Below are 142,538 nucleotides of genomic sequence, written 5' to 3'. Positions count from 1 at the left end.
TCACATATTGTATGTGTGTTTCAGTTTAAATAAGTTCTTTGCGTTTATATTATTTGTTGCATATTCGGGTGGACTCAACATTTTTCGGCACATGAAATCAACTTCGATATTTTAAATCTCATCATAGAATGTTTGAAACATTACTGTGGATATTTTGATTTCATCAAAATTAATCTAGACATTTTTATATTATTGTTTCCCATTATTGCTAAAGGACCTCTTTAAGTAATTTTTTTAGAAAACGTATTCTCCATTATTTATGAGATTTACTGGAGTTTGAATGTAGTAACAAATGAGTGCCCCTTTCTCCACTTTACTCTCCTCTCCACTGAACCAATGAGAGTGTCTTCATGGTGAGAAGATCTTCAAGATTTTCAATAAGATTTGAGGAAGAAGAATAGGTTTAAGTTTTTCTCAAGTCTAAGGTTCTCAACTCTGCTTGGCATGGGTGCTTGAAATGAGAGCCCCTTCCCTATTTATATTTTACCTAATTTTTCTTATAAACCGATAAAGTAAAATATATTCACCAATGTCCTTATGATATTACGAGTGTGATCCTTAGTTAAAATATATTTTAGAAGGCAGTCATATCTTATTGTTCTACTGTTAACATGGCCAGCAGAAAAGATTGAATATGTTTAGACCACTTTTTAGAATATGTCCAAATTTGAAGTTGGGAGGGGAAGTAATTAGTATAAAATAGTAAATATGTTTAGACCACTTTTTTTATTTTTTTAGAGTGGAAGTTCATATCATCAATTTTCCTCCAATGAATTGAGTTTTGTGCGCATGCTCATTTCATCTTTTTTATATGGTATGGCTGCCTTCTAAAGTGCAGAACGCTGCCATTTTGGTTGTCTTCTAAGAAGCAGAATACTATGATTTTTGGTACCTCGTAAGAGCCACGTTACTTAGATTCGGTTGCCATGATAAAAAGCAAAACACTAGAATCTTCTGGCCTTCTCAAGACCATAATGATGGATATTATGTGGCCGTCAAGCCAATCTCACAACCATGTTTATTTAAGTTCATTGAATAAAATATTTGTGTTCATTATTATTCCGTCTGATGTTTATATTGAAGTCCATGAATACGTGCAATGACTTAGTGAATTATGATGAGATCATAATACACCGATCACTGGTCTTTAAACATGTATTCTAAATATTCTTATTCAATGGATAGTCGAGACGGACATTGAATTATCCGGATAGAATAACACAAGCTGATCCTGTAGCTATTAGTGTGGTGACACTAATGACAGATAATGGGTGCTCTTTGGAGAAAGAGTTCACTGAATTGATCCGTATGAATCCTTAAATGGCATTATACCTAAATGTCAATCAGGTTGATTCAAGTCACGGTAGTATAAGTGATCCACTGACCTGAGACACCAAGGAAATTTCATAAGTGGACGACTACATTTTGACTATGACTTACGAGCCATTAATCATGGGATTCAAATAAGTTATAGATCGGATGTAGTAAGAAGCTTACGGAGATGATTGAGTGGTCAAGATGGGATCATCCGTCCTCGGTATAAGAGGAGATTGACTCGAGGAAGACGATGCAGAAAAATCCCTGGCTAGGGTAGTGAGGATATTGGAGAAGGCATTCTCCAATGATCCCCGTTATGCATCAGTACTAATCGAATGACGGATTAGGGTTTGACGATATACCATACCCAAAGTCATTTGAGAGTCTCGCGCGGATGATGGATTATACATATAGGGTAACCGATGACGGTAAAGGTTCCATGAGAGAGTTTGAGACTACTCGGTATCTTTTAGAGCACGAGGTGTAGCTTGACACCCCATGGGCTGGAAACTTAACCTATCGATTGGGTTAAATTGATCCTTATTTAATTAATCTATATGTTGATATAGTTAATTAATAAGGTTGGTCAATAAATGCTATTTGACCACTAAAATTATTAACTAGAATGATACATGGGCCTAGAGGGTCACACACACAAGGTCATAAGGGCATTGGTGGATATATTTTACTTTGGAGGGTTTTTGAGAAAAACCTTAAGTGTAATATAAAGTGGGAAAGAGGTCTCATTTTAATCACCCATGCAAGCCTGATTTGAGAGCCCTCCCTTTCTCCACTCTCTTCTACACTCATCCAAGGAAGAGTGCCTTCATGGTGAGGAGATCTTCAAGATTTTCAAGAAGAGTTGAAGAAGAAGACGTGGAGATTCAAGCGCAAAGTGATCCTCTAGGGGAGGTGGTATCCTTTGGGATCATACAGGGAGTATTCTCTTTGCTTTCTCCTCTTTCTATGACATACAAACTAACACAGTAGCCGAAGGTATGGCGATACCTGATGGTTTACTCCTCTGCGAGGAACGAAACCTTCATAATATCGTCATAGAATCAGACTCACAGGTGTTAGTCGACATGCTTCATGCAGGTACATGCTCCCAATGACGACTACACCGTGTATGGCAGGACATCATGCGGTGCCGCCCTCACATAACTAGCGTTCATCATCAGTTGCGAGAAGGCAACCAGACAGTAGATGCCCTTACCAACCACGCGATACACACACGACTCCTTTCCTCCCTTTTCCTTTCTTGGCAGACACTCCCTCTGACCGCTAGGGGATGCTATCGCGTCGAACGTTTCGGCATGCCGAACCTCTACACGCGCCACACACTTTTGAATGAGGCCTCGCGGGAGTGGCAGATCGTGTGGAGCACTCGAGGTGGGAGTGCTCACGCCTGATTCGACGATCACGACAACGGGGTGGACTACGCCCACCTCGGATGAGGTCCTCGCCACGCACTTCATCGATGCACTTGTTAAAGATGGGGACAACTCCACTATCTCTCCACCATCATCATGCAGGGGGCTCGTGTGAGGCGTCGACGCAAGCACTTCTCCGAGCACCTACAAGGTATCACTTATGTATCATTTTCTTTCGTGCACGTGGGGCGTGGACGAGTGAGATCCAAGTGTAATTGGGATATTTATACTCGCTCCATGCCTATAAACAATGATAAACACTTCACTTTATAAATGAAATCCCCCTGGGTGGTGTCCAAGGCACGGCTGGATTGGTCTACGGGCACAACCGCAAGGTTGGCCGTACCCGGCACCATGTTTTTTTTTTGCCAATAAAAAAAAGGCGCCGAGTGATCGTGTGGATACTTCTAGAGGTCGGATGCATAAACGGCTTCAGAACAATCTCAGAGCAGAAAATGCAAGGGTGGAACGAGTTCCCCAAAAGGTACTTTAAATGTTTTTTTTAAAGATCCATTGTGAATCAATCGACACACTTCCACATCCAAGGAACATATTTTCCATGGACAAACCAAGACATTTAACCCAACAGGCTCGATGTTCGAATACCAAGATTATTACATCTTTGACGGCTATCTATTCCATGGGAAAAGGTTATGCATTCCTTGAACATCGTTAAGAGATTTCCTTATCTCAAACACAGACAAAGGTGGTCTGAGCAGACACTTTGGTGTCAACAAGACTATCCAATTGTTCAAATATAAGTTCTATTGGCCATCGCTGAAGAGGGATATCAAGAAAATTGTATCCCATTGCTTGACTTGCTCGAAGGCAAAGATGACAAAGCAGAACGTCAGACTCTATACGCCCTTACCTGTACCCACGCGTCCATGGGATGACATTAGTATCAATTTTGTTCTTAGCCTACCGAAGAATGCCCGACGACACAACTCCATTATCGTCGTGGTTGATTGATTCTCTAAAATGGCTCACTTTATAAGTGCTCAAAAACCGCCGATGCATCGCGTGTGGCGCGCTTATTTTTCAATGAGATCGTATGCTTGCATGGAGTACCATAGTCGATCGTGTCGGATCGCAATGTGCGATTCTGATGGGGGACCATCCAGCTTTACAAGCGTCTCGTCTATGTTTTCCTTTTGTGTACCCATGTATCTGTTCTCTTTTTTCCCAAATTGGGCCCCCCCTTTAAGCTTTTGGGCCTTCTTTTCTTCTTCTAAGGAAGAAGGCCCATATTTCCCCTATAAGGGGGGGAGGGTGTCCATCCTAAGAAGTAAGTGTAGTTTGAATTTTTGGAAAAAAGGGGTCCCGTTCTGTTCTTGAGAGAAGAGAGAAAGAGAGTGTGAGAGTGAAGGGTGGACGGGACGGGGCCGACTTTGGCCGCCCGTCCCATTCCGCCCCCCCCCCTGTTCCGTCGGGATAGGCCGACGGAACCCTAGGCAGCCACCGACGCCGCCGGGGTCCCAGATCGGCCCCAGGTTGAGGGGCGGCCATCGCCAACGCCGATCGGCCGCCCGCTGGTTTGTCCTGCCGTCAGCGGACCAGGCTGTAGCCGCCCGTAGCGGCCGCAGCTGCCTGACCCGCGGCCACCGCCAGAGCGACTGCATCCGCTCGTAGCCACTCGCAGCAGACGCAACCGCCCGTAGCGGCCGCGCCGTAGCGCCGCGCGCGCCAGCGCCGCAACCGCCGTAGCGCCGCCGCCGGCGCAACCGCCGTAGCGGCGCAGAATCGCTGACCGTGGCGATGCCACGAGTAGCAGCTGCAGCCGCCAGAGCGCCCGCAGCCGCCAGAGCGCCCGAAGCAGGTGCAACCGATCGAAGCGGCCGTAACCGCTGGAACGGCCGCAGCAGGTCGTAGCGGCCGCAATTGCGAGCGGCGTATCGCTCGTAGAGCCACAACCGCCAGGCGGCGACAACGCCGAGTAGGCCGCAGCCGCCGGAGCGGCCACAGCCGCTGGAAAAGGCTGCAGCCGCCGGAGCAGGCCGCAGCTGTCGGAGCAGCCGCAGCTGCCGAAGCAGCTACAGCCGCCCACAGTGGCTGCCGCTGCGAGTAGCAGCCGGAGCTGTCAGAGCGGCCGCATCCGCCCGCAGCGGTCGCAGCCAGCTACAGCTGGTGCAGCCGCCCGGAGCAGCCGCAACTGCCGGAGCGGTCGTAGCCGCCGAAACGACGTCAGCCGGTCGTAGCGGCTATAAGTGCCAGAGCGATCGCAGCCAGTCGTAGCGACCGCAGTCGCCAGAGCGACCGCTGTCGCTCGTAGCGGCCACAACCACCTGGGCGATTGCAGCCGCGCAACCGTGAGGATGAGTCATCCCCGCGCATAGTCGTACTGTCACCATCCCTGTCATTGCGCTCGCCTACGAGCCATCGCCACGCCTACATGCGCGGCCTCTGTCAATATCATCATTCTTGCCCCTGAGCCGTTACCGCGCCTATCTGCGCCTCGGCCGTTCTCGTCACAGCGTTCATCTCGTTACAACGTTCAACGATGCGCAGCGGAAGACTCTTTGCGAATCAAACGACATCAACGAAAACATTAAAACGAGGTACCTTTGCACGAATCTCATTCGTGATTTCTTCGATCCCGGAGCGAGACGAGTCAAGCTGCTGAAGTGTGCAGCCTCTAGACGTATCCACGCGGTCCTCGGCGCATTGGATCTCCTCCTTCTCGTTGACGAGCTCGTTCTTTCTCCGTCGGCGTCATTACGTCGTCCCGATCACATCAGGGATGGAGAGGGGGTCTGGGAAGAGTGGAGAAGAAGGGGAAGGGCCCCTGAATAATTCTGGCCTGGGTGAATTTTGTTCAGGGCCTTCCCCTATTTATACTAAGTGGGTATTTTTCATAAAAACCCCCAAAACTTAAGTATATCTTCCAACGTCCAAAAGACCATTTGCGTGTGACCCTCTAGGCCCATGTATCAGTCTAGTTAACGACTCCAACGGCCCAATAACCTTTATTGGCCTTCCAAATTAATTAACTATCTCATCATATATATTAATTAATGTCGGATCAGTTTAACCCAATCGATAGGTCGAGACTCCGAAACATGGGGTGCCAAGCTACACCTCGTGTCCTAGAAGATACAAAGGAGTGTATATCGACTCACTCATGGAACCTGTTCGTCATCGGTTACCGTGTATGTATAATCCCTCATCCACTTGACGCTCCTTGGACGACTTAGGGTATGGTCAACTATCAAACCCTAATCGATCATCCGAGTTAGTACTAATGCATTCGGAAATCATCGGAAAACTCTTCTCCGATATTTCACTACCTTGGCCAAGGACTTCATCGCATCATCTTCCTTGAGCTGTCACCTCTTATACCGAGGGTGGACGATCCCAATCTTGACCACTCAATCGCCTTCGTGTACTTCTTGATGCACCCGAACTAAGAACGTTTAGAATCCCATGATTAGAGACTCGTTGGCCATAGCCAAAGTACAACCATCCGTCCACAAGACGTCTTTGGTGTCTCAGGTCTAAGGACCACTTACACAACCGTGACGTGAATCAACCTGTTCGGTATAATACCATTCAGGGATTCGTACGGATCAATTCAGTGAACTCTTTCCACTAAAGAGCACCCACTATCTATCCTTAGTGTCGGCACACTAATAGCTACGGGACCGGCCATACTCATCATATGAGTGAAGCTAGATAGTGTTATTCTATCCGGATACTTTGATGTCCTTCTCGCGTATCCTTTGAATAGGAATGTTTAGAACACATGCTTAAAGACTAGTGATCTCTGTATTACGATCTCATCGTAATTCGCTAAGTTTGATCATGTATTCATGGACTTCAGTATACGCATCACACGTGCACTATAATGAATATGTTCCATTAATGAATATGGAATGAGATGTGGAATGTGTGATTGGCTTGCCGGCCATATATATTTCCATCATGGAGCTCCTGCTCCGTAATCCAAGTGTCATCCGCGCAGGTTCATCCCGCCCAACGCACCAGGAACCTCCTCGATATCCCCTCACCTGCATGGTCAATCCTCCTGCAGTACACAATCGATTGCCTCGTGCCTATCGGGTGAAACAATCGGGGGAGTGGTCGCGGCAAACTCACTCACGCTGATGGGGTCTAGAGAGGCTAGGTCTGGGGGGTGAGAAGGAGCCCGATCTGGAGCTAGGTCCGCCACATTGAATGTTGAGCCTATTCCCCACGTGGGGGGAATCTCGACGACATACGCGTTGTCGCCCACTCTTCGGAGGATCGGGAATGGGCCGGCACTACGAGCATGCAGCTTCGTAGCCGTCTCGGGAGAGTACCTCTCCGGCCTAAGTCTGACCATTACTAAGTCTCCCACGTCAAATTCTCTGGGTCAGTGATGCAAGTCGACGGCTTGCTTGTACGATGCATTTTGCTGCGTGATCCTATCATGAATGCGATGATGTAATGCAGAAATATGCTGGGCAAATGCAAGACCGTCTTCGTAAACCCTAACATGCGGATTTATGGGAGCTAGGTCTAGTGGTCGACGTGGTGCCTGGCCGTAGGCGATCTCGAATGGGCTCAACCCGGTGGTACGGTTCACCGAGGAGTTGTCTGCGAACTCAGCGCGTGGTATGATAAGATCCCACGACGCGAGATGTTCTCCAACTAGGGAGCGGAGAAGGTTGCCCAAACTCCGATTGACTACCTCCGTTTGACCGTCGTTCTGTGGATGGTAGGCAATCGAAAATTTGAACTTCGTGCCCAAAAGACTCTTCACGGTCCTCCAAAAGTAGCTTGTGAAGCGTACGTCACGATCGGACATGATCGAGGATGGCAGGCCGTGAAGGTGCACAATCTCCCAGAAGAAGAGCTGAGCGACCTTCACGGCGTCCGATGTCTTCACGCATGACACGAAGTGGGCCATCTTCGAAAACCTATCCACGACTACCATGGAGTCATGGTGCCTCGCAGTGCAAGGCAATCCCAAGATGAAATCCATGCTCACGTCATCCCACGGACGCTTGGGTGTCGGTAGTGGGGTATATAATCCGGCGCTCTTCTTGACCTGCTTGGCCAAGGCACATATGCGACATTGGGCAACTATGTTGCCGACATCACGCTTCAGAGAAGGCCAGTAGAACTGGTATTCTACGAATGCAATCGTCTTGTCGCGGCCAAAATGGCCGCTAAGTCCTCCGGCGTGACACTCCCAAGTGAGGAAGTCACGCAGTGATGTGCATGGCACACATAATCTGTTCTTATAGAGCAGATATCCATCAGTGATGACGAAGTCCCTATAGTCCTGGGATGGGCCTCGTCGAACCTCGGTGATGATAGAGCTAAAATCGGGGCAGCTGTCGTACCCATGTCGGACGGTCTCAAACCGTAGGACTGTCACCTTTATGATGTTCAGCACGTGGGCTCTCCTGTTAAGGGCATCGGCGATGACGTTATCCTTGCCCTTCTTGTGCTTGATAACAAACGTGTAGTCCTGTAGGTACTCGACCCACCTGGCGTGTCGGTAGCTCAATTTCTGCTATGAAGGCAGATACTTGAGCGCCTCGTGGTCCGAAAAGAGGACAAACTCCGAAGATAGAAGGTAATGTCGCCAATGTGATCTGGTTCCATAATTGGTTCCATAACACCTCAACTTCCATAATTGGTTGCAAGGGCATGTGATCTTGCTTGCACAAATTCTCTAAAGCTTGGCATACTAAACAAACTTTACAGAATTCAAAACAATCTCTGTGCAAGGAAGGCTAGTAGAAGCCAGCTTGTAAGATCTTGTAAGCTGTAATTATAGGAGAGTAATGTCCCCATATGGAGAAGAATGGCAAGACTCTAAAATCTTCCATTGTTCTTCATAGGGTACATACCTCCTAAGTTTATTATCAACCCCTTGATGAAATAATTCAGGTTCTTCCCACAAATAATGCTTAATTTCTTTATAGAACCTCTTTCTCGCATTAACATCCCAATCATCAAGAAGTTGACCTGAAACCAAATAATTAACTATATGTGCATACCATGGCATCTTTGTTGCTTGCACTTCCAAGATCTGCGCATCAGGAAAATGATCAAAAATGGGTGAGGGTGAGTCAAAAGTTTATCTAAAAAGATGATCTGCAACAGGATTATCACACCCACGCCTATCTATAATTTCGAGATCAAATTCCTGCATTAATAGAATCCATCTAATGAGTCTAGGTTTAGCTTCCTTTTTACTTAGCAAAAATTTCAAATCTGCATGATTAGAAAAACCAATTATCTTACTACCTAATAAATAAGAACAAAATTTTTATAAACAAAAATAACTAATAAAAATTCCATTTTTGCTTCTCCTAAGGTCTTGCTAGCATAGTAGATGGTCACCAGCTTCTTTTCAACCCTTTGGCCCAAAACTGCCCCTACTGCAAAATCAGAAGCATCACACATTAGTTCAAATGGTTCATCCCAATTAAGGGCTTGTAAAATTAGAGATTGGATTAGATCTTCTTTGATCTACAAAAAGTCAGTTTCAGCTTGAGAACCAAAAATAAAATCAACAATTTTGGAAAGCAAATTAGTTAAGGGTTTGGAGATTTTAGCATAATCCTTGATGAATCTCCCTATAGAAGCCTGCATGCATGGCCAAGGAAACCTCTAAGTTGCTTGAGGTTTGTAGGAGGAAGGCCCTTGATCACTTCTATTTGGGCCTTGTCTACCTCCAGACCATGTTTGCGGACTTGATGTTCCAACACTATCCCCTCTTGCACCATGAAGTGGGACTTCTCCCAACTTAGAACTAGCTTGTTCTTCACGCATATCTGCATCACCTTAGGTAAGTTAGACAAACATATATCAAACGAAACCAAAAACAGAGAAGTCATCCATAAATATCTCTAAACAATCTCCCACTAATTCATAAAACATGGCACTCATGCCTCTTTGAAAAGTGGCTGGTGCGTTACACAAACCAAAAGGCATCCTCCTAAAAGCAAAAGTCCCTATGGGACAAGTAAATATGGTCTTTTCCTGATCATCTTAATGTATAGAAATTTGGTTATAGCCTGAATAACCATCAAGAAAATAAAAAAATTATTTTCCTGAAAGTTTTTCTAAAATATGATCAATAAATGGTAGGGGGTAGTGGTCTTTCTTGGTAGCTAAATTCAATTTTCTATAATCTATGCAAACTCTCCATCCTGTGGGAAGTCTAGTTTGGAGTTCTTCCTCCTGTTCATTCCTTTGTACAGTTATTACAGATTTCTTGGGCACAACATGAACAGGGTTCACCAATGGGTTGTCAGAAATTGCATAAATAAAACCAGCTTTCAACCATTTAATAATTTCATTTTTAACCACTTCTAACATTTGAGAATTTAGGCGCCTCTGGGCTTCTCTAGATGGTTTGATGTTATCTTCAATAAAAATTCTACATTTATCCCATGAATATCATCAATGGCCCATGCTATAGCTGATTTATGCAAAGTTAAAACTTCCAACAATGCTTCTTCTTGCTCGGGAGATAAATGAGAAGAAATAATAACTAGGTAAGTTCTATGAGGTCCTAAAAATGCATACTTGAGAGAGCTAGGTAGAGGTTTGAGTTCTAATTCATATATACACATATTAGGTGGAATATCAGTATCTAGATCATTTGTTTCCTTCTCATCTTCATAAGAAGAATTGAATTCAAAGGGGATGCATGCAACTGAAAATATTTTTCATCAACAAGATCACAAACACATGCATCCTCGCCAAAAATTTCAGGGAATTTCAGAAGCTTAGAAATATGATTTCTATCTTCTCTTGGCCAACTTTGAGTTCAACTGTCCCCTTGCCCCAATCAGTGGTTGCTTTGGCTGTTGCTAAAAAAGGTCTACCAAGGTTTATAGGTGCGTGGATCAAATTTTCTGTAACCTTCATATCTGCTACAATAAAATCAACAGGAAAACAGCAATTCTCTACTCTCACAATCACATCATTTAGCTTCCCATATGGTTGTCTAATTGATCCGTTACCTAGCTGTAGTTCTATCAAAATTGGCTCGAATTCTCCAAATTTTAACTTATCATAAATAACTCTGGGCATAATATTCACACTTGCCCCAGTATCCTAAAGTGATCTACTCAATATCATTCCCCCAATTTTACGTTTAATCAATGGAGCTCCTGGGTCCCTTTTCTTCCTAGGAATTTGATTTCATAGAATAGAACTAATACTCTCAAAGAACTTAATCCTCTTTTTCCTCCTAGATGGAGTACAAAAATTTTTCAAAAACTTTGAGTATGAAGGAATATTCTGAAGTGCATCTACCAAAAGGACTAGTGATATTGGCATCCTTAAAAATTTTAAGCAAGTGACAATCATAAGGAGAAACTTGGAAGGTTTTAAAGCTTGGGGAAAAGGAATAAGGGGTACATAGTCTTTTGGGTTAGGTTCTAGTGTGATTTTTTTCTCTATAGATTCTTCCATATCTTCTCCCAAATCATTAAGAAATCTATCATCCTCCTCCATATCAGGTTCCTCACACAGTTTTTTCTCAAGTGCATCAGCTCGTTCCTTCCCATTCCTTAATCTAGAAATTCCACTTAGATGCACATGTTCATGATAAGATTCATGAGATTCAAATGTTTCACTACATGGAGCATGTTCTGAATCATCAATATCATGTTCAATAAAAGTAATATTTCTTGGATTAACACTGGGTTGGGTTGGAAGTCAACCTGAATTTTGGCTTGTGGTGCCAAAGTCATCCATTTTACCTTTATTCTTGTCGCCTCTGAGGTTCCCTTGAGAATTTTGCCTTCCTTTTCCAGCATTCCTCCTCTCCAAATTTTCCATTCTGGCCTTCATTCTTCTTTTATTCTCGAAGAATTCCTCTTGCTTCGGCATCATCTGCTTCAACATGTGTATCATGGAGTTATAAGATGAATATTGAGAATTCAAAATAAAATTAGGACGAGGATTAGAAGCAAAATTCTGATAATTTTGGTTGTTCTGCTGATGATATGGACGTGGCTGGAAGCTACTTTTGCCTTCTTTGTTCCATACCTGATTCCCATAATTTCCCCTCTGACTCCAAGCTCCTTGCATGATGTGATTTCCCTCATAAGCCTTCGCATGTTCAAGAGTAGGACAAATGTCATTAGTATGATCAAAACTCTAACTAATGGAACAAAGAGGAGAAGGGCGTTTAGGGTTAGTAGAAGGGGAAGTAAAGATTGGAGAGAAGCTCATCATCTTCTTCATGTTCTGAGCAAGCTCCTCTACAGCCTTACCCACTTTGCTTAACTCCATATCTACCTTATCTTTCCACAAATCAGGTTCTACTGCACTAACATCAATCAGCCCTCCACATTTTGTCCCTGAAATTCTCCCATTGTGACTCACGCCTTGATGATATGCACAACTATCTGTCAATTTCTCAATAACACAAGTAACTTCATCAATTGTTTTATATATAAAAGTACCATCACTAGCACTATCTACTCTACCTCTCTCATGGTCATTCAACCCATCATAAAAAATTTGAACTATTTGCCAATCAGGAAGACCATGATGAGGAAATTTTCTAGTAAGTTATTTCAATCTTTCCCATGCTTCACTAAAAGAATCAGATCCCTGGGCAAAATCTCTAATTACTTTCCTATAGGCATTAGTCCTTCCAACTGAATAATTTTTTTGCAAAAAAATCTCTCCATCTCACTCCAATTCTGAAAAATTTTACCCACAGTTCTGAACCAATCTGTTCCCTTATCTTTAAGCATATGAGGGAACATTCTCATTTTCGAAGCATCTGATGTCACTCCTGCAATGTTATAAGAATCATATTTCTCCACAAATTCATATAAATACTCATAAGTATCTTCATTGAATTTTCCGTCAAATGATGGCAAATTTTGATAAAGATGAGGGTTTATTTTAAAATTCACATTCACATCTATGGTCCCAAGGACCCTAGGATGAATCTTACTCTCAGCTGGTTCATAAAATTCCCTCAATCTCATCACTTTATTCACATCATTAGGAATGTTAGCCATATCCTTAATTTCTTCCACAAACGTCTCCACAAATTCTGCACAAGTTTCTTCCAAATCCTTAGTCTTTCCCACAGATTTTAGAGCTATTAAACATGGATTCTGAGATCTTCTACCTTGCATAAAATGACTAATATTAACAAAAAAAACTAAAGCAATTATCTAGAGATAAAAGTTTAGAGATCGCCTAGTGCTTCTCTCTCGTTGCACCGACCAATATATATCTCTGCACTTCAAACTTCATTGAAGCATATAGAAAATAAAGTGAGCCAAAATCCTAAACCTAAAAAAAATTCAGAAATCAAATTTGCCTTGCCTTCCGGCAACGACGCTAGTTGATAAGTCCAAATTTAGGGGTTTTATGTCGTTGTTTTGATTTAAACTTAACCAAAAATTTTTATGAAAATTTCTACTTAAATACTCTATAATTAATATAGGGCAACAAGTAATGGGTAGATCCACAGAGAGGCAGAAATTTAATTTCAGAATTTTTTCTCAAGCTTGAAATGAAGGAAGTGAGTTTAAAAGTGAGATATATACTTTCTGAGATTTTATGGATATTTAGCCAATTTATCTCAATTCCTATGATCTAAATTAAATCAGTATTAGAAAAAAATACTAAAAATATTTAAGACTAATTTTAAAAATTTTAATTAACACTAGAAATAGGAAATAAACATTTTTTGAATTTAATGAACAGCAAAAATATTAGAAATATTAAAAATGAGAGTTAAATATTTTTTTGAATTTTTCATAGAATTTAAAAATACTTAATATTGATTATATTAATATTAGGGATCTTTTTCTGATTTTTTGGAATTTTGAAATATATAAAATAAGAAAAATACCTTTTTCGGCTATCGTCACCAGCAGCAGAGCGACAGCGGCAGCGGCGGCGGTAGACCAGATGAGCAGGTGGTCCTTGTGTAGCTCTTATAGGGCTGGCCTTAGTGAGTCACCCCACTAAGGTTCAGCCCAATTAGGCTAAGTCAAGACTTAGCCAAATGGGTTAAGCCCTAATGTTCTTGACCCAATATGGTTAAGACTTAGTCAATTTGACTAAGTCCTCCACTCTCCACGTTTTGCCCTAAATAATGGAATTCAAACACAATTTTTTTTTGAAATTTGAAAGAAAGAGTCAAGGATGATCTAGAGAGACACTGGAATGGATTTTAGAGAGAGAAGGAAACAGTCTTAGAGTGAGAAAATGATTGAAATGAAGAGAGAGGGAGAGAAAATGAAGAGAGAGTGTAGAAGAAGTTTGAGATAGAATTTTAAGGTGAAAATAAAAGATAATTTTGATGAAATTTCATGAGGATGAACTAGGTATCTGAATGAAGATCTAGAGAGAGAATGAAACGATTATAGAGAGAGAAATTAGGGAAAACGTGTATTTAGAGTGAGAAAATGATGGATTTTAATGGTAAATGGATGAATTATGATGTCAAAATAGAGATCTAGGTTCCTAAAACCTCAATGTAAGCCTTGTGAGCCCTCAATGCTTCCTCTCAAGTCTGGATCCTTATATTTTTCCAGGATCAGGCATTTTTCAATGTAAACAAGAGATGAGATTGAACGAAAACTTCAACAAACTTACATTAAGCAGGTTGAACAACCTGGATTCTGAAATATGCCTTGTCCTGTTGGCCAGCCACTTGCTAGAGAACTTCCATAATGAGGGAAAATGAGAGAGAAAAGATTATTTATAGATTGGAAGAATTACTAAAATACCCCTTTGGGTATTTTCTATTTTCTTTTCTTGGCATTTTTGCCTCTTTTTCTCCATGGGTTGAGAGTTTCCCCTTGTAATCTTCAACTTCTTTCTTTGGAAGGCTTTTGAGAGCCCAATGGACAGGTCAGGTAGTAGCTCATCTTCCTCTGATTTCCTCTGATTTCTTTGGAAGGCTTTTGAAGGCCCCAAACACCCTTTTTCTCCTTCCAAGCCCCCTTTTGAGAATCACTAAACTCTTAAAAATTCTTCAACTCCTGAAGAATTGTATCTTCTTATTCCTGTGAATTTTTGCACATGTGAAACTATAGAATACTCATCGGTACTAAAGCTGCTTGACTTCAAAGAAGTCAAGGAGTTTGACCAAAAATAACCATAATGTGCAAAAATTAGAATTTATAGCTCATGCATAAATATTTAGTTGAATCAAATAATAACATTGTAAATTATTAATTAATAATAACATAATCATTTAAAATGTATCTAAATATGCATTAAGTTATCATGTTATTAGTGGCCAAGTTGAAACTCGAGCGGGGATGATGGAGTGAGCAGGCCCACTCCATTGGAAACGTCTTTGGAGCCATCATTATCGTCATCGACGGCCCCGCCGGTTTGTTTCCAACCTGTCATCACATTAAGGCAAAGGTGAAACACCCAGTTTCAAATACCTCGGGTAAAGCACCTCCCTGTATTTAACTGTTTTGATTTTCGCCAATACGTGCTTATTATGTTCGTCATTTTACTATGTTCGTGCTCGTGTACCCATCGTGTGTCGTGTTTTTGTGTTGTCGGGTTTCATGACATCGTGCTGTGCTTTCTTGTATTTTATGTATATGTTAGTTTTTTAAGGGACGTAGTGCCCTTAGCAAGGGCTATCACACCTTTTGTAAGGGCCCATCATGCTCCTATATAAGGACATGATGGGCACCCTAACAATTAGGCCAGTCTTATTTTGTTGAAGTGAATTTCATGATCGTTGGTCTCTTTGAGAGGAAGAAAGGGAAGGAGACGAAGATGGAGAGGGGAGGAGAGAAGGTTCGCCGCCCTATCCTCTACTTCACCGCCTAGTGCCTCGTTGCTTGTTGCCGTTGAGCCGCGCACGCCCGGCACGAGGCTGCGAAGCACCCTCCCTATGATCGTGCGCTTGCATCATCCACCCACACTTCACAGACGCACTGTCTGCATGCACCACGTGTTGCGCACCCCACGACCAAGCGGCCACGCACACTAGTGCCGCCACCTACTCAGTCGTCACCACCGTGCATTGCGCTCCGCCACAGCTGCACCATCGCTGGCCGTTTGCACCGCTCTTTTGGTTGGCCGCCTGCTCTATCAGTTGGGAGCTTAACATCGCCAGTTGAACTTGTTGACCGATGGTTGATCACCCCATAATGATACCCGGACATCGGCGACATCACTTGGTCACCTTAGTTGCCTACCGGCTACCCATATCTGCACCGTTGCCGGAACACTAGCGACCCCGCCGGACACTCTTGACGCCAATGGTCATTTGCGATTGTATTGCCCCGGCCTCACGATACCACCAAACCATGCATGAAGCCTGTCGGTCGCCCGCAACGGCACCAGCGCCCGACTGGTGCACCGTTCGCTTGCTGTCATGTCTGCTCTGTCGTTATTGTCACCCCGTGAACGCTGAACTTTCGCTCAGCCATCTGCGTGAACTAACCGACCGCCCGCATACCTCGCTCGGTCACCACACATGCACTTGGTCACTCGTCGCACTTTCCCGAGCCACGCCATTGGCATCGTGTCACGGCACCTGCATTATGTTGCACCACCCCGTGTCATGCACCCCGTGTCACTTCCTCCTTCCCGCGTCACTACCTTTGTATCGCGCCGCCGCTACCAGTAGAATGACGTTGTGACCCTCTACAACACACATCTACCGCACTTGCCGCACCAGATATTACAACGACGAGTACATCGATGACCGGCAACACAACTGACAAGGAGTCATTCCCGTTGCTCGTTAGTTAAATTATTTGCCACAGTATAATTCTTGATTGCACTCCACTACGCTCGGGTTAGAATAGGTGAGAGGTAATTAAATCCGGAAAACTACGACTTGAGTGAATACGTATCAAACCCATCTGTTATGTGTAAGCGCCTATATAATTATTCCTCTCGGCACGATAGTTGATGTTGTCGCTCAGACGAGGGTCAGAAGTACCATCACCGTGATCAGTCACCTACCTCAGAGCTTGGAGCTCGGCAAAACCCCACATGTCAGGGCATGCACGTACATCCACCTTGGACCACTACATCACGTGGTTTCATAACTATAGGAAATTACCCATCGCACTTCGTCACTGATGACATCAGACATCAGGGGAGTTGTGAAGGAGCAGCCCATGGAGAAAGATGTATAAGACAACTACGAATGTCACAACTTATTCAAAGAGTTAGAGAAGCGGATCAGGGGCGATTGCAAGAGTTACGCTGATAGATGCCATACTCGAGAGACAACACCATGCATAGGAGGATGACCACAATCGAGCCATGACATGAAAATCATACACATCAGAAGGTTCGGGGAACCCGCCCACCAAGCCAAGACAACGCCCAAGGCATGGACAGAAGACCACCAGAATGGCAGGAGACCAACCAGACATTCACCTGTAGATGCTCATAGAGTTAGAGCAGCTCATACATCGGTAGCAAAGGAGGAGGATGAGTGGGTGAGAGTCAAGCCACGAAGACGAAGAAACTCTCAGTGAGTCATGCGTATTAACAAGGAAGAAAAGGAAGAATGCTGCTACAGATGCCTGAAGAGCACGGGAGTGCTGGGGCAGCTTGGTATGCTGAAAGACTCCGGGGATTGGACATCGACAGACAGAATGTCCTAACAGAACTAGAGAAGGGCTATGACTCTCTCCACCACATCAGTGGGTGAGGGGGGGGGCTCAACAACCAGTTGTTGATGCTCGCACGCCGTTTAGCGATTAGAAATCAGCAGGGGGGCACATGGGCTGCCTTGTCAGGGAGGTCACACAAGGAGTCCCCAAATTATGTGAATTACGAAGGAGACTACTAGAAAAATTTCCAGCCCTTGAAAAAGCTGAGCTTTGGCCCCTCGATTGCGGGCATTTCTTCCTCCAAGGGTTTTTTATGGCAGTGTATATTGTTGTGATAGGCTGGATGCAAGAAACCAAAAGAGGGGTGCAGATGAAATGGCGTCCAGTTCTCCCAAGCGATGGATCATCAAGTAGACTCATCAGCACATCTATCAATGAAGCTTGGGGCATTCCCATGGGTTATAGAATAGGAGAGGCATTAGAGGCATTTATTGGACCCCTGGCCTTCCTTAGATGTGTCATCTCTGATGGTTTAGGGTCCGGAGACCCGAATAAGGTAATCTTGGAGGTTGAAGGGGCCCACGCAGTCCCTCCGCAGCCTATCATAATTTTTGGGGCTCGGATGACATTTTTGAAATCTGAATTTCCTTAGTTCTGCCTCCACCGCTGTCGCCGCCAATGGAGAAACAACCGGGCGTGAAAGCCCAAGCACACCCAAAGGCCTCTATTTTTGACGGGGAGCCGATGTCAAGCCTGAAGGATACAGAGATCCTCTCGGAAGCCTCAAAACTGCCGCCTCCATGGAGATGAAGAACAACAGAACAAGAGGGAGCCTACAAGTCTGGGGAGATGTAAACCATACATACTCCACCAACCTAGATGCCAGAGTCGGGAGGTGTAGTGCAGTAACAACTCCACGAACAAAGGGAGACAAGAAGCCCCGAGAGCCCGAATGCACGGCCACAAACGGGAGATGCATTGGCAAAAAGGGAAGAAGATCCTGAGAACTCGGATAGTGTAACAACCTTGGGAGATGATATGACATGAAAGGTAAAAAAACTGGAGGAAGCAGCAAAGCAGCATGCAGGCATTCGCAGCCAAGCAAAAAGGGAGAACAAGGTCCAAAAAGCCTTGTATACAAGCACAAAAACTTGGCGTCCATCAACAGAGAAGAATTGCTATGTAGGCAAGGGCCAGTAAAAGTGGGCGATTGCAAATAGTGGCTGAGAGTCTGACAAGAAATACCAAGAAGACAGAGTGTGGGGTAAAGGGGACTCAGGGTCTCGACGGAAAGAAAAATAGATCATGGGACTGTCCAACAATAGGAACACATATGCCGATGAACGTCGAAAGGACATAGAATATGATGCTCTTAAGAATCCCCGTGCTAAGTGGTGGCATCAACAATGGGACTGAAACTTAGACCGAGCAACGAAGGGGGCAAGAAGTGTTTACCATGAAGTGCATCTCATGGAATGTCAGAGGCCCTCGTGACGAAGGCTGGCGTTGGGTGGTGGGAGGTTATTTGAGAGAATGGGGGGCCTTAGTGGCATGCTTATAGGAAACTATGCTGGAACACTGTGAGCCTAAGGAATGAAATACAGTGGTTCAAGGCTCCTGAAAGGTTTTTTGGAGGTGAATGCGGCCTGATGATCCGGTGGAGTGGTGGTAGCATGGAACGAGGCCATGTACTCCAAAGTGGCTACATGGATGAGCCAGTTTGCCGCAGCAATCAACTCGAAACAGACAATGACAACTTTGAAATGGTCGTAGCCTCTATATTCAACCCAACAAATGCCCAACGTAGAAGGGAACTATAGACGGAGATGGCTGAGTTAACAAACACGTTCAATAGGTGCTCAAGAAATGGGGCCTTCTGATTACATATATACATGGAGAAGTGCAACATGATGAAACAAGATGTCGCGTCTGGACCAGTTTCTATGCTCTGTTGAGCTCGAAGAGTGATTTCCACTAGTAGACATGAGATCACTTTTGTGCCCTCTCTGTGATCATACACCAATCATATGGGATGGAAATTAGACAAACAGGAGAGCCACCTACCTCAAGGTAGACAAATCGTGGTTGAAAGAGGTTGGCTTCAAAGCAGAGGTGCTGGAAAAATGGCGCTCACTATCCCAACTTTGATCAGAGACAAAAATGTTAGCTGATAATATAGATGGCCCACGGCAATATTTTATGCAGTTTCACAAGCGAGTACACGAGCACATAAAGAAGACAGGAAATGAGGATGTGTGCAGAATCAAACAACTTGATGATCTCAAGGATGTATGGTTTTTGGAAGAAGAAGAATCAAACGAACGAAGGAAGTGGAGGGGGGTGATAGCCACGAAAGACAAGAAACTCAAGATGGACTAGAGATAGAAGTCCAAACACCTATGCCTACAAATGATGATGCAAACACGAGATGTTTCCACAGCAGGAAACGGGAGATATCGGACCAACAGTATTTGGAAATTGACAGTCGAAGGCCATGAGCATGTCGGAGCCCATTCCGTTGGTCGTGCAGTTTTCAGATCACTTTATATATGAAAGGTAAACGCAATACGTGGATGTGGTAAGGAAAGGGGGCTTGGACAATAGACCCCCTCATACAAGGAGGAATTGATTCTTCCTTTTATGGAGGAAGAGGTCAAGGAGGTAATAAAAGGCCTCAATGGTGAAGGGCTGTCAGGCCCAGACAGACTGCCAATTTTTTTCTATAAAGAATTCTGGGAATTGGTGGGACCAAATGTGATGGCCACGCTTGAAGAGTTCCAACATGGGACATGCAATATGGAGATACTAAATCAGGCATATTTGGTTCTACTCCCAAAGCAGCAAGGTGCGGAACAAATCAAGGGCTTCATACCAATCTCCTTGTCTAACTCCATATACCTTATCATCAAAGTTCTTGGAAAACAGATTGAGAGAGATAATTGGGGAACTTGTAGGACCCTCCCAATCAGCTTTCATATCAGTGCTATTACTGGTTGACCGTGTCGTAGCAGCAGGCGAGATCCTAGCAACATGGAAACAAGACGGAACTAAAGGTCTCATGTGGAAGGTTGATTTCGCCAATGCATATGACACAATGAAAAGAAGGGGCCTCCTGAAAGTATGGATCACATGGATGAAAAGATGCATCACAACACTCATTTTAAGTGTTGATGAATGGAAGACCGGAAGGCGGGCGTATACAACCGCAAAAGATAGTGAGGCAAGGGTGCCCGCTTGCGCCCCTACTTTTTGTGCTAGCAGTAGACGAACTCGCCACATGCACTAATCTAGCCTGTTCACACAATCTCTCTCTCCATTCCTCTTTTAATCTCCCTTAATCTTACGCTTTCTCGCTCTATTTATCTTTTCATCACTCTCTCTCTCACGAGATCTCTCTCTATTCCTCTTTTAATCTATCTCACTCACGCTATCCCTCTCTATTCCTACTTTTAATCTCTCTCACTCACGCCATATCTATCTCTATTCCATTTTTAATCTCTCCCACTCATTCTATCTCTCTCTCTATTCCTCTTTTAATCTCTCTCACTCGTGCCATATCTATCTCTATTCCATTTTTAATCTCTCCCACTCATTCTATCTCTCTCTCTATTCCTCTTTTAATCTCTCTCACTCATGCCATCAATCTCTCTATTCCTCTTCTAGTTTCTCTCACTCATTCCATCTCTATCTCTATTCCTCTTTTAAACTCTCTCACTCACGCTCTCTCTCTCTTCTCTATTCCTTTTTTAATCTCTCACTCAAGCGCTCTCTCTCTCTATTTCCTTTTTATTCCTCTCGCATGCTCTCTCTTTCTCTCTAGTTCTGCTCTAATATCTCTCACGCTCTCTCTCTCTAGCTCTGCTCAAATATCTCTCTTACGTTCTCTCTCTCTCTTCTTATTTCTTAATCTTTCTCAGACGCTCTCTCTTCTTCTCACAATATTTCCCTTGTTCTCATTAAAACCTCTATCTTGCTCGCTCTGTCTCTCTTTCTCTCTGAATGTCACCCTCACACAATGTTTCTATTTATCTTAATATCTCTAAATGTCGCTCTTTCTCTATTTCTCTCTAGTATAGGGATCGGGGATCAGATCAGATTTAATCGTCTCAATCCTGATCAAAAGATTAGAACGAACAAATGCCAATTCGACGTATTTGTTTGAATATTTTTTATTTGATCGTGTTCGAATAAAAATTTTGAACGAACTATTTGGTTTGTTCGTGTTCGATCGGCCATTTGCTGTAACTGTTCAAACGAGTCCGAACAATTGGCCAAGGGCTCATCTGGACTGCCCGCGGCTGGCGGTCGGTGGCGACGGTGGCGGCAGTGGAGGGTGTAAGAACTCGTACTTTGCTTGGGAGAAGAGAGAGGAGAAGAGAAGGAGAGGAGAGAGAGGAAGAGAGATGGCACAAGCTTTAGCCTAGCAGTTGAGATCTCTTATTCTCCATGAAAAACACAGGCTACATAGGTTCGTATTATATACTGATCGGTGATAGTTTAAAATAGTAAGAGGTAAAAACTGAAGGCCGTTATATGGTTATAACGGCTTTGGATCGAACGGTTCATGAAGACAAGAAGAAAGAACAATTCTTGATACACAAACAAAGAGATTACAAGGGGTTTTATAGGGAGCCCTAATGGGCTAATAATAGAAAGGGCCCTTAATGGGCTAATAATAGAAAGGAGCTAATAATAGAAAGAAGAAAAGAAAAAAGGAAAGGAGACAATAATGTCAACACTCCCCCTCAAGCTGGAGCGTGGATGTTTTCCACACCCAGCTTGGAACAGAGCTCCTCAAACCGAGTGGCATGAAGCCCTTTGGTGAAGATGTCTGCAAGCTGTTCAGCTGACGGAACATATGGCGTGCAGAAATTTCCCGACTCAAGCTTCTCTTTAATGAAATGTCGATCGATCTCAATGTGTTTTGTACGATCATGCTGGACGGGATCATGAGCAATGCTGATAGCCGATTTGTTGTCACAGAACACCTGAACAGGGGAAGAAACCGGACACCTTAGTTCACGAAGCAGTTGGGTAATCCAAAGTGCTTCACAAAGACCATGCGCAAGGGCACGGAACTCCGCTTCAGCACTTGATCGAGAGACCACTTTCTGTTTCTTACTCCTCCAAGTAATAAGATTGCCTCCCAAGAAGGTGCAGTACCCAGAGGTCGACCGACGATCAACCACAGATCCTGCATAATCGGCATCAGTGTAGACTTCTAGGCGCAGACCACTGTGACGACGAAACATTAATCCACGGCCAATGGTGCCCTTCAAGAAACGGAGGAGGCGATGGGCAGCATGAAGATGACTCATTCGAGGGTTCTGCATAAACTGACTTAGAACACCCACTGTATATGCAATGTCGGGACGGGTGTGGGTGAGATAGAGCAGTTTGCCCACAAGTCTTCGATATTGTCCGGGCTCAGCCGGATCTTCATTCTCATCCGCACCAAGTCGATGACTCACATCAATCAGTGTCGAAATAGGCTTGGAGTGTTCCTTTCCCAGCTCGCAAAGAAGATCCACTGTATATTTCCGCTGACAGATGAAAATCCCACTCGAAGAATAAGCCACCTCAATACCAAGAAAATATCGTAATGGGCCAAGATGACGTATGGCAAAGTCCGACGACAGATACATAGCCAGCTGAGTAATGGACTCCGTATCATCACCCGTGATGATAATGTCATCCACGTACACGAGAAGAATAGCCACTCCCCCGGACGTGGAATGACGGTAGAAAAGCGTGTGATCTCCATTACACTGACGGTATCCCCGGTTCTTCATGGCCATGGTGAAACGGCCATACCAAGCACGAGGAGATTGCTTCAAACCGTACAGCGCTTTCTTCAGGCGACAAACAACTGAACTCGGAGTAGACGGCACTAAGGAGGCATATCCAGGAGGTAAGGCCATATAGATCTCCTCAGTCAAATCACCATGAAGAAAAGCATTCTTGACATCATATTGCTGCAATATCCAGCCCCGATCGGCGACAAGAGCCAAGAGAATCCGGACATTGTTCATCTTGGCCACAGGGGCAAACGTTTCCTGATAATCAATGCCATACTGTTGGGTGAACCCTTGCGCCACAACACGTGCCTTGTGCCTTTCAATAGAGCCGTCGGAATTGTGCTTTACAGCATAAACCCAACGATTGCCAACCAAGTGCTTGTCCGGCGGTAGTGGAACCAGATCCCATGTGTCATTTAGGGCAAGTGCTTGTAGCTCCTCCTCCATTGCCCGACGCCAATGAGGAAGAGAGAGGGCTACGTCCACCGTCTTTGGAAGGGAGATAGTGTCAAGGGAGGTGAGAAGAGCGTGGTAGGATGGGGAAAGATGAGATGCGATGGATGCAGCTAATGGATACAATGGAGAAGGATGAGGGCAAGACACAAGTGCTAATGAAGGATTTTCAAGAGGAGTGGATGAGGAGGATGAGGGAACTTCAGGGGTAGGAGGAACACGAGGCTTGCGACGAGCAAGAGTGATACCATAGCGTTTTTCTGGCAACGGCATATAGGTAAAGGGGCACAACATAGTGGGATAGAGGGATCCGATGGGGACTCTGCAGGAGGGTTCGATGAAGCAGAGGATGGATCTTTAGTAAGGACAGGTGGATTTGGGATTGGTGCAGGCAGAGGATCAGAGGACAAGGTGTTCATGGGAATATCAAATGGAGGCTCTTCGAGAGGAACAGGCAAGGAAGGACTTGGGACAGGTGACGAGGGAGATGAGTTAGGAAGAATAAGAAATTCAAGGGGATCTGATTGAGGTGGTAAAGAAGGAGAAGGTGGAGAAGAAGAGGGGTAATACGGAGTGAATTCGTCAAAGGTAGCATCCTTGGTGACAATAAATCGACGAGAGGGTGGATGATAACATCGATAACCCTTTTGAGTAGAAGCATAGCCGACGAAGACACATTGGATGGCCCGAGGATCAAGCTTGTCACGACCAAGATGGTGGTTAGGAGCAAAGCAAACGCACCCAAAGACACGAGGGGTAAGATTGGTTCGGAGAGAAATGTTGGGGAAGGAATGCTGGAGACAATCAATGGGAGTAGAGTAGTTAAGTACGCGAGACGGAAGACGGTTGAGAAGATGAATGGAAGTTAGGACAGCTTCAGCCCAAAAATACTTTGGCACATGCATGTGAAATAAGAGGCTCCGAGCCATTTCAAAAATGTGACGAAATTTTCGTTCTGCAACTCCATTTTGCTGGGGGGTGTAAGGACATGTGGTTTCATGGATGATGCCTTTTTCTTGGAAGAAAGTACTTAACGTGGAATTGACATAGTCTCGGGCATTGTCGGAGCGAAAGCGACGAATAGAAGTGCAGAATTGAGTTTGAATGAGAGAGTAGAATTGAGGAATAACAAGGGAGATCTCTGATTTATTTTTCAAGAGATAGGCCCACGTGAAACGAGTAGCGTCATCAATGAATATACATAACCACCGAGCACCGGACGTGCTATGAACAGGGGAGGGTCCCCACACGTCGGTGTGAACGAGAGCAAAAGGAGTCGTCAAATGGGAAGAAGAAATAGGATACGTAGTACGATGATGTTTAGCAATTCGACAAGCATCACAAACAAAGCGGTCCACAGAGTGGCCTTGGAAAAGTTTTGGAAATAAACGATAAAGAGTGGCAAAGGATGGATGGCCGAGGCGTCGATGGAGAAGCCACAAACGCTCATGAGACGCCGAAAGGGGAACTGCAGCGGCAGCAACAGCGAGGGGAGACAAGGGAGATCGAACAAGATAGAGACCCTCATGCTCCTCAGCAATGGAAATCGTCCTCCCCGACACCTTATCATGATAAAAACAGGTATTAGGAGTGAATGTAAGATCTTGGTTCAGATCACGAACAAGGCGGGATATAGGAAGAAGATGATGAGCAAGCCGTGGAACATGAAGGACTTTAGTGAGGTTCATCGAAGGAGAGAGAGACACACGACCAATCCCAGCCACAGTGAGAAGATCACCGGAAGCTGTTTTAACTTTGGAGGAGCCGGAAACGGGTTCATAGGTCACAAAAGCTCTAGGATTGGGTGTCATGTGGGCAGTGGCACCAGAGTCAAGAAGCCAAGTGGATGATGATGATGACGGAGATGGCGAAGGAGGAGGAGAAGGAATGGTGGACATACCCGCGTTAGCTAGAGAGCACGAGCCCACGACTGGAGGGTCAAGCAATCGCCGAAGACGTTCCACTTCTTCAGGTGTAAAGCCGGGAAGAGAAGCACTCGCCAAAGACGCTCCACTTGGAAGAAGACCATAGGACAGAGGCACTTGACCAGGCATCGGTACTTGGTTGACAGAAGGTGCAACCGTAGCGAGATTGCTCTGTTGTGTTCGCTTCCGTTGAAGCTTAAAGCACGTCTCCTTGGAGTGACCCCGCTTTTTGCAGTAATTGCAGAAAAGGGAAGGATCACCTTTGGAGGATTCCTCAGTCCGAGTAGATGGACCACGAGACGAAGCGGTTATTTCCTGTTCTGAATAGTAGCCGTTTGATCCTATCTATATTTGATCCTAGTCTATATTTAAACTTATATTTTCCTATTTCTAATCTCTAACGAGTATAGGATACTTGTTTAGTTACTACTTGCTAATCTTGTTTAATAATCCTATTGTCCGCTGGCGAGTTTCCGGTGTCACTCCTCTGGTTCTTCGTCTTCAGAGGGTTGGTCGTTGGTGTTGGCTACAGAAAGAAGAGTAAGAAGAAGCTAGAAGAGGAAGAGGAGCTAGAAGAGGTAGAAGAATTAAAAAACTAGAAGAAGCTATAAGACACAGTAAATCCAAAAAAGTTCAAATATGAACTATCAGAATTGCATTTCTCTATACAGAATTGGCCAAATGAACAGAAGTCAACGTAGTATCCCCCTTCCAAGAGAAGACGTACCCGGCAATTCTTTTGGATTTTTCAAAGGAACAAATTATCCTCCCAGGGGAAGTGCCATTGGCTGGCCAATTTTTGCTTCAACGGAACAAGTTGAAAAAGATGAGACGCTGAATAAGAAGAAGAGACATAATAAGTTAAAGAAGAATAAAAAGAAGAATACGAAGTAGAAGAATGAAAAAAATGCAGAATGAACAAAAAAAGAAGCATACTAACCCATTATTCGAATCGGATTGCAAGAGTTGGGCGTGAGGCCGAAGTCTTCTCTCTCTCTCTCTCTCTCTCTCTCTCTCTCTCTCTCTCTCTCTCTCTCTCTCTCTCTCTCTCTCTCTCTCTCTCTCTCTCTCTCTCTCTCTCTCTCTCTCCCTCTCTCTCCCTCTGGAGACTCTCTCCTTCATCTTGTTCCTCTTTTCTCTCTTCCTCCCAATCTCACTCTCACACCATGTTTCTATTTATCTCTTAATCTCTCTAACACATTCTCTTTATTTCTTTGTTAATCTTTTTTACACAGCTCTCTATTTATTTCTTTATTAGGATTGATTTTTACTCAAGAATGATGGTAGCTGAAGGCATAGAGTGATAAATATTCATGCAAAAACCATTTATTTTCTAGTAATGAGAATATCATGGAACTTCAGTCAAGAGTGATGGTAGCTGAAAATTTAGATCTTTACGCAACAATGCGATAAAAAATCATGGAAACTAGGCCTATATTGGGCCTGTGCTAGGCCCTTATTGGGACAATTAGTTAACTATTTATTTATATAGTCAATATTGGGCCTTTCAGAAATTTATCTGCACTTTATTGGGGTAAAGTGGGTCTCTAATTAACAGATGCTTGGAATTAAGTTCATTATTATCGCGACACTGATGGGCAGATATTGGAAATTTATTTAGTCGATACAACTCAAGATCTGACCAAAAAAGATTGCAGCTGTCTGGTTGATACAATTTCTTCCCATTGGGACTCGAGTGGTTTGTAAATGTGAGAGAGAGATACAGAGACAGAGATAAAGAAAGAGAGAGAGAGAGAGAGAGAGAGAGAGAGACAGACAGACAGACAGACAGAGACAAAGATAGAGAGAGACAGAGAGAGAGAGACAAAGATAGATAGATAGAGAGAGAGATAGAGATCGAGAGAGGGAGAGGGAGAGGAGAGACCGAAAGCTAGAGAGGGAGAGACATCGAGACAAAGAGACCAATAGGGAGAACAATGATATTGTATATTATATCTCCTAATTTATTAGTCTCCCTGATGGAGCAAGCTGTCCCACTCCATCAGAGCTGTCATTGACAACCCGCCGGTTCGAGTCCAGCCTGACCGTCCCGCCAAGGCAAAGGCGAAGACCGCCCCATGCTCTTAAGTTTTTTCGTGTTTGGGCAGTATCTCGCTTGACACGACCTTTTTTGTTTGGTTTAATTTACTTGTTTTAAAGGGGAACCCATGTCTAGTGGCCCCCCCTTGTTGGACTCCTTTTAGGGGGCCCAACACCATCCTTATATAAGGGATGCATGGGCCCCTAGAATTTTAAGTCTAGTTGAATTTTTGGAAAAGAAAGGAACGTGATCTCTTGAGAGAAGAAGAGGAAGAGGAAGAAGGAGAAGGAAAGGAAGGAGGGGAAAGGGGAAGGTCGCCGCTGCCGCTGCTTGTCATCAGACTCGCTATCCAATGACCATGGTAACCGATGACGAACAAGTTCCTTGAGTGAGTGGATACACACTCCTTTGTATCAACTAGGATTCCGCACCGCCTCCGGATCACTTTTGTCTGTCACTGGCCACGATGCATGGGCACCTGCGTGTTGCACAGCCTAGAGTTGTCGCTGTCAGCCACGCAATACGATGACCCACTTGTTCAACTCTAAATGCCAGCCTTTGCAGAGATGACCTCACTACCACTATACATACGTTTGAAGGAGTTTACATAGTATAAATTTTATTTGATTTGGAAAAATTAAATCACAACAACACTATTATTAACAACACAATTTGCCTGCATCAATAGTAACATGATTTAAGAAGTCAGAGTGTTGACTTTATAACATATGCCCATTATAAATATTAAATGGGAGATACACAAGGTGCCTTTGATATGGTTGTCTCCTACTATTTTGGCACTCAGTGACAAGAGAATGAGAGGGTCAAAAGCTGGAGGTTAAAAGAGATAGAGAGGAGTCTTCCCAAGTTCCACAATCAGATATTCAGACCTTCCCCATGTCAAATTGGGGTCATTCTCTGATTGATATAATTATAGCATATCCTTAATTTACTTTTCCAAGGTCTTCCAGCAGAAGTTTTGACCTTCCCCTTATCCAAGTGGGGTCATCCTCCAATTGACAACTCTATAAGTTATCTACTTTCTGGAAGGTTTTTTGTCTAATGATGCTTAAAAATGCCAAATAGTAACGCACTCATTCATAATTCTTTTCATCTCTATCTCTATCGTTCTCTCTCCTTCTCTCTCTCTCCCTCTCTCTCTCTATCGTTCCCTCTCCTCTCTCTCTATCGTTCACTCACCTCCTCTCTCTCTCTCTAGTTCCCTCTCCTTCTCTCTGTCTCTCTCTATCGTTCCCTCTCCTTCTCTCTATCTCTCTATCTCTTCCTCTCTATCGTTCCCTCTCCTCTCTATGTCTCTCTCTATCATTCCCTCTCCTTCTCTCTCTCTCTCTCTCTCTCTCTCTCTTTCTCTCTATCGTTCCCCCTCCTTGTCTCTCTCTCTCTCTATCATTCCCTCTCCTCTCTCTCTCTCTATCGTTCCCTCTCCTCTCTCTCTCTCTATCTATTTACTTTGTCATCCATTCGTCCATTATCAGTTCTGTTTCCTGTAACAGAAGAATAACGGAATGGAAAACAATGACAGACTTGTGACGATGACAAAACCCAGACGAATGATGAATGGGACGAACCAAAATGCCCTGGACGGATAACTGAACAGAAGTCTGTTCAGTCCCGTCCCGTCTGTCCAAGAAACAGTTTGCATCCAGCAGCTCTACTGGGGAACCTCCCATCTGGGATGTATTTCTATCCCACCTGATGAGACTAGATCATTCTAGAAGTGTAAAAACATAAAAACATGTGAAGCCAGGTCCTAGCTCTAAGTCAACCTTTTCTTCCATTCAAGAGTTCTAAGATTGGATAAACCCTACATATTTCAAGGAAAATACTCCGATGATTATATGCTATATATGCATTGAAATCATAATCGGCAAGATTACATAATCGACTAACTTTGAAATTACCCAGTTATACGAAAAATCTGACAAACATCATGAGCACTTTTCCCCGATGTTAGTAAAAATCCAACTCTCCAAGAAGCTCCAAGATGGCTTCACCTGGAGAAGGGAGGGTAATCTCGAATTGAAGAGAGCTCACTCCACTATAGCCACCAGCTGATCCTGTCTTTACTCTAGACCTTGTCTTTATCAGCTTTGTTCCGTGTTCCATCTCGCTGCTGGCGGGAAAGAGTAATTGAAATACCAACCAAGAAACTCATCACAGAGAATGCCCAAATACCAACAAGCCACGACCTTTGTGAACCAGACACTATCTTTGCTCTAACTGAAGAAAACTTACTTAACCTCTTTCTCTCCTTCAAGTTTCCCACTTTATCTCCTCTAGTTTCTCCCAGCCATTTCCTTGAACGTTCGGCGCTCTCCGAGGATTCTTCGTCGCTTAACTGATTTCTCTGCTTCAAATTATCCAATTTCTCTCCTTTCGTTTCTCCCAGCCATTTCCTTGAATGTTCAGCGCTCTCTGAAGATTCTTCATCCTTTCTGCAGGTCTTTTGGTGGTACAAATTCAATGCTGTATTCAGTTTTTGGACGCATTCAATGCTCAGAAGATCTCTTCTGAGGGCGTCTTCGTCTTCCCTAGAGAGAGAAGATGGATCCGGAGGTTCAGGAAATTTCGCCCAGCATGTGTTGACGACATCTGTTTCCCTCCAATCGGCCTTGTCGAAGCTCCAATTGCCAACACGGAATTCTAAACCATAGTGAAAGACCCTGTAGTCGACATTCAGGGAAGGGACATACCCTGGGTAGATCATTATATCATGGTTTACAAGATGCCTCAGTTTCAACTGCGTAAAAGATCCATGAAAACAGATTTTTAGACGAATTATTGATCATTAAAAAGCAGAAAATTATATAAATTACAAACATAAAAAGAGCCACGAACCAATATTCGGTGTTAATTTTTAAGAAAATAAGGTATTAGACTATCCAATTTTCCAACTGGAAGGAACATTAAAATGATTTCTTAAGAATCAAAAGAAATAAAAGAGGGGTGAAATGAAAATTTTGTGATAGAGGCCCTGGGTGGGTCTCTAATATCGATATTGGAATGGGGGAGAGAGTTAAGAGAACTACAGAAAGAAATAGGTAAAGATGACTTAAGCAACTGGTCAGGATTGGGGCCCATCCCCATCTCGGAAGGATCTGCCTGTTAAATATACTCCGACTAGTACCATTAGGGGCATTATCGTCTTTCCCATTCCCTCTGCATTTCCCTTAAAATATGTAGCCCTCCTTGCTGGAGGGCAGGACATGAGTTGATATTTCAACCCCATCGAGCCCCATCCCTCCGGCGACATCCACTCTGCCACTCCTCAGCCCGCATTCGTCCCTGCAGCGATGTCCACTACGCCAGAGTCAACCCCTTCATGATATGATCCCGGTTAGGAACGTATCACTGCCACGCCGACCGAATCTGAGGGATGGTTACATGTATTTAAGGGAAACTACTATGAAGAAAAGACATCTGAAAATGGAGACGCTCCCTTCCTATTTCTTTTTTGTTTCATTATTTCTTAAACATACTCTTATGAGATGAGATTCTTATCGAATCCATAGCATTGGGTCTCCCAGACCCAATAGCATTGTATCCCAGAACATAAATACAGAGGTTGAATGTGAATGGGACAAAAAGCTTCCTTTTGTGTTTCTCCTTCTGGCAGCCAGGATTTAGGCAGGTGGACCAATGAAGTGTCTTGAGGAACAACAATACAGAAATACCTCTGACAGAAAAAATAGAAAGACAGCAGCCGTTTCAGGCCTGGGTCAGCACCTACGTCCCCTTAGGGAGGATCGCCAGTTTCCAACTCAAGCACCTCTTGACTTCCCTCCTCAGGGAAGGGCTAATACAACCATTTAGTGGATACTACATCAACCCCAAACGACGAAAATACCCCCAGTAGAGACTGGGGATGAAATCATAATGTTAAGCGTGGATTTGGCAACAAGCTGCAGAATGCAAAGCAAATAAAAAGACGAGGACCATCTTGTAGAGGAGTTTTATGTATATGAGGTACTCTTACCTCAGCAGCACCAAAGGAGTATCCGTACATCTCGCTAATCCATCCGGAGGAATATATATCCCCAGTATAGTTTGTCGCATAATGAGCTTTGTCTGCCCGAACCTCCTCAGTCTTATGCAGCCATAATAAGGCAAACTCCCTCAAATCGTCTATGTGCATAATAATCACGCCCCCAACTTTGTCACATGCCTCAGGATGACTGGTATGAATCTTTGCAAGTATATTATCACAACCAATTAAGTACCTAAACCAAAAGGCACTGATAAGAACCAGAAGCATGTCCTCATTTTGCACGACGAATTTCTCAACCATAAGAGGGAGCCCATTAAGTCCCTACGACTGAAAGCACAGATACAAACCTGATGTATGTTCTTATTGGAAGAGGAATGTTATCGTGAGGGTGTTATCAAGAGAGGGAAGTGGGTGTTGATTCAGGGAAAAGATGAATCTACCAAGCGGATACGATCACAATGAAAAAAGGGATCGGCCGAATATTCAGTGAGTGAGAGACGATCACAGGGATGAGAGGGATCTCAGAGGATAGAGGACAAGGCTGCGGGAGATGAGAGGGATTGGGAACTGTAAATCAAGGACTTCTGGTTAGAAAGCATAACAACAAAGAAATACAGAATAGATGAACTACTGATCTTACTCATAGGGTGCTGAAACAGGTCGACCACGCTCCGCATTAAATTCCCATGGTGTGATGGGACCCCTCATTATCATATCCGCATCAAGAATCACTATGAATTCCGCATCAGTCGTCACATGATTCAGCCAGTGCAGAACCCCAGCAGGTTTGTTGATGGCAGGATACCTGCATTACTCAGATGCTTTAAAGTGGATTAAAAATGAAATAAAACAAAGTGCCTTCCAGATTGGCGAGGAACATCAGAGGGGAAAACGAAACCAGTCAAAGCTTTTACACCGGACATCACATTTATACGTTGCCGGAGTTCAGAAAAAACAATTTTGAAGTTGAGACGGTGGTTTTAAAGGTACACTTCCATGTGGAACGGAGAGAGAAACTACCCAAAAGACAATGGAAAGTTTTATGAAAAACACAACATTTACTTCATGAAAAAATTAAAGGAAGAATATGCATTTCTGAGACATCAAGAATAGCAGGATTAAACTTCTAGAGAAACTCAAAACAATACAGGAAAATTTATCTAGTTGTTCTTGACAGATCCACAGCAAAGTAGCAATCTCCGGTCAGTAAATAAAACTAAGGTGATAATGATTACCAATCTCCAGTTAGTGGATGTCGACTCATGGACGGAACATAATGAGTAGGTGCCAAATCATGTCCTTTGTATTTCTTAAGCTCTTCATCGGTGCAACTGAGAAGTCGAGTGATTCCACCAGGCTGACCGCTCAAACTGTAACTATACATGAGGCCCAAAGTTTGCCAGTCAAAGTAAGTGGAACATTCAGTTGAAAAGACGGTATGGATTTTTGGATAAGAAGTTTCCTTTTTGGTCAAAGTTATTTGTTTTCTTTCAAATGTAGTACTTCCTTTCTCTGCACTACTCAGATAGATTGGTTTCACAAGATCAGCAAAGGTTTTACTCTTCAAAAACCTTGTGTACTTTGATAATTTGGGTTTGGGGCAACCAACTGATTCATGATGGAGCATGAGAGCTTCATTTAACGTATTCATGCATTCAAGCATTAACAATAGCCCCCTGCGTTTGTTTGAATCCCTCTCCATCAAATGCACCTGTATTTGTAATAAAGTGATGATGAGTAAGTTAATTTTCCATCGTATAATCTCATAGATATCAGGCCCAGCGCAAGAAGATTACCTCTCTTGGGTAGGGAGGTTCAGGGAAGAGGCGGTTGCAATCATAAACAATGGCATCATCGTGATAAGCCAGTTTGGCGAAAGACAAATTTCCAACTTGAAAAGGGAGGCCATAGTGCATCAAGATTGGTTCTACTCCTTCTTCAGGGGTATAGCCCGGGTAAATCATCAACTTATTAGTTATTTTATGACGAAGCCCAACCTGATAAATAGTAAAACCACATTCAGGATGACATTAATGATAACATTCAAGGTGCCAACATAGTGTTATTGCAGAACCTGCAAGAACATTGGAACCTTTGAAAATCTCTAACGGGGTTTGCTGCCTCAATGGACTAAGATGAGATGACGATGATGAAGACGAGTTCGTCGCAGCCGTTGTCCTTCGGCTATGAATGGTTGACTAATGATGATGATGACAACTCCCTTTCTCTATCTTTTCTCTTTCCCGTGACAAGGGCTATGACGAGGATGATGGGGAGGATGATGAAAAGGACGCTATGAGGATGATGCCAAGTGGTCATCATCCTCAATATTTTTCTGTGGCTTGGAAGACCATGTTGATTAAGTCTTTTTCATTCAAGAAACAGATGAAGGTAATTCATCATCATCCCTCGTAGATGACAAACTGGTCGGCATTGGAAAATCTTAGAACTAGATTTTGCTTTTGAGGCCCACTATATATTCACTCTTTTAAATCTATAGTTGGGGTTTGTTGCTTCCTCGTAACAATCACTCCAAGCAGCGGAAAGAACAAAGAATGGACTTAAATAAAGTAAAAATTTTACCTCTGCCGCACCAAAAGAATAACCATACATCTCACTGATCCATCCTTTCTCATAAATATCACCAGTAATGTTTAATGCCCAGTGCTCCCGATCCTCTCGTACTTCTTCGGTTTTTGAAAGCCAAAAAGGAGCTAATGCTCTTAGGTCGTCTATATGCATAGCCAGGAGCCCGCCAACTTTATCACAACGCTCTGGATGTTTTGTGTGGAGCTTTGCAAGAATGTTATCACAGCCAATGAGATACCTGCAGAATAATTAGTAGTAAAACTAAGGTGAACATCCTTTGGAACGGTAGCAAATGATGAAATGAAGCTAGATGATGAATGAAATAGAATGGGAATCTATAAACATCAAACGCTTCACAATCTCAGGGTTAATAACCTGTACTCAGGTACAATGACCTAGCAAACACATCTATCACACAATGCATTCAGGAAAAAATGCAATCCATTTTACCCACGATATTAGTTCATGCAATGATCTGCTTGAAACGCCTGCACTGCTGTAAAATAGAATCCGTTTTAAGCATGAGAAAATGTCAGTAAATGATCTACTTCATATGCCTTCACTAAAAAACAAAAGATTCATATGAATAATGACATCAGAAATCAAATGACATTAAACCAAAAATGTCCATTGCCGTCTTGTAGAACATTATAATATCAAACGAAGAAGACCATCAGGGTTATTCCTATTGAATTTTAAATTACTCAGCAAAAGTCAGAAGAAATATTTTTAAAATCACTAAAAATCATAGTTTTTTAAAACAATTGAGACGGCATACTCAACATAAACTGCGGACAGGAACAATCTTGAAAGTTCGACCATTCCAAAGACAAGTAAGAAAAGCCAAAAGAATAACAGCCTCCAAACTTAACACGTTCGTACCCATAGAGTGCTGCAACCGGTTTCCCTTTTTCAGCTCCGATTTCCCACGGTATAATTGGGCCACGGATGATCATATCTGCATCTAAAATCACAACCCAATCAGTGTTCTTTGCATCTTCACTGTGCTTAAGCCAGTGCACAATCCCTGCTGGCTTATTTATCGCTGGATACCTGGTCAAAACACATCGAACTCTCATCAAGTTATACGAAATAGAACTACGTAAAAATGAATAGTTTTGAACGAATGATGTTCCCAATTGCCCACTAAATAGAAAAAACATCAGATCCAGTGAAAAAAAAAAATCATGAAAGTATTAAATGATAACAGATAATATGCACAAAGAACGAATGAGATTTGGAATCCCACAGGATCGCTGAATGGATCGTTCTACGTGTTTCAATCACGACTAACATATCGTACCAACAGAAATCCAAACACATCCATGATGTTCCCAACTGCCACTATCTTACATAAAAAATCAAAACAGTAAAAAAAAGATATTTTGCACAAAGAACGAATGAGAAACGGAATTCCACTAGATCACTAACTAGAACGTTCAATATGTTCCACTAACGAGGCAGAAACCGCAGGTCATTAAATGAAATAAAAGCATCCCATCGATCATAAAAGAGAGAATATAATAATGAAAGTACAAAATGAGAGAGTCGACTAACTAAAACGTTAAAAACGTCTCATTCGCGAAAGAGATATCACAAGAACAGAAATCATAACGCACCCCCGATTCCTCTCGCTAAAATTTCCTTACCAGTCGCCAGTTCGAGGGTGCCGGCTCATGGAAGGGACGTGCAAGGTGGGGGCGAGGTCCATCCCGCGGTAATCCCTCTGATCTTCATCAGTACAGCTGAGAAGGCGAGTGATTCGCCCAGGCTGACGGGCCTTGCGGAAGCTGTGCATCATCCCGACGGTCTGCCAGTCGAAGTAGTTCTGGCATTCCGTCGAAAACAGGGTGTGCAATCGAAAACCCATCTCCCCCTCCACCGCCCCTTGAACAACAACAGCGATCAGAGGCGCCAAAGCTATAAATAGAAGAAATTTCTTCGCCGGCGCCATCGCGCTGCCCGGTGGGGAAGTTCGAACAGACTCTCAGTCTTGATTCTATGATCTCTCTTCTCCGATCTGCTCCCCGGATCTGGGTTTCATCGCCTCCTCCTCTTTGAACTTGGGTGGAAGACGGAACGAGAAGAGACCGATTCAGACTTCAGATCGCGAAATTCTGGCCGAGTTGACCTTTTTATGCCACGCGTTTCAGTTCTTGCGTTCCCTTCCCACCCTTAAAAGTCTAGAGAGAGAGAGAAAGAGCATGGCCGATCGACACGATCGAATGGGCTCTGTCGATGTGGCAAAGTGGGTCCCGTTGACACGTTTCAGCATCCTATTGGCACACGTGGCCGTATTTCTGTACACCGGACCAATGTACCTAGCCCAGATTGTAGGTGAGGCGGATTTCCACGTGTCAGCTTCCCATTGGATGGGCTCGACGTTTCGGCCAACCGATCGATTGGGTCGAAGTTCGTTGATCGATCGGCTTTTGATCGATGGGTGCCGACGACCGACGGCGATCCGATCCGATGCCTGGTTAAGTCAAAAGAGAGGGAGAGAATAGCCGATCGATACGATCCAATCCGATCGAATGGGTGTCGATCTAGACAGGTGGGTCCCACTTACATGTTTCTGAATCCTATTGGCACACGTGGGCGTAGATTGTACCCGGACCGATGCACGTAGCCGAGATTGTGGGTCGATGCGTAGGGCTTCCCACGTGTCGGCTTCCCATTGGATGCGCTCCACCGGTCGATTGGATCGAAGTTCGTTGATCGATCGGTTTTTGATCGATGGGTGCCGACGACCGACGGCGATCCGATCCGATGCCGGGTTAAGTCTAGAGAGAAATAGAATGACGTGGCGATATTTTGCCAACAAATTTATCAGCCATCCATTTATTCACTTATCCTGTAATTACTGCCATCTACTGTTTTACCCATGAATTTACCATCTCTGCAGGCAAGAACTTGCAGGTTAAAATGTGGGCTATTTACTTCTATGTGGGTTCATCCTGCAGTTAATGTTGGCCACCACAAGTATCTGAACATGTGATTTTAAAGAAGCTTCATAAAAACATGATTTTTTATATGTTTCTCCAGGGTGGATAAAATTGGGATTTTTAAGTTTTAATCGTACGTGAAATAGTCAGATTACTTGAGGGTCCTGTGATTCCACGTTCATAGTCTAGAAGGTTAACCTTGGGGAATTCAAATATAATAAAGTAAATTATTCAATTTACTCTCCTTACACGAATGGAACGATTGTTTAGACTACAGTTTGACTAAACAAACTAGTCTAACTATTCTTGAGTCAGCGACAGTTGTATTAAATATTAGAGTTGGATGATGTAATACCCAATGCTAGATTTGTGTATTTTAGTAATGGGCCGTCATTTGAAATAAGTAAAAGGGAAACTATATAGGGGATTCAAGATAAACCAGCCCAATGCCTGTCTCAAAGAGGACCTTTTATTATTAAAAAAAGACCTTTTTATGGGCCAGTCTCGTCACGGCCATCGCATATTTTAAAAAGACTGGACGGCCTAGATTGATTCTAGCTCTTATAATGTTTTATTTTCTCTTCAGGTGTCAAATCAGAGATAGTGAGTGCTTTGTGGATGAACTAAAAAGGTGCCAAATGTCAGGAGCAGCTGACAGAGGTTATGTTGACGAGGCAGGAGGGGTCCACTTCATCTGAGATGTGTTCACGGCTGTGATTTAATCGAAGGGGCAGGGGCAAGGCTGTTTTTTCTGCCCTTGGCCATCACCTCCGTCACTGATGAGCCATTTTTTGGCGACAGTAAGGCGAATATATGCATAGTGGTTGCCAAAAAACAGCCAAGCTGGTTCCGTATCTACCATGGATGACTCTAGATCACTCTTGTCCTCAAAAACTTGAGTTTATTTGCAAGGAGATTTACCTTTCTCTCTGTGTTAAAAATGATATTGACTTTTAATTGAGGAAGATGTGCCTCTGATTTTCATTTGATATTTGATCCTTAAAGTCCAAGGAGACGGCGTCATTGTGTTCCCAAAGCAAGGGTGGATGCCGAGTGAGACGGGGGATTGTGGATGACGAACGTGGAGGAAGACATCGTCTGAATACGACATTATGAAGCCTCTGGTAAGCCGCTGTTTGACTAATTCATATAAATTCAATTTATATGAATTAAACCATAAAACTAAGTAGGGTGCAACTTGTAATATTACATAAAAATGGTTAGGTACTCTTTCAGGCATTCTATTGAGCACATTAAGATCATCCCATTTTAAAATTGTATTGCTACATTTTTCTATGCATTTTTTATTCAATAATAATATCTTAAAAATACATATTACTGCTAACACACTAACCATCACGTTCTACTATTTATCTGCTTGAAATTAAAGACAAGTATTTTGATTACTTCATACAAAAAATGTTAGATATGTATTATCTATTGCACAGGTATTTTCACAAAACCCTGCAATGCCCTCTCAACTGCTTGATATTTTCACTTTCTTTTCTCTATTCCGGACAATTTTTCACCCTCCAATTACCTATTTATACATCGCCTATCCTCTATAGAAACGTCTTCCTACATTTTCATTATCGATAATTTAAATAATAATAATATTTAAGTCCTCGCAAGTATTGTTATCTTAATATATCTTCGCCCTCTCTCCGAACTATTTAATTAATTCGACCTCCAAGTGTTAATCCCTTAGGAGATGACCTTCCTATGTGCCACAGGTGTTTGATTGAAGCGAAATAAATAACAAAAACATATAAATACACGTAATTTTGCTTTATCATGTATGCAACTTTATTTTAAAGTAATGTTAGTTTAGCAATCAATTATTGCAATACTTTTGTACGAGTCATTAATTTATTTTTTGCGCTTAAAGTATGTTGTTGAATCACGTGGTTATTCACTTGGTGTGGTCTACCACTTTTACGGGAAGCACAAAATGAAAATTTTAAAATGTTTTCAATATAACAAATTCAGGCGTGAAAGGTAAACAATCTACGAAAAGTCAAGAATATCAAGATATAATCACCGTGTAGGCTTTAATTCCTCATTCAAGTGTTTAAAAATATTAACGGGAATAATAGTTTTATTTCTCCATAACAATACCTTCAGAAGATGCGGCAGGTCGAAAAATTGAAAGAACTGAATGAAGCATACTTTTTTTAATGAAGCATATTTTTTTAATTAGGCACATTTAATCATTCCCACAATTTTTAAAAGCACTTAGATCAAGACATACATTATTTAGTTGTTTCTACATCGTGTCAACCATTAATACCATTGAAACATTAATACCATTTCACTAGTAAAAAAAAAAGCAAATAAATATCATCGAGAAACAAAGATAATTGAAAAAAAATCCTTCACCCAAATTTAGTTTCAGCATTTCTTATGGAGTGAAATACGAGGCGACATTTTTTTCTTGGACTTTTCCAGCTGCACCGTACATAAATAAACATCGACATAATTATCCCCTGAGAAAAAAAAAGTAATATTTCATCAACAACTCAGAAAATACTTGTAGAAAGGGCACTGACCCTACTTTGGCTTCAGTGAAAAAATACTTCTCCAGCTGTAGTATAACAAATAAATAAATAAACCTCCTGAAATAAATCCCGTTCTTTTCTTCAATCTAGAAATTCATCAGTCATCCGTCACCAATCATTCGTCCCGAAACTTACGCGTGAAAACTGTTTCTAAAAAGGGCACTGACCCAACTTTAGCTTCAGTGAAAAAATACTTCTCCAGCTGTAGTATAACAAATAAATAAATAAACCTCCTGAAACAAATACCTTCCCTTTTTAATCGAGAAATTATTGCATCATCCGTCATCCGTCCCAAACCTTAGGCATGAAAATGTTTCTAAAAAAGGCGACGACCCAACTTCGGCTTCAGTGACTATAATAAATAAATAAATAAACCTCCTGAAACAAATCCCTTCCCGTTTAAATCGAGAAATTCGTTCGTTGTCCGTCATCCGTCCCAAACCGTACGCACTAAAAAGGCACTGACTCAAATTGTAATAAATAAATAAACCTCCTGAAATAAATCCCTTCCGTTTTAAATCAACAAATTATTCCGTCATCCGTCGTCCGTTACTCGTGAAAATATTTCTAAGAAGGGTACTGACCCAACTTTAGGCGAAAAAATACCTCTCCAGCCGTACTATAAATAACTAAGAGAAATTCGTCCGTCATCCGTCCCAAACCTGACGAATGAAAATGTCTAAAAGGGCACTGATCCAACTTTAGGTGAAAAATGCCTCTCCAGCCGTACTATAACAAATAAATAAATAAATAAGTAAACCTCCTGAAACAAATCCCTTCTTTAAATCAACAAATTACTCTGTTATTCGTCAACCGTCATCCATCCCTTACCTTACACGTGAAAATATTTCTAAAAAGGGCACTGACCCAACTTTATGTGAAAAAATACCTCTCCAGCCGTACAATATAACAAATAAATAAATAAATAAACAATCCTCCTGAAATAAATCCCCTCCTTTTTTAAATCCAGAAATTCGGGCGTTGACCGTCATTCGTCGCTAACATTACGCGTGAAAATGTTTTGAAAAAGGGCACTGACCCAACTTTGGCTTCAGTGAAAAATAACCTCTCCAGCCGTACAATAACAAATAAATAAATAAAAGTCCTGAAATAAATCCCTTCCCTTTTATCGAGAAATTCTTTCGCCATCCGTCATCCGTCCTGAACCTTACGCACTAAAATTTTCTAAAAAATACACTGGCCAACTTTAGGTGAAAAAATACCTCTCTAGCCGTACAATAACAAATAAATAAATAAATAAACCTCCTGAAACAAATCTCTTCCTCTTTAAATCAACAAATTCTTCCGTCATCCGTTCCCAACCTAATGCGCGAAAATATTTCTAAGAAGTGCACTGACCCAACTTTAGGTAAAAATACCTCTCCAGCCGTACAATAACAAATAAATAAATAAACAAACCTCCTGAAATAAATCCCCTCATGATCCGTCATCCGTCATCCTATTGTCGTCAACCGTCGCCAACATTACGCGTGAAAATGTTTCTAAAAAGGTCACTGACCCAACTTTGGCTTCAGCGAAAAATAACCTCTCCAGCCGTAGTATAAAAAATAAATAAATAAATAAACCTCCTGAAATAAATCCCTTCCTTTTTATCTAGAAATCCTTCATCCGTTATCCGTCCTGAACCTTACGCGCGAAAAATTTCTAAAAAATGGGCTGGCTCAACTTTATGTGAAAAAATACCTCTTCAGCCGTACAATAGCAAATAAATAAATAAACCTCCTGAGATAGATCAAAAAATATACCGTCATCCGTCATCCGCCATCCGTTATCCGTCATTACGCGTGAGGGGGGGGGGCTTCTATAGGCCTGCGGGAAGGGGGAAGATTGGGGCTATTTCCATCGTCGTTCTCGCGAAGAACCCTAGTCCCCCGCTCAGATCTCGCCATAGCTCGCCGAGCTTCACTGCAACCCCCTCCCCTCCCATGTCGACGACCAAGCCCTGGGGCCGCATCGGCGCCTGGGCCGCCGACGCCGAGGCCGCCGAGGCCGAGGAACAAGCCGCCGCCGCCGCCGCCGCCGTCGCGGCGGCGCCGCCCGCCGTCGCCGACAGCTTCCCCAGCCTCAAAGAGGCCGCCTCCTCCAAACCCAAGAAGAAGAAGCCCTCCACCATGTCCCTCTCCGCCTTCTACTCCTCCTCCTCGGCCACTTCCCGCGGCCTCACCCCCGACGAGCTCCTCCGCCTCCCCACCGGCCCCCGCGAACGCTCCCAAGACGAGCTCGAATCCAGCCGCGGCTTCCGCTCCTACGGCCTCGGCGGCGGCGGCAGCGGCGGCATGTCGGCCCGCCGCGACGACGGCGGCCGACGAGGCTTCGGCGGCGGCTTCGACGACGACGCGCCGCGGCGCGCCGACGAGGTCGACAATTGGGGGTCCATGAAGAAGCCTCTCGCCCGGGAGCCCGGTGGAGACCGCTACGAAGCCCTCGGGGGGCGGGCGGCGCCGTCCCGGGCCGACGAGACCGACAACTGGGCCGCCGGGAAGAAGCCCCTCCCCCCCGCCCGCCCCTCCGCCGCCTTGGATTCCTCCGACCGTTGGGTTCGGGGGCCGCCGCCGCCGCCGCCGCCGACGAGCTCGATTCCCCCCAATGGGGAGCGGCCTCGGCTCGTGCTCGAGCCGCGGAAGGCCGATGTCGGGGAGACGGGGGCGAGGACGGCGAAGCCGAGCCCGTTCGGCGCAGCGCGGCCGAGGGAGCAGGTTTTGGCGGAGAAGGGGATGGATTGGAGGAGGATGGAGGCGGAGATTGAGGTCAAGAAGGTGGCTCGGCCGACGAGCTCACAGTCCAGCCGGCCTTCGAGCGCGCAGTCGAGCAGGACTCAGAGCCCGGTCAGGCAATTGGGGGCCGGTGAACAGGGTTCGAAGCCCAGGCAGAAGGTTAATCCTTTTGGCGATGCGAAGCCCCGGGAAGTCGTCTTGCAGGAACAGGGAAAAGACTGGAAGAAGATAGAATTCGAGCTCGAGCACCGGGCAGTTCATAGGTGAATTTTGTTTTCCCTGACTTTTTTTTTCAGATGGTTTTTCTTCTTTTTTGGGCTCCAATCTGCATACATTAGCTCCTTGAATTGGTATCGTTATAAATATATTTCTCTTGGATCTAGTCTATTTTGTGGACTTAGAATCACGTTAATTTTCTAATACTTTTGTTGTAATTTTTTTTTGGAGAGTGGTGACTAGTATATCTATTTTAGTAGTTGTGGATCTGCAGAAGAACGTTGTGGAGTTTTTCGAGATAAGATATTGTTCTATTAAAATATCGTTTCTACAATCTCTCTGCTCACATTTTAAAGTGTATGTAGACATTTACGTTGTGGGCTTTTTTGGGTGCCATTCAATCGTGTTTGGTTTGTTGATTTGCTTCTTTCACGTGTCTGGACTCTTGAGTTGGTGTGGAAAGGAAATCCCTCCCACAACCTTTTTATAGTTGCAATAATTGGAAGATCCTCATATTTTTATCCTTTTTGGGTATATTTACGTATATCTGCTTACATATTTTTTGTGCTCCTTCGAAATGCAACTCATTTATCTTTTATTTATGTGTCTACTCCTTTTTTCTGGAGCCATCGTATTCTTTTAATGATCTGTCTCTTCATACCACGATTTTCCGAGTCGGTCTCTGGAATCTTTTAATATTCAAACATCAAGATCTCTCCTTATCTCTACTTTACCAAAATACAGTTCTAATTTTTTGGAGTTGCCGGTTTTACGTTCCGATTAATTGGATTTAATATTTCATCATGTCTGAAATTCCAGGCCGGACACTGAAGAAGAGAAGAAGATGAAGGAAGAAATCAAGCTGTTAAATGAACTCCTGTACAAGGATGGGGCGTCAAACGAAACCGGGGAACACGACCGATTCTCGCCCGAAGATCTTGACAACCTTCGACAAAAGAAGGAAAGTTTAGAGCATGAGCTGGAGCAATTGGCACGGGAGTTGGACGACAAAGTTCGATTTGGACAGAAAACGGGCGACAGAAGGCCAGGCTCTGCGTCAGGAAGGCCTTCGTCCCAGTCTGGGATATCAGAGGACAGCAGAAGCGTAGATTTTGTTGAGAGGCCGCGATCTCGCGGTGGAGGTGCAGACACATGGAGCAGATCCGGAGACGATCGTAGATCTTATAATCTCGGAAACAGAATCAGCGACAGGTGCACCCTTTAACACTTTGAAGTTGTTTCCATTGGTTTTTCCTGATTTCCATTTCTTAAAAGAATGAGCGGTCCTAAAGTTGCTTGGTACATTACTGAAGATTTGTTATCGTCGTCGTTATCCCCAAATCTTTTCGCTGGTGCTCTCTTACATATTTATTTAGGCTTGGATGAATGACAACGGTAATGGAGATTCATAGTCTAATTGGTGGAGGCAACTAGCAATTTTTCTTCATCGTCATCCACATGCCAAACGAGGGTTGGAAGACGATGTTAAAATTTTCATTGTTGATAACAATTGTCGTCATTCCCTTAATCTTGTCGTCGTCATTGAAATCCATGTGGAACGCGGATGATGATTTGTGGCGGACTGATAGATGACGATTGACGAGGATGAGGATGATGACAATCCATCATTATAGTTGACGCCAAATTAGGGCTGACGGTTGATGGAAATTTTCTCATTGTTATTCTCATTGACCATTCACTGATTCGTTGGGTGTTCATCCCTTGTTATAGTTGAAAAAAAAAAATCCCCAAATCTTACCGTCATCCATGTCTGAGATGATGCTTTGTTATTTTACCTTGGACAATTGCCATCATCCTCGTCTTCCATCTGTTAAACTAAACGAGGATAACAAAAAATTAACTCAATGGTAACAGTGTCGATTTAGGAAGCGAATGCCCAGTTGTTTCCGCATCAAATCAAATACATTATTGGATTTTTTTCTTCGAAATTCCGTCTGTAATGTAATGACAGCTTTTCACCGTTGCATATTGTATTTAATTCGAGTTTCAGGCCGCTGTCTAGGGAGAGGTGGTGATTCTGATGCAAAGGCTGCTTCAATATTGATGGGCACCCATTTTTGACGCTTTGCAGCAAGCTCAAACTCTATCCCTTCAAAAAATGTCTCTTTTTCTTGTTCTTTCTCTTGTTTCTGCGCAGGTGCTCCCCAAGTCTGTACTGTACAGTAATGATGAACTTCTGAAGCAGGCCTGAAGATCCTTCCGCCACTTTTTTTTTTCCTGCCCAACTTGATCTGGTGTGAAGCTCAAAACTTTTTCCCATTTCACGATGGGCACGCGAAGAGCTGTCCTTGTCTGCTCTCAAGATGAACTCTACGACCAAATATCCCTTCTTGGGATGGTATGTTTATGTATAACCCTAAATACTTTGCTGTTTCTGAGTGTCTTAATGGAAGGATACTTTATTTTGTATGTTCTTCTGAGTAATGTGACCTTACAAAAAAAGTATTCTTTCCGTCTAGTGGTCGTTTGATCTTTTTTTTTTTTAACTTTTTGATACAAGACGGGTAATCGCCATGCGTTATTTGTTTATATAGTGAAATGTTTAATAGTTCATGAATGTCTTAACAGGGTTTTGAAAATATTCTATTTCAAGTCACTCTTAAAAAGTTCCAGTTCTATGGGATGAAAGTGTAAACTAGTAGTCTGGTCCCAGAAGTTGGATACAGAGGCCCATTTTTCCATCTTCTTTTTAATTTATTTATATATCAATTTGTTTTGGTATTTGTACTTTTTTCCGTTGTATTTACCGTAGTTTTTCCGTTGTACTAACATACTTTTATTTCCTGCCTTGTTGGCAAATTCTCGGTATATATATGTTAATACTGTTGTATACTTCTGCATAAATTGTTATTTTTACTTCATTTTTTAACCAATTATCCATGAAATTAGAACAATCATAGTCATTCTCCAAAAGTATAATTTATGATATGCAAATTATGGACGTTTTATTCGGCAATACTGTCCCACTAATTACCGAGTTACAATAAATGATTCGTTGAAAGTGGCTTTGAACAAAAATAAAAAGCATCGTTAGACCCAATGACCCAAGGACCAAGCGTTAGACCTCCATAATAATTATTTTGAAATTAAAAACCAAATATATAAACTAGTGCTTAGGATTCCTAAATCCAAATTTATAATGTGGAAATCAAAAGTGCTTTAGCAGCTATGGTTCTTTACGGATTATTTGGATGGACTTGCCGTTGGCCCATTATGGGCCGTTTTAGATTCCCATTGAGGTGGGAAAGAATAATTCTTGACATCATATTTTCATAATATGAATTTTGCCTAATCCATAGTTCTGTCATAAGGGAAGTGGTACTTTTTTTGCCGTTCATGTTGAATAGAAAGTTGAGAAGAACTTAATAACTGAGAAGCTCAATAATATTATTTATGAATTTAAATTATTTATATTTTATTGAGACAACACTGGGATAAAATCAAGTAAAAGTTGAGAAGCTCAAAATATCAAAACCTTTAATATAATTTAAAAGAATTAACTTCATAATAGTGTTCTTAGAGACAAACTGATAAATCCCCGTTGAAAAATTAGAGAAGATAGTCATTTTGATTTTCTAGACTTTTAGTAATAATATATTGAGTCGTCTTCAACATAAAAGTAATTAAAAGATGGAAAAATTAATTTGACATCATCGATTATAATTTTGAACTCACATCTAGTTAAATTAAATAATCTATTGAGCTGTGGTGAAATGAAATGGAGTATCAAATTGAAGAATATTAATTTTAGTTGCTAAATTATGGCTAAGTGGGGGGTAAATTTGGTTCTTTAAATTTATTCACTCTAATCTAGTTATCTTTGGAAGATATGGTCTACTAATACATGGAATGTGATAGAGTGAATAATCTGTTTTTTTAGACAGCTTGTGTCAGTCATTAATTTTATTTCGGAGTATCTAACATGAGGTGATGATGAGCCCAAACCAAGTTTCTGTGAAGGTGTCCCGAACAAAAAAATTGGTAATAAAGAGTAACAAGGATCCCACTAAAGGAACTAAGATGGTGAAGCTCTATCATCCTTGTCCCCAGAGTTTTCCACAACACAATGGCACATGACCTCCTTTGGGTTGACCTTTGGAGCAGGAAAAAATCACAGAAATAAAAATTCGAGGACATTTAATGATTGATTGATCTGTCTACCTTCATTTTACCAATCTATTGGATTTCCTCTTCCCATATTGCTATCTATCTCCTTGGAAGTCACAACTAATTGATATGCGTGGAAGTGAAGATTCCTTGTCTGAAATCTTGTCATATGGTCTTTAGATATTGTATCCTCTTTCTTGTAACTTTGAGAAAAAATCCATTACAAAGTATGAATAGACCCAAGAGAACTTGTAGAATAATCGATAAGTCATAGTGTGATCAATAGTTTAGCAAACTCCCATAAATCATCCTGCAAGTTGGATTTTTTCCTTTCTTAGTGATTTTTCTTAATGTTCTCCTTTTCCATGTAACTTCTGCAATGATTTATCAAATGTCACAGCTATATGTGCTATGGATTTTTTCGGATGTAAGAAAAAAAATTATATTTAGTAAATTTTCTGAAATTTCCAAACAAGAATCTATTGGCCTAGGTGGCTAGTGGCACAAATTATATGCCACAATGTTGTTGTCCCTGAAATTTCTTGCACATACACCAAAAAAAAATATTCAAATTCTAATGTATTTTGGATAATATTAGAGACACACATGGAGTTTATTTTTTTCTCAAGAATAACCTATGGATTTCTTAACTATCACAACCCCTAGCCACCCGATGCCCCTCCTTCATTCACCCGACCCACCCATTTCCTCGCCTGATCTCCACCCATCCCATACACCATTTTCTAGGGAAGAATTATTGAGCTGTAAAGCCTCTCTCCCTAGCGACAATACTTACGAGGATACCAGTGGAGTTGCCTCCACGTTAGGGTGTTACTAACGATATCCGTTATCAGATATCACGATATCCGTTATCTGGAAAAGTCCGAAACGTGTCCGATAACGATAATGGATAACAGTTAAGGGTAGAAAATGGATAACAATAACTGATATCGTTAAGCAGATAACAGTATCGCATACCGATATCATTAATTAGATAACAATATCGATTACGAAATGATCAAGTTTTTGACAACCGACAACGTTAAGCCTCTCTCTCTCTCGGTATCTCTTCCTCTCTCTCTCAGTCTCTTGCTCTCTTTCCACCTCTCTCGCTCACTCTCTTGCTCTCCCTCTCTTCCGCTCTCTCTTTCTCTTGCATTCTCTCGCCCGCTATCGATCTCTCTCCCTCTCTCACTATCGCTCTCTCTCTCTCTCTCGTTCTCCCGGTCCCTCCCTTGCTCTCCCTCCCTCTCTCTCGTTCTCCCCAGTCCCCACTCTCCCTCTCTCTCATTCTCCCTGCCTCTCCCTCCCTCTCTCTCATTCTCAAGCGCTCTTCCTCCCTCTCTCTGACTCTCTCCTTCTGGCTCTCCCGCTCTCTCTCTTTCTCTCCCTCCAGCTCTCTCTCTCTCTCTCCCTCACATTCTCTTTGCCTCTCTCTGGCTCTACTCCCCCAGTCTCTCTCTCATGCTCTCTTTGTCTCTCTCTGGCTCTACTCCCCCAATCTCTCTCTCTCTCTCCCTCATGCTCTCTTTGCCTCTCTCTGGCTCTACTCCCCCAATCTCTCTCTCTCCCTCCCACTCTCTTTTTCTCTCTCTGGCTCTACTCCCCCAATCCCTCTCTCTCTCTCTCTACTCCCCAATCTCTCTCTTTCTCTCTCCCGCTCGTCTGTCTATCTCTAACTTTCCCTCGTTCTCCCGATCTCTTTCTCTCTCGCGATAGAGAGACATATATTCTTATTTGATATGCGAATACTAGTATTCTATAATAACGAATATTAATAAGTTATATAAGTAATATTATTTGATATCCGATATCCGTTCACGGTATCAGATATCGAAATAGAAGAATCTCCAAAAATGAGAAACGCTCCTGAATAACGTAAGCGATAACGGGTAACGTACAAAATAATTATGTTATCCATTATTGTTATCCGATAACAGATAACGGACATCGAATACAAAATAACGAACGAAAGCCAGACGAAACAACTTCTGATGTCGTTATCCGACGTCCAATTTCATATGCGTTATCTGAACGGTAGCACCCTACTCCACGGGCCAGGAGGAGGATCGCTCATTCTTCAGCCATAGAGGAACTTTTGATGATGAATACATATCTGAGGATTCAGATACTAACACCCCCTCTCGGCAACCACTTGGATACCCCACACCCATGTTGTATTTATAATACCCGATCTCATGTGCACCATATGAGCATATAGTTTTATGATTTCAAGTCTAATTTGGAATTGTAGAGGGATTGTTAGCCCTCTCAATCAGTATCATCTACTTTCACTCATCGATAAGCACAAACTAGGAATAGTTGGGCTTATTGAGCCAATGACTACATTGGGTAATACTCAGCCCATCATGAGGAAACTCTTAATGGACCATGTTTATTCTCACGCCTCAAATAAGCTCTAGTTATTCTGGATGAAAGATTATTCATTGGAATTATTTGGCAAAGGAACTCAGTACATTACCTTTATAGTATCATATTCCCTGAAGCCCTATACATTCACTGTAGTCTCTGCCTCACATCGACACGAAGTGAGTGAGGTGCTCTAGGGGGAACTCATAGACCATATCGAGGACTACCCTTTGCTTGTTGATCTCCCTTGGTTTATAGCTAGAAATTTTAACTGCATACACGCAGTTAGTGAATGTCAGAGTGGACGAGCCCCTAGGTCCAGGTCTATGCAAGCATTCAATCACTTTATATATCATGCATCAATTGTGGAACCTCCTACCATAGGTGAGATGTGGACATGGTGCAATGAGCGCCAAGAAAATATGCGTATGTACGAGCTGCCACTGTTTCTCAAAAAATATTGCTCTGATGTAATGCACTATTAGCATCACGCTTTTATCGCGATATTATTCTGATCTCTCACCGCTCTTCCTTCTCCTCGATATGAGTGCTAGAATACGTCGGCCTTCTTTTTTATTCCAAGACACATAGCTTGAACATGAAGCTTTTCAAAGCTTTGTGTGACATTCACTAGCATAGAGAGACTTCTCCTCACCTATGGAGAACTTTAATTATCGAATGAGGAATCTCAAACTCCATTTGAAATGGTGGAATCAACATGTTTTCAGGGATGTGCACACAGGTTGAGGTGCTAAAGCTGAAGCTTGCAGTAGTTGAGCGACAACTTCGAGTAACTTGGAGTAATGCAATTGGGGAGCGCAAGATTAGGATTAGTGAGCAACTTGAGGATGCCATGCGACGACATGAGAATTACTATATCTAGAGATCGTGCATCCAATGGCTTCGAGAAGGTGATAGAAATACACATTTCTTTTACATCTTGATGTGTCATAGAGCTCGACCTAATTATACGACCCTATTAGGCCGTATAATCAGGATCCAAAACAGTTGGAGACAACCGGTGTCACGTATTTTAATTCCCTTCTTACCTCACATATGGCTGAGATGACCGAGGATCTTGATGCCTCCATCCCACACTTGGTGACTGACGAGGAAAATGCCACACTTACTACACACGTAGAGATCAAGGAGGTGGGCTTCACCTCGTTGGGTTTGGTGCCTTGGTTCGTCCATGAAAACACGTTCCATGGATGCAGAAGCATGTAGATCGATTCACAATCGATCTTCAAAATCTACATATTGAATGTACCTTTTGGGTAACTCATTCCACCCTTGACCTTGCCGCTCCGAGAACTTTCTTAAGCTGTTCACACGTCCGTCCTCTAGAAGTATCCACGCGATCACTCGGTGCTTGGATCTCCACGTCTTCTTCTTCAACTCTTCTTGAAAAATCTATAAGATCTCCTCACCATGAAGACACTCTTACGTGGATGAGTGGAGAAAGGGAGGGGCTCTCAAATCAGCCTTGCATGGGTGCTTAAAATGAGACCCCTTTCCCTTTTTATATTTCACTTAAGTTTTTTTCTCACCAAGTAAAATATATGCACCAATGCCCCTATGACCTTGTACGTGTGACCCTCTAGGCCCATGTATCATTCAAGTTAATAACTTTAGTGGCCCAATAATATTTATTGACCAACTTTATTAATTACTATATCAATATATAAAATAATTAAATAAAGATCAATTTAACCCAATCGATAGGTTAAGTTTCTTGCCCGTGGGGTGCCAAGCTACACCTCGTACTCTAAAAGATATCGAGTAGTCTCAAACTCTCTCATGGAACCTTTACCATCATCGATTACCGAATATGTATAATCCATCATCCGCGCGAGACTGTAGACGGACTTAGGGTATGGTTTATCGTCAAACCCCAATCCGCCATTTGTTCTATTCTATTTGGATAATTCGATGTCCATCTCGACTATCCATCAAATAAGAATATCAAAATACATGTTTAAAGACTAGTAATCACTGTATTATGATATTATCATAATTCACTAAGTCATTGCAAGTATTCACGAACTTCATTATAAACATCATACAGAATAATAGTGAATGCTTATTCAATGAACTTAAATAAACATGGTAGTGTGATTGGCTTGACGGCCACATAATATCCATCACTCCTTTAGTATGAATAAGGCCCGAGGGCTACATGGGTTTTCACCTGGATTCTACATTACTTGTTGGGATATAATAGGCACAGATTTAGTGTAAGCTATCAAGGAGATTTTATACGTAAAGTCTTTCCTAGAAGTTGGAAATTTACTTTTCTTGCGCTTATCCCAAAGGTAGATAATCCAGTTTCTCTTCGAAACTTTCGACCTATTAGTCTTTATAATGTATGCTATAAGGTTACATACACATTTATTACATATCGACTTGAGACCTTCCTTTATAGACCCATCTCTCTTGAGTAGTGTGGTTTTGTTAAGGGTCGACAAATCCAAGAAAGTCTCATGCTAGTTCACTAGTCAGCACAATAAATAGACGCTCATATTCTGGGTTTGAATGCCATCTTCAAACTTGATATGGAAAAGGCCTTTGATAGAGATGAGTGGACTTTCCTTACCATAGTGTTACGACACTTTAGTTTCACTAATGCATTCATAGATCTGGTTGGTGCTTATATTAGAAAAAAATTATTTCTCTCTCTTGGTGGATGGAAACTCCACTAATTTCTTCACTTCCACGCGAGGTATACGGCAAGGTGGCCTTATCTCACCCACCCTTTTCATATTGATGTACGAGGTATTTAGCCAATCACTCACAAGAGTGACCGTCCGAGGACTCATCCAACCATATTATTTGAAAAGAGGTTGTTTAATCATCTCGCATTCTCTATTTACATAGGATGCTATCATTTTCCTTAATGGATCTAAAAAATCCATATGGGGCTTATGAATGTACTCACTACGTACAAGTGAGCCTTCGACTAGCTTATCAATGCCTCGAAGGGTAGCTTTATGGTTGGACCATCCACCACCATAAAGCTCTCGCATATCATTTAACAATAAACTCGATACTCATGAGAATGCCTTCCTTTTGACTATCTTTGATGCCCCATCTTTCTCGGCCACACATGACATCATTATTTTAATGCCTTATTGACTCAGCTAAGAAAGAAACTAGATGGATTAAAAACTTCACTAGGGGATAGTCCAACTCATACGACACATCCTCATGAGCTTCACGTTGCATACCTTAGCGTACACTCATTATTGCTCTTTGTTCTTTGCTCTATGGAGAGCCTATGCTCGCATTTCTCATGGTTGGGTCACCTCGAAGGAGGCCATAGACACCATTGGGTCTCTTGGTAGAAAGCTTGTCGACCTACGGACAAGGGCCTAGGGATCATGCACCCTCGAGACGTCCAAGACATGCTTCAGAAGAAGATTGTGTGGCGTATGTATACCACGAGCTCCCCATTCGGGTGCTTCCTATCGGCCAAGTATAGAAAGTGGGCTCGTTGGGGGTAGGATATCAAGGGCCACAAAAGGTGGCGTACTTGACAACATCATTGGCTAGAGATATCCAATGAGACACGTTGACACATCAGCCAAGGCACGATCAATGCTTGATATGATACTTGCTCACCGACACACCCTTAGCTCACCACCCTAACTGTCTACCATAATAACCTACGTTTTATCGTGGCACAGTAACTAACAGGGAACGTGCGACTCCTATGGGAGCCAATGGCCTTTTCTTAGATTACTTACCATAGGCTATGTCTACTAAAATAGGGACATCCTAAGATCGCCCAATCTGGACATTCACACTTAATGGGAATTTCTCATGCCAGTCTCCTTGGGATCACTTTTGAGAGATATTTCCTACACAGACTTGGGGTTGACGCATCTAAAACTAGCTATTCTTACTCATGTTTTATTCTTCCTTTGGAGATTCATGCACCGTGGCCTCCCTAATGGTCATCCGATGACCCGTATTGGTCACTCACTTAGTTCGTGATGCCATTGTTGCCCAATCTCTCCTCAGGTTGAGACTGTGGAACACCTTTTATTCCATAGTGAGATTTCTATAGACTGATAGTGCCAGTTTACTCCCATCAACATCAGCTCTTATACACCCATACTACGCTAACACCAATAGAGTGTTTTGACAAGACCTTGATCTCATCAGCATGCTCTAGACCTAGCCTTTCTCTACACATCACCATAGCATACTTTCTATAAGAGCTATGGAAAGGGAAAAATTATTTTTGTATTGTAGGGTCTAGCTTGAGAGCATTGGACATCATGCATGAAATCTGCTTAAGGATTGAAAATTCCAGTGTTAATCTCCTTATAGAGTTTCTTTATCATTCTCAATTCTGATTTATTTTCCAGTGTTAATAATCAATTTTATTTCCAAATATGCTTTTATTCCAGATACCTGCCTGAAATCAAGGATGGCCAGCACGAAAGGAAATAATCATAATTCCACATAAATTTTATGTCCATAAAATTTTTATTTTTGATAATCTACGGTAGGGCCCACCTCTGTGGGGCCCACTTGGCAACCAATCAGAGCGCGAGAATCAACAGTCGATTCTCCTCGTCCCCTACCTCTTCCCTCTTCAAATACTTGAAGATTCATCTTCCATCCCTTGATCTTCTCCAGAGGTCACCCCTCTCTCTCTCTCTGCGGGCGTTGACATTTGCGAGGGGGCGATGGCGAGTATAAATGGGGGATGAGAGGATGGAGGGAGAAGAGCAGTACAAGCCTCGATCGGAGCTTCGACAGCCATGGAGAAGTTGGGTTTCTTCCTCCTCGCGGCTCTCGTCTTCTGTAGCTCGGCGCCGAGGTCGTGCCTCGCCAGTGGCGTCTCCTTCGCCTCCCTTCCCCGGTCTCTCATCGTCTCCGCCTCTCCCGAAGCCGGCCAAGGTATTCAATCGTCGGTTCCGATTTGGTTTGATCCAGGCTTCTGCGCCAAGTTTTCCGTTTTGTTCGGCTGAAATTCGTTGGGGCTGTCGCTAAGTTTTGCAGTCGTGATCTGTTCTCTTTTGCTCGAATTTCTTCGAGAATCTGGCTTCCCCCTTTGCTGCGTGAGTGTCGGCTTCAGCTAGGGCGAAATTATTCAAGCTAGAAGCTTCATCGTCAACTCACTGACTTCATCTACCCTAATTAGGGCAAAATTCTGTGAACTAACGTTGTCGTCTACCCTAATTAGGGAAAACTTAGTGCAAATCGCTAAGTTTTGCAGTCGTCATCTGTTCTCGCTCGCTCGAATTTCTTCGAGAATCTAGCTTCCCCCTTTGCTGCGTGAGTGTCGGCTTCAGCTAGGGCGAAATTATTCAAGCTAGAAGCTTTATCGTCAACTCACTGACTTCATCTACCCTAATTAGGGCAAAATTCTGTGAACTAAGCTCATGTGCTTCAAATTAACGTTGTCGTCTACCCTAATTAGTGAAGACTTCGTGTGATTCGTGAATTTTTCCAATCGTTAAATTTTGCAGTCGTGATCTGTTCTCGCACGCTCGAATTTCTTCGAGAATCTGGCTTCCCCCTTTGCTGCACGAGTTTCAGCTTCAACTAGGGCAAAAAAGTCTTCAATCTCGAAGCTTCATCTTCAACTCACTGTTGCCATCTCTCCTAATTATGGCAAAATTCATCAAGCTAGAAGCTTCATCTTGAACTCACTGACTTCATCTACCCTAGTTATGGCAAAATTCTTCAAGCTAGAAGCTTCATCTTCAACTAATTGACTCCATCTACTCTAATTATGGCAAAATTCTTCAAGCTAGAGGCTTCCTCTTCAACTTACTGTCGCCATCTCTCCTAATATGGCAAACTTCTTCGATCAAGAAGCTTCATCTTCAACTCACCGGGCTTCATCTACTCTAATTATGGCAAAATTCTTCAAGCTAGAGGCTTCCTCTTCAACTCATCATCGCCATCTCTCCTAATTATGGAAAAATTCTTCGACCAAGAGGCTTCATCTTCAACTCACCGACTTCATCTACTCTAATTATGGCAGAATTCTATAAACTAAGCTTATCTGCTTCAACTCAACATCGTCGTCTACACTAATCAGGGAAAACTTCACATAAATCGTTAGTTTCCCCCCCTCCCTAATCAAGATCCATTTCCTGGGTGTGCAGATCTGAAAGCAGGGAAAGACACGATCTCGGTGACATGGCAGCTGAACCAGAGCTTCCCCGCCGGCACCGACGCGGTGTACAAGACGATTCGGGTGGAGCTCTGCTACGCGCCGGTGAGCCAGAAGGACCGCGGCTGGAGGAAGACGAACGACAACCTCCACAAGGACAAGAGCTGCCCCTTCAAAATGGCTGACAAGCCCTACGCCATGGCTGGAAACTTGAGCTACCAGGTGACCAAGGAGATCCCCACCGCCGTGTTCTTCGTCCGAGCTTACGCCCTGGATGCGGCCGGAGTAGAGGTGGGCTATGGCCAGACCACTGACAAGGCCAAAACTCAGAATCTCTTCAAGATAGACGGCATCTCTGGCCGCTCCACCTCCATTGATGTCGCTGCCGGCTGCTTCTCTGCCTTCTCCATCGCCGCGCTCGTCGCCTTCTTCGTCATCGAGAACAAGGGCAGGAAAACCAAGTAAGCCAAAATCTCTTCTGTGTGTCTCTAAAGAAAGAAAATGGGTCCCTAGAAGTTTATGTGAGCATGTCCAGGTGTAAAATTGTGTCTTTGTTTCTAATTCCAGTGTGTTTCATTCTGTGCAAGTACGGAATGTGTGGAGAGTAGGAAGTGGAAACTAAAGAATCTGTGCTGGTGGAGTCCATCTCTGCATATTCCCAATAAAGTTAAGGAAATATAGAATGCGATGTAAACTGGTATTTTTGTTTCTGATTCCAGAATATTTCATTCTGTTGAAGAAATCAGGGACCAGAATATGAAATGTCTAGAGGGATTGGAGGGAGGATAAAAATGTTTTCTCAGAGGGAAAGGAGGCTAAATAATCTCTGTGAGGGTAGAATTATCATCTCTGCAGATTCCCCCCCAAAAAAAAGGAAAACGAAAGAGAATGAATGCATCCCTAGAAGATAATGTGCAGCTAAGTTGTAATGTAAAGTTGTCTCCATGTTTCCGATTCTGTGGAAGAAATCATGGACCAGAATATGAAAGTTGTCTCTATGCTTCCGATCCTGGTCAATCTTCATCTGGTCGATCCAATCCTGTTAGAGTCCTGATGAGATAACCGATTCTTGAAATCGTAGGGTTATAAATACCCCCGTGTAAGGTCATTAGAGGGACTTTTGGACGAAAGATCAACTTGTGGTTTCTTGGCACGAGTAGCTGTATCCGGCTTGCGTGAGGCAAGAACTCCCGATTCGGAGGTTCTTGAGAGTTTGCTCACAAATCGTTCTCTCTTCTTCTCTCTTACCTCTTCCATCTCCCCTATTCTCCTCTCTACCCCTCGTCCCATTTCTTGATTTTGTTAGATCTCCACGGGGATCGTAACAACTCCCCACCCAGGATTAATAAGAATCCAACCCAATCCGACATCAGACCCCTTATGCAGAGACTGTTATTTATACTGAATTCACTGGTAGTAGATATCAAACAATAGAAACTATGGGAGTGTTAAGGTCTGAAAACCAGCTCCATACTCGCCATCCGATCAACTCCCAGAATCTCGATCCTGTCATGGTAAACATCAACGTGCCCGAAGGCATCTGCCCCAGGGGGACACTCCAGTGCGGCCTCGAGGACCCGGTGGTGGACCCCACCAGAGTCAACGCAGTGCCCGCCGCTGTGGTCATGACCCGCAATACAAACCTTCACGCACCCGTGCCTGTGAATCACCTCCAACACGTCATCATAATTCCACAACAGCGCCTCCGGGGACGAGCAACCCGGGTGGAGCGGTACGTGGCAACACACCACAACCTTCTCCCCGTCGCGTGTTGACTTTCCCAGCACCTTGTCCAGCCACGTCAGCTGCTCCCCGCTGACCCCGCCGTTGAACATGAGGAACCTCCTTGCCAGCCCGGTCAATCCCTCGGGGCTGTTCTTGTCCGAATTCGGGTTTTTCTCTTCTAGAAGCTTCCAGGCCACCATGGTCAACGGATGGTCAAAGGGGCGGCCCAGGGCGCTGACATCGTACCCATCCAGGACCACAATTCTAAACCCCGGACGAGGCGAAAAGTGGTAATACGCCGTGTCGGACGGGGCGGGGATCTTGAGTAGTTTGACCAGGGTGGCCCGAGGGAGATTATAGAGGCAATGATTCCCAATCATGTGGTGGACTGGGCCGTCAAACTGGTCAAACTCGTTGACCATTCGTTTGACCGTTGGAAGGGACTGGCTCTTGGGGCACTTGCCATCCACAATATCGCCGAAGTTGAGGGCGAAGCTGAGGGCATTATGGTCATTCCAGGTCTTGATGGCACGCCGGAGGACGAGGACGCTGTGGTGGTAGAAGCGGGGAATGCCGAGGAAGGATTCACCATCAGGGATGTCGGCGTATTGAATGTCAGTTATTACGCCGAATGAGAAGAGGGGCTTCTTGCCTTGTGTGGTGATAGAGACGTTGGCTGGTGTCATCAGGCCTCCTCCTTCCTGTCCATTAAGTCAAAAAAGTTCAAAAAAGTTTGAACTTTTTTTTTTGAATGAAAGAAAAAGTTTGAACTTAATATCAGATGAGAAACTGTAGCCTGATTAAGCGGACATGTTAGTGAAAAGTAACCATTTGAGAACAGACAGAAAAATTGGGAGCACAAATTTAGGAAATACAATTAAATCATGAAAAACACATCATAAATTAAATCGGAAATGTAGAATCCCATTGGAGAGGAGAAATAGATAGCAGAAGCGAGTAAAGAGAGGGAGAGAGAGGGTGGAAGGGAGGGAGATTTAAATTTTGTTGGGGTGAAAGAGAAATCTCAATTTCGGCCATCCAGCTCCATTTAGGATAATTTTGTAGGTGGTATACCCCTGAAATTTGTAATCTCATCTGCAGTATTTATCATGAGAATAAGGAAATCTGCCATAGTATTGAACTCCACGGCATTAATTCCAACTTTCGAGTTTAAGATCATCAAATGAAGACTCTTTCCCGTACCTTCTACAATTCCTGCTGCTGTTGACATGTTTTTCGCAATTAACGATCAGTTCATAAAATAATCAAGATCATTAATAGCCTTGAGATCAGCAAATGTATCTTGGGGCTTTTGATGTTTTAAAGCCCTGAATCATCTGTAATATCATTGAAAGTAGCAATTTATGCAGGGGAGACGCGCCGATAAACAGCTGAAAATCCTAATAAATTGTTTATCACGCGAGATCACGTTCCTTTTAAGAAATAAGCACCGAGCTGATCCTCGCAAAGATGAACAATGACAAATGCCATCTCGTTATCACATCCTTTCGCATGTTCTTTATCATTAGAGGTTGATGTACATAACTTTATAAGTCACTCTGCCTGTTTCCCCTAATCGATTACCCCATTTGTCTCTGGAAAATTCTTGGCAAGGAGTAGCCCCGCATCACATAATCTGAAGAACATAGCGGATTCAAAGCCCACAATCCGAAATTATACAAGGACAGAAACTAATTCGCATCCATCCTCATAACAAAACAAGAAATTTTGACGAAATCGTGACAAATTAACCGTACTCACAGGCAATCCCAAGAAGGAGAAGAGCGCCGAGATTTTCTCGAGGTCCAGCAACGAGCGAAGACGTGAGATTTAAAGAAACTGGCAAAAAATAGTTTTTTAAAATACGAGATATTCTTTTCCGTCTTTGACCCCCACAAAATAACGAGATAGAGTAAAAAGGCGTATATCCTTTTTTATTGTGCAACTACTCTAAGGAAGAAGAATTCTTTGCCGTTTTCGACCCCACAAAATAACGAGATAGCGTAAAAAGGCGTGTATCTTTTTTCATTGGGCAAGTACCCTACCGAAGAAGAATTATTTTCCATCTTTGACCCCACAAGATAATGAGATAGAGTAAAAAGGCGTGTATCTTTTTTTATTGTGTAAATACTCTAACGAAGAAGAATTACCCCAGAAACTAGCGAGATAGAGTAAAAAGGCGTGTATGGTTTTTAATTGTGCAAATACTCTAACGAAGAAGAGCTCGACTAGGGTATATATACTACAGTTTAGCGATCGCTGAGCTCTGCCATGGCGGAAGAGCAAGACGGAGGAGGGGCGAAGGTGAAGAAAGGGAAGGGGAAAGGCGAGAATGGCGGTAATGGAGAGTCGACGAGGGAGTTTAGAGAAGGGGAGCTTCTTGTGGGGATGCCGAGCTTCGAGGAGGTGGAGAATGGACGGTTGAGATGCGTCGAAACGGGCCACGAGGTGTCTTCCCGTGATATGATTGAGAGCTACGGTCGGAGCAAGGGCTGCCGCGTTGCCCTAATCGATGCCGCTTTGAAGAACCAGAAGCCGCCTCTCAATATGTTCGAACAGGATCCCAAGTTCAAGTATAGCTTTTTTTCTAATCCTGCCTCATCTTCTTCCTTTCTAACTAGTTCGCTGTTGGCCATGTCTTGAAAATTTTTCTTCATGTTGATGAAAAGGCTTGATTTTTACTGTGGACACGATTCTTTGCTCCGTACGTTAATCTGATTATATTTTTGGATGAACTCTATCCGTATTCCTTTGGAAAATCCCTTTCCGAAGTTTCCGTATTCCTCAAATGGGATATTATGTTTTAAAGTATTGCGCAGTCTGATCATTTTACCTCTTCATTAAAAAAAAACTACTTCGTTGTTGGCAATGTCTTGAAAATTTTACGTCAAGTTGATGAAAAGGTTTGATTTTTACTGTGGACACGATTCTTTGCTCCGTACGTTAATCTGATTATATTTTTGGATGAACTCTATCCGTATTCCTTTGGAAAACCCCTTTCCGAAGTTTCCGTATTTCTCAAATGGGATATTATGTTTTAAAGTATTGCGCAGTCTGATCATTTTTCCTCTTCATTAAAAAAAAACTACTTCGTTGTTGGCAATGTCTTGAAAATCTTACGTCAAGTTGATGAAAAGGTTTGATTTTTACTCTGGACTCGATTCTTTGCTCCGTACGTTAATCTGATTATTTTTGTGGGTCAATTCGATCCGTATTTCTCTGAAAAATCCTTTTCTGAAGTTCCGTATTTCTCAAATAGGATCCCATGTTTTAAAGTATGGCATATTCTAATCATTTTTCCTCTTCATTCTCTCCGACTAGTTCGTTGTTGGCAATGTCTTGAAAATTTTACTTCGAGTTGATCAAAAGATTTGATTTTACTGTGGACTCGATTCGTTGCTCCATACGTTTATCTGATTATATTGTTGGACAAACTCGATCCGTATTCCTCTGGAAAATCCTAATGCCTAGATATTTTTCTTAGCGATTAATTTTTTTTAAAAATATCATTTTTATTTACTAATTTACTATAAAATAAATAAGTCTGTCCCCTGATTTAAATGCAACTTTAATGTAATAAAAAAGAAAAAATACCTTTACTGACATACATCTAAGAAAAACTTCTTACCGTAATCTTTCTCAAGTATCCGTAGTTTTCAATGGGTCCTGTTTTTCTGAATAAATTGTTGAATGGGTATTGTGTTCAAGTAAAGCTAATTTCTCATCCTGTATTCTCTTCTTCCTCTCTAACTTGTTCGTTGTTGATAATGTTCTGAAAATTTTACTTCATTTTGATTATAAAGTTTGATTTTTACCATTGGCTCGATTCTTCGCACCACGCATTAGGATGAATATACTTTTTTCTAAATAAATCTAATCGTATTGTTGGATGGAATCCATCCGTTTCCTCTGAAAAATTCTTTTCTGAGGTATCTTGCAATAATCTTTGTCAAGTATCCGTATCGTTGATCTAGGGTCCCATTATTATGTAAACCTTATTTCTCATCCTGTTTCCTCTTCGTCCTCTCTAATTAGTTCACTGTTGATAGTGTTCTGAAAATTTTACCTCAATTTTGATTTTTACTGTCGCTTCGATTCCTTGCTCCATACATCAACATATTAGATTGTTAGAGGAACTCGATCAGTACTCCTCTGGAAAATTCTTTTTTTGAAGTAACCTACCATAAACCATCTTAAGAGCGTTATATAAGAATTCCATCGATGTCAGGTGTCTTTATTCAAGATCTGATTTTCACCCAAATGGTTAGACTAATACACTTTGTCAGGTCGAAGCTTATCTGCAAGTTGACTGGGGATACGGTGAACAAATCTGAAGAGCATATTTGGAAGCACGTCAGTGGAAAGAAGTTTCAGAAAAAACTAGGTAAATGGACTGGATGGTTTCTTAAATTTCCCAATTTGCACACTTGACGAGCGCTCTCACTTCTTATTCTTGAATCAGATCAAAAGGAGAAGGACTTGACTTCTCATGGAGGGACAAAAACTAACTCCAAGAAAGGTTCATTTTCGGAAATGCAAGACATTTTCCATGTTTTATTATTTTTTTCGATTTGAAACTAAATCTTCGCAAATTATTATCCCTTTAGAAAAGATCAAGAGGGAGAAGGTCTCTACAAATGGAGATGTGAAATTTGTAGCAATGCGTGTTGAGAATCAGCAGAGCGATGTTACATACATGACAACCTCGTCGCCGAACGCTGACAAAACTGAAGATCCTGGATCTGAGGAACCTGACTTCTGGGTACCCCCTGTCGGAAGTCGTTGGGATTTTGATAATGGGAAGGATCGTTGGGAAATTGCAGCCTCTGAAACAGGTACTTGGATTTATTCTTTCGCATTATTTTCTTCGTATCATTCTTGTCGTTTTAGTAGATCTGCGTTAACTATATTCTTTCTATTTTTTTGTCTTCAATTTCTTAGTTTACCTCTATGTTTGACTTTTCCTTTTTTCTTCTTGGCTATGAGGTGTAAAATATCATTGGCTTCCTGTTGTACTTTTTCCTCAGTGTTCGTTGGATATAACCTTTTGAAGCATAGAAATCACCGTCGAATGAATGCATTCATTAGATTAGATTTGGCCAACAATAGCATCTTTCAAAGAACCGCAAGTGTCATTTTGCCCTCTGACTGTTCATTAGTAATCGAATGGGGAATGTAATTCAATTCAAACTTAAGATTCTTAAAAAAAAAAGATTCTTCAAAAAAATTCTTCCCTGATAAGAACTCTCGGGTTCTTATCAATCAGTAGGTATAGCCAACACCAACTAAAAGTATGATGCGTTAATTCAAAAAAAAAGGATTCTTCAAAAAAATTCTTCCCTGATAAGAACTCTCGGATTCTTATCAATCCGTAGGTATAGCCTACACCAACTAAAAGTATGATGCGATCAGAAACCTCCATGGGGTTATTTTTGTCATTTACATTTGTTTCTCTTTCAGTATCTTAAGCAATAAGCATGAATCTATTGGAAGTTCCCCACTGGATCAGCATATAGGCAACCGCAGCCTCTTTCTCTCTCCGCCTCCCTCTCTGATTTTCATTTTATCCCTGATACAGTGTTTTTCACTGTTTTCTACCATATTTTTTATATTTTTTGATAAAGCCAATCGTAAGGTCTAGGTGTGGTTTCATGTTTATCTTTATTTCTTTACCAGATGAAATGGACGCAGAGTACAAGACTCGACCATTAGATCTCCCTTCTAAGTATCCGTTCTGACATTCCAAACTTTAAATTCTTTTTTATCATTCTTCTGCAGTATTTTGAACAGTAGGGTTCGTCAATCTCATTTCAGGACAAAGCGCTCGTCTGCTGCTGACGGCCCCCCGAGTTTTCAAACAGGGGAAAAGAAGAAGAGCAGGACGGACTGATTGTTGGATGCACTTATCAGTATTCTTGATTTAGTCAGAAAAAAAGTATGGTTTAAATTACTTGTACCGATTGCTTTAAACTGTAATTCCTTTATTTTGTTCCAAGTTAATGAGCAATTTTTTGTAATCGCATTATGCTCTGCTCATCTATCTATACCCATTTCACGCTTTCAGTATTTTTAAAATTTTATATATTGCGCTTTGTACTGTGACAGATTAGACACTGGACACAGTTGGGTGTCCTACAAAACTGAAGACACACTTAAGCATAAACATCATAGAGGCATGTGAATTTTGACTCATGGTTAGCTGAAGGAGAATCTTGAGCAATGGAGTATGTTTTGTGCATGTATTCGAAGAAGCAAATAGTATTTAATAGATATATAAAAGGCTTCACTGACAACTAGTGCTCGCCGTCCCGATATCCATCCGATATCCGGTATCGGACAACCGATATCCGATATCCGATATCCAGGAAAAAGTGGGACGGTTCCGGATATCGGATATCGGGCGATATCCGTCTATCAGGGGTTAGACGGATATCGGTACCGGATATCGGAGGGGCAGGGACGAGGCGGATCTCGGATGCTGGATATCGGTTTTCGATATCCAGCAATTTTTGTTCAGTTGTTTGCAATCCCATATCGGAAAATTCTAATTTCCGTGAGACTATATATTCTCTCCAGCCATTTTTCAGTTAAATCTCATCTTCGCCACCCCGCGGCCCATAATTATTTAAGTTAAAATTTTAAATTATCATTATAACAAGGGTAGAGTTACCTAATATAGCTAATAAAAATGACAATAAATTTAATGTTATTTGGGGAAAATATATCGCATTTTATAGTTAGTGAATTAAATAATAATGTTAAAATGTCCTAACAACTAATGCTACTAGGTAATTAGTATGTAGTCATTTTGGAGTAAATAAAGTTGCTAATCTAGTGAATAAAAATGACAATAGATTTATTCTGACGTAACAAGTAGTGGTCTTAAGGAATAAATATATTGTTATTTTATGAAAACAAAATTATGCTTTATAGTTAGTGAATTAAATAATAATGTTAAAATGTCCTAACAACTAATGCTACTAGGTAATTAGTATGTAGTCATTTTGGAGTAAATAAAGTTGCTAATCTAGTGAATAAAAATGACAATAGATTTATTCTGACGTAACAAGTAGTGGTCTTAAGGAATAAATATATTGTTATTTTAGGAAAACAAAATTGCGTTTTATAGTTAGTGAATTAAATAATAATGTTAAAATGTCCTAACAACTAATGCTACTAGGTAATTAGTATGTAGTCATTTTGGAGTAAATAAAGTTGCTAATCTGGTGAATAAAAATAACAATTGATTTATTCTGACATAACTAGTAGTGGTATTAAGAAAATACATAGAACCATAACTAGATTGTTGTAGAATTGTTATTTTTAACTAAAAAATGTTGTTATTAAGAAATTAATATACTGTTGTTTTAAGAGAATAGAAATGTGTAATGTAGTGAATAAATATACTAGAAGAGTAAGTATATTCCTTGGCAGTATATTTAATTACAGGGATTAATTTTTTTGATTGATTCTAAGATTATTAATGTTAATATGACCTAACAACTAATGCTACTAGGTAATTAATATATAGTCATTTTGAGTAAATAAATTTACAAATATAGTGAATAAAAATAACAGTAGATTTAATAAAATTTAATATTATGCATTCAACGGGATCGTCGTAGTAATCTGGGAATATTCAATTACATATTTGGCAAATGTATCAAAATTTAAATAAATTCAAAAGAAACCATACACGTCGTTAATTCGAGATTTCTAGCAAAATTTAAACGTATGCTATGACAGTGGCCCTGTAAAAAAACGCAGTCCTAACGGCTCTGTCAGAGATTTGTGCTCAATTGATCATCACCTGCATTGCATAAGATAAGTGATAAGTAACGATAATTACATATAAATAAGAAGATCTAGTTCAGTTATGTGATGTGTACCTCGAGCGCATGCGACCACACCATCTTCGTCGTCGTCAGCATCCTCATCTAGCTCGACGTCATTGTACCAACGTTTGTTGTCCGCACGGAGCCAACACTTCACAGTGATTAGTGTTTCAATGCTTATTGGCGACAGACGCGAGCGCTTGTACGTGACAATAGCATTGCCAACCGAGAACATGCGCTCAGTAGGGGCGCTCGTCGCACATACGGATAATAGGTCCCTCGCGACAGTTGCAAGCAAGGGGAAACGCTTCGCCCCCGTCGTGGCCCACCAAGATAATGGAGTGAACACACCCTCATTTGGCACAGTCTCCGTAAGGAACTGGTTGAACTCATCCCAGGCCAATCGCGTTGTCACCGGTGCCGGTTCCACGTGTTGCATAGTGGTGCTAAGCCACTCGTCCAACTCCTCACCTCCTCGCTGCCCCTGCTCAGTGGCCCGTCTCGGAACACGGCTCGACCTGTCACCGGGCAACAACGACCGTACGTATGCGATGGTCGCCTCTCGGACCCCCGGGCGGAGCATTGCCCCTTTGTGGATTGGATCCGTCAATGGTGCGGCCGTGATCGCCTCATTCGCCCACAATATCTCCTCGTACTGTGCAAGCTTGGAAAGCATCGCTCTACACGCCTGTGCCATGTTCGAACGATCTCCTTCGTGCAAGCGTCGAATAGATGTGAAAAATATGCCGTCTTCGATTTGTTGGACCACGTCCTCCATGTGAACCTTGAGGCCGTTTATGAGATATAGGACATCGCAGATCGCTGGCGTCACTGTCTTGCAAACATGATTCATCGATACGACAAAACGACCAAGGATGCGGCAGAACTGTTTGACCAATTCCCACTCGTCCTTCAACAGCTTCGACGACGTCGCCTTTCGGCCAAAATCCGTCGAGACTTCATCAAGTACATCACGCTTCTTCACGGCGGCCGCCAACATAGTGTATGTGCTGTTCCATCGGGTTGGACAGTCTAAGACAACCATGTTGGACTCCCCGACTTCGGGGTCGTCTTCACAGGCCTGGGTGTAGAGTTCTCTTCGTTGCGTAGAGCTCCGAATACTCCGCACTAGGGTGCGTACCTTTGCAACTGCATCACCCAGACATAATGGCTTGCGTGGTCCGTCACTGTCATCAGACACTGAGTATACATCACCGAGATCATTGTCGTTGTCGCAGTCGTACTGATATGCGGTCCTCATCACATCACCTTCTTCGAGTTCCACAGCCTGGGCCAAAGGAATACTGAAGCTTTTGAACGCCGGTTGCACGACAATATTCAGAATGTGTGCAACACATGGGACGTGCCTCCTGGTGGTAAACGTCGGTTTACGCTCTTCAACTTTCTCGCCATCAAAGCCAACATCCTCTTTTTCGCCGTGGCATTATTGGTAGTAACGGCGTAGACCTGCATAATTACGTTAGACATGTAAAGTAACAAGTTCAACTAATAAAACGAGCAAGACGCTGAGTTCTGACCTTCGTCCGCAGACAGAACTCATCTAGTGCTTGGAGAACAATCGACGCCATGTTCTCCCCGTCGTGCTTGCCGATGATTTCCCGGATGGCAAGAACTCACTCTCTGTATGTCCATGTGTCGTCCATCCAGTGGACGGTGATGCCTAGCAATCCGGTCCCATTCTCCACAGTCCACGCGTCTACGGTGAGTGACACTCGCTCCACAGTCTCCCAAAGTATCCTCGCACCAAGTTTCATTTGGCCGTGCATTTGGATGGTCCACCTCTTTATGACTTTCGCACTTGGAGGATCCAAGTCGATAAGCGTCGCGTAACGCCACATATCCTTGAAGGCGACATTGTCAACAATGCTCCAGGGTGGATCTATCAGGCATACGAATCGTGCAATGAAGTTTTTCGTCTCATCTGGAGTGTGCCCTTTAATTGGCCCCCGTCGGCTAGGCTCTCTCTGTTGTTTGCTCTGCAGTCTGTCGGTGATGCGTGTCTGACCACGTTCTTCAGGAACTTCGCCCTTCAGTTCGGCATGGCGAGCTGGATGGCATGATTTGAAGTGACGCCAAAATACATTTGTGCTTTTGTCGGCTTGCCTCTTAATGGGTCTCCTCTTACTGTGCGGGTTCAACTCCCGGCACAGTAAGCATGTATAGTATCCATCTTCCATCAGCTCGAAGTAGTCAATGATGATGGAATGATTCGAACGAGGTTGACTCTGTACGGCACGAGAAGTTCCCCCCTCCGTACGTTCGGGACCTACGACCCCTGACCCAGCTCTTTCCTAGGCTGGGTCATTGCCTCCATTTGGATTCATGTTTTTGATGACATAATTTTGGTGAGCTAAATTCAACAGACTGGCATCACATGATGCCAAAGTGCAATTTATATTATGAGTCACGAAACGGATGCAATGAATATGACATTTTAAGAAAATAAAGAAACACACACCCAACAACAGGAGTCCATAGAGAAGAACAAATTCAAGAATATGGGTGTAAAGCATCTAACTGTGCACAAGTGAGCATGAACATTAACACAGAAAAAAACATAGAAAATTATACTAAAATTGACTCACCCAATGAAAGTTCATTGCGCAGACCAGGATCAATAAAACGGCTTTACAAGCATCTATTTCGTGTACCAGCGAGCACTAATAACAACAATTCAACTATATAAGAAGGGAGACGAAACGCCGGAAAAGCATTTAGAAAAACCTAAAGAAGGAAACTGAAAAAAGGGTCTCCAAAGAGAAGCGAAAAGAAACAAGCACAAACGACAGAGACTTATCTAAAAGTCCTTGTAGAGCTTGTAATAACAGAAAATAAGTTAAAAAACAGAGAAGAGAAGAAGATGATTAGAGGAAAAAAAGAAGAAGGAGAATATAGAGAAGAAGGGAAGAAAAGGGTAGATAAAGAGATTAAAGAAGAAGACGAAGAGAAAGCAACAGAGAAGAAGTAAAAAAGCAGATAAGAGAAAAACGAGGAAGAGAAATAGGGAGAGAATAAAACGGCAGAGTAGGAAATTAAAGAAGAAGAGGGTAAAAGATGAGTAGATGAGGAAGAAGGCTAAAAAAACAAAGAAGGGAAGAAAGAATGAGAGGAGAAAGTAGGGAATTAAACTGGAGAATAGGAAAACGAAGAAGATGATTAGAGGAAAACAAAAGAAGAAGGAGAATATGGAAAAGAAGGGAAGCAAAAGGCAGAAGAAGAGATTAAAGAAGAAGAAGAGAAAACAACAGAGAAGAAGTAAACAAACAGAGAAGAAAAAAACGAGGAAGAGAAAAAGGACGAGAATAAAACAGTAGAATAGGAAATTAAAGAAGAAGAGGGGAAAAATGGGTAGAAGAGGAAGAAGGCTGGAAAAACAAAGAAGGGAAGAAAGAATGAGAGGAAAAAGTAGGGAATGAAACTGGAGAGTAGGAAAATGAAGAAGATGCTTAGAGGAAAAAAAGAAGAGGGAGAATATAGAGAAGAAGGGAAGAAAGGGTAGAGAAAGAGATTAAAGAAGAAGACGAAGAGAAAGCAACAGAAACGAAGTAAAAAAGCAGATAAGAGAAAAACGAGGAAGAGAAATAGGGAGAGAATAAAACGGCAGAGTAGGAAATTAAAGAAGAAGAGTGTAAAAGATGAGTAGATGAGGAAGAAGGCTAAAAAAACAAAGAAGGGAAGAAAGAATGAGAGGAGAAAGTAGGGAATTAAACTGGAGAATAGGAAAATGAAGAAGATGATTAGAGAAAAACAAAAGAAGAAGGAGAATATGGAGAAGAAGGGAAGAAAAGGGAAGAAGAAGAGATTAAAGAAGAAGAAGAAGAAGAAGAGAAAACAACAGAGAAGAAGTAAAAAAACAGAGAAGAAAAAAACTAGGAAGAGAAAAAGGACGAGAATAAAACAGTAGAATAGGAAATTAAAGAAGATGAGGGGAAAAATGGGTAGAAGAGGAAGAAGGCTGGAAAAACAAAGAAGGGAAGAAAGAATGAGAGAAAAAAGTATGGAATGAAACTGGAGAGTAGGAAAATGAAGAAGATGATTAGAGGAAAAAAAGAAGAAGGAGAATATAGAGAAGAAGGGAAGAAAAGGGTAGATAAAGAGATTAAAGAAGAAGACGAAGAGAAAGCAACAGAGAAGAAGTAAAAAAGCAGATAAGAGAAAAACGAGGAAGAGAAATAGGGAGAGAATAAAACGGCAGAGTAGGAAATTAAAGAAGAAGAGGGTAAAAGATGAGTAGATGAGGAAGAAGGCTAAAAAAACAAAGAAGGGAAGAAAGAGTGAGAGGAGAAAGTAGGGAATTAAACTGGAGAATAGGAAAACGAAGAAGATGATTAGAGAAAAACAAAAGAAGAAGGAGAATATGGAGAAGAAGGGAAGCAAAAGGCAGAAGAAGAGATTAAAGAAGAAGAAGAAGAAGAAGAGAAAACAACAGAGAAGAAATAAACACACAGAGAAGAAAAAAATGAGGAAGAGAAAAAGGACGAGAATAAAACAGTAGAATAGGAAATTAAAGAAGAAGAGGGGAAAATGGGTAGAAAAGGAAGAAGGCTGGAAAAACAAAGAAGGGAAGAAAGAATGAGAGGAAAAAAGTAGCGAATGAAACTGGAGAGTAGGAAAATGAAGAAGATGATTAGAGGAAAAAAAGAAGAAGGAGAATGTAGAGAAGAAGGGAAGAAAAGGGTAGATAAAGATATTAAAGAAGAAGACGAAGAGAAAGCAACAGAAAAGAAGTAAAAAAGCAGATAAGAGAAAAACGAGGAAGAGAAATAGGGAGAGAATAAAACGGCAGAGTAGGAAATTAAAGAAGAAGAGGAGAAGAAGGCTAAAAAAACAAAGAAGGGAAGAAAGAATGAGAGGAGAAAGTAGGGAATTAAACTGGAGAATAGGAAAACGAAGAAGATGATTAGAGAAAAACAAAAGATGAAGGAGAATATGGAGAAGAAGGGAAGCAAAAGGCAGAAGAAGAGATTAAAGAAGAAGAAGAAGAAGAAGAGAAAACAACAGAGAAGAAAAAAACGAGGAAGAGAAAAAGGATGAGAATAAAACAGTAGAATAGAAAATTAAAGAAGAAGAGGGGAAAAATGGGTAGAAGAGGAAGAAGGCTAGAAAAACAAAGAAGGGAAGAAAGAATGAGAGGAAAAAGTAGGGAATGAAACTGGAGAGTAGGAAAATGAAGAAGATGATTAGAGGAAAAAAAAGAAGAAGGAGAATATAGAGAAGAAGGGAAGAAAAGGGTAGATAAAGAGATTAAAGAAGAAGACGAAGAGAAAGCAACAGAAAAGAAGTAAAAAGGCAGATAAGAGAAAAACGAGGAAGAGAAATAGGGAGAGAATAAAACGGCAGAGTAGGAAATTAAAGAAGAAGAGGGTAAAAGATGAGTAGATGAGGAAGAAGGCTAAAAAAACAAAGAAGGGAAGAAAGAGTGAGAGGAGAAAGTAGGGAATTAAACTGGAGAATAGGAAAACGAAGAAGATGATTAGAGAAAAACAAAAGAAGAAGGAGAATATGGAGAAGAAGGGAAGAAAAAGAAGAAGAAGAATAAGGGAGCAAGGGAGAGAGATAGCCACATATTTTATGTGAAAATGAGAGAGGTAGGGTGAGCATTATACATTAAGGGAGAATGAGAGGGAGAGAAGAGAGATGCAGGGTGAGCACGATAGTTTTTAAAGTACTTTATTGCAAATACATGGCAATATCATAAGTTCATGGATGAATGACGAATTAAGTGATTAAATGACCAATTAAGGCTAATGAAGGTAGAGAATAGTGAAGTACCTGTTCAGTTTCCTCTCCTTCAGCTTTAATGAACCTAGTATCGTTTAATACGTCACGTATGCTCTGGTTCCTTTTGTTTACAGATGCCAACTCTTTCTGTTCTTCTTCGGCCTCTTCTCCAATAGAGAGCAACTTAAAGTTCCTTTAGAGAAAAGGCAAACATGTTTTGTAACGCATACCATTTGCAAACAAGATGAACAAAAAAAAAACATAAAGCTCCTAGGAACAGTATCATCAAATGGGACAACGATCATACACAACAATGCTGGGGATGAGGATGGGAATATTATCTGGACGTGTCATATATGTTTCTTACAGATATCTTTGGTCTAAGTGTTCTTGGAATAAATTGATTTTACAGTTTTTGTGGCCATTTTCAAATGATTTCTTGCTCAACAGGAATTCTGTGAGATAGTATGTAGGCAATGATCAGTATTGATTTTACAATATTTTCTGACGGAATGGTTAAACAAATACCATAATTCGTTCACTGAGACACAAAATTATTGCAATTTTTTCAGGTTGACGTGATTGGAATCGATGAAGCTCAATTTTTCAAGAACCTTATAAATTTCTTCTCAAAATCAGCCGATCATGATGGAAAGATTGTGATTGTTCCAGGTTTATATGGAGATTATCGAAGGCATAGTGAACCCTCCACATCAGTGTATGTCTTAAGAATTAGAGCTGAAATTGTCGCTGCTTGGAACTGAAACAATATGTTTTCAGACGTAGCTTTGGTTCTGTGCTTGATATCATTCCCAAAGCAGAGATAGTGACCAAATTGACCGCCTGGTGTGAGCTCTACGGCAATAAGGCCTTCTTCACCCATAGAAAGACAGATGAGTTGCAGAATGGGGATGAGGATGGGGATTCTCAACAATGCTGACAATCATCCCATGACAAGGTAAGAAAAGTTTCTAATGTGAGGATGATGACCATTGATGATGCAGACGACAACAGTAGAAGATGGGACCAACTAGCATGATGATTGAGACGAGGAACCCATAAGAATGAATTGAATTGAATACCGAATTGAATACATGATGATTGAGATGAGCATGATGATTGAGACGACATAGAAGAGAAGAATTGGAGACTACGGTCGAGAGAGAAGAGAGGGGCGAAGGAGAATTGGAGAGTGGAAAATGGAGACCGAAATTACAAAAATTACAAAAGCTTACCTGCGACTCTGTCGTTCGCCGACACCGCCATCCACTCCCCACCGTCCGCCTACTCCGCCGGCCGCTCGCCATTGCCCACTTGCCGTTGCCTGCCGTTGCCTGCCGTTGCCCGCTCCCTTTCGATTCAAAGCTTCGAAGAAAAATGAGGGAGATTTTATGACTTAAGAAATTCGAAGCGGATATCGAAAACCGATATCCGGTACCGGTAGCTCATCGTCTCATAAGTCTTTGTCAATCGTAGTGTTCCAAGCACGCCGTTTGGTTTTGTATGGCCGCAACCGACACCTCATAGTAGTTAATACCTCAATATTTTCTGCATTCTGATTGTGTCTATTGTATGTGATGACGTCCCAACCAACGGAGTAAAGTCTCTCTGATGGGGCGAAAGTTGGCAAAACATACATAAAATCTTTGGCTATCTATTTTAAGAAACATACATCAAATCAAGGGAATTATCTTTCCCTAGTTTCCTTCCACTAGGAGAATGCATCTGTTATAGGATAAAAGGAGCATTAATGTATTCGTCCAACTCATTTGTAGAAACTGCTGACCCATGATTTGAATCATGGATCATGTAGAGCTTCAATCCTTGCGAAAGAATATCAATCGAGAGGCTTAGCATCGGTAGTGCTTTTGTTCTACCAATTTGACACGTACCATCAGTTTATCGTTCTGCCATTGTTTGAAGCATATGGCACACACTACTCAAGACAACTGAGTGTCGTAATGGATCCATAGACGCTAATTTCATAGTAGGGTGCATCATGGTTGCAGCATTTACGACTATATTGCACTTTATTATAAATGTATACTTTGACAACTTTGTCGCCATTTGGTTGATAGCGACCAAGAGCAAAGAATGTGTTAGTTCTGTTAAGCTCCTACTATAGTTATTGTCAACACAGTCGTCTTAGTCGATGAGTTTGTGACCTTTATAAATGACTTCAATTTTTTTACGAAATTGGTGAGCACATCCCACTCGTTATCAGTAATGTGGAGGTTTTTTTGTTGGAGTTCGAGGAAGGCCATGATGAACAAGGCCTGCCTCTTCTTCATTGCTGCTTCAAACATGTCGTGGGTGGAATTCCACCTTGTCGGCCTATTAAGGGGAAATTTGTTGCTATTGGGAAGCCCAAGTGTTGCAGATATCTCTCGATATTTTTTAGATTTGTTTGTAGACCCCTTATCATATTTATCAGCTCTTTAACTCATGATACAAACTGCCCAAGAGAAAAAGAACTAGCACCTGTACCAGATGACTCCCTCATTGGATCATTCTCTTGAGTCATGTCAGTATCGTCCTCCTCTAGGAAGGCATGTTCTCGAATGAAATGCTTTGATAGCCTAGCTTGGATGACTAGGTTAATGATGTGGGCAAAACAGGGAACATGACAGGCATGTGTGAAGCACAGGTTCATATCCACCACTTTGGCTGACAATACTTAGATCATTCTTCCATTGTACAAAGCATTATTAGTCGTAATTGCAGCAACCTATAACACAAAAATCCATTAAATTACATAAAAGAATCATGTAAGCATTGGTACACGATGTAACTTAGCCGTGAGCTTGAATTCTTCGAGCACTAACATGATGACTTCACTTGTTTTCTCTCTAGAATGGTCGTGGGCTAGTTTCCGAAGAGACAACATCCGGTTCCTCAACTTCCACTCAGCATCAATCCAATGTATAGTGATGCCAAGTAGTTCAATTAGTTCATTTCTTCCTGCGCGCACGTGTGTGTGTGTAATATATCTACCTCCTCCCCGAGGAGGTAGAGATATTTCCTGCGCGCGTGTGTATATATCAACTACCTCCCTGAGGTAGTTAATATCTTTCTTGCACGCATATGTATGCCCGTGTTAATTATTTTATAATGAAATAATTAACCATAAAGCGCGCCCGGAGGCGCGAGTGCATGCAAGCGCGTGCGCGTGCGTGTGACATAGATTGCGCAGATGTCCACATGTCAACAGTTAGGGAGATATGACCCACATTTGCAAGTTGCTGAGTGAACTGATTCTCCATTTCATGACACGATGCTGCAAATGACTCATTCGCTACTCTCGAGCTTGAAATATGCATGTTAAATTGTGTGCATAGCTGAGACCATCACACAAAACCCTCGACGTCTGCTATACTCCATGGTAGGTCCTCAATGCATATGAGCCACCTGAGCTCTACTTCAGTCGCTTTAGGGATAATCACAGTCCATCGAGGGTCTTTCCCAGTGCGCAGCCACCACATAATAGGTTGGCGACTTATTTCTTTCTCTTCTGTAACCCCTTCAACTCATCATGTATGGCATCATGAAACTTCTCGAGATGCCTCCTAAACAAACTTGTACTGCCCTTCCTACTCCTATTGATGACGGCCTTGATGGGGGAGTGACCTTCGTGCATACCTTGCATACGTATTTCTGAGTTCATGTCTTTTTGAAATACTGAAATACCTTGGACCTCAACGCATAGTGTCTGCTTGTAGCTGTTAAAGCTCGTCTATTACATCAATCACCTTGCTTGGCATACCACTCGCTAGTGCTTTGTCATTTGTTTGATCAACCATGTGTTCATTAGGAGATGAACTTTCAGATTTCCCCTCATCACTAGGAGACGGATATCCAAAATATGAGTCTGCATGTCTATCAAAAAGCGTCTTGATGGAATCCATCACATTTGGTAAGCATAGATAAGTAACGTTTTATAAGAGTTTCATGTACAGTCCATCATGATGGATCAAAATATGATCCATCATAAGAAAATAAAATAGCAAGCAAATCATGTGTGATCCATGATTGATTTTCTATTCAATAATAGGAAAAATGACTCCAACATAAGAGCCCACTTTGTTGGGATATCATGATTTTAGACATTTATGATTGTGGAACAGTGACTGAATGGAAGCATTTTATTATCATTCGCAGTAGGAATTCAATAGAAGATGATACAACCTACTTAGATCATAGCAGGTTTTGACCAATTTTCCTTTGGTAATGGATAATTTGTGACATCCAGGATTTATCAATTGGCACCTATAATGATGAAACTACATTATATCCTTTTTAAAATGCATATTGGCTCCGATGCAAGTGTTATCTCTTTGCTTTAGCTGCTTGCCATCTCTACATGATTAATTAACTACCAAATTAATCATTTCATAGGAAATCCAGTGTTGTCCTGTAATTTAAATTCCGGTGTTTCCGTTCCCTAATGGGAACCCAAGTTATTTTAACCACATAATGCTTATCCAATGTAGATCAATCATTTCAACAAGAAACATGTCAATCATTTTAACCACATAACCATGAAACCGCTGTTCAATCATTTGAACAGCCATGATACTAAAGTCTTGGATTCCAAGAATCTGAAAGTGAAGGTAGTTGAGATTATTCCACAAAGCTATTGATCATTTTTGAAGAACATGGCCATCATACACATCTGAAGGTATCAGTTTATCTAATATTATTAAATCATCTACTTGTCAAGGCCGGTTATAAAAGCTTCATGTCACTATGGACTATGGAGAGAGGAAAATGACAACTCATCATGGTCTTGGTCCTCGTTTGTGAATTGGTGGCGGATGACGATGAGGACTACTCATCATTATCTTGTCACTTTCTCTATGTAAAACTTAACAAAGTAAAAATATTCAGATGACAAGGACATTCAGATGACAAAGTAAAAACATTTAAATGAAAATGTAAAAACATTCAGATGACAAAAACATTCATGTGACAAGGAATTCTATATATGTTCCCTGTCCTCAAGGTAAATAGTCACTTAATTTAGTGCATCTTAGCTAAGTAGTTTCAATTTCTGACTGTAGTTTTTCTTCTTTCTCAACTCTAGGACAATCATCTACAAAGGGCAGCTAAGGCCTAATTTTCTGAAGGGATACTACTATGCTAATGTTGGCTGTGAAAATTTCACAAGCTACATGACCTTGTTAGGTGAACTCGGTGGAATTCTTAGTATGCCACTTCCACTAATAGACTGATATCAGTAGGAAATTGGAGTTCATGAACTTCTTCCATCTAATAAATTTTGAATTAAACAAATGCATCGATCATGAATTTTTTTTAAGTGTTTGACGCTTACAATTTCTCTAGTAAATTTAAAAAGTTATTTTTTATCCATGCAATTTATGTCTGGTTGTTATTCCTAATTGTTAACATCTTGTAGAAATGTTGATTTGGGTTAATTAGACACCTATATTCTTATTGATCTGGATTTGTAGGTCCACTCCCGGTTCCCTACCAATACTTTTAGGTCCGCTCCCTATATTCTTACCAATACTTTTCCAAGCATGGACAGGGCACATCTAGTGCTTGTATTGGGTCACAAAGGGGAGATCAACATGCTAAGAGGAAATAAAACCTGGTAATTATTCAAATGAATCTCATCTTTCAATCTGTGAGTACTTCTCCAAAATTCTGAATACCTGGAACTCTGCATTGTCAAGTGATAACATGTATTTCTAGTGCCTTATATTATTACATTTATGTGTCTTTATGAATTAAATTACTCATATTTGCATGTTATCAAGCTTAAAATGACTAAATCTATTTTTAGAACAAATTTCTGAATTTTCTGTATTTTTTAGGATTTTTCTAACAGTATATTCTAAAAGAATATAACTTTTGAGACAAAATATGATTTTTATGGAATTTTTGGATATTAAATTTGGAAAGATATGATTTTTTGAGTCAATATATATATTTATACATATTTTTTGGGCTTTTATTTGATTTAATATGAAATTTTAAGTATTTTGGTTTTTTTTATGGCATAGGGTGACGTGGCGTGCCGATGCGCCGCCACGTCAGCATCGAGAAAGAGATTTTTTTCTTTGTTTTTTGTCCTTTTGACATGTACATGTGGCACGGAATACGAAAAGCCGCAAAATACGAAAAGCCACAAAATACGAAAAGGCAGAGAATACGAAAAGTCACAGAATACGAAAAGCCACGGAATACAAAAAGCCATGGAATATGAAAAGCCATGGAATACGAAAAGCCACAGAATACCAAGTGCTTTGACTTCTTAACAGGCACGAAACTGATGACATTGATGAGGAGAGAGAAGAAATTAAAGGCTAGGATTGCATCAACTTCCAACGGCCATAACTTTTGATCTTCCCCTCCTCTTTCTATCCATACCCTCTAATCTATAAATAGAGGCCTGGATCATTGTAAAAATCATCTTGAACTTGCTTCCTACTTTTGTGGGCTGATTGAAAGAGAGTGAGTTTTGAGATCCATCAAGAGTGTTCTTGGTGTCTTGGGTGTGTGGGAAGAGACAAAAGAGAAGGGGGGAGCTTACCGGCACTCGCAAATCGCCGTGATCCTGGCGGAACGTAAGGATCTAAGGTAAGTGTCTTCGTCTTACGTTGTTTCTCTCCCAACACCATCGTAATCATAGTTACAGTTTTTTATCAACGTTTCATTTATCACTTCACTTACTTACGTCCCCATTCTCTCATCTCTCCATCCTTGCCATCGTACCACTCCATATCCAACCACTATCCTCGTTCATACCATTGTTCATCGTCATATCCATCACAATCACTTACTCTTTTCTTTAAGTTAAATTAGCTTATAATCACGTATCTTTTATCGATATCACAAGCTCACGTCATCAAATCTTGCTTTCGTCGATCCTCTTGTCCATCATCACTAGTATAAGAAAGTAATTCCTTAATCATCGTTCCCTGTGGAGACGATCTGTACTCATCACTAACTAAGTATTTTTAAGTACTGTTAAATATATTTTATTGAATAATCTCAATCACCAATGACGAATTTTAACCCTAAAATTGAGATTATCATCAGGATGAAGGCGCGTGAAGGCACCCTGAAGTGAAAATGAGATGAAAAAACTTCTGTCCATGGTTGATGCCAGCTCATCTAATTCAGTTTCTACATTTGTTGAATAAAACTTATTCTGAGGATCTCAAAATCTAGTTATTTGCATCTGATTTTGACTAAAAAGTGCAACGTTTGTGCCTATACAAGAGCTTTTCAACAAAGAACATGCCTCATCACACCTCCAGAACTTAATCTGAAATGTGAATGCATAATGTAGATGAAACATTGAAGAAGATAATAATGTAGAGGAAAAATGAATAAATCAACAATGAACATGCCTCCGATTATGCTCAGATCATTATATTAAAATGCAGAGAAAGAATGAAGAAATCATCCAAGAATATTATGCATAGATCATAATATTAAAATCCACCGTACCTATCACGTTTCAACCAAGAACACACCTCATCAGACCTCCACAACATAGTTCCCATGCAAAATGCAGATGGAAGGACACAGAAATTGAAACAACAGATGTCGGGTGGCCGAGAAGAGATCCTGAAAATCTCTTGATTTTTTTCTCAAACATTCAATCCGATCTGATCCAAACTAAATCTTTGAACTGAATCCAATTTTTGATCCCAACATTGGGTTGGATCAAATAATTCGATCCAAACCCAATGCAAGGAGTGAGCCCGAATCAACTTTACCCCGGGTCTGATTGAGGTTTAGATTTGATCGTTTGAATGCTCGATCTGATCGAACATTCGAATGATCAGTTCAAATCCCCGATGACTATTACATAGAAGTCAGCCCCAAATAGAAACATAAAACCTTAGAATTTAGTAAGGACCTCTGCCAAGTCTCCCAGAGAGATCTCCTAAGAATTGGGTTCACTAGTTCCGATGCCTATTAGGTAGGCGTAATCCCTCCCATACATATAGTGTTCAAGGCTACTAGAGTTATAATGGGGGGTTAAATGTATGTTAAAAAATATCCGTTGTGATTTTTTGGTTAACCAATGTTAAGGGGAGTTGGGATTATAATTTCTTGATAAATAATCCTAGCCGTTTAGGTGTTTCTATTTTGATACTTGGGGTTCCAATCCCATTGAGCATGTCGATCAGGCAGAAGATGACATATATACAACTATATTCAGGCTACAAATATTATTCCATGTAAAAATATTATTCTTCGATGGCCGTCGGGCTGGAACATCAGATGAAAGCTGCTACGCTCTTGTACTCCTTCCTTCCCTTGCATGCTATATGGCACTTCTGGTATGGGAGGAATTGGGCGTAGGCAGGATCAAGTTTGCAGGTATGGTGGTATGTATTTATTTCTGTTTTCCCTTTTTCTCAGAAACACCAAGAACATGTGATTATGACGAGTGATGTAGTTAATGGTGTAGTATTTATTGATTTAATATGACTTTTATTAATTCTGATGATCTCATAGCTATGTTACTTTTGGGTATGTTCTTATTTCTGTTTTCCTTTTTTCTCAGCAACACCAAGAAGTTGTGATTATGATAAGTGATGTAGTTAATACTGAAGTATTTATTGGTGCAGTAACAATTTTAATAATTCTGATAAAACAAGTTCAGGCTGGGGAGTCACAAATCGGAAAGGCAAGGCGTCAATTCATGAGATGACTACAGAGATGGCCGCTAGTATGACATTGGGCATCATGGGGGCTAGATTACGAGTAGAAGAAGATATGGATGGCAACCTCGGATCCGAATAGTAGCAGATGAAACATGAGATGCATCTCTTCGAATGTGCGAGGCCTTCACGATGAGCAGAGAAGGGGGATAGTGGGGAGATACCTACATGAATGGGGAGCAAATGTTGTGTGCTGGCAAGAGACTATGTTGGAACAGTGCGAGGCATGGGATTTGAGAACTGCAGATGGGGCCTTCCTCACTGGCTTCATGTCTGTGAACACAGCGGGAAGATCCGATGGACTGATGGTGGCCTTGAATGAGACCCTTTCCTCTGGAGAAGAGTGTTGAAAGGGACAGTTCACAATGGATGGGCGGCGGTCGCATGAGGGGCCGCAGCTGGTGGCCATGAGGTGGGTTGCAGTGGCAGTGGGCAGGGCCACGTCTGGCGACCACAAGGACGACGGCTCCAGGTGGTGCTGCGACTGGCAGCCGCGAGGGCGGCTAGGGCGTGGTGGCGGCCAAGTTAGGGTTTCAGATTTTTTTGAAAAATATCGATGACATTTTCATAAATACTGAAAATCTAAAAAACCAAATTATCACCTAAAACTTCAAGGAAATAAGCCAAAAGGTCACATTTTTCTCAAAATTCCTCCCTCTCTGCTGATGGGTACTCCCTCTCTTATAGGGGGTAAATATGGGCCTTCCCCCTTGGAAATAAAGGGGACAAGGCCCAAATAAAGGGTCCTAGGGGACCCTAATAGGAGAGAGGCCCACAACATGCCCATACATGGGCTCACACACGCAAAAACATGTAGGTTCATACAAAGGGCCCAAACATGTGCGAACCAATACACACGAATACATATGCGACCCACATCCAAGGCCTACAAAGCAAGGAAAAATAAGCAAATGATAGCGTCAAACCTCTGGGACCTGTTGACTAGGCTGAGTACTTTGAAGGCAGGATCTCGCGCGTCAGCCCTCACTCGATGAACTGGTTGAGACCGTGTCTTCAAAGCTAGATGGTCCCCCATCATTCAAGTAGTTGGTAGAGCACTAACTTATCATTTCAAGAGTTTCTCACTACAAAGGGCTAGACATAAATGGAGGTGGAGCTGAAGAGGAGCAACTTGGCTGAATGCAGTAAAATAAGGAGAACTGGCGTGACACTTCTCAAAGGCTGAAGTCTCGATCGCCATCAAGATACTAAATGGAGAAGGCACCGCGGGGCCGAATGGCCTTCGAATTATATTTTATAGTGTCTTTTGGGAGATGATATAGACAGAGGTAATTGCCACATTAAGGAGTTTTGCCACAAAAAATTTGGACTTGAAGAAATAAACTGGGTTTACTTGCTTGACAAGGACCCACTAGAGTGGGAGACTTTCGAATTATAGTATTATCCAACTTAATATATCTAATCATAGCCAAGGTCGTGGCCAACCAATTCACGAAGGTGATTGGTGAATTGATTAGTCCAATCTGCATTTATTCCAGGATGACAACTAGCTGATGGTGTAGTGGTCGCATCAAAAATCTTGACAACATGGAACATATTGTAGGTCAAAGGTTTAATGTGGAAGGTGGATTTTGCAAAGGCATATGATGAAATCGATGGTCTTGATTAGGACATTCTATGGTCATCATTACGATGTTCAGGTTTTCTAGCAGAATGGGTGGGATGGAGTAAAAGATGTATTATGTCCCACCCTTTTTCAATGATGGTGAATGGGCATCCTGAAGGAGGCTGGAAACAGCCACAAAGAGGAGTCAGATAAGGGTGCCCTCTAGCATCACTACTCTTTGTCTTGACCATGGACCCCTAGCTTCCTGGTGGGTATCCCCCTACTACAATTTGTAGAGGATACCACTTTTTTCATGGAGGAGTCTGAGGAGGAGGCCAAGAACCTATCCATCGTGTTACACCTATTTGTGGATTGATCTGGTCCACACATTAATCATGCCAAGTCAGCCTTTGTTGGCTTTGGGTTCTCGCAAGAGGAGGAAGCCATTTGTTGTAATGCCGTGGGGATTCCTAGTGGTACTTTACCCATGAGGTTTCTGAGCCTTATGCTGATAGGGGGTCGTATTAAGACCATCGACTAGAAACTGGTAGAAGGTAGAGCGGAAATTAGAGGAATGGCAAGGCATAGTGCTATCTAGGGGGGGACGATTGATGTTGTTACAACACATGCTTTCTATGGTACTCATTTTCTACCTCTCGATGTTAAAGCTTCCAATGGGGGTTGGCAAGTGCTTGGAAAGTATGATGCAAATGTTCCTATCGAAAAGCTCATGATCAGAGGAGGGATGGGGTATGGTCCTTGTATCATGGGACATAGTGTGTAGACCAATCTGCTTGGGGGGGTTAGGAGTGTTGAAAATGCGACATTTGAACACAGTGTTATTATTGAAGTGGGTGAGCAGACTCATTGGACCAAATACAGACATGATAACAAGGATTCTAAAGGACATATATGGATCCCACATCGACTGGGAAAGTCACACTGCACTAGTTTTTGGGTCCTTAGCTTCCTGGCAAGGAATGAGGCAGGTGTTTCCTCAAGTCCGAGAATTCATAAAAGCCAAGCTAGGAGATGACACATCATTCCATTTTGTCTAGACGCATGGTTGGGTCTGGGCACACTCAAATCAGAATTCTCGCGTTTATTATCCCTTGCACGGAGCCCTCAAGTCATAGTTTGGGAATGATGGGATGATTCATAGACCTCAAACCTCATTGACACCTTTTCTGCCCAAAGAACAGAAGAATATATGAGACTGCAGCAGCTCTTGATCCACCACGGCCCACTAGGAGGGACACATGATGGTTGGGAGTGGATAGGCACACCGTTCTCTATTCGAGATGAATATGCAAAACTCCTTTGCCGACATATAGTGGAAGACTCAAGGATTTTGTTGGTTGTTGCTTCGGTGAAGACTAGTGACAAAGCTCGTCAGAAGGGATGGCTTCCAGACGCCACGACGAAATGTGCTCTATGTGCTAGCGACGAAGTAAACTGCGGCCATTTATTCTTCAAGTGCTCGTTTGCTCAAGCTGTCTAGACCCATCAACCAATGTGGGGGGCGGATGTCTCCTTAGAGGAGGCCTTTTGGGACTCCATACAAGGCAGCCCACACAAGGGGCGAGGGGCCTGGTCAACATTTTGTAGTGCTCTGGGTATTATGTTGTACAAGTAGTTGTATGTTTTACCTATGCATAATTTAAAGGCCTATTTCCTGGATATGAGGCAACCGTGTAGGCCATTTTTATACTTAAAGTTCATATTTATATATCACAACGGGAAGGTCACCAATTTTGTGTGATCTCTCTTCTCTTTCATCAAAAACAAATTCATCAAGTAAAGTGTTTCAAATGTTTTGCTAGACCTGAAGATATGTAATCTTTAACTTTACTCATTGTTAAGGCGGAAAGAAGCAATATTTATTTTTAAACATTGTGTACCTTAGATTTTTATTTATCCATGCCAAATTGAGCTTTTTGTCATAAATATGTTTAATGTTCTTTTTTCTGCTTCTTTTAGAGTCGCAGTTCATCTTATCCATTTTCCATTGGCATATTCAGTTATCCTTTTAATGTTGTTTTTATATTTTCATTTTGAATATTATTTATTTGTTGTTATCCATGTGGTTAAAGTTCTATCTAAGTAAAATATCGAAACTTTGTTCCTCATTATGTTTGTTTTAAGAATTCACAATGTTTGGTTAAGTAACTGATGCTATGTTTGCATTGGAAAGGTCGTACTCTAAGGTACTATTGTTTTTAGTCATGTAACATATTTAAATCAATAAGTTTTATCTGAATTTGTAGTTAGGCAGAAATCTTGTTCTTCTTTTTGCCATATTCCTTTTCCTCTTATTTATATTTTTGTATCTCTTATTCTTTTTATACTAATATTATCATTTTTCTTATATTTCTTGCTCTTCTTCTTTTTCACTATTTTTTATTTTTCTTATTATTCTTTATAAACATGTTTTGTTATTTTCTTCTTCTTTGAGTTTGTCTTCTATGTGTTTTCCATCCTGATCTTATTTTTTATATTCTTTATTTTTGTTCCTTTATTACTATTTTATTGTTGTTCTTTCTTATTCCTTAGTTAGTATCTTGTTTTTCTCCTAATAAAAGTCCCACTTAGGAAATCTATAAGGACAACTATCAGCCCATGAATGTCCAAGCACTGAAAAAATAAAGGCCCAATATCTTCCCAACATAGGCCCCATATCGGGCCTCTTGAGGCCTTGTGTCATCATATTAGAGTTTTAATTTCACATCAAAAAATGCCTTCAACCCAATCATGAGTAAACGCTGACCCAGTCGAAGTCCAATGTCACCTACTTAAAGCTTACTATCAACCCAAAAAATCCTAGTGTTGACCCAATGCAAAATGTTTCTCCACTGAAGGTTGTTTTCAACTAAATAAGAAGGCCAGTTATTGGCCTACAAAAGGCGTTGTATTGGCCCAATTAAATAACAAGCGTCCAAGGCTGATGTACGAGGAAGTACAGTTCATCACATATGTTGTCACATCAGACTTCCCTGTGTTTTGAGAAATTTTGTCACAATATCATCCCAAGGACTCCATCTCATCCTTATCCTATCCAAGGAGGATGTAATCGTCACACGGGACATATGATCATATGTGCAAAAAAAATTATGGGTGAATCTTTTATTCAATTTCTCTCTCGGTTTTTCTCTCTCATGATCTCTTTCATGCGCTCGCTTTCTCTCTCTCCTTAATGTCCCTCACTCTCAGTCTCTAGCTTTCTCTTTCTTTTTCTATCTTGGTTTCTCTTGCTACCATTGTGTTGGGTTATGCAGGCCTTGATCTAGATGAACACAATAATCCCACGCAATGGAAGACAAACAGAATTGTAATGACATCACTAAAATCATGAAATGAATCACCTGTCCACAGATCACATTCATGATTTCTTAGATCCTCGTGTGAGACATGTCGAGCTGCTCATGTGTGAAGCCTCTACACGTATCCATGCGGTCCTCAACACATCGAATCTCCTCCTTCACATTGATGAGCCACGTTCAACCTCTATCGTTGTCATTACGTCGTCCTGATTGCATTGGGAATGGAGGAGGCCATGGGGAGAGGGAACAAGAAGGGGAAGACCCATGAACAATTCTGGGCTAGGTGAATTTTGTTCAGGGTCTTCCCCTATTTATACTAAGTGGGTTTTTCATAAAACCCCCCAAACTTAAGTATATCTTTCGACATCCAAAGACCATTTTTGTGTGACTCTCTAGGCCCAAGTATCAGTCTAGTTAAGGACTCCAGTAGCCTGATAACTTTTATTGACCTTCCAAATTAGTTAAATATATCATCATATAGATTAATTAATGTTGGATTGATTTAACTCAAGCGATAGGTTGAGTCTGTAACATGTGGGGTGCCAAGCTACACCTCGTGCTCTAGAAGATACAAAGGAGTGTGTATCGAATCGCTTAATCGCTCATGGAACCTGTTCATCATCATTTACCCTGTACCTATAGTCCCTCATCCACTTGACACTCCTAAGATGACTTAGGATATGGTCAAATGTCAAACCCTAATCGGTCATCCAAGTTAGTACTGATGCATTCAGAAGCCATAAACGAGTAGTTCTACGATATTTCACTACATTGGCCAAGGACTTTTTCACATCATCTTCCTTGAGTTGTCCACTCGTATACCGAGGGTGGACGATCCCATCTTGACCACTTAATCATCTTTGTGAACTTCTTGATGCACTCGAACTAAGACTATTTAGAATCCCATGATTATAGACTTGTATGTCTACGTCAAAGTACAATTGTTCATCCACAAGACGTCTTTGGTGTCTCAGGTCTAAGGACCACTTACACAACCATAAAATATATCAACCTAATTGAAAATTTGGTATAATACCATTCAGATATTCGTACGGATCAATTTAGTGAACCCTTTTCACTTAAGAGAACCCATTATCTATCCTTATTGTCTCCACACTAATGGCTACGGGACCGACCATACTCATCATATGAGTGAGGTTAGATAGTGTTATTCTATCCAGAAACTTTGATGTCCTTCTCAAGTATCCTTCGAATTGGAATATTTAGAACACATGCTTAAAGAATAATTCACTAAGTCCGATTATGTATCCATGGACTTCATTATGAGCGTCACACGTGCATATAATGAATATGCTCTATTAATGAACATGGAACGAGATGTGGAATGGGAGATTGGCTTGCAAGCCACATATATTTCCATCACATTGTTTATATCTAGGTTATTCTCTTTTGGTATTTATCCATCTATCTCAAAGCATTTCTTTCTCTCTCTCTCAAATATCATTGCTGGCCGATGTCTCTCTGACTCTCTCTCTCTCGGTCTCCCTATTTCTATCTCTTTCTTGGTCTCTCCCTTTGTGAAGTCTCTTCTGGTCTCTCTTTCTCTCGCTCTCTTCTTCAGTCTCTCTCTCTCGGTCTCCCTATCTTTCTGACTCACTCTCTCTCTCTCTCAGAGACTCTCATGGTCTCTTTTTCGCTCGCTCTCTCTCTCTTGGCCTCTCTTTTGCTCGCTCTCTCTTGCTTTCTCTTTCTCTCGTTCTGTCTCTCTCTCCTGCTTCTCTATATCGGTCTCTCCTTGCCTCAGACTCACTTTCTCTATTTCTCTCTCCGAGTTTCACTTTTCTTGGTCTGTCTCACTCTCCTCATTCAAGACCCAATATCCACCCAATTTAGGCCTAGTTTCAACCCAGTAGACGACTACTATCGGCCCAATAAAGATCCCTCTTCTGTCCAGTAGAAGGGCAGCTTTCACCCACCTCCCCTCTTCTCTTTCTGTCTTCTTGCTCATCTCACTCTTCTCTCTCTCGCTCTCTCTCTCCCTCTCTCTCCCTCTCTCTCCCTCTCTCTCTCTCTCTCTCTCTCTCTCTCTCTCTTGCTCTATTGCTCCATCTCTGTCTCTCTGTATCTTTCTCTCTCAACTTCTCTCACTTTCTCTCAATCTGTCTCTCTCTCCTCTCTCTCTATCAGTCTTTCTCTCTCTAGTTTACAAACCACTCAAGTCCAATTAAAAAACCATTCAAGCCTAATAAAGGCTTAATATCCACCCAATTTAGGCTTAGTTTAGACCCATTAGAGGATTACTATAGTCTCAATAATCACCTTGTGCCAACCAGACAACCACAATATTTTTGGCTTGATCATGCCTTGTATCAACTAAATAAAGGTCCAGTTTTGGCTCACTAGCAGCCTGATAATGAACTTAAGTCCTAGCATCTGCAAATTACAGATCTACTTTGCCCCAATTAGGGAAAGAAGGCCCGATATTGACTAAATAAATCAATAATTTCCCCAATCAAGGCCTAATAAAATCCCATTATAGGCTTAGTTTCCAAGAATGTTTCTCACATTATCGTTTACAGGTCCAAATTTTCAGCCACCATCATTCTTGAGTGAAAATCCAAGAGATGTTCATTACTAGAAAATAAATGGCTTTTTCCACGAATGTTTATTTCTCTATACCTTCAGCTACCATCTTTATTGAGAAATAGAGAGGCACAGCCTGAGAGAGATATTGAGAGAGAACAAGAGAGACAGAGAGTGAGAAGAAGAGAGAGTGTGAGAGAGAGATTAAGAAAGAAGCAGAGAGAGAGAAAGATTAAAAGAGAAATTGAGAGAGAGAGAGAGAGAGCTTAAGTAACAGATAAAAAGATAAATAGAGGGAAAGAGAGAATGAGAGGGAGATTAAAGGATAAATTGAGAGAGAGAGAGAGAGCTTGACTAACAGATAAAAATATAAATAGAGAGAAATAGAGCGTGAGAGAGATTAAAAGAGAAATAGAGAGAGATATCTTGAGTGAGAGATTAAAAGTGAAATAGAGGTAAAGAGAGTGTGAGAGAGAGACTAAAAGAGAAATAGAGAGAGAGAGAGAGAGAGAGAGAGAGAGAGAGAACATGAGAAAGAGGTTAAAGGAGAAATAGAGAGAGAAAGAGACTGAAGGACAAAAAGAGAAAGACAGAGAGAGAGAGAGAGCTTGAGTGAGAGATTAAAAGAGAAATAAAGAGAGGGAGAGGTAGTGTGACTGAGAGATGTTAAGTTAATGTGGAGGTTCCGGAAGCAACATGGCACCATCAAAGTAAAAAAAAACTACGGAGTTCTAAACAATAATGTTTTTATCATAATAAGTCTCTATATTAGTTTATTGAATTATTGAAGAGTCTTCAAGTGAAATAGAAATTGAGAATTTTCAAGAGAAATAGCACTTTAAGAATCTTCAAACAAAAATAGAGACTTATTATGATAAAAATAGAGAATTTTCAGACTCTTAGCAAAAATTTGAAGAAATTGGAGAACAAATCTTCAAATGAAGACTTTGCTGAAATCAAGGACAAGGTGGCCTACATTATTTATTATCATCCATGATGGCTAAATTGAAGTGGTTTAACTTGAAGAAAACATGAGTCAAGGTTTTTTTTGTTGTCATCATATCAAGTTTTACCAATAGACATGGTTATGGCATAGGAGGGTAATGCTGTTGATAGGGACATTAATATGTGGGGTTTTGGAAATGTACTCGAGTTTATGATGGGAGAAAATCAAAGATAACATATGCATAGAGCACACATAACTAACGTCTATATTTTCACTGAAGAGAAATTTTGAAATAAATTTTAAAGCAACCTCCCCTTCATTGAGGTTTTATAATTAATATTGTTTTCCAAAAACACCTCTTTGGAGTTATCTATATTCCCAGATTGGTTGTGAGTGAAATCATGATAATAATCAAATTGACTGCATTTCTTATACCTCCCCATGTCTTGTTACACATCCATTCCTTGAATATATATTTTTTCAATATAGAATGACTGGTAAAACAATGTGCTAATCTAACAGAAAAAAATGTGCCTTCAAAGCTTAAACTATGCATGCGTAAAATCTTGTACATGAAAAGCCCTTCATTTTGTGTTTTTTTTCTCTCGAATATCACCAAAGTTTAAGGGAGAAATGCACGAGTGTTACTAAAATAACTCAAATGTATAGGGAAAGCTTAAACATAAATATTGTATCCTATTCGTTGATATTTTAAATCAAGTATCTGTCTAATTTAGAAATATTTATAAAGTTTTTAATATGTTTGATTCAGATTATTTGTTAACGAAAAAAAAATATTTTATTTGATACATTCAAATAACTTATAAATCATATTTTATGTATGATGATGAAAAAGTTAATTTTGGGGTGAAATAAGCTCTGGAATCATAAGTATGATATATTTGATATGATAATTGATGTTTAATTTCGCAAAGGGAAAATTTTCAAATATTTGGACATTTTTATGTCATTATAAAGAGATTGATAGGGAGATCAATGAGCGTAATAAAAGACAGATAGGGAGAGAAATAGAGAGGTAGAATGGCAGAGACAATAAATGTAAACAACTTATGGAACTAAACACATGTAATGCCATTTTCCCTTCATCTATTCTCTCTTTTATGGTTGTCTTATTTCACTTATGAGCCACCCTCTCCCCCATTTATCAAATTCTATCATCATTGAAACAATCTGCATCTTAAGTGACTATGAAAATCTAGTCATTAACACCATAATGTTGGCTGTGAACAAATGACGATGAAAATGATGATTTTGATATCGTCCCTCTTCATCTAAGTGGGGTTAACAGAATGAGAGTGATTAAGGGTGACTTAATACAGTGAGACTCAATGTTAAATTGTATTTCTGTAGAAAAGGTCTTAAGTACCACTATTAAACTAATCTCCTATGATTTATCATGTCCCATATATGAATTTTTTTTTTGTCTGGTTCATTTCAAGAAGCGGGCCTGTAATGGGCCCAAACGAAGGCCCAATAAGGAGATAACCGGCTTTTTTCATCCTATTTATTTCGTCGCGATTTGAATTATTTTGGGGAATTCTCGCGGCGCCTGGACGAGGAACGTCGAATCCGCATCGCTGGAGCTTGGGGGTGATGAACAACCATTGATTAAAAGGGTAATTCTATGAATTAGTCATTGCATTTTGATCGCTGGAACTCGCTCGTTCATCCATTGCATTTTGGTGAAGTAATTCTATAAATTAATCAAGGGTAGGCTACACCAGAGGGAAAAAATTTTGATTTCGGTGCGCCTGAACTTAGTTTGACAGAATCAGATTTACAATCACGTCATCCGATTTCCCAAGTTATCTTAAATTTCTAGTTTGAATTTTGTCCATCCTGGTACAATTCTTCTTGCCTCTCTTTCTATGTAATCCTCTCGCCCTATCATGATTCATCTCCGTTCTTCGAATCTACAGTGTAAAACTGAATTTCAATTATAACATCATCTTCCATTGATCTCTCACTTTTGATGGGTGAATTTGGGGAATTGATAGTTTTTGCCGACTTCTCGATTCTTGGAGAACCGTTTTCTGGATCTGCTTTTCCGGCATGGACATCATCTCGCAGCTCCAGGAGCAAGTCAACGTGATTGCTGCTCTCGCTTTCAACACGTTTGGAACATTGCAAAGAGATGCTCCCCCCGTGAGGCTCTCTTCCAACTATCAGGAGCCGGTGGCTGCTTCAACGGATGAGACATTGAATATTGCCGAGCAGCCCAAGTTGATGAGCGCTGCCCTGGTGCAAGCAGCCAAGCAGGTCCTCCCCCATCTCTCTGTCCTTCAAATTTGTGATTTCGTTTTCCTCTTCATATTGGTAGTTTTTTTTTTTTCATTCACAGAAAGGAAATAATCCGATCAATTGTTTCTATCTATCTGTCGATTCATATTTTCATCTATCCATCTATTTATCTATCCATCCATATATTTATCCAACTTGCTATCTGTCCATCCATATATTTATCCAACTTGTTATCTATCCATCTACTTATATAGACATCTATTTATCTAACTATCGACATATCCATCTATTTATCTTTCCGTCAATCTATCCATCTAGAATGCATCAATAGATTTAGTAACTTGAGAAATACTTGGCAATCTATCTGAAAGGACAGCCAATTGAACTTTTATTGTGGTGTCCTCTTTTTCCTCGATGAGCTTGATTGATCATAATCACCATATTCTACACGAAGAACAGTGTGAGATATTTTCAAGTTTTGAAACTTGCATCTATTGTTCTTAAAATTGATGGTGGCGCTGGCGCATGTTGCAGTTTGACTTGCTTGTTTCTGCTCTGCCCCTGTTAGAGGGAGGCGAGGAAGCCCAATTGAAGAGAATAGCTGAACTTGAGGTAAGAAATTAATTTTTTTTAGTAATTTATTTTAGTTGGCCTATCTGATTTCTATTTTTTAATTTCTTGTTTCCAGGCAGAAAATCAGGCAGTGGGGGAGGAGCTACAGAGGCAACTCGAAGCCGCGGGTTTGTCTACCTCACTGGAATATTTAATATTGAAATATTTTTCCTAATTGAGCATCTCTCTCTGAAAATTTATTTTCAGCTTTCAATAATCTTGTGCCTATTCCTCTCTCATTGCATTATGATTCCAATTTTTGCGTTGTCTTCCTTTATCTCTAATTGTTTTGCTTTTATCATCAGAGGAAGAATTGCATCAGGTCCGGGAGCTATTCAACCAAGCAGCAGACAACTGCCTAAATCTGAAGAAGCCAGACACATGATAATCTGTGAATTTGTTTTCTAAATCCTCAAAAGCCCACAAAAAGTATCACACATCAAACTTTTTCTTGAAGTCTGAGAATGGTGGAATTTCAAGCTCCCCTACATCGAGAGGTCAGTTAACCAGTTTTTTGAGTACCCTCTCTCAAGTCGTATAATGACACATGCTTGTTCTGAAAAAATTGTGCAACTCTAATGGCCAATCTTGCATTTTCCTTCTTGACAATCAATGCAATGTCGAAATTCTAATATAAAGTCATGCCACTCATGTCCGGAATGACAGTCATGATTGGAAATTTTAATTTATTTAATGGTTTAAGGTTATACAGCTCTGTAAACTCTGGCAGCACATCAAGAGGATTCCTGAGTCAATTTGGAGACAGCTACGTTACTGTTATTTGTCAAGGTTTAAGATTAAGAAACTTCATAAATTTATCTTCTTTCCAATGTTTATTTTCTTTAACTTCGATTTCTAATGATTCTTAACATGAAATTTCTTACAGAGCTATATTTTTTTCAAAAGTCTGGATGATCCTATTGTTAAAGCTGTCAGGACCACATATATCTCGTATCCAAAACTTGTACTCGTTTAGTGGTGACAGGTTGAATTAGGTCACAAAACAAATGGATCAATTCATTTAGGCCTCTCGAGCTATAATTATGCTCGATCAGGTCTGAGAGCTGATAGAGCTTCTGTCCATTAGCTTCTGTCTACTGCTAGACATGGTTGTTCTGTTCTGTTCGTTTGAAACGAAAAAAAAATTTGCACTAAAGAACCGCATAGGGCCTTGTTCTTTGTTCTGTTCTTTTTTTAAAAAATGAACAAAATTCGCACATTCGCACAAAACTAGATCGAATTCGCACAAAGCGAACAAATGAACCGGACACGGGGCTGTGCGATGTTCTGTTCGAATTCGTTTCTGTTTTGTTCGGAAAATCGAACAGAACGAACAATTCGCACAAAAAAGAACAGAACGACCACGTCTACCTACTGCACAACTCTATTTATCATCACTCTGAATAGGTGTATTAGGTGACTATTGAGGAATCTTGCTTCTGTCAGCGGGTATTTGACATTCAAAAATAACATGCAGTTTATATGTTTATAAGGGTTCAGGATCGTCCATAACAACACTACCGTTATAAAGACAACTTAAAACATTAGGAACAACAATACTAACAAGACAAAACAGAAGACCATTCAGTCTTACAGGCTTAAATGGAGATATTATGCAGATTTTAAGGCCTGTAAAATCTGTCAGATGATATTGTATGGCTCAAGAAGATTATGACAATACAAAACAGAAAATATGCACCGATATAAAGGTGTAACCACGATGTTCTGTAGATTCTGGTAGAAGAAGATTCTACGGTTGTCAAGGTAATTTTTCTAGAGATCTTGTCAGCTTCAAAAAGAATCTCCACCTTGGGCCAGCACTAACTAATGGGCCCCAAGAAATGGGTTATGAATTCCAGCAATTTTGTTTTAATTTAATCAGCTCTCCCCTCTATTGTAATCTGATTATTGTGGATTGCCGCCAATCATCGATGACATCCATTGATTAGTTATGTCAATCAAAGCAGGATATAATGAAGGGTTGATTATAGTTTAATAAACGCTGATCGTTTTGCAGTACAGGTGTCAGATTCATAAAAATTTGTCGCTTTAATTTGTATTAATGTGCCCAGTGAATGTGGCAAGATGTCATTCAGAACAAGAGACCATGCATGAAGATCACATCGAATATAAACTTCATTCCTTTTCAGGTCCATATACTGGATCATGATTGGAAGAAAGGTTTAAATGCATAATTTTGTGCCAATCATTGGTAATCTTCGTGGATTTCAATGATATTTATGCACCATGCCAGCAAGTGACGAGGATCGAGGAGAGAGAAAAAATACCTTGAAGGACATCAATAGAAATAACCTACAAAAGAATTCACGCTACACCCAAAAAATAATTTTCTTAAGAGCACCCATAGAGTAAAAGTTAGAGAATTTACATGAATATCTGAGCCAGATTTGATCGAATTAGCCCACGAAAGAGTTGGCAGGCTGCACCTTAAACATGTTCTGACTGTAGTATCAAGATTGAGTTGATTGCAGGCATCAGGAGATGGGTTGGACGGCATCGGTAACGCTGTCAAGAATAAAAGGGCCCAGTTTGCCAGTTCTGAACAGGGCTATCAGCTTCTTAGAGACCATGGTACGAGCTTCTTCCTCGCCTTTAGTGGATATCTTAAAGGATTTTTTGAGAGCTGTCAATTGCATGTCAACGAGGCACTCCAATTCATTCTCCTCGGCTAGATCCCCTTCGAAGGAAATGAAAGTGGTGTATAGCGTCCGCTGAACCTCCTTTACGATGTCCTACACACAAAAGGATTTTTAAAATTAACAATACATTGATATTGTTAACTCTTGGCTGATCGGAGGAGAGAATGAAAAATCTAGGAAAATAAGTGGAATTGCTCAATGTCATTAATGTTCTATCTGCCTTAAATAGGGAGATAGAGTTTTACACTTTTACACAAAACCCCCCTGAGAAACTAGGGAAAGACATTTTAACCCGACAATCTAACAGATATCATCATTCGTAATAAACGCAAAGCAAAATGATATCATCATTCGTAGCTCACATTGATATCATCATTCATAAAAAGCACATAGCAAGATACCAATAATGATGATGATGACTAATTACCATAGTCATCATTCTTGGAATCCCACAAAAGGATGACAGTGACTGCCATTCATGTCCAGCAAAGGGGGAGTTTTTCTGAGGGTTCAGTTCAAAGTCCACCAAAATGATGATGAGTGACGATGGTAATGAATTTGACAAACAGTACTTATCGTCATAAGCTGTATTCAGAGCGTCGTCATCATCATTCCTGCAAACACTAGGATTTGTATAATAGATAATATGTAAAGACAATATTCCCAATGTTAAGAATACTGGTGATTGAGGTGGGTTCTATGGGGTTAGAAATGAAATAAATAGTTACCTCGATGTACCAGACATCGGAACGATCCAATTGCATTATCCTCTTTGATGAAAATTTAGATGATCTTGAACGTCTTGTTATTGCTTCTGATGGGCACCCAGTTTTCTCATGGTCCAAGACTTTCCAATGAGCAGGAGTTCTTCGACTGTTCAAAACAGAAAGAAAGTATCTTGCGATGCGCTCCTCACCAACAACTGAGTCCTTCACAGCACCTGAAATTCAAGAACAAAAATTTCTCATCACAAACTGGAAAAAATTAGCAGATCTAAAAATCATGCGTGAATCAATATGGTATATTATATTATTCAATATAATGAATCGGATTTTACAACATCTGATTGCACATATTATATTAACCTAAAACATAGAGTCCATGGGTTAGCCCGAGTCATGTTGTGCCAGAGAAATCATCGATTACAATGATGAAGAAATTCAATTATAATATGACTTTTTTCCCTTCCCAACTTAAATTAGAAAGGCGAAAAAAGGAGATTATCAAAGAAAATTAGGAAAACTCAAGTAGCACTAGCGCCCACTTTTTTCATATGGATCATGAACAAGGAAATATTCGCCTGGTCCATCTCAGATGCTTTTATCAACACATATTAGCTCAGCAGAGGGTGAAACCTGTCAAAGCAAGCTTCAGACCCGTCTCTATGCCTGCAATACTTGGAACCAGGACACCAGGTGTGTCCAAGACATATATGCTGGGCTTAATTGCAATCTGAGAAAAAAAAGATTATTTCTCATCAAACTTTAAAATAAATCATTTTGCTTACAAAAACTTGGGATGAGTGATTGAATAACTCATGCGAACTGTATGAAAGTTAATCATAATTCTTTTCATTGTCTTATCGATTCAAATCTTGGTTGTAATGTGTTACGATACCTTGGATTACGTGTAAAAGAAAGAAGAAAGGAGGAGGACAGAGAGAAGATAATGTGAAGGAATCTGCATGTGGGACCGCACTTGGAGTCAATATAGTCCAAGATCGTGACTGTCCGTGTTAGGAGCAAGGACTTCTTGCCCCCTATGTAAAGAAGCCCCCTCTGGAAGGGAGGGGGATCAGTCATTTTGGGGAAGAGCTTGGAGATCGGGAGGCGTTGATGAGCTCGAGACAGCACTACGGCTGGAGAGTTCGAGACAGCACTACGGGTCCGAAGATTTTCCTCTCTGTCTGAAGAATTGACATTTCTGCAACTCTCATTGTGAGTAAATTCTTTCTTTATCAAGAATTCGTTTCTTGAGTTAGGTGAAACCCCATCTTTTACAGCCCTGATGAGATAATTGATTCTTGAAATTGTAGGGTTTTAAATACCCCCTTGTAAAGTCATTAGATCACCCTGCGGTTTCTTGGCACGAGTAGCTGTATCCGGCTTTCGTGAGGGCAAGAACTCCCGATTTGGAGATTCTTGAGAGTTTGTTCACATATCGTTCTATCTTCTTCTCTCTTACCTCTTCCATCTCCCCTATTCTCCTCTCTACCCCTCGTCCCATTTCTTGATTTTGTTAGATCTCCATGGGGATCGTAACACTATCATAATGCTATTCTATTTTAAAATAAGAAACCAGTTTCACCTTAAAGCCTGCAATGTCTTGCGTGACACCGGGCAAAGGTCCCACAGTTGCCCGCTTCATTTTGTCCTGTACTGCCACAATAGGTTGTGTCGCCCAATTGTCAAGAGAAAAAAGACTCATTTTAGTTACTTGTTTCCACCGAACGAAGAGAATAGGAAAAGTTGAATCTGAATTACCAGGAAAGCGAGAAGACGCTATCTGATGAATGGAATTGATGAGAGCAGACTTCCCTACGTTTGGAATACCAACAACCATGACCAGAAGTGTGGGCTCTTTGGCAATAACTTCCCTCAGTTTCAGTTCCACGAGTGTGAGCAGCTGTACATTCCAAAGAGAAAAAAATGCTACAGGATTAAGCAATGGAGAGCAATGCGATGAAAACTTAAGTTCTGATGAAGGTGAATATTACAATGCACCAAAAGACCGTTCACAAGCAATATGTTTTAGTGCAATAGTCATAACTCGCATGAACATCGATAAGTAGGGTCCCGCATCAATGATAATGATGACGATGATGAATTGCCATTCTCAAAATCATTCGATTTCCAAGAACTGTCGTCGTCATCATTCTGACATCTATTGGTTGATGATTTATCTTCACTATCATTCTGCTTCCAAGAGATGTCATCATCGTCGCCCTCATCATCCTTCAGTTCCCCAGTTAAGAACATTAAATCACCACGCCATCATCATCCAATTTACAAGAGCCATCATCCTCATCACCTTTGTCATCCATCTGTCAAGTTTACCAACATCATGTTCATTCACCCAATTGTGCATGGATGACAATGACAAAATTAATGGTGAAGATGATGATGATGATGATGATGATGGTAACGACTTTTAAGGATGACAATGACATGTTTTTCGTCATCCTCTAAACCTACCAAAATGTACCAGACAACCAAACCTTCTTCTGAGAACACCACAGTATTGTGATAAAATGTCTTAAGAATGACTATCTTTCAAGACTCATTTCTCTCTCACAGCAGAGCCGTTGGAATCAAAATATGGTTTCTGAAGACGATATTTTGTATGATTTCGGTGACTTCAGATACGATTATTTCATCCCCTGGAATGATACCAACAGTATCCTAGTAGGAATAGAAATCCAATTAAACTTCAAAATATATACTTCCGATGAAAATTTCGGCAAATTCAAGAAGTTATATAATATAAATCTGGGTGTTTTTTTTTCATCAGAACGATGAATAGTATGCTTTGCAAGAAGAGAAACTTTATTGACATTAGTGTTCACGTAATAGAAATCTCACCTCTTGAACTGATCCCCTACTGTGCGCATTGATTGCGATTGCGTCTTGTTTAGACGCTTCAAAGGAACGAGACCACCTCTATCGCCCAAGTGAAAAAAAAAAATAACATGAAAAGAACGTTAATAATGACACATAACAGAGGCCCTCGACCAAAGTTTCTACAAATCATCACTATCTCGACTTCTTACTTGCATCATATTTTGGTTCGCCAAATCTTTCTTATTCAGAGCAATGATGCGCCTTTTACCAGATAGAGAATTTTGAAGATCCAGATTGGCAGACGACAAAGGAATCTAACAAAAGCAAAGACAAATCAGCCGATTATTTTGAAGATGATCATTGCAGGAGCACTGTAGAATATTAGTCCACAGGTGAAGAACATCTCGAAAGAAATTATTGTATATTTCTCTTAAAATGGATTAACTAGCATTTAAAATCATGAGAATTCCTTCTTTCAAAAAAATCAAGGGAATTCCATAGCCAGATCCTCGTCTTTCTGCTAGCAGTTTAACACACAAAATATTCCAAGAATCCAGACTTTCAACACAGAACAGCAGATCGTCTCTGTTCGTAACATTAGTATAAACCCAAAAACTAGTATCGTGGGATAGTTTTTAAGTCGTATACAAAGATATCTTTTGTTCTATCATTTCTGAACAAGTGGATAAACTCGGAGGTCAGAAGGCAGAAAACTAAACTGCCATAAAAAGAGAAAATCGAATCAAAAGAGGTGACATTGTAACAATTTACCGTACAGAAGCAAATAGAATTCGAATTTGGAGAAATATTTCACCAGAATTGAAGAATCAAAAGGGCAAATTCAAGAACAATGCACACTCACGCGAGCATCCCTGACTTCGATGACGAGATCAGCAAGCTTAAGCCGGTCACGAATCACGCGGGTGGCCGCCGCCATGTGGCCGGGAAACCAGTTGATAACGCCACCGCCGGCATTGAAACCCATTTTCCCCAATTGCTGAGTCGTCTCAGCAATTCTCTTCGTAAAACCTCCCATCGATCGCTTCCTGCGCAATTGATCTCAATCCCCACGGAAGAACTCCAAATCTTCAAAGCCATGAAATCACAAAGCTAATTCCCCGTTCGGCGACCAGCTCTGCAATCATCGCATTCATAAAAGAACAGAAGTTCCCATGCCAATCCACCATAGCTGTTCCCGATTTGGTTCTTCGATCAGCTATAGAAACCGGTGAAAATGCTAGCTGGCTAGCCCGAAATCTCGTCGATCGCCATGATCCCTGCTCAGTTCGATGATGATAATCTACCCTAGCAGCTGCATCAATCTTCTGTTTGCAGTGTAATTCTAGGGATCGGAATAACGGTTTAACAAAGACCTAAACTAATATGTAATGAATGATCTGACAAAATTATTTCAAAAAACTTTAATTAACGGAGTTATAATATCATGTTTAGTATTTAAATATGTCAATTTAGTCATCTATACCTTTTTTGTAGAATTGGAAGTAGGGAACGTGACGTCCCGGATGTGACGGAACGGACGAAACGTGACCGACGGTGACGTGATGAAACTTTTGTCACATCTCCGTCCCATCACGCATCCCAGCATATGCAAAAAACCGTCACATTCTTGTCACCGTCCCTCCATAGGGCGTCCCGTTGCGTCACCGTGACGGCGTCGCCATCACCGGTGACGTGAATAAAACCCTACTAGAACGGAGGGGTATATCTCCAATTATTTATAGGCGGCATTGGTTTGCGCGCGAAAAAAAATAGGGACTTATGTGCAAGGTGCCAGGAAATCGAAATGACTATGTCACGTGGCAAAATCTCAGCCGTTGGAAAGATTAAAAATAATGATTTTTATAGGGGTTATATCACGGTGTGGCCCGAACTTTTTCGAAAATTCGAGTTACAGCCCTTACTTTTTTTTTGCCGCGACACATCCCGAAGTCCTATTTGGTCCGCAGCCTGTGATGTGGAGTCTACGTGGCTGCCAGGTGGAGTTCCGGCGGAGTCCACCTAGGCAGAATCCACATGGCAGCCACGTGGATTCCACTTCACAGCGCGATTTGAAGAAAGAAAGATTTTAGCACGCCCAATGTGAGTCACCCGAGAGAGAGCTGAGAAAGGCGACGAAGGAGAAGGAGACGGTGGAGAAGGAGGAAGAAAGGGTGCGAGGGAGAAGGGGCTTCCGCGCTGATCAATGCCGTCGGCGCCGGAATCGTTGCGAGCACGCCCTCGCCCTCGCCCTCCTCGATCGGCTGAAGCGGCCGCCCTACTCGCTGCGCGACGGTCCTCACCTACAACACCGTCATCAACGCCTGCTCTCGGGCCACGGAGGTGCCCTGGAATAAAGAGGAGATGGGCGAGCTAAATTCATGCTCTTCCATACCCATTCGTTCATTTGCGCTTGCTGTTCTAGGGATCATTGAAATTTGATCTTCAATTCTTCTTCCTCGCCGATTCTTTTTTGCTTTGATCCGCGAGTGATGGTAGACTGCGGACTGACTGGATCTCAAATTTCAATCTCTCTCTCTCTGTAGAACTCTCGCATGAAGGAGAAGGGGGGGAAGAAGAATTCCCACGGATCGGAGCATTGTCTTCAATTTGCCAAGAAATCAATTCTCCAGACGCAGTGAATTTGTTTTCATATGCTTTTTTTGTCAAATTCTGTTGGAAATTTGGTTTCTTGTGATTTGAATCAAGATTTATTTTAAGAAGTACAGTTATCCAGCGGATGGATCTGTTGATGAACAGATTCATCTTTGACTGTTTTGCTTCTTAGTTTGATTCGTCCTAGGTTTGACGCCTTCTTTCCGCGTCGCCTTTTCTCTTGGTAGATCTGTGCCTTTTCTCTTGCGGTCGTCATGGATTTAGGCTGCTTCAGGATTCAATTTCTTGCTTCTTTAATTGGTGGGTCTCTTTGCAGAGCAGATTCTTGTGAGGATTGAATCGTTGACCCCCCGGTTCCCTCTTGGCCTATGCTGCAAGATCTAATGGAAAGAAACAAGAACACGACGGATCTATTAGCCGCCGGACAGAAGAAGGTTTTTCTTGCCCCAATTCCCTTTCATGTTGCTTTTTCATTGTTCCAAGCATCAATTTCTTGCTCTTTACGGATATTTCATGCTATTTTTCTCATTTTTTATCCTCATTTCTATTCAGTTGCAGCAATATAGGCAAAAGAAATATCATAAATCTCCCATGGTTTGTCGAGCACCTTTGAAGATGTTGTTGCTAGAAATTACCTTGAGGAACGCCAAGCCCTCCAGAAGAAAGCAGAATCAATCAAAAAAGGAGAAACACCTCAGAATAACTTCTCCTGCCTTTCCTAGACGACTGATGATGTACATCTGATTGAGATTCTGAAATCTCATCTTTATTTGAGCAATGTCACTAAGGATTTTCTCCAGTCGCAGATTTCTGAGCTGGTCGATGAACGATAACTTAGTTCTGCTATTGAAATTTTATAGCCCCAGGATCTGGCCAAGGCGCATTACAGTTGAACATTATTTTTCCTCCTACAGATGTGAACCTGCCTTTATTTTATTCTCTTTCATTTAACGCTTTTAGATATGCACCTATGTCATTTGAGAATTTATTGAAAAACATATTTCAAATTTCCTATCTCGGTTGATACCGAAATTTTCAGGCAAGAAAAGCAAGTGAGTTGGCTGGATTCTGTGTTCCCCACAGATAAAAAACTCCAACGTAGGAGACTGAGTTCCCCACAGCCGGGCTGCATTCTGTGCCAGGTGAGACGAACAACTATATTGCACCATGCGTTTATTATTAATAAACAGCATTTCAATAAAGTTAAACATTATTCTTGATTGGCAATTTGAATTTAAAATATGTTCTTGCTGGGTGAGAGTAGGGGACGGTGAAGGAGGCATTGAAATGACGGGGAGCATGCAGCTTATCAGCTTATCAGAGAGCTAATGACGGAGAGCATGCAGCTCGACCATGCCTGGAGGTTGACCCAGCACGGACCGGAGGTGGCCCGGAGGTGGACTGCTTGGCTCGACCCTGCCCGCCCCCTTTGATGTGCCCTGGGCGTTCAATGAGGCCATATCAATTTTGCCGACATCTCGCAAGCATGATGGATCACTTGTATCGAATTGTGAATGAGGACGTATCATTTTCGCAGACTTGTGAATTATATTCTGTTCTGTGACTCAATTTTGAGGTCGCGAGGAACATAATGAAATATGTTTTATTGGAAGACAATTTCTTGGTTTATTGGAGAATACGTACTATAAGTAGGCATGACACTGGCTGATTTAGTTCGTAAGAACCTATTGTTTTACTGTGAAAACATGGGCCACGACGAAGAAGAAGGGCGAACAGGAAGGACGAATAAGTACCGAAATGCATGGATTAATCAACGGCGATTCAGAACGGCGAACATGAACGAGAATTCTGTGGAATTGGATAACAAAGTTCGTATCATCAACCGAGGACTGAATCTTGTTCTACAAATGTTTGTTTAGGGCGAGCGATTAATAAGCTTGAGCGCGTTGTGTTTCGTAGCCGAATTGCAGCTTCATCGACAATTGGCAAATATGTAGCTTCCTGAGATCCCTACATGATTAGTGAAACAAGTTAACTGGTTAACGTTCGGAAAAAAACGATGACACATGTAAACAAAGTTAGACATAAAATTGAAACTGTACCTGGCCTCCAGCTTCCATTTTTGGTTGGGTACATGTCTTCCGATTATGCCCAACTTGGTGGCAGAGGGAGCACGTCATGTGCAGACCTCTCCTCGACAATCTATGTACCGTGGGTTCTTTCTCAGCGACGACAATCCTCCTCTTCAGCTTGGGCCTTCCAGGTTGTCTCCTCACAAGAGGAGGGAATACATAGCTCCCATCAACTTCACTCCATAGGTTTTTGCCATTCATTGGCGGGATACCATAAGTGTAAGCTAGTTGGTATACGTCTTTCTTGAACCATTCACTGACAAAAATGACGAGGTCCTCCTTTACTCAATGAATGCAACATATAGCATGGGGGCATGGAATGCCCCTTAACTCCCAATATCCGCAACTACATGTTCTGTGAAGTACATCGACCACAAACCTGCTTCCCAAGTCTGTGACCTCGAATTGATACTTCCCTGCATGCATAAGAGTGCATCTCGTGGACTTCTTCTTGTTCTCTTCGACCACCTCCATTATCCGAGGGCATAACGTATCAGTTCTATTTGAAAACAACTCCCTTTTTTTTGCTACCCTCTGCATTACTGCACCTCTGACTTCCTCCAGCATGTCGATGATTAGCTTAGACCTGGCCTGCATGATGTAGTTGTTGAAGCACTGGCAAATGTTGTTGTCGATCACCTCACACCTTCTGTCCTCATTAATGTACACCCTGCAAAACTTCTTTATACCTATATCTTGGAATTCTTGCGCGGCTTGTGGGTTCACACTGCTTATCTCCCTCATCAGCCATTGGAAATCTTCGTGCGTGGTGGCCTTCGCAGCTTTCCAGAATAAGTTCTTCAAAAATGTCGTGGAATGTCCTTTCTTCTTCCAATTCGCGTAGATGTGCCGCGCACAATTCCTATGCTCTGCATTGGGAAATAAGGAGGACACTGCATTTTCCAGTCCCTGCACAATGTTAGACGGTACACATCTATTAATGTACTACACGTGTTTGACAGTAAGCGATAAGAGTCCAAAGAAATAAATATCTATGGGCGAGTAAGTTAAGTAACTTCTGCTAATCGCTAATAATCGTCCAGCCATTTCCGTCCACCATTCCTAGATCATTCATCAGTAGCTGAATAAACCACGTCCACGAAGATTGATTTTCACCTTCAACTACCGCCCAGGCGATGGGGAACATTTGATTATTCCCATCCTTGCCGACAGCACTCAATAGTTGGCCTTTCAGTTCGGTCTTCAAAAAACATACGTCCATTCCAATGACTCATCTACAGCCTTCAAGAAACCCTCTTGCTATCGAATCGAAACATATGTAGAGCCTCTTAAACCTAACCAAGGAATCTGGGGTCGCTCTATCAAGAACCAGCTCAAAAGTACCACGCCTATTTACCCTCTTTAACTTGGCAACATATGTAGGAAGCATGTGATAATGGTCGTCCAATGTTCCTAGAAGCTTCGTGCGCGACTCGGCTCTGGCTATATAACATGTTTTTTTTTAAACAGTGATTCCGAACATATCATTTATTTCCCGCATCATATCTGTCACCTTCAAATCCAAATTCATTCGAATTTTCTCCAAGAAGTGTTTTGCAACCTAGTGATAATCAGCTTGGCTATTCCTCGGCGCCCTACTGCACATATGAGTATCGTTAAGCATTTTCACAACAAACGCCTCTCTCGTAGCATCCAAACTAGCGTATATCCTCCACGGACAGCTTCCCTTGCAGACGACCTCAACTTTCCGGTCACCAGACCTCGGAAAAGTGATGTTGAATCCATTCCGAATAGCGTGGTCCTTCACAACTGCCCTAAATTGCGACGCCGATTCAAACTTCATGCCCACCTGAAATATAAAACTCTCAGTGGGGCATCTCGGATCATACGTCTTGCCCCTGTATCTGTACCTTCGATTTTCATCATCGTCATCGGTACCATCGGGGGTTAACATATCATCCTCTGAATCGTCATACTCGCTATGATATCCAGCAACAAATGTTTGTTGTTGGACATTTTCGTTTCTATTTCCGTCGCCGTCTACCAATTCGTCATTCCATTCCTCACTGGAATATTCGTCTGGTGCACTTAAATACACGTCACTTTCCTCAACTTCCTTATAGATATCATATTCTGAGTCATCATCGCTATTATACTCAGAACCGAACACCTTGCACTTGTCATCGGCCCTGTTAAGTGACGGATGGTAAATAGTAATAGAACATGCGTTAACACCATAAATTTTCGTCATGCAGGTTTTATAAAAAGATTATACAACCCACATACATATTTATAACTCTGCAAAGAGTTCAACGCCAAAAAAAGTACATTACCAATTTTAAAAATAATTTGAATCATCAACGTGAAGAGGGTTAGTATCGCGATGTACAAATATATCTCAAATAACAATGGAAATAATTAAAAATTAAAATTATAAGACATGCAGGAAAAATAGAGATAATAAAATCTTACATTACTTGAATCCAAGCGTCCACTGTCGAAGAAGAGAAGAACGCCTAAAAGCGCAAAAAATAGATGACTATGATGAGAAGAGGACAACTCTTCATATTTTTCATAACAGAAAGCAAAACAAATTCAAAATAAATTAAATAGGGATCACACTTCTTGTTCTCACCAATAAGTATGAGAAAGAAACACCATATCCTCCGTGATCAATAGAGAAACACCAACATCTTTGTCATGAAAATAATCTTATTCATCCAAGAGATATAAAAAGAGAGAGAGAGAGAATAATGATACACATAATAAGAGAGAATTGCACGAGTGAACTCAAAACTTATATGAATGCAAGAGAGAGAACGACACAAATTTAAAAAATAAACATGGTAAGATGAAAAGACGAGAGAGAAAGTTAACTTTTACACCGAGTCAAAAAATGCAGCTCACCGTAAACATCATTTATGGCAGAGAGGAACTGAAATTTTGAAATGCCATTGTATGAGATGTTTAAACTGATAGAGAAAGTTACATGAGTGAAGTGTGAAAGTTCTACATGAAGGCAAAAGTAACAGTCATAAATAATCTTCGATGAAGAGAGAGAGAGAGAGAGAGAGAGACTAAAATTATCCAAATGTCATTGAACAAGATTTCAAAATTGATAGATAAATTTACACGACTGTAGTCTGCAAGTTTTACACGGAGACAAAAAACAACAGCCCAAGCGATTCTTCATTTAAGAGAGAGACTGCAATTTCCCAATGTCTTGTTAATCAAAAGAGCAGCTCAAGGAAATCTTCCTTTAAGAGAGAAAGAGATCGTAAAATTTTCAACTGTCACTAAACAAGATGTGAAAAATGAGAGAAAGCTGCAAGAATGGAGTTTGAAAGTTTTACATAGAGACAACCAAACAGCCCAAGGTAGTCCTCATTAAAGGGAGAGAGACTGCACAATTTTCCAAATGTTACCGAACAGAATGTTAAAAATTAATAGCAGCCCTGGGTAATCTTTATTTACGAGAGGGACAGAGAGAAGAACTTTCAAAAGTCATTGAACAAGATCTTAAAATTGACAGAGAAAGTTACATATGGGCTTCAAGATAAAGATAGAAGATCATCGGTATTTTGAGAAGCAGTAATGTATGTCCATCTGGAGAGAGAGAGAGAGAGAAAGAAACCCACATGTAGCTAAAGAATGCGGTAAACCATGAAATCTAGAGGGAGACACAGAAAGTTACATGAATCGAAGAGAGAGCAATAAAATATGGGCTTCAAGATAAAGATTGAACATCATCGGTATTTTGAGAAGCAGTAATGTATGTCCATCTAGAGAGAGAGAGAAAGCAACCCACACGTAGCTAAAAAAGCAGTAAACCATGAAATCTAGAGAGAGATAGAGAAAGTTACATGAATGGAACAGAGAAACCCTACCTCGTGGAACTCCCATAGCCAGGAAGAAGCTCGCAACGATTCCCGTAGCCAAGAAGAAGCCCCTTCTCCCTCGCGCCCTTTCTTCCTCCTTCTCCACCGTCTCCTTCTCCTTCGTTGCCTTTCTCAGCTCTCTCCCGGGTGACTCACATTGGGCGGGCTAAAATCTTTCTTTCTTCAAATCGCGCTGTGACGTGGAATCCACGTGGCTGCCACGTGGATTCTGCCTAGGTGGACTCCGCCGGAACTCCACCTGGCAGCCACGTAGACTCCACGTCACAGGCTGCGGACCAAATGGGACTTCGGGCTGTGTCGCGGCAAAAAAAAAGTAAGGGCTGTAACTCGAATTTTCAAAAAAGTTCGGGCCACACCGTGATATAACCCCATTTTTATTTGTATTTTCTGTCCGTTTTAACTTTTCAAAAATTCCGTCACAGCCGTCATCTGTGACGGCCGTTCCATCAGGTCACGAGTCCTGGGCACCCCATCACCGCCACAACCACTTCGTCATCCGTCTCCGTCACCGTCACTGACCCGTAAAACTACCACCATCACCGTCACGTCGTCCATCATGTTTCCGGTGATGCGTGACGTGACAGATGACGCGTGCCAATCCCTAGTTGGAAGTTTATATTAGAATAACCATTTTTGTTGATCAGATATCATATTAAACGTTTAGATTTCTCCACTATAGAATATGGAATCAGTATTAAAAATTTCTTTAAATGCCATTTCACACAAGAAAATAAACTTTCATTTCTATTATGTTACTGAAATCTCAACCATGTGTGATATCTTATAATGAAACCACATCATATTTGGCAAACACATGGAATCTATTTTATGCGTTTGAATTTGTTGAATATACAATTAAAAAAAATTGAATTTTTTTTTCAAAATTAATGACAGTTTAAAATATATTAAATAAAGGATGTATTCGGTAATCGTATAAAACTGTTGTCTTCGTTCTTTTTTAAATCGGAATCAGCTCTTTACTGTTTGGTGAATTTATTGATGTCGTTAAATAGTTATTTGAAACCCCCCAAAATTTTTAATATTATTTAAATCATATTAAGATAAATTCTAATCAACTGGAATCATAGAAAACATTGATTAAAGTTGATGTTGTTCCTGGCTTTTGCTATACTTGAATAGGTGTATTTATTGGAGCTTCTTGAAGGGTCCATTTATCAAATAGGCACGAAATCCAGCTCAATGGCCACGTGTCGAAATATTAACGACGTTCATATCTTGGCAAAATTGTAAATTTCCCGACGAGACTAGTTAGTTATAAATTCGGAAGGGTGTTTATTTCTCTTCAAATCCAGAAGAAAGGCGGCAGAGGAGAGGGGAGGTCGGAGAGGAGCTTGGAGATCACGCATACATCTCTGATCCATCTTCGATCGATCTCTTCTTCCTCTCCTCTGATGATGATGATGATCGGTAGGTCAATCAATCGGTCTTCGGATTCATCGGATGAATCGAGCGATTTTCTGATTCGTTGGTAGATTGATCGGTTGAATCGTCTGATTTCATGTTCCGTTGATCGGTATTGTACGTTTGAATTCAGCGATCCACGGCTCAGTTTATCTATTTCTATGATCGGCGTTTGTTTTCCTCCGTCGGCAGATCTGTCGATCGATGAAATCCACTGAACAAACGTTCGGTTGTCCGATTACCGTGATCTTTCTTCTCTCCGGCGAGACACTGATCGAATTAATCACTTCGTTTCTCGTCATCAATGATTGGCCCGCGCAAATCGATCGCTTCATCCGTTTCCGTTAAGATTGGTTAGATCAACGGTGTTCTTCTCCGGCCGATCGATCGCCTCAATCGATTGATCCACATCTGCCGCGATTGATCGAGCGCGATCCTTTCCTTCCGCCAATTTCTCGTTTTCTTCTCACGCGGCGGATTAATTTCTCCATTCAATCCAACAATCCGCTTCTGCGGCGACCGGCGGATCGACCGATTTACTGATTTCCTAGACTGAATCGAGCGGCGAGTTTCCGAGGTTGATCTTCCCGGATGGACGAGATCCTCTGCGACGAGCTCCTGCGAGAGATCATGCGAAGGCTGGCGCCATCCTCGAGACCGACAGCAGCCCTCGTCTCCAAGCGCTGGTTCAACCTCCTCCGCTCGGCCACCTCCTCTCTCCGTCTAACCTTCCTCCCATCACCCTCCCTCCTGGGCCACTACACTTCCCTCTCTTCCCTAACCTTGGTTCTCAGCCAAGCCCCATGCCCAAACTCCCTCCTCGTCTCCCTCTCCGCCTCTCCATACCTCCGCCAGCTGAGCATCCTCTCTTCCGCTATCTCCCCCTCGACTCTCTCCTCCATCTCCATCTTCCTTCCCAAGCTGGAGTCCCTCCGCTTCACCTCCCTCCGCCCGCTCTCCTTCCGCTGGCTTCTCCTCTTCCCCTCCCTCCGCGAGCTCGCCGTCCACGACTGCGACGAACCCGGAGAATTCCACGAAGACGACGACGAAGGAGACGACTGCAACCTCTCTTTGGAGTCTCTCTCCCTGGGGAGAATCCGAGCCGGGGAGCTCGGGCTGGGCTGGCTATGGCGACGCTGCGGGAAGATCCAACGGCTGCAACTCCGCGGATGCGAGGGGACCGGCGATCCGACGGCCAGATTCTTCTCCGGCGCCATCGCCAACCTCCGCGAGCTCGAGCTGAGGACCTGCCGAGCCATCGCCGACACCGTCCTCGTCCTCGCGGCGACCCATTGCCGCTCCCTCGCCAAGCTCGTCCTCTACGATGGCGGCAGCCGGGCCGGTCTCCGCCACCTCGCCAGCCATCTCCGCGGGCAGTCCCTTCGAACCCTCGACCTTCGTCTTCCTCTCGACCTCGACAACGACCATCTCCTCGCCATTAGCGACAACTTCAGGTACTTGTCCTGCCTCAGATTGCAGAGCTGCTGCCTCGTCTCCGGGGAAGGCCTCCGAGCTCTGGGCCAGTCCGCCATTGAAGAGCTTGGGCTGGTGAACTGCCACGTCGTGGAGAGGGAGCCCGGCCTGCTGACCACTCTCGGGCAGAGCTTGAAGAGGTTGAAGAAGCTCGATCTCTCGCACAACGAGCTCCTTCTGGATAAGGAATTGGGGGCGATGCTGGCCTCTTGCCGGAACTTGGTGGAGATTAAGCTGAGAGGGTGCAAGGGTTTATCGGACGCCTCCATGGTTGCTCTGTTCAGGTTCTGCTCTCTTCTCGAAACTGTGGATATTGAACGATGTCATGGGATTTCTGCGCAAGGTGCGGAGTTTCTGATTCTTGGGGCGCCTCGTTTGAGACGGGTTTATGTGGAGGAGGAGAAGGTTTCTGAGAGGGTCCGCGACTGGGTTTCTAGGAAGATGATCCGGGTCTTCTGAAGGTGGGAACTTCATCAACTGGTACTGCTCCCAACCTCTGCCCTGTATAGTAAGATTTTTCTTTTGTAATTACGCTAAAGTTCATTTGATTATGTGAAAATATTGCCGTCTTTTTTGTTTTTTCTCTTGGTTTTTGTGAAAAGGAAGAGAGATCTTACCGTCTTAACTCTGTAAGATTGGTCTCCTCTCCCTCTACTCCCCTTCCGATACGAACCTAGACTGAGGTTCTTATCAGTTATTGAGATCACTTACATTTTATTATGCGTGATCATAATTTCTTAACTTTCTTGTAGCAATTTTGGTCTAAGATTTGCTTTAGCTGTTTTGCCAATTTCACTCCCCATCGGGGAAATAATAAACCTTGACCTTCAAACCCGTGGCTTTCTATTTCTAATTGATTTAGTGCATTCAAAGCTTTTTTCCCTAACAAAAGACCTGCAGTCAATATTAGAGATCAAAATTAGTCATCAGAATATTTGACAATTTGAGGGATCATGTCGATTCTATTCCACCGGTCTTCATAAAATAAGTTACGGAGTTTGTGGATGTACAAGGAACAAAAACAATACCGAGAGGCATAAGAATATACAATTCATCATTGAATGTGCATGATTTTGTAACTTTGATAGATGAGTCAATTAACCCTTTACGATTGTATTTCATACGGATTTTGTAACTTTAAGGACCTCAAATATTTCATATTACATATTATTATGTATTGATGATCTACACGGTGCATAGCTAGATGACTTCACAGAGACATTATATACATTGTTATTTAAAGTTGTTTATTTATGAATTTATTAAATTTTAAATTTTTGATGTTGTTTCCTTCTTAATATTTTTATGTCTGCTACTTTTAGGATGGGCATTAAATGAACTCGAGGACAGATAGTTGAAAACTGTTAGATATGATAAAATATTCCTGTTATTGAAATCCATAAAAATTAGAAACGTAGGTTTCAAAATACAAATAGAATATCCGAGTATGCTACCTCATTGTGAAAATCTAAGTAATACGCTCGTTGGATATTATATTGAAATAATTAAGCAGTTCACTCACAGTTAGGGTTCCAGAGACCCATTGAGTTTTACAATTAAAAAATAACAATAATGAGTGATAAAAAATTGCTGCGATAAATTCATTTGACAAATTTAATTATGGTTAAAAGTTGCCTCATCTGAAAAGGCAAGCCAGAAGGGAAATACCTTTGTTATAGTATTTCCAGCCTCTTTAAAGTTAAATTGAAATCCGTTGTTATCAGTAACTAATATCGATAACAACCTATATAGATATGATAAGTGCCAACATTACAATTTAAGACCCAATCATATATCATGCCATGATATTTCACAAAAATATAAACAATAATGAATATATATACAATAATATTCAGTGCCAATGTGTGTGCCAATGATTAAATCCTCTAATGAGTCAAAATTACTCTGCCAAACATATTAATGACACACTTATCACATACACAAATTTGTAGTTTTGTAAAAATTTAATATAGTCCATCTCATTTTTTATGCAATAAATGGGTGAATTTTGAAAAAGATGCCACATATATCTTAGAATAGTAGCATTAGTATGTATCATAATTACACTTGTCCAGATTCACGAGGACATTATGTCATGTCATCTCAAAAATACCAAAGGGATCCTTGCGTGGGACCCTGTGACTTATTTTTTAGTAGTGAATAAGTTTTGCATTTATGGATCTTCACATGGTACTTTTCTATGGCTTAAGCTTGTATAACTTTAGTAGAGTAACTTGTTTCTATGTATTGACTATTTTGGTGCACCAAAATAATTGATTCATTATTATTTTATATCGACATGATATTATTATGTATCCATGGATGATATCTGTGGATGTTCACTAAAGGATATCATACCAATGTCATCTCTAGAATAGTGATATAACTTGTTAAAATTTGCATTAATATCACTTATTTTGCATGTTTATTAGCATTAGGAAACCATATAGGATGCTATCAATGTTTCAACTATTAAATCTGATTTTAATTTCATATTCTTATTTTTCTGGATTTTTAGTATTTTTAGGATTTTTATAACACGTTATTCATGCATAAAACAAAATTTGAAAGTTGGAATATATTTTTAATGAGATTAAAAAGACTTCTATCAACTACCAAATAAAGCTTTCTACTATTAGATTATCATGTGCCAGGTTTTTTTGCTGCATGCTTAGATTCACTCGTGTATCCTTGATCGACGACTCCCATTGCGACACATGTCACTTCCTGACAATGACAAAATGGACTATATATGCATATAATCATTATAATAAACAAAGGGGTGTGTGATATGGTGTCATGTTGGAGTGCACCACGTCTGCCAATTTCTTAAAATCTGTAATGAGAGACACATCGTGCCACATGTACACGTGTGCACCACATGTACACATCACCATGTGTCACATGACACATCATGGGGCACCTTTATTTTTTACCAGGCAAAAGAGAGGAATTATAAACTAATTATTTTAAAATTCTGATTGCCTTTTTATCAGTTTCATATTTATTTAAAATAATACATCCTTTATTATTTGGGCCACGTCATCACTGACGTTAAAATATTAACAAAATTAGTTAGTCAATCATAAATGCCAATAGGACACTGCTCAGCAGATGTCACAAGGGTATCATTTTAATGGTTGGTTGACGCCAATCATTAACGAGACTTAACAAGGGGTTGGCGCCAAACATTGTCAGGAATTCTCTATTGGTCGTCATTCGTCGAATTGAACAATGGTGCATGGGACGGCAGAAATAGAACGAAAAGTACCTTATAATTCGTATAAATTAAAGATTAACCCAGAAAATATAAGTAAAAGTATATTCAGTGTTAGAAAATTCATATATTAGAAATATGACTTAAAATATTTTCTTCCAAAATATGATCTCAGGGAAATCCTTAAAAATTGAAAACATCTTCTTAAAAGTGGATTTAATAATTTTAGGCTGAATAACATGCATATATAACCATTTTAGTACAAATAAACATGTGCATATTGTCATATTAACATATCACACTGGAATGAAGAAAAAGGCATAAAATTCCATAATTTTTTTGAGTTAAGGTTCTAGATGTGTGCCCACTTTGTGCCCTAGACATGCACCTGCTTCTATGCACTAGCATGACATTGCCCAGAATGCTCATTTTCGAAATAAGAAGAGAAGTAAAGGGGGAGATGGATGGAGAGAGAGAGAGAGAGAGAGAAATTTCATTCCTCTGCTCTCTGTTCTTTATACAGATGTCTAGCTGGGATTTGGTCATAACTGATCTACCAAAGAAATGGGTATGGGCCAAGTAATCTTCTCCATGTCACATCTCAATATGAGCTGCTCCATCTATATCTTCATATAACCTCGTCTTTAATCTTTCTGAGGCTGTCGATGATGTGACATTGAAGTATTATTACCTTCATCTCATCTCTATCTCCACAATAAAATCATTACTACCTTAATCTATCTCTACCTGGATCTCCATCTATCTCTTTCGCTACAGCATTCATCTACATCTCCATCTCTATCGCTAAATTTCCCCAAATCCTCCTCCCTTGTAAGACGAAACAAACATCTTCACCTCCATCTCCATCTTTACCCCTACCTCTATCCCACACTCTTTATAACTACCCACTTCTGTCCATCAATTTGCATACCTATCAATATCTCGAGCTCTATCAATCTGACAATTCCATCTCTATCTCCATAGATCTCCATGACAGAGCAGCATGCATGCAACATCCATTACAATACATCCTAAAACCCATCCATGATAGAGCATCACAAAATGTAACATGTCACATACCTTTCCCTTTTCAAGTGCAACACTAGTGGCCCCCTCCCTCCCCTGAAAACGGCAGACAAACAAAAGAAAAAAAAAATCATACGCCGGCAATGACAGATGATTAATGATGATATGAAGATGATCATGAAAACTCACCGGATCATATGACATCGTCCGAGTAGTTCACAGCCAGATCCCAGTAATGCTCCACGCCGGAGTCTGCAAAAATCTTGCGCGCCACCGCCTCTGTCCTGCACCGATGGACGAGGAATCGGCCAAAGGCGGGCCGGGCCACACAGCCCTGCCACACCAGAGCACATCTATTGACCGTCTCGTCATTGCCAAGGTCTGTATCCATGGCATCATCCTCATCGGTGGCGGCAGCGGCCCAGTTGATTCTCTTCAGCATCAGATTACGGTACCGTTTATTCGGCTTCTTCCCGCCCTCCACGACGACAACGGAGATAGCGTCAGAGATGACGGCGCAGCCAGTGAGACGGTTCTCCTGGGCATTGATATCGACCTGGAACTGGGCTTTGGGGTGGGCCAGACGGCCGACCCGGTAGACTGAGACGACAGTCTCTGGCCCGGACCCGGCGTTGAAGAGCTTGCGTTCTTTCTTCTCTCGGCGCTCGGCTGGGGTCAGCTTGCGGGCAATGTTACGGTCCACATGGGCCTGCTCCCGTTCGGCGGCGGCGCTTCGGATCTCCATCTCAAGTTTGGTGGGGTCCTGGGTGGCTTCTGCGCCCAAAACCTTCATCAGATTGCTCATCTTGACCTTGGGCTTGGGGAGCTCTATAAGGCCCTGTCGGATCATCTCCTGCCTGTCTCGTTCCTTGGCCAGACGTCGCTGCGTTCGTAGCTTCTTCTGCTCCTTTTTTGTCAGCTTCAGTGGCTGTGGCGGGGGCGGGGGCGCCTCTGCCAGTGGCTCGATTGGCTTTGGATGCTCCACATAGAGGTTGATCTTGTCCACATTGAGATCGGAGCCGTTCAGCAGCGGCCGGTCCCTGGATATTGGATTGAATTTTTTTTTGAGGTAGGGAAAAATAATTTGTTAATTCGTTTCTTTATTTATTTGTTTTCATAAAGGCAGAACGCGTACCACCATTCGATGTCAGGAATCGGGTCCTTTTGCTTCTGCTTGATGACCCGCTCCGAGACCTCAATGAGATTGGGGTTGATATCGGGCTCAGCCTTGGCTTTGGCGAGTTGGGTTTGTTTTATCTTCAACTCCTTTGCGTGGGCCTCTCCAAATTGACTCTGGGGAAGATAGACGTGGGCTGTCAGAGTCAGCCAAAACACTAGGGACATACAGTAGAGAGACATATTGAGATTCACATAGAGAGAGGTTGAGACTGAGACTGATACAGAAGGAGAGAAAAATAGAACGAGAGGGACGAAGAAAACACTGGACAGATGAATATAGAGAGAGACACTGTGTATTGAGACTGAAATACAGACAGATTGAAATTGAAATGGAGATAGATATAATAACAGACATAGAAACAAACAAGGCAACACAGATGAGAAAATAACACGAATTGAGGGGGGGGACTTTCTACGAGGTAGACATAGAGATGGAGTTCGAGTAAGAATTTTTAAGATAAAAATAAAGAGGCAAACTGAGATAGAGATGGAAATAACAGATGGAGATGGACATCAAATGGACATAGATGTGAGACAGAGATAGAGATGGAGAGAGTTTGAATAAGTGACAGACTGAGATCGAGTAGATAAATAGACAGATAGAAAAAGAGAGAAAGAAAGGGAGAGCACGGAGGGGGAGAGGGAGGGAGAGAGGGAGCGGAGAGGGGGAGGAAGGGAGAGAGAGAGAGAGGTAGGGAGAGGAAGTGGAAGAGAGAGAGAGAGAGGAGGGACCTTGTATCTGAGAATCTCCGCTTGTCTCGACCACTTGCCTTCCTCCACAAACTGGAAGCTCATCCTCTTGGGCCTTAAAAGTTTGGCCTTGTTGATGCCCATACCCTCGTCAAAGTGAGGATGAGACTTTGCATCAAGTTCCAACTCCGGCTTTAGAATCTGAAACGCTTCCTTTTTCTGCTTATTGATATTAACCTGAAACCCAAAATAAATGAGCACAAACTATACAGAAATATATATTTATAATTTTAAAGATATATAAACTTATAGAAGATAGTTAGACAAAAGCATAAATAGATTGTTAGATAGACTGACTTACAGATGGGGGATGGTCGGAGAGACAGAAGGATGGAGGGATGGGGGATGCACGGGATGGGCGGGCGGACAGATGGGTTGGCAGACAGGCGGAGATGGATGTATGGAAGGATGGAAGGATGGACAGAAGGTGGGATGAGCGAAGAAACAGACAGACCGAGGGTGGGGCGGATGGATGGAGTGAACAACGAACAGAGGGAGGGATGGGCCGAGAGAAGGACGGACAGAGGGAAGGGCGGATGGATGGAGGGGAAGACGAACAGAGGGACGGATGGCGGAGAGACAGACGGAGAGACAAACAGAGGAAGGGAAGGCAGACGGGCAGCCAGAGGGGACGACAGATGGATGGAGGGATGGCTGGACAGATGGATGTATGGCTGGATGGAGGCAAGGGCAGAATGTAAGTAGGAGTGGAGGAATGTCTGGCGGCGAAGGTGGGCAGGCAAGCAAACAGATGAACAGACAGACAGGCAGGAAGACAGAAGGATGGGTGAAAGAACAAAGAGAGGAAGGGACAGAGACAGAGAGATGGATGGACAGATGAAGATGGGCGACCAGAAGGCGGGCAAGCCGACAGGTAGAGGAAGAGATGCATTTGTAGATTTAAAGATAGATGGATGCATGCATGGATTTATGGAAGGACAGATAGTAAGTTCTATATTTATAGATGGATGGATGGATGAATGGATGGATAAATAACACTAGCACTCCAGTACCTTCAAAGTGCTGAGACTGGTGGGCTTGGCCATGCTAATGACATTCCCTTGCTCATCTATCTCTCTTCCAAGGGCGTCTAAGCGAAGAACTGGAGCCTTGGAGGGCTTCTGAGGCACGGAAGTGTCCGCAGTAGCACCAGGAAACATATTTATGAGAGGAGCAAACTGAGGATCATGACGAAATCCCATCCTGGCCGCTAGTTCTTGGGCCCGTTTCACAGCCTCATAATTTGGCACTGCAGGTAGTCCAGCATGAACAGATTTATTGTCCGATGCCCCGCCAGATACTGACACTGATGGAGCGTCCTCCTCACTGGCTTTAGCGCCAGCGCTGGAGCTAGCAACCTTGCTCAGCTGAAATCCACAATTTGTTGTTATGACTTTTCCTTAAAAAATGGTTTTACTGTCTTGCCTTCCGTAAATGCATATGAATATGAGATGTCAAATGTCTTATGGGTCGAGTAAAAGTAGTGAGGACAAAACAATGTAGAAAGAGAAATATGGAGGAGGAAATGTCCATCTATTCAATCGTTCTGACCAAAAGCAAAATGTTCTTAAACAAAATATTGATATAAGATTTAAATGTGGAAGGAAATTGGATCATGTAAAGGATGAGTGAATTACTCTGATGGCTGAGGAAATAACCGGTCACAATAAAATGATGTAAGCGGAGAGAAACATTAGTATGGCAATGTCCTTAGAAGGATAATATACAAACTTAAGAAAATCATAATATAAATTAAAACTAAATCACAAGTATTAAGAATATACTCCCAAATTGAGGAAGTGTGTTAGTTTGGGAGAAATAGAGAGATGTTGAGGAGAGGAGAAGCTCCAGCCAAGGGCGGCGCCTGAGACACAGTCTTGTAGACTAAAAAGAACAAAAACAAAGAAAATGTTTTTGACGGCTAGGGCTTGGGGCCTTTTAAGAGGCCCCATTACAAGGTCCCACGTGTGAGTCACTTAAAGGCTCACACGTGGGATTTTACTTAAGTGAAATTCGAATAAAAGGAAAGAACTCCCACGTGGGCCACTTATAGAACGTGGCCCACTCACAATGGAGAAAGAAATAAAGTGAAAAAAGAGAAAGAGAGAGAGAGAGAGAGAGAGAGAGGGAGAGAGAGAGACTCGATTCAACACCCCCCCGCAAGCTAGGTGTGGATGTTGACCATGCCTAGCTTGGACACTAACTGTTGAAATCTCGGACCAGGCAGAGGCTTGGTGAAGATGTCGGCTTTTTGGTTGACGGATGGAATGTACTCTGGTCGAATGATTCCCCGATCAATGTTCTCCGAAAGATAATGCCGATTAATGGCCATATGCTTGGTCCTGTCATGTTGAACAGGATTTCTGGCAATTGCAAGGGCAGACTGATTGTCACAGTAGAGTTTGATTCCTTCACCATCATATAATCCAATATCCTCCAACAAATGCTTCAACCAGCGACATTCTGAGACACCCCGCTTAAGTGCTCGAAGTTCAGCTTCCGCACTAGACAGAGAGACTTCCTTCTGCTTCTTACTCCTCCAAGTGACCAAACTACCACCCAAGAGTGTACAGTAACCGGATGTAGAGCGACGATCAATCACCGACCCGGCCCAATCAGAGTCAGTATAGGCTTCTAACGTCAGACCTCCTTCACGAGTGAATAGAAGTCCTTGTCCAACAGTGAATTTCAAATATGCCAGAATCCTGTAAGCTGCTCGCAAATGAATTTCATATGGCTCACTCATGAACTGACTCAATAGGCTGACAGCATACGAGATATCTGGTCTTGTATGGTTGAGGTAAATCAGTTTCCCAATCAACCTTTGATAAAGATGTTTGTCTACCGCTCCATCATCTCCTTTTCCAATCTTTACATTAATATCAAGGGGGGTTGTCGCTGGCTTACACCCCAATTGCCCAGTTTCCTGCAGTAGATCCAACGTATACTTATGTTGGCTGAGAGAAATACCTTCGTTGGAGTATGCAACCTCAATACCCAAAAAATACTTCAATGGTCCAAGTTCCTTCATATCAAATTGTTTGGACAGTGCCTTGGTCAACCGATCAATTTCTTCTATATCTCCACCAGTAACAAGTATATCGTCCACATAGACTAGTAGAACAGTAACTGCTCCACCTGCTCCCTTCTTGATAAAGAGAGCATGATCTCCTCTAGCTTGGTAGTAATTCAATTCTACCATGGCCTTGGTGAAGCGTCCAAACCATGCCCTCGGTGATTGTTTCAACCCATACAGAGCCTTCTTCAGTCGACATACTTGATTTGGTTTTTCTGTCAATCGATATCCCGGGGGAAGCTGCATATAGACTTCTTCTTCCAACTCTCCATGGAGAAATGCGTTCTTCACATCAAACTGAAAAATTTCCCAATCACACTTAGCTGCAAGTGCAATCAAGACTCGGACGGTATTAAACTTTGCTACTGGCGCGAATGTCTCACCATAATCAATTCCCTCTGTTTGTGTGTAACCCTTTGCCACTAGTCTGGCCTTGAGCCTTTCCAACGTTCTATCTGCCAGAAATTTGGGTGTGAACACCCATCGACATCCCACTGCCTTCTTTCCCTTGGGCAGGGAAGTAATCTCCCAAGTGTCATTCTTCATGAGAGCATACATTTCATCATCCATAGCTGCTTTCCAACCCGGATCTCGGAGGGCATCCTCGACTCTGTCTGGAACAACAATTTCACCCAGCAGAGTGAGAAAACTCCGATACTGACTGCTCAGTCTTTCATATTTCACGTAATGGCTGATCGGGTACTTCGCCTTAGCTCGGCACGACCTTACTCCCTTCCTCAATGCTATAGGCCAACCTGAGTCATCATCCGGTGCTTCTACATTCGTATCTGCAACTGCATCTTCTAGTGAGTGTTCCGGAACTTCTTGGGTCAATTCTTCCTCAGGATTAATTTGATTGTCCATAGCTCCCGCTGGTTCACCCTGCTCATCCGAAGGCTGAATCAATTCATCTTCGGCATCATCAACTATCTGCCCGCTTGTGTTGACCTCGATCTCCCCAGCTGGAGTGTCAGTAGAACAATGGGTTTGATCAGGAGTCAAATGACGTAGAAATTCAAATACGTGTGAGCCTTGTTCAGTCTGGGTTGTCGCAGACACATTGTCAGCAGTGGAGTACAGTTCTGTCTCGTTAAACACCACATCTGCCGACACAACGAATCTTCTTGAAGGAGGGTGAAAGCACCTATATCCCTTTTGAGTCCCAGAGTATCCAACAAATATGCAACGGATTGCTCGTGGGTCAAGTTTGCCTAAATTCTGATGCACATACACCACACATCCGAATACTCGAGCAGGAAGTCCAGAGAACAGACGAACTTTCGGAAAAGATTCTCGTAGTCGATCCAGGGGACTGTTAAGATCAATGACTTTCATAGGAATTCTGTTTATCAGATAGGCTGCTGTCTGTACCGCCTCTCCCCAGTATTTCTTGGACAACTTTGCTTGAAATAATAGTGACCTGGCAGTGGCCAATGTGTAACCCAAACGCCTCTCAGCTAGCCCATTTTGCTGAGGGGTGTTGACACATGACGTCTCATGTATAATCCCTTGGCTCATAAAGTACGACTTAACTTCGGCATTGAGGAACTCAGTTCCATTATCAGATCGAAAACGTTTGATCTTCTTCCCAAACTGATTCTGAATTAAACTGCAGAATTCGATAATTACTGTTGGCACTTCTGCTTTAGATTTCAGCAAGTATAGCCACATCGCCCGACTGCAGTCGTCAACAAACACAATGAAATAACGGCTGCCCGTTAAACTCTCCACTGGGCAGGGCCCCCAAACATCACTGTGTATACAATCAAAGCGGGAAGAGCAGCGATCATCCATAAATTTAAAAGTAGTTCTTCAAGTTTGGCCATACAACAGGCCTCACAAAACAATTTTTCAGCTAAAATCCCATTAAACATAGAGGGATAACAAGTCTTAAGTAAGTCAAAGGAGGGTGTCCCATCCGTTGATGTAGACGGATCACCCTTTCCTCCTTGGTGATCGTATGTTGTGACACCATGCACTGTCGAGGCAAGCCATCAAGGATGAGTAAGCCACCTTCCCTCCTAAAGGACGAAATCTTCCTCCCGGAGACCTTGTCATACAAAAAACAGTCATCACTGTCCAGAATAAATTGGCAACCCAAATCATCAACTACTTTTTGTATAGATATCAAGTTTGTCCTTAGGCCCTCTACATGTAAGACTTCTTTGAGGAGCCCAAGGGGAACCCGAATCTTTCCAACTCCCTTTACTGACAGATAACCATCTCCAGCTGTTTGGACTCTATGTGTCACTTCAGCAGGGCTATACTCGGTGAATTGCGACGCATCTGGGGACATATGATCTGTTGCCCCAGTATCGGCAATCCAATCATGGGGAGAGGAATTACCTGACTTTGCCAATGAGGTAGAGCTGAGTTTTTCTTGCACTTCTTCAACTGCTTGACTCGTCCCGGCTGCTCCAGAGTTTTGTGGTTGGGAAGTAGATACATAAGCCTTCTTCCCTGCGTTCTGATTCTTCCATGCTAGCTTCCAACAATTCTCTTTAGTATGTCGACGCCTTTTGCAGTAGGCGCAGAACAGTGCATCACGACTGTCTTCCCCTTCTGGTGAAGCAGTCGAGTTAGGTGGCAGTGGACGAGTGGGCCAGCTCGTATTTGGAGCCGCTTTAGCCTCTGGCTTCCTTGATAAAAATGCAGCGGAATTTTGAGTCTGAGGATCAGAGGCAACACGCAGTCGACTCTCTGCCTGTCTGATTGCTCCAATAGCTTCTTCCAGACTAGGCAATTTTTCTCTGTGCAGGAGCTGGCTCCTCACAGATTCATACGTGGGATTGAGACCCATCAGAAAAGTAAATAATCTCTGCTTCAAAATATACTGCCGCTTCACTGACTGTGGGTTGTGAGTGGGCCACAAGTAGTCAATTTCTCTCCAGACTGCTTTCAGTTTTGAGGAGTACTGAAGTACATTGTCCGTCCCTTGACGTGCTTGAGTCGCCTGGACATTTAACTCGTAAATCCTCCAGTCATGACTCTGTTCTTCACTGTATTTCTGAATATCATCCCACATTTCTTTTACTGTATCACAGTAGAGGAAATCTCGCCGCATCTCTGGTGTCATCGATCTGAGCATCCAGCTGAGGATCAGAGATTCCTCAGCCCTCCATTTTTTGTACTCTGGATCCGATGCAGCTCTTGGATCATCTGTCAAGTGGTCTCCCAGCTGGCATCCATACAGAGTGAGAGTGACCATCTTGGACCACTCAAACATATTTCCCCCATCAAACTTGACTTCTGGTGGGGGAAAAATAAAGTTAGGACGACCAGCATCTTGAACTTGAGGAGAGTCAGACTCTCCTTGTCTAACTCCACTCAGTCCTTCATCAACAGTAGCCAAAATTTCATCGCCATTGTTTGGCATTGCAGACAGAGCTTGAGGAAATCTGAGACGAGCTAACAGCAACAGGGAACACCTCCAACAACGACTTGATCTGCTCCAGTTGATGAGCCCTTCGAGGATCAGAGATGCTCTGATACCATGTTAGTTTGGGAGAAATAGAGAGATGTTGAGGAGAGGAGAAGCTCCAGCCAAGGGCGGCGCCTGAGACACAGTCTTGTAGACTAAAAAGAACAAAAACAAAGAAAATGTTTTTGACGGCTAGGGCTTGGGGCCTTTTAAGAGGCCCCATTACAAGGTCCCACGTGTGAGTCACTTAAAGGCTCACACGTGGGATTTTACTTAAGTGAAATTCGAATAAAAGGAAAGAACTCCCACGTGGGCCACTTATAGAACGTGGCCCACTCACAATGGAGAAAGAAATAAAGTGAAAAAAGAGAAAGAGAGAGAGAGAGAGAGAGAGAGAGGGAGAGAGAGGGAGAGAGAGAGACTCGATTCAACAAAGTGAATTAAATAGAAAGTATTGGCATATTTAACAAAGTTGAAGTATGAAGACTATTCCCGAATTATGGAGTTGAAATAGACATTGGAAAAGACAGAAGAGTTGCTCTATTGACAGAGGAACTTTTCTAAGGACATAATTAAATAGAAAGTATTGGCATATTTAACAGACCTGCAACAATGAAATCAAATTTTTAAGAGAACAAAATGAGTACAAACAGTCATTTCTTGATGACAAAGAGGAATATGAACGATGCAACGTTGAAATTGTTTTGTGATGTAAGAAAACGAAATGAAATGAAACTCATGATCGAAATTACCATGATTCTGGAGAGGAAATAGATAAAAAGAGATGGAAAAGTAGCTCGGAAAAATTGGGACCAACCAGTCCCACTGAAAAGAATCATTTGAGAAATAATAGGAGAGTCGGTTGATTTGAACAAGAAAATTATATGCATAAGGCCAAAACGAAACGAAAATTTTAAATAAGTCATATTTACGGAGAGGAACCAGATAATAAAAAAGGCAAAAAAATTAATTATGAAAATACGTTATATTTACGGAGGACATGATAATAAAAAAGACGGATTATCTGGATATATTTTCAATGCCAAGACACAAAAATAAAAATGAAATTTGCGTCATATTTATTGCTGTGCTGGGGCCGGCGATAAATGAGATGAGAATTTTTTTAAAATGAATAGGTATCGCAATTTCTCTCACCTGGGGGATCTTTTTCAGCTTCTCTGACAGTTCCCTTTGCATCTGCAAGGCCTTCTTGGCCTTGGCTAATGCGTCAAGAGAGAGGCTGCTACTTTTACCGGCCACTGATTTATCTGATTTATCTGCACTAAATTTTCCAGGAACCTCATCAGATCTGGTAACATTAACCCCATCTTTTTCATTGGTGGTGGAAATCGTAGAGACCTTGGAAGGCTCTGCCAGACTAGTAGCCACAGATGTAGAGGAGGCATCTCCTCCCACTACTGCTTGCTGCTCCCCAGCTATCATCTGAACGAAAAACAGATGAAGGGCCAACATCAGGCATAAGATTCGAGAATCACAAATACCACGAGTTAAAATAACTTAAATTTATTCAATTATGTCATATAATTTAGGCAAATAATTTACCGGGAAGCAATAAAAAACGTCCATTAGTTCAACAAAAATTACAAGAGGGTTCAGAAAAGATAAGGATATAAACCCCCCCCCCCAAAAATACATTAGGGTTTCCAGACGGGTGACAGCTGGAAACTGGGTCTGGACGGCACGAGACAAAAGAGGGTTTCTTTTGATTGTTCACTTAGCTCTGTGTCCCTTCTGTAAGGCTATATGGAACAGATGACAGAACGGAATGGAATAGATGATATAGATGTTCAGAACAATACGATCCAGTTTTAAAAATTATACGTAAAGAGAGAGAGAGAGAGAGAGAGAGAGAGTAATAGTAAGATCACGATTTCGCCTGCTTAGTCCGCTGCATTTTGTACCCAGGGTAGAATGGATCAAGATGCCAGAAAAATATCTTAACATTGAGAATGATGAAAAGGTTTACTGATGAAGAAACTACTTTCGGATTGAGGCAAAACAAAACATGTAGATTTAAGAGAGCCGAGGAAGAAACATCATAAGGCATAAATAATGAAACAAAGCCAAATAAGAAACCAACCTTTTCAGGGGAAGACCTGCGACCTGTTGCCTGGTCCTGCCTTCTGATTGTTTTATCCCAAAGACCACTGATTTTCTCCTCTTTCACGTTCTCACTAGTTCTTAATTCTTCTCTATTATCAGCAATCTGTTTATACTCTTCCTCCTTCGACCTATCTTTCAAATGTTGATCCTTCTTCTCACCCACATCCTTTACCTCAACCAAAGTATCACCCATTTTCCGGTGATCTTTCTTTCCTCCGTTGTGATTTCCATTTGGCGAGGTTAGATCTTGATCTGCCCGATCCTCGTTGCGCCTTGTCTCTCTCTTGGGAGATTTTAAAGCCTTACTTCGCTTCTGAGAAGCATCCTCATTTCCTCCTTCATACTCCTTTCGCTTCTTCGAAGATCGCCGGTCAGCAGACTCATCTCCAGAGCCCCTTCCACGCTCCTCTGAACCCCTCATCTCTCGATCATATGAACGGGACCTCTCATACCGTGAGCTGTCCTTGCGAGAGGCATCTCTGCTCGATCGGTGATGTCTATCCTTGTCCCTGCTCTTCCCATTCCTCTCCCGATCAATGGAGTTCCGCTGTCTCCACTCAGGTGACCTCGACTCCTCACGGCGCCCAATGTCACTTGCACTATCTTTGTTTCTAAGCCGGTCCCGTCCGCCTTCACGACGTCCCTCAGCCCCGGAGCGACGAGATTCTTCTTGTTGTTTGCGATGGCCACGTCCTTGAGCCCCGTCTTCATATGAGGAGCCATTCTTATCCATCTGTCAAATGAAATCAGGGTATTTAGCATGGAATGAATAGAAATATTAAAACTTTTATGGATAATACTCGCCAAAAGAGACAGAGATATTCGTTAATGATTTGAAACTGCCCGCAGATAAACAGAAAGTATCCCTTGGTTTACATAGAGCAGAGTCTGAGTATTTATCAAAGAAAAGAAACAGGGCATATCTATGGTTAACAGGGAACAGATTCAGTATTAATCAAAGAAAAGAAACAGATATATTCATGAAAGATTTGAGAATGGATGAGGAGAAACAGAGCAAATCCCACGGTTAACAGGGAAAGAGTACGGCTGTTAAGCAAATTTTTTAAAAAAAGAGACTCGCGAAAACATTTGAGAGAGGGTGAAGAGAAAAAGGGCATATCCAAGCGGCAGTCTAATTATTGATCAAAAGAAAAAAACGGAGAGACTCACAAAAAGATTTGAGAGTGGGAGAAGAGAAAACAAGCATATTCTAGTGCTTACGGGGAGCAGAGTCTTAAGAACTGATCAAAAAAAAGAAACAGAGATACTCCCAAAAAGATTTGAGAGTGGAAGGGAAACAGAGCACATCCTAGGGTTTAGAGGGAACAGTGTATGATCAAGCGCGCTAATTTTGGTGGCCGACTTCATCATAGTCAGCGAGTAAATGACAAATACAGATCAATTATCGCAATAATGTGAAAATAAAGGGCAAGTTCAACCACAAAACGAACGAGAGAGCGGAACTCAACTTTCAGGATATCACTGCTTCACGAACAAGAGTACAGATTAATTCTTCCGGCATAAGAAAACAGAAAGACCAAGGCATTGTTTCCCAAGTAATGACATGAGGGCACGATGAGGAGCGCATCTTCCCCCGACAGGGGATCGATTCGCATTCAATCAATCAAACCAATCAACAATAAATTCAAAAGGATACGAACATGAAATCATATATGAAAAAAGTATACCCAGATAAGATCAAAAACGGGCATCCGAACAAGCAAATAGGGCAAGATACTACACAACCTTGACTGAACACCTCGCGATTGCTGATCAGAATACCAATATCAACTTCGGCCAGAACACAATCAAAATTTAGCTATAAGATGGTGAATTCAACCCCCAATCCCCACTCAAGGGAAATTGAGAGACTGCAGCAATGGAAGAAGAGCGAGGTAGAGAAATATAGAGAGAGAAACCAGACAGAGAGAGAGAGAGAGAGATAGAAGAAAGGTTATCGACGATTCATTCTTTATAGGCGGTAATATCGGATCCTAAACGGGTATGAAATCAGACCCGCTTTACCCGTTCTGATTCCCGATTGTCCCCATTTTAATTTGCTATTATGGACCAGTGTAACTTGACTAGCAATTGAAAGATAAAAAGAATACAGAATTAATTTTGATCTGGCATAATATAACTTTGCATTTTCTCCTTGAAATTAAATTTGAAAAAATTCCAAAACATTTATTGTGGATATATGAAGTCATCTTCTTCAAAATAGTGTAAATGTTTAAAATTTTCTCATCTATACTTGGGATCAATAAAATACTCCATTAATTTGGGATATAAATACCTTGGGAAGGTAGATAAGTGCACATTGGCCATCACGTTTCACTTGCCAAATGGTGTTTAATTAAAAAATAAATCGTGAGTCCTAACTTGATGTTTCGGCCAATACTTGGGAACGTTCTAACATCACATATCTTTACGTACATGAAGGTAGTCAAATTTAAAACATAAACTTGACATTAATTTTTAAGTACTACACTGGTCAAGGTCAAGTTAGCTGATAAACACCAATCTAATTGCATCTATATTCCATGCTCAAAGAAGGCTTAGATCAACATTTGAATGAGACAAGGCCACATTGGTTCTCCCAACTTCCACACTAGTCACAGTATTGCATGTGTGCTATAAAGAGTGTGGATCTTTCAGTGTGAGCAAGTGCAAATCAATGGCTATTATCACTTTCAAGAAAAGGGACCGCGATGCAAGTTGTACAAAACTCGGGATGTGGGCTCAAATTTTATGACTTTGAAGAGCTTGGTCAATTATCTTATTTGAGGCAAACATGGTTGACAGTGGATCATGGTTTTCACATATAACGAAGTGAGTCTAATTTCAAAAGCATCTATTGTTCACTTCAAACAATGGAGTTATCTCACCAGATTCCCCATAAATATGATTAGAGGCATAGGCTCTGGCCGTGTGTTAGGCCCCTAACTAGGCGGCATTCCCTGCCTAGGGGCCTGCGTGCTTATTGGGAGGGCGTGTCCGTTGTATTTCGGCTCACGACATTTTTAATGACTGAGTCATAATGGGTAGCGATGCCCAAATACCTGATCTATTAGGCCATTGCCACTGTCGGTGGTAATTCACGGCAGACTGCGCACGTGCCCGTCCACGCCCAAAGCTGGACGGATCATGTACGATCCGCGCGTGCTGGGCGCGCGGGCTGATCGGCGTGGGTGCGCACGCGCCAAGCGCCACGCGCCACGCGTGGGCGCCAGCGCTACGCGCCAGCGCCGAGCGCTGCGCGCGGGCGCGGGATGCGCAAGCCGGGAGGCATGCCGCGGGTGCAGCGCGCGGAGTTGTGCGGGATGCCGCGCAGCGGCCGCGCGGGTAGCGCGCGCATTGTGTGTGCGGGGCGCGCGGTAGGAAGACATCCCGCCAGGAGACTAAGGCAAGAGCGCGCCGAGACGGCACAGCGGGCGCGCAGCGCTCCTGCAGGTAGTGCTGGGCGAGCAGCGCCCAGCTCGGGGGCGTCGAATGCGGCGGCGTCGCGCGGACCGCGCGCTAGAGCGTTGACATGGGGGCCGGTGGCGTGTGTGATCGTCAAGGAAGGGGTGGCGTGTGTGATCGCCAGGCCCGCGGCCGCATGGCGCCCGGCCCGGCGCGCTTGTGTAGCGGTAGAGCGGGAGCGCGCACGCGGAGAGGCGGCCCTGAGGCGGTGTGGCGACACTACCTCGGCGCAAGGTGCCTCGTCTCATTCCTTGTAACACCCCTCGTCTTCCCCCATGTTATCTTGATGTACTCTTTAAGATATCAATGCAATGACCCTATTCACTGACGGTGCCTAGCACCAACATCTCCTCTAACCCCTTTCAAGCGATCTTAAGCAATTGCACAAGATTCCGCTGCAAGAGATCAAGGCTGCTCAGTGTTCTGCTCCAAGCACTGAGGCCGGCACATGCCAATTCCAAGCAAGAAGCCTAGCTCGAGATTTGACCGTGTGACACCGTGTGATAGACTCGTAAAAGTACACCGTAAGACTTCATTTACCTTAAAGCCTTGATGGGTTTGTCTACAAAATATCAACATTTGAATGATTATTAAAATCTAATGGTGCTAATTGAGCAATCATACAATTAAGTTAATCAGGTCACTAAGTGTCTTCTATATAGTTAATCAGTTAATCAAGGCCTCATCCAACCGTACTTCACGAAGAGGGGCTGCCCGATTCTTTCGCACTCCTTATTTGCTGATGATGCCATCTTACTTCTTAATGGATCTAAAAAGTCCATTAAGGAATTTATGAGTGTCCTTACAGTGTACGAGCAAGCATCCGGCCAGCTCGTCAATGCTTCGAAGAGCAGCTTCATTGTGGGCCCCTCCACCACTATGAGGCGCTCGGAGATCATCCGGCATTTCACACAATACTCACGAGGACAGCTTCCGTTTGACTACCTTGGATGCCCTATCTTTCTCGGCCCTACTTGGCATCATTACTTTGATGTCGTGCTAGGCAAACTTCGTTTCCTATCCCCAGGAGGGCGCATCCAACTCATCCGGCACGTCCTAATGAGTATCCCACTACATACCTTGGCGGTAAATTCCCTGTCTCTTACGGTTCTCCGCTCTATGGAACGCCTATGCGCGCGCTTCTTATGGTCTGGCCACCTTGAGGGAGAAAGGCGTCATCATTGGGTTTCTTGGGAGAAAGTGTGTCGGCCGACGGATGAGGGGGGGTCTAGGGATCAGACGCCTCTCGAACGTCCAAGACATGCTTCAAAAGAAACTTGTTTGGCGCATGCGAACCACTCACTCCCCATTGGGGACTTCTATTCTTGCCAAATACGGCGATTGGGCTCGGCGCAAGTATGATATTAAGGGCTCAAAGTGGTGGCGGACGTGGCAGCGTCACTGGCTCGAGATGATTCATGTGACCCGTTGGCAAATCAGGCGAGGAGACATTAGAGCGTGGTATGATATTTGGCACGCCGACGCGCCACTTGCTTCCCATCCTCAGTTTGTACCACACCACGTGCGCTCATCAGAGCCCAGTTGCTTAGAAGCAACACACCCCACCTCTGGGAGCAGCACGGTCTCCCCTTGGACACCTTCCTCGAGGTCCAGACAACACCCCTCGACTCTCATTCTGATGATGCTATCTGGACTCTCACACCCCATGGCACCTACACGAGTCGCTCCTCTTGGGAGCATTACCGCGAGAAATTCCCCCCACAGGCCTGGGGTCCGCGCATCTGGCATCCAGCGATTCACACGCAAGTCTCCTTTTTCTTTTGGAGACTCATACACCGAGGCCTCCCGACGGATGATCGCGTGACTCGCATAGGCTATTCCCTTAGTTCACAGTGCCATTGCTGTCCCACCCACCCTCACGTAGAGACGGTTGACCACCTCTTCTTCCACAGCGAGACAGCAGTGGCATGCTGGCGTCTCATTACCGATCGCCTTCGACCTCTTACCACGTCTGAGTATTTTGGCAAGTTTATCCTCTCGCCAACTCGCTCTGTACGGAGCCCCATGCTCCCCATCACCATAGCTTACCTACTATGGGAGATTTGGAAAGGGCGAAATTCCTCTCGTTTTGCAGGTACACCCATGCGTGCAGCGGACATCATGAGACGAGTTCATTTGTGGCTTCGGCGGATTCATCCTCTTCTGCCCCCCCCGAGTCAGCCGATCAGAGTTCGCGTGTAGGCTCCTCCGCTCCATTGGGATCTCGGTGACCCCCGCTGTGACCCGCATCCAGTATCGAGTTATCCATTGGCGTCCACCGTCCATAGGCTACCTCAAACTGAATGTAGATGGTGCGGCGAAAGGGAACCCGGGGCCAGCCGGAGGCGGAGGCATCCTCCGAGATCACATAGGGAGTTTCCTTTTTGCCTTCTCTTCCTTTTATGGTGTACAAACTAATACGGTAGCCGAGGCTATGGCGATACGTGACGGTCTCCTCCTCTGTGAGGAATGGAACCTTCATAATATCGTCGTGGAATCGGACTCACAGCTATTAGTTGATATGTTTCGTACAGGCACATGCTCTCAGTGGCGACTACATCGAGCGTGGAGAGACATCACGCGGTGCCGCTCGCGTATCGCGTGCTTTCGTCATCAACTGAGAGAGGGCAACCAAACAGCTGATGCCCTCGCCAACCATGCGGTACAAGCTTGTACCCCCACTTCACTTTTCTATTCTTGGCAGGAGCTTCCACCCATGGCCCGAGGATGCCATCGGCTCGATCGTCTTGGCCTGCCCTCCCTCCGCACACGCCGCCTCTACGTGAAGACAGGCCCGCGAGATTGGAGGATTGCCTGGAGCGCTGGCGTACGAGGCGTGGACCACGCCTGCCCTGACTAGAGCGTCACTGCACACTACTTCCAGCACACATGACGGCGGCAAAGACCCACCCCCACTAGAGCGCCGCCAAGCGCTACAACGACCTCGTGCAGCCGCCCTAGAGAGACGTCGACGTACACTCTTCCCCGAGCGTCCGTGAGGTACCACCTATGTATCTTTTCTTTTCCCTAACTATGGGCGTGGACGAGTGGGATCCGCGTGTAATTGGGATATATATACTCAATCCACGCCCACAAACATTGAAAAACACTACACTTTATAAATAAAATCTCCCTGGGTGGCATCCAGGGCACGGCTGGATCGAACTATGGGCACAACCCTAGGGTTGGCTGTACCCGCCACCGTGATTTTTGCTATAAAAAAAAGTGTCTTCTATATATGTTTGATAAATCATGAACACAAATATATTTCGGGGGTATTAAGCTAATAACTGTTGAATTGAAATCACATAGTTTAGAAAGTAAGCCTTGTAAATAGGAAACACGTTTTTAACATCGTTTCCTTTATAAACTAAAAACATGATGATCTATTATTTTAAATTTAATATGATCATTAGTCATAAATAATATATAGTTTGTGAGGAGTGGTTTCAATTTTTTTAAGACAATGAAATTTTTGGAATAAACATAAAAACCACATGTCTTACACATTAATTATACATATATATATATATATATCAGGAGGAATATTACTATTCATGAGCGAGTACAAAACTTATGAGACATGGAATTCTAATTTAAATTTAGGTCATCACATAGAAGTCATAAGATATATTAAATGATATCTACGTGAACATGTTTTTTAGGAATAATTGAAGATTAAAGTGTGATGTGTTGTAAACAGCGGAGATGAAAGATGGTCCACAAATAAGTAAAGAAAATTGAAGGACAAGATGACTATTATGCATTAGCCATTGCACTTAAAAATATTAAACATCTATAAAATTTTAAATTTTATGCCCCGAAACAAAACTTGGAAACAATGATCCCTCCTTTGTTAGAATAATATTAGCTAATATAGAATATATGTATCTATGTATGAGTACAGTCATAACCCATTAGTGTGATTCACCCATGGACTTCATCATGATTATTGGATGCATGTCGATATGGTATAACTTTGGAAGTACAATATATTTCTAATTTTTTATGAACTTTTAGAAATTTACATGTAACATTGAGCTTCGTATGCTTGAACAAACATTTTAATTCAATAACTATCATCAAAGATAGTATCAGTTATATTCTCTGGGGGTATTCATAATAATCACATATCTTGATGAACCTAACATGTTTACAGCTATATATTTCTTATTTATAGATAATATTCTATTTTTTATATTTTATATAAGGTTTGGTTAATGGACGGCTTATTGATGCAGCTTTAGTACATCAAAAAATTGTAGGAATAGGACTTGAATCCAAAAGCCTTTATCTTCTTGAAGCAGCCAAGTCCTGAATCCACAGAACTAGCCTCTCCAACCCTTGAGTCCACAAGGGGTTGTGTTTGAATCCACAAGCACTAAAGCACTCTCTAGCAAAGGGAACACTTAGAGGGGAGAAACAAGAGTTTCAACAAAATAATAGACTTCAATAATCATCCTTCAAGGGTACATGGGGGCTTTATACAGGCCAAAACAAGTGATGGGCCGTCCATAGTGAGGGCACCCATGAAAGTACATGATGTGAAATGACGACGGCCTGGATCGATCGGCGCGTTTCACGTCACAAGGTTATGATGCGAATGTAAGGGATGTAAGCCGAATGATGAGAAAATACGAATGAGCAGATAAGGACTTGACGGATAGCGATGTCGGCCGTACCGATCAACGAGAGAGGAGTGATCCTAAGATCAAACTCCCAATGACCCGTTGGACCTACTAGACGTCTACTAAGTGAGGGGCGTCTAACAGCCCTAGAGCGTTAGGTGTCCAAGTCGGATGACAATCCGTCTACCACAAGAATCCCTACGCTCAACAAAGTGGCTAGTCCTATCTGATGATGTTCGAGAATATCACGGTAGCGGACGCGATAGGGGAAGATGAGACTGTAGAAGATAATAATACTGGAGTTTATGGAGGGGAGACGAGACTGACCTTTGTATCGCTTAGTCCAAGGCGTCCAAGTTGTCGAGCGGATGCTTAGTGTCGGGTCGTGCGGACGAGTGTCGTTGAGGAGGACGAAACCGGGTGCGGACGGTGCGGTCGTAACTACCAGCAGAGAGCTGAGTCCACGGGTGGCGTGCAGCAAGAGTCGGAGCAGAGGGCGCACAAGGCGCGCGCTTGGCTGGCGTACGGCGTAGTCATGTGGGCAGGCAAGACAGCGAACTAAGTATCGTGGGAATAGTCGTGTGGGTGGGGCAGGAAACCAAGTAATCAAGGAGATATGGTGAGATCAAGAAATCAAGAAATCATGAAATCAAGAAATCAAGAATTCAAGAAATCAAGAAATTAAGAAATCAAGAAATCAAGAAATCAAAAAATCAAGAAATCAAGGGGAAGTAAAGGCGGGCGATCAAGAAAGACAAGAGGAGGCGGTTGGGAATCAAGAAACGATGGGGAAAGGAGGGTGGGCGATCAAGAAAGGTAAGACGAGGCGGTTGGGAATCAAGAAACGATGGGGGAAAGGAGGGTAGGCGATCAAGAAAGGCAAGACGAGGCGGTTGGGAATCAAGAAACGATGGGGAAAGGGGGGTGGGCGATCAAGAAAGGCAAGACGAGGCAGTTGGGAATCAAGAAACGATGGGGAAAGGAGGGTGGGCGATCAAGAAAGGCAAGACGAGGCGGTTGGGAATCAAGAAACGGGGGATATGGTCAAGAAGCGGGGGAGGAGGGTTGGCGTCCAAAGAAAGGTGGGCGAGAGGGGCTGGATGAAGGAGAAGGGAGGGGTGGATGTAGAAGAAGAGGGGCAGGGGATCAAGAACCTGGCTGGCGTCGGGTTCTTGATGGTCGGGACAATGCTCCCTCGATGGAGCGGATTCCCAGCTCGGTCGCGGTGTCGATGACGTTCAGGAACCTCCAAGAATTCCCGGAGTGATCTCGACGGAGACTCTTCTCAGCCTTGAAGGACAGCGACTTCTTGAAAATCTTTAACCCGTGCCGGAGTGATCTCGACGGCATGCTTCAGCATGATCCTCCCGGAGTGATCTCGATGGAAGAAACGTGGGCTCTACCCACGGAGTGATCTCGACGTGGGGTGGGGCTAGCCAAACCCCCCCTACACTATAACTACGACAGGGGGAAGATCAATTGCAACTCAATTTTCAACAATGATTTCCCTTGTTCCTTGGGCATGCCATCCCCTTATATGGGGAGGATGGGTGCCAAGAGAACGTGGGAGAGGACGAACCGTCGCAAGACGTGGTTCGGCCTCTCCTTACAAATTCAAATACAAACATGAAAATAAAAGGAAATGACGAAGGACGGGGCCTAACACTGGCCCAATCCATAAATCCAGAAATATAAGAAAACAAACATAAATGAAAATGCATACTTACCCGGAGTACTTAAACCCCGGGTGGCGAGCGTCGGCACGAGCTGCTCGGCGTGGCTGTCGTCGTCCCGTCACGTCATCCTCAATCTGGCTCCTCGTCTTTGCGGCGTCATCCTCGAGATGGTCCTCCATCAGTACAACTCAAAACATTGAGAAAAACAACTATGACAAGCTAAAACAGATAATAAGCAGACTGACATGCTTGAGCAAAGATATTCTGCAGATTTTGGGGCCTATAGAAGCTGTCAGGAGATATTTTTGTGGCTCAAGAAGATCCTGATGGGGCAAAACAGAAGTTATGCAGCTCTCACAAGTTTGAGCATAGATATTTTGCAGATTCAACCGGAAGAAGAATATGTTAGAGGATTTTTTCAAATATGAATCTGTTAGTGAATCTTGTCAGAAGATCCTATCAGAGAAAATTTGTCAAAAAGATTGTGTAAGAGAAAGTCTATCAATGGATTGTATAAGAGAAAATCGTGTCAGATAAAATCTGTAATAGAATTTTGAGGGGCTCTAGATACTTTTCTGCAAATCCTTTCAGCTTCAAAAGAATCTCCTTCTTGGGCCACTAGTTGCTAATGGACATGGATTATGCTTTCACCTGCCATGAAAATCGGTTGAATGCTCATATGAGTGGTAGAAATTTCTATGATGGTTTCTCTATTTTTTTTTCATTTTGTAGTAAATATATTCAACAGTTTCCTTCTCTTACCATCCCATGAATGTATAACATTGGCATAAATTAGTCAACAAATATGTATATCTAACCTTTAAAGTCTAATTATACCCAGTAATATATTAGACTGGAGTAGTTTTTTCCGATCCTGTGAAATTTGTCAAAATTTCTTTGTGGTTCATCATAAGCTGCATGTCATAGTAACTTGCTAATTTTATGTACAAAATGTCTTTGCCTCGATGATGTAATTAGTTATTTTTTCATAAACATAGGGTATAGATTACTCTACCCTTATTTGGTTTTGGCATTCTTATTTGGTTTTCTACTCGATTATTTTTTGTCATGGTTATACATCCCATTTTCATATGTTTGATGTAACCAATCCAAGTCCAGTTTTATTTCAGATAATGCAACATAAAAATATAAATACAACATTTATCCAATAAGTCTTATCAAAATTAAGAATTTATTAATAACGATACAATACCAAATAATACATCAAAACTATATGTCAGCTTAAGTAATAAAACTATGCAGAATATGCAATTGGGTATGTTCAAACATATCTTAATACATTATGAAATGTTAAGTGATATAGACTCATTGATTCCTGCTATATTTTTAATGAATAATACCATTATTAATTTTCAAAAACCAAAAAGTATAAACGTGACTCAGTCCATAAAAATTTCCTATTAACTCCCTGTTGTTTCATTTTCTTAGACCTTGACCATATAACATTGTCAATACCAAGCCAATAAACGAAATTTTTTTTGTATTTATTAAAATAATTTATCCAAATACTGAACATCATTCCTCCTTCAAAAGAATACTTTATATGATAAATAGATAAACATTAAATTTAATCATTAATCTGGATGTCACCCTAACTAATACATTTAACCATGATATAATTTACTCAACACAGGTTAAAGGAAAATCATATTCAATCTAAACTTAAGAGTTAAATACAGATTATGTGATTATGTGAGGAGTGGGTTAAGATCAATTGATGAATATAAATTGCAATATGTTTCAACCTTATGTAGAAATAATTAAAAATATTAATAATTTACTTTCCATTACATATGATATTATAAGTTCATATATGTCAAATGAAAATTTCACCTCAAATTAACTATAACATGTGATAACAGGTTGAGACTTCCATAAGTAAAGTTGAGAACCAACTTTAGAAGCGCTAGAATCTGGAGAGCCTTGCATCTGATAAGCTCTTTTCAGAATAACTCAATAAGCATTTATATTTAGTTACACTAAATAGAAAATGAACACAATCACATACTCATCATGACAAGTGATTTATGTTTAAAACCTATAATTGGAATTTTGCCTCATCCTTGGACAAATGGCAACGCATCTCCTTAAAATAAGAAATAACATTTTGAAGGCTTGAAGAGGTAAAATTTACATAAAAATCGGATTGTCTTATTTTATAAGATCAAACTGAATAAGACGCCTGCGTATTATTATCTCATGCACCAAATTTTATTTACATTTCCTAATAGATTTATTTCGAGCTGGGATGAAATTCATTTAGATGAATTTCATCAACAAGTGCATCATGAAAGTAATAGTTTAACATGTGAAAATTCTTTTGGCCCCCCCAATATTTCAAAATTTCAAGTATGATTTTTCTCACCCAAAAGACCCAAAGTATCATCTCACCATAATAACTTGATGTAGAATTGTCTTTTCCATACTCTAGAAAATCCCCTAATTGAGGAACTTTCTAGGTCTAAATTATTATTATAGAAACAAAGATATATTTTCACATATGATCAGTTTTGTATCTTAAGTATCTAATTGAAATCAATATCACACTGAAATAGAAAAAAACACACCAACCTGGTTACCTCCATAAATCCACTCAAATAATTCAAAACATTGATTCTTTTGCACGTGATTTTTTATTCAAAATAGACCAATTTGCATGATGTTTGGCTTTAATACAATGTTTGGATATCAGCTTTGAATGATCCCAATGACAATATAACAGAACAATTGCTTCACATTGTCTCAAAATACAAAGAAACATGATCAAGAGTCAGAATAAATAGGAAATTCAAAAAAAATTAATTATATACCAATATAATTAAAATTATACATATTCTTGATCATGATGATGTTGGGTTCTTTGCCTTGGTTCGTCAATGGAAAACACGATTCCATGGATGTGGAAGCGTGTTGATCGATTCATAATCAATCTTCAAAATAAACATTGAGTGTACCTTGTTGGGTACTCGTTCCACCCTTGACTTTGCCGCTCCGAGATCGTTCTGAAGTTGTTCACGCGTCTGGCCTCTACGAGTATCCACGCAATCACTTGGCGCTTGGATCTCCACATCTTCTTCTTCAAGTCTTCTTGAAAATATAGAATATCTTCTTACCATGAGTGGAAAAGAGAATGGAGAAAGGGAGGGGTTTTCAAATCTGGTAGGTCTGGGTGCTTGATGAGTGGAAAAGAGAATGGAGAAAGGGGGGGAGGCTCTCAAATCTGGTTGGCCTAGATGCTTGAAATGAGTGCCCCTTCCCCTATTTATATTTCACTTAAGGTTTTTCTTAGAAACCCTAAAAGTAAAATACATTCACCAATACCTTTATGACCTTGTGCCTGTGACCCTTGATAACTTACAAATTAACAGGATTAATTGATGAATTTTACATTATATTTATGTGCTTTAATGACCATATTTGCATGTTATCTCATATAGTTGAATATTAATGAGTTACACTTTGATTTTACAACTATTTCTAAATTTTTATCATTTTTACATGGTATTTAACCTCATTTTATTGAAGAAATATTTTTTACAGGGCTTTAAATACTTGGCAAAAGGCACTGACGAGTGACGTGGCGTCCTCTCAGCCATTCAAGAGGAGATTCAATCAGCCAATGATTGCAGGCAGCAGACGCGGACAATCACATGTCAGAACGTGATCCGAGAAGGCGGAAAATGAGAAAAATCATGCGTCAGCCAATCAGAAAAATTGATTTTTTTTAAATAACAAGATAATCCAACGGCCTAGATTAATCTATAGTAAAATGATGATATCTAGAGAACTAGATGTCAAATTGGGCTGAAATTTTGAGGGTAGGTTCGTCCTTTCTTCCTCTACAATCAAGACGGTTGGATCTTTAAATAGAGGTCTAGAAAATGACAAATTTCACTTTTTTGAAGCTCTCTCCAAGGATTTGGCCAAGAAGGACACATGAGTTGGTTTGGAAGTCGACAGTTCTTGATTCTGCACTCAAATTTGTAAGTTTCTGATTTTTATTTCAATTTTCTTCTTGAACGATTCTAAAACTCCAAGGCATGGGCGAAATGTACATGCCCTAGAAGTGGTTTTGAATGAAATTAGCACTGTATTTTGATTCTGATTCAAGATATAATTTTTAATATTTAATTCTACATCAATTTTGAACATTTCTGCAATATTAGATTTTTAATTTAGGGTCGGATTTCACCTTTTCCCCAATTTCTTCACTTTCTCTCTCTAGGTTAATTTTTCTAGTTTCTCTCTCTAGATTTCAATTTTTATTATTTGGAAATTTAACTTAATATAAAAAAAACCTAAAACAAAATTTGTTTCGAAAATTCATTCATCTTGAAGTCCAATTTAAAAATCCCTTTCTTGATTATTAAATTCCCAATTTTAATTCATAAAAATTGTCTTAAAATTTTATAATAATTGGGAAATTAATCATCCGAATTAATCTGATCTTATAATTGAAATAATTCTATCTTGAACTTTTTGACCGAAATATTTCAAATCAAAATTAAGTTTTTTTTACTTGATTTTGATTAATTTAAAATATTATTAAGCATAATTAAGGTTTATTAATTGCAAAATTAATTCATCTTTGAATTAATTCATTACAATTGGATAAAAATTCTTACTTTCTGCCTCCCTGTGGTTCAACCCCTTGCTTGCTCTATATTCTATATTTAGTGATTAAGGGTATTCATAAATTTTATTGTAGGTCTAAACGTCAAATCAACGACATATTTACACACATTTTTAGGCTTATCAACCCTCTAGGCCCATGTATCATTTTATTTAATAACTTTATTGACTCAATAATAATTATTGGCGAACGTTATTAATTAACTATATTTAAATATAGATTAATTAACTAATGATCGATTTAACCTAATCGATAGGTTAAGTTTCCTACTCGTGGGGTGCCAAGCTACCCCTTAATGCTCTAGAAGATATCGAGTAGTGTTGAAATATCTCATGGAACCTTTATTATTATCGGTTGCCGTATATGCATAATCCATCATCCGCGCGAGACTCTCGAACAACTTAGGGTATGCTTTATCGTCAAATCCTAATCCATCATTCAATTAGTACTGATGCATAACATGGATCATTGGAGAATTCCTTCTCCGATATCCTCACTAACCTGGCAAAGGATTTGCTGTATAGTCTTCCTTGAGTCGATCTCTTCTTATACCGAGGGCGGATGATCCCGTCTTGACCACTCAATCATCTCCATGAGCTTCTTACTACAACCGAGCTATGACTTGTTTGAATCCCATGATTAGAGGCTTGTAAGTCATAGACAAAATGTAGTAGCCCATTCACGAGATGTCTATGGTGTCTCAAGTCAGTGGACCACTTATACAACTGTGACATGAATCAACCTGATTGATGTTTAGGTATAATACCATTCAGGGATTCATATAGATAAATTCAGTGAACTCCTTATCCAAAGAGCACCAACTATTTGGCATTAGTGTCGCCACACTAATAGCCACAGGATCAGCTATACTTATTGTATGAGTAGGTTCATGTAGTGTTATTCTATTTGGATATTTCAATGTTCGTCTTGACTATCCATTGAATAGGAAATTCAGAATACATGTTTAAATATTAGTGATCACTATATTATGATATCATCATAATTCACTATTTTATTGCACATATTCATGAACTTCATTATAAACATCACGCTAGAATAATAATGAACATAAATATTTTATCCAATGAAGTTAAATAAACATGGTTGTGGGATTAGCCTGACCGCCACATAATATCCATCAGATGTTATTGTGATTCTATCTTCATGTGTCACACACCCCCTCATTCTAAGAACAATAACCATGCCCAGACACACGTATCTGGAACTGTTAATTTAGGTGGCCAAGGAATAACCTAGGGGTGGCGGGGGTAAATTAGGTTTTCTATTGATATTTTATTTTTATTTCAAATAGCCTAGTATTTTTCTACTTAAGAAATGAGGCAGGGGGAATGGGAGACATAGTTATCTTTTTTAACAGCTTAGGCTAATCCTTAATGTTGTTCAGGGGTATCCGTCCCGAGGTGATGATGTGTTGTAACCAAGTTTGTGTGAATGCCCTCCAAGAAAATCACTTGGAAATAGGGGTGAACAAAGATATCAAGAAAAAAGAAAAAATCAATGAAGCTTTGTTGTCCTCAACCATCAAAGGCTTCCACGAAATGACGTTGCTTAATCTACTTCAACTTAGCCCCCAAAGCCTTAACCCGAGTGATCACAAAGATCTAGAAATAATAGTATATTTTTGAATAATGTATTCTCCTCAACAGCACTTAGTATTGGTGGCTACTCAAAATAGTATTCAAGACAATGATCAATTTTAAGTATTTCAAAAAGAAAACTTTTATGTCAAAATTTTATTAATTCGGAGATAAAGATTCATAAATATAACTATGACTTCCATTCAGTATTACCTCCTTGTTTGTGCTCGTTCTTTCTTCAGTCCTCTTCTCCTCCACATTTTTATTTGGATAAAATTTTTGATTTGCATTTGACCTTTGATGCTTAAAATTCTAATATCTTTTTCAATCCTACACCAAATGCAATGATTACACCTGGAACAGTTTTGAACACAACTTTTCACAACTGTTATCTCACACAAAGTATTCAAAAACAAATCAGAGAAATCTCTAGAGATCAATCTTTCAACGTCCTTTGTTTACCCCTCGATTCCTCCATGTCCAACTTCAAACCCCTGTAACTCTTTCCAATATCAACCAAATTACGCAATTCAAATTTCTTTGGTTTTGTATGGATGTTAGAAACGATTCATATGTTGAACAAAAGCTCAAAATCATTATAAAAAATATGCTAAAAATTATAAACTTATCACAGGGTTGATGATGTGCGAAGTCCGGATTCCAACCTTCTTTTATTTAAATATTGAAATACCTTGTACCAAAAACCACGATTCCAAGTTCTATGACCTTGGATTGATGTTAACAACAAAAGATCTCTGTAAATAATGCTAAAAAACTGCTTGAAAATTGCTCTAGGACTTGAGAGATCTCTCTAGCTTTTGGACTGCGATCTTAAAGGCCAAGGAGAAGGGGGATTTAAAATTAGGGCTCAAAACTGCATATATGGACTTGGAAATCCAAAAGGGCATAATGATAATATGTTAAAAGTCCAACAGTCATATTCATTGATTATGATTAAGAAATATAAAATAATAATCATTTTAATTCTGAGTTTTTATATTTACAATTATGCTATCAACTCAAAATACCTTTCAAGAGTTAAGAGCAAAAACTAGTCTTTATGCCAAGGACTTGATATTTAAAATAATATTAAACTTTTAGATATGTTTAATACAATATTTAAATAAAGATATAACCATTGGATAATAATATCTTGATGTAATTAATTTTTATTAAATCATCAATAAATTCAGCTTTAAATACTCGACGGTAGTAATTAAGATTTTGAACAAGTGGTTGACAGTGCTCTGGGGGATTTGACACCACAGGAACAAAGTCGTATTTTGAGGTGGAACAGCCTCCACGGATGGGCTAATCCACGAGGTGGAGGGACTTAAGGTGCCATGGTTCTCTAGAGCCTGGATTGGAGGGGGACGAGGATACATAGCCATGTAAATGAGCCTTAGGACTTGAGTCATGAATTCGTTGGGTGGTTAACAATCTGTTCAGGTGACCGCCTTTTAGCATTAAAAAAAGGATTTTGGACAAGTTATTCAACAAATCAAATGAAGACAAATTCACACAAATACCTTAACAGCGGTAAAAACTATGTTTATCTTTATGTCATAAAATTACAAGTTGTAAATACACGGTTTGACTTGTTCAGTGTATAGTCAAACTAAGTAACCTTTTAATATATCTAAGGCTCTTATTTTATCTTCACATAAAATCAGTCACCTACTTGACTAAGGGCCTATTGTGCTTTGATCACAACCCATATTGAGGCACGCATCACTTTGAACATTCATCAAAGCATTGTGCTAAAAATACCCTTAAAGCTTAATCTTCAATCTCCCCCCATTTTGATGAATTTCAAAACATGCCACAATACTCATATTTTTATCCCCCTTTTTGAAAATGATCAAAAAGATCAGGATGACTCCCCCTACATTCTAGCTCTCCCTAACACATAGCTTGCATACTCCAGAGATTTCCATCAGCAAGGATTAGTCAAATTGGAGATCAACAAATAGGGAAAGATTCAAGACTATAATGGAAATTTTTGAGACACGGATTTGGGAGAATCCAGAAAAGAAAAATAAATCTTTTTTTGGTGTATGAATGCAAGAATAATTGATATAGATGAATACATTTATATAAGCGGAAGCAATCCAAAACTTTTATATGAATATATTAAAAACTAAAAAAATTGTGTATATCACGAGTAGATTCCCTCAGATTCTCAGTTTAATGTGATCATTAATAGGAGTAGGACCATCATATTTACCGTCTTATCCTTGATGGATCTTTAAAAAAACGTCAATAAAAAAATCGTGGATGGGCAATCATCATAAATCCCTAGCATGAGCTATGCCTAGCTCGCTCCGTAGAGTGCTAAACCAATCTTCACTTAAAGGTTTAGTGAAGATGTCTGCAACTTGATGTTCAGTATCCATGAAGCAAAATTCAATGTCACGTCTACTGATATGATTTTAATGAAGTGATGCTTTACTTCAATGTGCTTCGTTCGTGAATGCATGATGAAATTTTTGGCCAAATTAATGGCACTTGTATTGTCGCATATTATAGGTATTTTTTTTAGTGTGACTCCATAGTCTTCTAGGTGCTATTTAGCCCATAGAGTTTGAGCGCAACATTGTCCACCTGCTATATATTCCACCTCAACTGTGGATAAAGCATTGAGTTTTGCTTTTTAGATGTCCATGATATAAGGCATCCCCCAAGAAATGCACATGTGCCACTTGTGCTTTTCCTATCAACCCTGTATCCTGAAAAGTCTGAATCACAAAAGTTGACCAGGGTTAACTCTTGATTCTTAGGGTACCAAATCCCTAAATCAGTCTGTCCTTTGAGATGCCATAGTATTCTCTTCACTGCCTTTAGATGGGATTCTTTGGGATCACTTTGAAACCTAGCACAAAGACATACACAAAAAAGTATGTCTGGAGGCTAGCTGTCAAGTATAGTAGGGATCCAATCATTCTTCTATACATCCGTTGGTCAATACGTTGACCAATGATGTCTATGTCCAGCTTAGTGATTGGACTCATGGGAGTGCCTTTGGCTTGGCAATCCCCTACTTGTAATTTCAAAAGTTCCTTTGTGTACTTCTCTTGGCATATAAATATGTCATTTTACTTCTGTAGAATTTGAAGTCTGAGGAAATAGCTTAGTTCCCCCATTAGACTCATCTCAAATTCATTTTGCATGAGATGTGAAAATGCTTTGCATAACTTTAGATTCGTAGATCCAAATATAATATCATCAACGTAGATTTGGACTAATATCAAGTCCTTTCCCTCTCTCTTAATAAAGAGAGTAGTATCTACACTACTTTCTTGTAGCCATGCGAAGTTAAGTATGTACTCAGCTTCTCATACCAGGCTCTAGGTGCTTGCTTGAGACCATAAAGGGATTTATGTAGCTTTAGGACCCAGTCAGGTTTCTCTAAATTTTCAAAACCTGGCGGTTGCTTCACATATACTTCTTCCTTATCTCTCCATTAAGAAAGGCACTCTTTACTGTTGGCCCACTCTCAGGACCCGTTAGCCTATTCTTCTGAAAATCATAAAAAAAATTTAATATATTTTACAGTTATCTGAATTTATTAATTCAGGAACTATATGTCGGAACATAT

General features: G+C 41.5%; 10 protein-coding genes and 2 long non-coding RNA genes across 17 annotated transcripts; 6 read left to right on the top strand and 6 right to left on the bottom strand.

Moving 5' to 3' along the window:
- Nucleotides 1–24,821: 24,821 nt before the first annotated feature.
- Nucleotides 24,822–25,760, bottom strand: LOC144704936 (uncharacterized). The gene is made up of 2 exons (XR_013581933.1): nt 25,436–25,760; nt 24,822–25,097 (listed from the first exon to the last, which is right to left on the bottom strand). It is a non-coding gene; the product is annotated as an uncharacterized LOC144704936 (long non-coding RNA).
- A 3,585-nt stretch (nt 25,761–29,345) lies between these two features.
- On the bottom strand, nt 29,346–36,254 carry LOC144704113 (peptidyl serine alpha-galactosyltransferase). Its single transcript, XM_078576360.1, has 8 exons — nt 35,749–36,254; nt 34,982–35,152; nt 34,094–34,337; nt 33,307–33,507; nt 32,746–33,221; nt 32,151–32,315; nt 31,499–31,742; nt 29,346–30,262 (listed from the first exon to the last, which is right to left on the bottom strand). Exons 1-8 carry the CDS (start codon nt 36,051–36,053, stop codon nt 29,591–29,593), a joined length of 2,478 nt encoding a protein of 825 aa, XP_078432486.1. The 5' UTR covers nt 36,054–36,254; the 3' UTR covers nt 29,346–29,590.
- A 5,193-nt stretch (nt 36,255–41,447) lies between these two features.
- Nucleotides 41,448–44,983, top strand: LOC144704247 (eukaryotic translation initiation factor 4B1-like). The gene is made up of 3 exons (XM_078576596.1): nt 41,448–42,600; nt 43,373–43,765; nt 44,565–44,983. The coding sequence occupies exons 1-3, from the start codon at nt 41,549–41,551 to the stop codon at nt 44,587–44,589; spliced, it is 1,470 nt and encodes a 489-aa protein (XP_078432722.1). The 5' UTR covers nt 41,448–41,548; the 3' UTR covers nt 44,590–44,983.
- An 8,705-nt stretch (nt 44,984–53,688) lies between these two features.
- LOC144704136 (putative high-affinity nitrate transporter-activating protein 2.2) lies at nt 53,689–55,773 on the top strand. The gene is made up of 2 exons (XM_078576397.1): nt 53,689–53,962; nt 55,180–55,773. The coding sequence occupies exons 1-2, from the start codon at nt 53,824–53,826 to the stop codon at nt 55,650–55,652; spliced, it is 612 nt and encodes a 203-aa protein (XP_078432523.1). The 5' UTR covers nt 53,689–53,823; the 3' UTR covers nt 55,653–55,773.
- Nucleotides 55,774–56,565: 792 nt separating this feature from the next.
- LOC144704134 (manganese-dependent ADP-ribose/CDP-alcohol diphosphatase-like protein) lies at nt 56,566–58,733 on the bottom strand. Of its 2 annotated transcripts, XR_013581750.1 has the most exons (3): nt 58,674–58,733; nt 58,116–58,548; nt 57,673–58,007 (listed from the first exon to the last, which is right to left on the bottom strand). XR_013581750.1 is itself a non-coding variant. In XM_078576396.1 (2 exons), the coding sequence occupies exon 2, from the start codon at nt 57,596–57,598 to the stop codon at nt 56,636–56,638; it is 963 nt and encodes a 320-aa protein (XP_078432522.1). In that variant the 5' UTR covers nt 57,599–57,613; nt 58,674–58,729; the 3' UTR covers nt 56,566–56,635. The 2 variants fall into 2 exon arrangements, 1 of the variants encoding a protein (XP_078432522.1); XM_078576396.1 differs by lacking the exons at nt 57,673–58,007; nt 58,116–58,548 and adding an exon at nt 56,566–57,613 and having other exon boundaries at nt 58,674–58,729.
- Nucleotides 58,734–59,164: 431 nt separating this feature from the next.
- Nucleotides 59,165–62,942, top strand: LOC144704796 (Surfeit locus protein 2 (SURF2)). 2 transcript variants are annotated; one of them, XM_078577322.1, is made up of 6 exons: nt 59,166–59,485; nt 61,199–61,296; nt 61,375–61,431; nt 61,520–61,747; nt 62,589–62,637; nt 62,727–62,942. In XM_078577322.1, exons 1-6 carry the CDS (start codon nt 59,184–59,186, stop codon nt 62,800–62,802), a joined length of 810 nt encoding a protein of 269 aa, XP_078433448.1. In that variant the 5' UTR covers nt 59,166–59,183; the 3' UTR covers nt 62,803–62,942. The 2 variants fall into 2 exon arrangements, with proteins under 2 accessions (XP_078433449.1, XP_078433448.1); XM_078577323.1 differs by lacking the exon at nt 62,589–62,637 and having other exon boundaries at nt 59,165–59,485.
- A 26,181-nt stretch (nt 62,943–89,123) lies between these two features.
- Nucleotides 89,124–91,291, top strand: MED21 (mediator 21). The gene is made up of 5 exons (XM_078576911.1): nt 89,124–89,208; nt 89,590–89,851; nt 90,368–90,445; nt 90,522–90,573; nt 90,751–91,291. Exons 2-5 carry the CDS (start codon nt 89,645–89,647, stop codon nt 90,828–90,830), a joined length of 417 nt encoding a protein of 138 aa, XP_078433037.1. The 5' UTR covers nt 89,124–89,208; nt 89,590–89,644; the 3' UTR covers nt 90,831–91,291.
- A 1,430-nt stretch (nt 91,292–92,721) lies between these two features.
- On the bottom strand, nt 92,722–98,026 carry LOC144704471 (P-loop containing nucleoside triphosphate hydrolases superfamily protein). The gene is made up of 8 exons (XM_078576910.1): nt 97,528–98,026; nt 96,875–96,979; nt 96,687–96,764; nt 95,589–95,730; nt 95,413–95,483; nt 94,461–94,557; nt 93,834–94,045; nt 92,722–93,198 (listed from the first exon to the last, which is right to left on the bottom strand). The coding sequence occupies exons 1-8, from the start codon at nt 97,699–97,701 to the stop codon at nt 92,941–92,943; spliced, it is 1,137 nt and encodes a 378-aa protein (XP_078433036.1). The 5' UTR covers nt 97,702–98,026; the 3' UTR covers nt 92,722–92,940.
- Nucleotides 98,027–99,178: 1,152 nt separating this feature from the next.
- LOC144704613 (uncharacterized) lies at nt 99,179–101,000 on the top strand. Its single transcript, XR_013581860.1, has 3 exons — nt 99,179–99,712; nt 100,318–100,420; nt 100,543–101,000. It is a non-coding gene; the product is annotated as an uncharacterized LOC144704613 (long non-coding RNA).
- Nucleotides 101,001–106,528: 5,528 nt separating this feature from the next.
- On the top strand, nt 106,529–108,707 carry LOC144704311 (RNI-like superfamily protein). Its single transcript, XM_078576694.1, has one exon. The coding sequence runs from the start codon at nt 107,245–107,247 to the stop codon at nt 108,583–108,585; it is 1,341 nt and encodes a 446-aa protein (XP_078432820.1). The 5' UTR covers nt 106,529–107,244; the 3' UTR covers nt 108,586–108,707.
- Nucleotides 108,708–112,297: 3,590 nt separating this feature from the next.
- On the bottom strand, nt 112,298–124,857 carry LOC144705004 (Pre-mRNA-splicing factor 3). Of its 4 annotated transcripts, none has more exons than XM_078577585.1 (8): nt 124,608–124,857; nt 122,897–123,652; nt 121,951–122,238; nt 115,312–115,665; nt 114,281–114,475; nt 113,505–113,662; nt 112,559–113,409; nt 112,298–112,465 (listed from the first exon to the last, which is right to left on the bottom strand). In XM_078577585.1, exons 1-7 carry the CDS (start codon nt 124,629–124,631, stop codon nt 112,563–112,565), a joined length of 2,622 nt encoding a protein of 873 aa, XP_078433711.1. In that variant the 5' UTR covers nt 124,632–124,857; the 3' UTR covers nt 112,298–112,465; nt 112,559–112,562. The 4 variants fall into 4 exon arrangements, with proteins under 4 accessions (XP_078433711.1, XP_078433712.1, XP_078433713.1 ...); XM_078577586.1 differs by having other exon boundaries at nt 124,666–124,857; XM_078577587.1 differs by lacking the exon at nt 124,608–124,857 and having other exon boundaries at nt 121,951–122,077; nt 122,155–122,238; nt 122,897–123,038.
- On the bottom strand, nt 119,282–121,459 carry LOC144705005 (uncharacterized). The gene is made up of 2 exons (XM_078577590.1): nt 119,721–121,459; nt 119,282–119,424 (listed from the first exon to the last, which is right to left on the bottom strand). Exons 1-2 carry the CDS (start codon nt 120,748–120,750, stop codon nt 119,396–119,398), a joined length of 1,059 nt encoding a protein of 352 aa, XP_078433716.1. The 5' UTR covers nt 120,751–121,459; the 3' UTR covers nt 119,282–119,395.
- Nucleotides 124,858–142,538: the final 17,681 nt, after the last annotated feature.

Source organism: Wolffia australiana, chromosome 6 (assembly GCF_029677425.1).
Source record: "Wolffia australiana isolate 7733 chromosome 6, ASM2967742v1".
Lineage (NCBI taxonomy): Eukaryota > Viridiplantae > Streptophyta > Magnoliopsida > Alismatales > Araceae > Wolffia > Wolffia australiana.
The sequence above is the reverse complement of the archived record's forward strand: the minus strand, read 5'-3'. Positions and strand labels throughout refer to the sequence as shown.

Coding starts and splice junctions, on each gene's coding strand:
- LOC144704113 (XM_078576360.1), bottom strand. CDS start 36,053: ATGGCGCCGGCGAAGAAATTTCTTCTATTTATAGCTTTGGCGCCTCTG. Junction 35,153..35,748: donor CACCCTCGAACTGGCGACTG/GTAAGGAAATTT, acceptor TGTTTTGACCAG/GTATCCAGCGATAAATAAGC. Junction 32,316..32,745: donor CATCCACTAACTGGAGATTG/GTAATCATTATC, acceptor TGAGTAATGCAG/GTATCCTGCCATCAACAAAC.
- LOC144704311 (XM_078576694.1), top strand. CDS start 107,245: ATGGACGAGATCCTCTGCGACGAGCTCCTGCGAGAGATCATGCGAAGG.
- LOC144704796 (XM_078577322.1), top strand. CDS start 59,184: ATGGCGGAAGAGCAAGACGGAGGAGGGGCGAAGGTGAAGAAAGGGAAG. Junction 59,486..61,198: donor GAACAGGATCCCAAGTTCAA/GTATAGCTTTTT, acceptor ACACTTTGTCAG/GTCGAAGCTTATCTGCAAGT. Junction 62,638..62,726: donor CCATTAGATCTCCCTTCTAA/GTATCCGTTCTG, acceptor ATCTCATTTCAG/GACAAAGCGCTCGTCTGCTG.
- LOC144704136 (XM_078576397.1), top strand. CDS start 53,824: ATGGAGAAGTTGGGTTTCTTCCTCCTCGCGGCTCTCGTCTTCTGTAGC. Junction 53,963..55,179: donor CTCTCCCGAAGCCGGCCAAG/GTATTCAATCGT, acceptor CTGGGTGTGCAG/ATCTGAAAGCAGGGAAAGAC.
- LOC144704247 (XM_078576596.1), top strand. CDS start 41,549: ATGTCGACGACCAAGCCCTGGGGCCGCATCGGCGCCTGGGCCGCCGAC. Junction 42,601..43,372: donor GAGCACCGGGCAGTTCATAG/GTGAATTTTGTT, acceptor CTGAAATTCCAG/GCCGGACACTGAAGAAGAGA. Junction 43,766..44,564: donor GGAAACAGAATCAGCGACAG/GTGCACCCTTTA, acceptor TTCGAGTTTCAG/GCCGCTGTCTAGGGAGAGGT.
- LOC144704134 (XM_078576396.1), bottom strand. CDS start 57,598: ATGACACCAGCCAACGTCTCTATCACCACACAAGGCAAGAAGCCCCTC.
- LOC144704471 (XM_078576910.1), bottom strand. CDS start 97,701: ATGGGAGGTTTTACGAAGAGAATTGCTGAGACGACTCAGCAATTGGGG. Junction 95,484..95,588: donor AGCGTCTTCTCGCTTTCCTG/GTAATTCAGATT, acceptor CTATTGTGGCAG/TACAGGACAAAATGAAGCGG. Junction 94,558..95,412: donor AAGACATTGCAGGCTTTAAG/GTGAAACTGGTT, acceptor TTTTTTTCTCAG/ATTGCAATTAAGCCCAGCAT.
- MED21 (XM_078576911.1), top strand. CDS start 89,645: ATGGACATCATCTCGCAGCTCCAGGAGCAAGTCAACGTGATTGCTGCT. Junction 89,852..90,367: donor TGGTGCAAGCAGCCAAGCAG/GTCCTCCCCCAT, acceptor CGCATGTTGCAG/TTTGACTTGCTTGTTTCTGC. Junction 90,574..90,750: donor GAGGCAACTCGAAGCCGCGG/GTTTGTCTACCT, acceptor TTTTATCATCAG/AGGAAGAATTGCATCAGGTC.
- LOC144705005 (XM_078577590.1), bottom strand. CDS start 120,750: ATGCCAAACAATGGCGATGAAATTTTGGCTACTGTTGATGAAGGACTG. Junction 119,425..119,720: donor TACCTCATTGGCAAAGTCAG/GTAATTCCTCTC, acceptor TTGTATGACAAG/GTCTCCGGGAGGAAGATTTC.
- LOC144705004 (XM_078577585.1), bottom strand. CDS start 124,631: ATGCCCGTTTTTGATCTTATCTGG. Junction 122,239..122,896: donor GCAGGTCTTCCCCTGAAAAG/GTTGGTTTCTTA, acceptor TTTTTCGTTCAG/ATGATAGCTGGGGAGCAGCA. Junction 113,663..114,280: donor CGGAGATTCTCAGATACAAG/GTCCCTCCTCTC, acceptor TATCTTCCCCAG/AGTCAATTTGGAGAGGCCCA.